The 134,385-nt window shown below is 44.9% G+C and overlaps 3 protein-coding genes, 1 long non-coding RNA gene and 1 pseudogene across 4 annotated transcripts in view; all 5 read right to left on the bottom strand.

The window, feature by feature from the left end:
* Positions 1-5,543, bottom strand: part of LOC125093932 (placenta-specific gene 8 protein-like) — a 21,506-nt gene extending 15,963 nt beyond the window's left edge. Inside the window, exon 1 of the mRNA XM_047719731.1 lies at positions 5,399-5,543. The gene's annotated coding sequence lies outside the window, so the exon portion shown is untranslated. The remainder of the gene's footprint in view (positions 1-5,398) is intronic.
* Positions 5,544-12,546: 7,003 nt separating this feature from the next.
* Positions 12,547-36,268, bottom strand: LOC125094416 (uncharacterized). Its single transcript, XR_007125496.1, has 3 exons — positions 36,124-36,268; positions 20,884-21,031; positions 12,547-12,673 (listed from the first exon to the last, which is right to left on the bottom strand). It is a non-coding gene; the product is annotated as an uncharacterized LOC125094416 (long non-coding RNA).
* Positions 36,269-52,377: 16,109 nt separating this feature from the next.
* COQ2 (coenzyme Q2, polyprenyltransferase) lies at positions 52,378-70,328 on the bottom strand. The gene is made up of 7 exons (XM_047719733.1): positions 70,044-70,328; positions 65,456-65,622; positions 59,143-59,264; positions 57,786-57,871; positions 56,329-56,462; positions 54,970-55,158; positions 52,378-53,046 (listed from the first exon to the last, which is right to left on the bottom strand). The coding sequence occupies exons 1-7, from the start codon at positions 70,288-70,290 to the stop codon at positions 52,882-52,884; spliced, it is 1,110 nt and encodes a 369-aa protein (XP_047575689.1). The 5' UTR covers positions 70,291-70,328; the 3' UTR covers positions 52,378-52,881.
* A 4,853-nt stretch (positions 70,329-75,181) lies between these two features.
* LOC125093936 (solute carrier family 25 member 36-like) lies at positions 75,182-76,583 on the bottom strand (annotated as a pseudogene).
* A 1,041-nt stretch (positions 76,584-77,624) lies between these two features.
* Positions 77,625-107,424, bottom strand: HPSE (heparanase). The gene is made up of 12 exons (XM_047719732.1): positions 107,091-107,424; positions 100,690-100,835; positions 98,751-98,876; positions 93,530-93,703; positions 91,364-91,532; positions 91,016-91,063; positions 89,812-89,905; positions 88,845-88,951; positions 87,609-87,723; positions 85,097-85,215; positions 84,339-84,485; positions 77,625-79,233 (listed from the first exon to the last, which is right to left on the bottom strand). Exons 1-12 carry the CDS (start codon positions 107,318-107,320, stop codon positions 79,074-79,076), a joined length of 1,635 nt encoding a protein of 544 aa, XP_047575688.1. The 5' UTR covers positions 107,321-107,424; the 3' UTR covers positions 77,625-79,073.
* Positions 107,425-134,385: the final 26,961 nt, after the last annotated feature.

Genomic DNA, 134,385 nt, shown 5'->3' on the forward strand with positions numbered 1-134,385 from the left:
CAACTTAGTGAAGCCCTCATGTTGGGGCTTAGCTGAGCACACATCCCTTTTCCTTATAGACTTGGATTGGAAAGGAGGTTCCTCACTTACCGGTATCTGGCTTCTAAGCTTCCCTTCCTCCCCAGACACACTCGGATCCTGCTCTTACCCCCAAATCTCCCTCTTTGAGCTTCTCCAGCACCCAGAAGCACCACAGCATGCCTGCTGCTGGTCTTTGCTCTGATCTGCATCGGAGCCAGTTTTCCGGGTCACCTACAGAGCCCTGCATTGCCCGTATCCCAATAGGTTCCTGACTAATGTACCACCGATCACATCATTTTGTGAAATTTTAGCAAAACAATGAAAACTGTGTTATACGTAAATTTAAAATCAATTGTGTGTAACTGAAGTTATGGCATTTCCTAATTGAGGCTAAATAATTTCTATAACCAAAAAGCCGCCCCAAAACATTTCCCTTTTTGTTAAAAATGATGCTTGTGGGGCGCCTGGGTGGCTCAGTGGGTTAAAGCTTCTGCCTTCAGCTCAGGTCATGATCCCAGAGTCCTGGGATCGAGCCCCACATCGGGCTCTCTGCTCAGTGGGGAGCCTGCTTCCTCCTCTCTCTGCCTGCCTCTCTGTGATCTCTGCCTGTCAAATAAATAAATAAAATCTTAAAAAAAAAATGATGCTCGTGCTTGGTCATCCCTAAATCAGAGCTCTCTCTGGAGTATTTGCGTATTTGATGTTCTCAACTGGGAATTTTGCTGACACCAGAGAGTCCTTTATCTTACTTTCATCAAAGAAGTAAAGGCTTTTTGCTCACCGAAACATTTAACTGGGGCGAGGGTCAGGAACAAAGGACACAGGACACATTGGATCCTCCCAGGTCTCTCGTCCTCCTATCATCACTAGTCTCTCTGGTGATATAATTAATTCAGCTTCTGTTCCACTTTTGTCTTAAAATTTGTTAATCTGCTGCCAGGCATACATGGCTCTTGGGGAAGAATGCCTGTTCACTTCTGAATCATTTCAGGATGTTCTCAGAAGAGGACCCACCTTATTTTTTTCAGTCCTTTGATTACCATTTCCATCCCTTATCAAGTCAGGCCACAGTGCTCACCCGTCTGTAGGAATTCCCTCCATCCTGTTCCCGCCCTGAGCTCCTGCCCCTTGTTTCCCTACTTACCTGTTAACATCTCATCTCAAATGCTACCTCCTCTGTGAAGCCATGTTGGATTTGCTTGTCTTCTTGCTCAACTTTTTCAATGTTCTCATGATGTGGTGGAGAGTCTCCTGGATGTGGGGGTCAGCACACTGGACACTAACTACACTAGGTACTCGGCTATCTTTGTGCCCTTTTGGTCTAAATGCCAATAACAGTATCTCCACTTGCTTTTCCCAAGGTCATCTGGAAAGCCCTTGCTACACTAACTTCAGAGATGTGCAAACTGAGCCCTTAGATTTCTATTTTGTTTTCTTTTTGCAGGTTTTTCTGAGGGTGAAAGTGGGTTCAGTTGTCTGGGTCCCCCTAAAACCGTGACTTGCATATAGCCTAGAAAATACTAATTATTGCGGTTCAGGATACACTACCCTGAACTACAGAGGCTTGGCACATTGAATATTATTAAGCTGAAGGAGTTTGAGAAAATGGCAGAAAGTGGAAGGTCATTTTTACCTCTTTTTCTTGCACTTCTTCTTTAAAACCAGGAGACAAACCTGTCATGTGAAAGCTAGCTCTCCAGTACCAGGAACTACTATTGACAACTAGTGGATAGAGGCCAAGGCCAAGGACGTACCCCATTCTTCCCTCCAAATCCTCCATTTAATACCCCATTCCTGCCAAGAATAAATTATTTGCCCTAACAGTGTCAAGGCTGAGAAACTCTGATTCATACTCTCATCTTATTGTTAAGATTTGAGCAGCTTACAAACCTCCATATAAAACAAGATACAGAATGAAAAATGAAGAAATTGGTCACAGGGAAAATAAAGTCTGGAGCAAATGTAGCACATGCTTTAAGATTCCTCGACAGTGCTGGACATGGGCTGTGTATGAGGTTTTGGGCTTCCTGCCAGGCAAAGCAAAGAGGGAACACCTAGAGAAATTCCTCATCAAAGTCCTCAAAAGGGAGATGATATATAGTATATGACATGCGATGGTCAAAGCCTTTATCTCCACAATAAACAGAACAGTGACTTCTAAGAATTTATTTCCTACTATACCGTTAAAGTGCAATGGGGGAGTAGAATCACTTAGAGGGATCTATGAACAGCTAAAATGATCCCAGCCAACTGCTTATCTCTCTGATCATCGGGATGATTCAGGATTAAAATTCACATTTAAAATGTAGATTGTTGGGGTGCCTGGGAGGCTCAATGGGTTAAAGCCTTTGCCTTTGGCTCGGGTCATGGTCCCAGGGTCCTGGGATTGAGCCCCGCATTGGGTTCTCTGCTCAGTGGGGGGCCTGCTTTACCCCCTCTCTCTCTGCCTGCCTCTCTGCCTGCTTGTGATCTCTCTCTCTCTATCAAATAAATAAAATCTTTTTTAAAAAATAAAATAAAATAAAATGTAGATTGTTCAGAGAGACACATGGGTATATATTCTTGGACAACCCTCCACGAGTAGTATTTTCACTAGCCAGGGCATAATAAAAAATGGGTAACAATGGGCTGAATTAGAAGTCTTTGGTGAGAACCCAAGGTCAGAGTCCACGAGGGCTGCTTATTACGTGTAGGAACAGGTATGTAGAAGGGGAAGCATATAAGGCAAATGTATGGTTATAAAAATCAAATGATGCCATCAGGCCACCCACCTGGATGGAAGGCACCCTAGTGCAGCGTGGGGTGAGCCAACGGCCAGCCTAACTCAACACGGAGATAAGCTGAACACATATTTGTGAGAAAGCCTCTGTTTTCCCCAGAAACCAGTTCTGGCCCTGCTTTAGCAAGTGACTAGAAGGGAAACCGAGAAAGGAAAAATGGCCAATACAGGATACACCTGACATTTCAGTGATCCTTTAAAAGATGCAGATAGTGTTTTGTTAAGAGGTACGCCTTCTGTGTGTACTAGTGAGTTGCATGTGACCGTAGGAGTGATCAAAGTCCCAAAGATGTGCACCATAGAACCTGGAAAATGCTTATATCAGGTGTCAGCAAAACCCACCCACTGCGACAATAAAAAAGGACAGTAAAACACCCTGGGAGTCCAGTTTTAAGTAACAAACTTCCTGGTCAGTGTTATGGAGACCAAAGAATCGCAACACGGGATCGCAGACAGCGTGAGGGGTTGGCCTTTCAGATGCCGGCACTTGCCCCACTCTGATTCTGACCCCCTGGTCTGGGCAAGCGGGTTAGTGGCCTTGGGGAGGGTATGTTTAATGCTTCCCAGGTGAATCCAAGGTGTGGTGAGGCTTGAAAATCACTGTATTAAAGAAAGTGTGGCCGAAATGATGATGAGAACCGAAGTAGCGGAGTTAACTCTTTTACACAAAAATAAAACACACATCCCCCCCAGATCAAATTTCTCCTGACACTTAAAGTTTTATTGCAAACACGTGTAGTTATAAAAGTTTAGCCAAAATAATATGTTCAGTGAAGATACTCTAAAAGCCACAAAATAATGGGAATCCTGGGTGGCTCAGTGGGTTAAGCCTCTGCCTTCGGCTCAGGTCATGATCTCAGGGTCCTGGGATCGAGCCCCGCATCAGGCTCTCTGCTCCGCAAGCAAGGAGCCTGCTTCTCCATCTCTCTTTGCCTGCCGCTCTGTCTACTGATCTCTCTCTATCAAATAAATAAATAAAATCTAAAAAAAAAGCCACAAAATAACAAAAGAAAAAATCTCTCATAAATCCACCATACAAAGTTAACCTCATTGAAATTTGTTGTGTATGTCCTTATGTTTAGTCCATAAGAAAATAATTCGTGCACAGGACCACGTTTTAGTGAAGATTCTCTGAAACATGGCGATAAAGCCATTTCCCCTACCAGGTACAGATGGCTGCTCCCCTTGCTCTTGTGACACTCAGGGAACGAGCATTCGTCTGTCTTGGAAGTGACAGCCAGTCATTGGCTCCAGCTCAGAACTGTCATCTGATTAGTTAGGACCCCTACTAAGATGCTCGAGTTGGTGTAAAAGAGCAGAGATTGACTTTCTGTCTAAGAAGGAGGGTTTTTTTTTTTGGAAGATTTTATTTACTTATTTGACAGAGAGAGAGACAGCGAGAGAGGGAACACAAGCAGGGGGAGAGGGAGAAGCAGGCTTCCTGCAGAGCAGAGAGCCCGATGTGGGGCTTGATCCAAGGACCCTGGGACCATGATCTGAGACAAAGGCAGATGCTTAACCCACTGAGCCACCCAGAGGCCCCAAAGGTGGATTCTTAAAATGGAAAATGCTTAGTCAAATAGATATATCATAAAGCTTTATAAGGATATTGTCAACTCACTTTGTAGTTAGTATCAATTTACTGAACTATTTAAGGCTGACCATTCACCATGCCCTATTTATTTTTGCATACTTTTTAAACTTTGTTAATTTTATGGTTCAGACTTATTTGGAGTCATTTTCTTTTTCTTTTTTTTTTTTTTTTAAAGATTTTATTTATCTATTTGACAGACAGAGATCACAAGTAGGCAGAGAGGCAGGCAGAGAGAGAAGAGGAAGCAGGCTCCCCACAGAGCAGAGAGCCTGATGTGGGGCTTGATCCCAAGACCCTGAGATCGTGGCCTGAGCCGAAGGCAGAGGCTTTAACCCACTGAGCCATCCAGGCACCCCTAAGAAAGAGTTTAATTATTGCTGATGATAACAATGTTACACATTGGGAAAGGTAACAAGTGGCCAGAGCATCACGATTTCAAATAATTTGTTTTTGTTATATGAAAACAGAGACAGTTAGACTTAATTCTGACAATAATAATAAACCTCAAAATGAAAGCAGAAATCGTGTCTCCTTACTATTAAAACTAATTCCAATAGCAATTCCCGAAACCAATTAAAAGATAAGAAACTTTCTAGAAGCAATTTAAAATATTGTTTAAACACACCAGTCTTAATGGTAATACAATGATTTCTTCTGTAATGGTTAAGAACATTTTTTTCCTCTTAAAATTGTATCTCCAGTAGCACATTTTAAAGAAACAGTCTATGACATACCTGGGCTCTTTAGAATCACTGCTGCCAAATTGAATTCAAAAGACAACTGCGTGCTGCAGACATATAGGTATTTTTTTTTTTAATTCAAGGAGACCAATGAAGAACACCTACTATTCAATTCTGCCCTGACTTGTGTTAATTACACGGTAAGGTTTTCCTGGTTCTATGGTTTATGTTTTTTTTAATCATTTGTTTTTCTTTTGAAAGAAGTTGGGAAAGACAAAAGGTTACACAACGGAAAGGGGTTATTTTGTGTTGTAGAACACTCACCACACTCTGGTTGCGGAGAAGGTGGCAGCCCAGGGCTAACAGGAGAAGGCTCAGGACCACAACTGCTCCGCTGGCGGCCTCAGGCTCCAGTCGGCAAGGGTGGGGTTAGGGGTGGGGTAAGTCAGGGGGTGGGGCTGGGCTCCAGAGGTCCCACCTGCCTCGGGGGGATGTCAGTGTTCTTCTATTTAAGAAAGTGGACACTGCGGTTTATCTCATTATATTTATTTTCTGCGACATGTGCCTGACGCCACTGCTCCCTTGCACAGTGAGATTTATTTATGATTAGGCGGCGGCACGTTTTATGAGGGTCGGAGGCTTGTGTATTTATTTAGGGTTTCTCTAATGTATTCACTCCCGAAAGCACTTAAGGGGCATGAAATGTGTTTAAGAATAAGCCCTGGGCAGCTGGGCTGAGGTCTCGGAAATGCTACAGAGATGTGCAAACTTCTTCCTGGCCAGGCAGTTGGGACTTCGGTCCCGAGCTAAGGAGCTGGGTGGTCTGGCCAAGAGGGGATGCTGAAGGGCAGGGGGCAGAGTGGGATGCGGTCAGTGGCATTTTGGTGACACCTGTCTGGTGCCAGTGTGCAGCGTCTTCCGCGAGGACAAGACGACATCCAGGAGCCCACTGTGGGAGCACTTTCATAGTGAGTAGAGGACGCGGAGGGCTGGAGCAGGGACGGGAAGCTGGAGGAGGGACTTAACCAGAAACCTTATAGGAAAAGATCGCTCTCCGGAATTGGGCAGAGGAACAGAAGAGGGAATGATTCACTCACTGAATCATTAGATAAGCCCATAGATACACAACACTGTATGGGAAACCTCAACTGCTTCCAGGTTGCTAACTAAGAATGTGTTAGCTTAGCAGAGGTTGAACTGTCCTTCGTTCCTATCAGTGTGACCCTAACAAGTTGTATTTTCTCTCATGGTGTTTGAACAGAAAGCTCGAGTGACTCACATCAAACTGTTTTCTGTTCCCCCAGATTAGAGATGTGTACAGAGAGAGTTGTTCCTGGAGGCACAAGATAAGTGGAAACTGGTTCTTGGGTGCTCACTTCTCTCCAAGGGACATTTGCCTACACTATTCACAATCACATGTACCAGTAAGTAGAAAACTCACTATCGGTATAATAAATACTATCTTTTTTTTTTTTTACGGTTTATTTATTTATTTGACACAGGGAAGAGGAGGAAGAGCAGGGGAGAGGGAGTCTGATGCAGGCTCCATTCCAGGATTCTTAGATCGTGACCTGACTCAAAATCAAGAGTTGGGCGCATAGGGGTGCCTGGGTGGCTCAGTGGGTTAAGCCACTGCCTTCGGCTCAGGTCATGATCTCAGAGTCCTGGGATCGAGTCCCGCATCGGGCTCTCTGCTCAGCAGGGAGCCTGCTTCCCTCTCTCTCTCTCTGCCTGCCTCTCCATCTATTTGTGATCTCTATCTGTCAAATAAATAAATAAAATCTTAAAAAAAAAAAAAGAGTTGGACGCATAACCAGCTAGGCCACCCAGGTGCCGCTATAATAAATGTTGCCTTATTTTAGGACCCTTGTGTGTGAGCAGTAGCCATGGTAAACATGGGCCACTGCCCCGTCCTGGAGGAGCTCACAGCCTGGGAAGTGAGACAAACTGTATGGCCGGTATAGGAAATATCATTAACCTCTTACAAAGCAAGAGGTCAGCGAGTTCTCAGCCACTGACCGTGTGGCTCTTGGGCAAATCTCTTCATAAAATTGTTGTGACTTATCAAGGACTTGGTATGTGCCAAGCACAAAACTGTTTCATTTCAAGGAATATATCAATATTTGTCTTTACCACTTGATATTCACAACAACCCCAACTGTCTTTATCCTCCTAACAGAGGGGGTAGTGGGGGAGCATCCTGGTAGACAGCAAAAGTCCCAGCGTGAGCTCAGTGGATTTTAAGGAATTGAGAGGCGGGTGCCCGCAGGACAAGCAATGAACACTCTTCTTCAGTAGGAGGAGCCCAGGCATGGACTGGAAATAGTTTCACAGGACTCTTCAGGAAAGCCTCCATGGAATGCTGTATTTTAAAGCAGATGGGCAGACTGTACGCATGCATGTGTGTACACGCGTGTGTGCTTTCATGCTGGGAAAATCACCGGGCCATGTGTTAGTCTTTTCATGACTGATTAAAGGAGGGGGCACTGGTCACGACCTAGCTTCTGTTGTTTCTCTCCACACAGGCTCGGCAAGCTTTGGGGCCGAGGATGGGGAGATGCAGCGATTAATGACCCTCTCCCTGAGGAACACAGGACCAGGGTGTGCGACTCTTGATGCGAGCAAAGTGTGTGAGGGTCATCGTCATTTTCAAGAAGGACTAAGTAGCCCCTGGCCCATGCCACGTGAGGTGCTGCCTGGAGTGGGTTCTACGGTCCTGCTCCTGGGGTAGCTGTTCAGCCAATGCTCATCAGGATAGTATGGCAGAGGGTGCTAAGTGCGGCCTCTGGAGCTGGAATCCCCAGTGGCTCACTGGGCAGCCTTGACTACTCAGTCACTGTGTCTAGGCTTCCGGTTCCTCCCAGGGTTCTTGTCCGGATTAGAGAGTGACCATGGGAGCGCCTGGGTGGCTCAGTCGGTTGGGCATCTGCTTTCAGCTTGGGTCAGGATCCTGGGGTCCTGGGATCAAGCCCCACATTGGACTCCCTGCTCAGCGGGGGGTCTACTTCTCTCTCTCTCCCTCTGCCCCTCCCCCACTCATGCTGTCTCCCTCTCCCCCTCTCTCAAATAAATAAATAAATAAATAAATAAATAAAATCTTAAAAAAAGAGAGAGAGAGAAAGAGACCATGTCCTCACAGTCTGTAAGTTCGTAACAGGTATTCGCAAATAGTGATTTTCTCTCTTCAACCCTGAGTTAGGGAAGTCGAGAAAAGGTGTCATAGTGAGAAGAAACTGAGGAAGGAGAATGTGCAGACTTGCCACATAGCATGCGGACAGTGAGGGAGATGGGAGAATCGAGACGGCTCCCGCGTTTCTAGCCCGCCGCGCTGCTTGACAGCTGTGTCATTTGAGGCTTTCTGACTCAGTCGCAGAATGTCAAGCAAACAGGGGCTTATTGACTAATATCTGAAAAATCCTGGGTGCGACCAGCTCTGGGACCAACTTGTTCCAGGGCTCGAGGCTGTGAAGGGCGTGGGTCTGTCCTCCCCTTGGCTCTCCTCTCGGACCCAACTCCTTCTCAGTCTTGGTATGTCCTGGGCAGCCAACAGCTCCAGGCTTGTCCTCTCAGGTCCTGGGGCAAGAGAGAATGACAACCATTACACCCATACTTGCACACTATATCATAAGTACTGTTCTAATTTTTTTAAAATAGGCTCCACATTCAATGTGGGGCTTGAACTCTCAGCTCCTGAGATCAAGGGTCGCATGCTCTGCTGACTGAGTCAGCCAGGTACCCCCGTCCTAATTTATATATGTGTGTAGCTACTTGTGATTGTCATAGGAATGAGGTAGGTGGGAAAACTGAGGCAGATTAAGTAACTAGCCCAAAGTTACAAATAAAGACAGAGTTAGGATTTGAGCCAATGGTCTGGTTTCAAAGTCTGTGCTGTACAGGGCCTCTTCTGAGCAAAAGAGAGGAGCACAGGAGAAGGGAGGGAAAAATGAGACAAGAGGAAATGGGAGAGGGAGGCAAACCATGAGAGACTCTTACTCTAGGGAAGAAACAGGGTTGCAGGAGGGGAAGTGCATAGGAGGGTGTCTGGGGGGCTCAGTTGTTAAGTGTCTGCCTTTGGCTCAGGTCATGATCCCAGGGTACAGGGGTTGAGCCCTGGAATGGGCTTCCTGCTCAGAGGGGAGCCTGCTTCTCCCTCTCCAGCTCCCCCTGCTTGTGTTCCTTCTCTCGCTATCTCTCTCTGTCATAAATAAATAAAATCTTTTAAAACAATAAAAAAAGAAAAAAGAAAAGAAAAGTGATAGGTACATGATGAAGATATAAAACTATGAATAGTTAGAAGTGAAGGGACGAACTCTTAGGTAAGTCTTAGATCAAAGAGAAAATAAAAGGGAGTTCATTCCTTCCAGAAACCAATGAAAAAAGCAAACCACTTTCTACTGAAACCTATGGAACCATGAAAGTAATACTAAGAGGAGCACTCAGACTTCCAAAATGCCTTAACGATTTAAAAGTAAAACCAAAAAATAAAGGAACTAAATGCTCATCTTAAACATTTAGAAAAATAAGTGAGGAAACTGGAATTAATAAAGGCCAAAGTTGAAATTCATGATATACATAGAAAAAACACGATAAAAACAGTAAGAAGATAACTCAGTCAAAATGTACTGAAAGCGACTCCAAACATTTACTGAATAGACTGTTACTTTGGATTTGCCTTCGTGGCCTTTCCTGTCTCCCCAGGCTTGGCCCAGGGACCCCGTCATGAGCTGTCACTGCAAATCCGATTGCTGCAATGACTGGATCCACTACCTGTCTCTCCAGCCCTGGGGGCACCCTGTTGAAAACCACAATTAGGCTGAGGAAATTTGAAAATCGAATTCCCTTTATTAACAAATTCAGGAATCAGGCAGCACCGCACCTCATACATAGAGAGATGCTCCGAGGAGTTGTAAACAAAGGAAGGTTTTATTAACTTCCCGGGACAAGGAAGCTATTAGGAAGACAAAAGATAGAATTATTTCAAGGGTGCTCTCTTTCAGCTGTTTTGTTAGGGCCACTCGAAGGGGGGAAGAAACAGGAGTTTTATCACATGGGTGACCTCATCTTCCTCTGTGGGATCCAGAGGGCACGTCCGACGGATTGCCTCACTGAGACTTACCAGAAAACTGCCCCCTGAGCAGGTAAAATGACATTTCGGGGGACTTGGAACCTGTGGTTCGAGTAATTAGCCTCAGTCTGGTGACTTGGCCTGGCGTCCGTGCCTCTACCTTGGGCCTGTGGTTTTCCTTCAACAACCCCGACGGCGCAGACTGGGCGCGTGCTCGGCTCCCTGCTGGGAGGGCGCAGTTGGGCGCCCGCAACCTTCCGAAAGGCAAGGCCGAGCGAGCAGAGAGGATGGAGTCTGGGAAGGCGGGAGGAAGAGAAGACCCTCCCCGGAGGCCGCGAGCGGGAACTGTCCCGAGGGAGCGAGGACGGTCCCGCGGAGCGCTTCCAGCGGCGGAAACGAGGAGGTCCCTGCCCTCGCCCCGCTCAGCTCTTGGGCGGCAGCCGTTCTGGGTTCCGGCGGGCGCGCGGTGAGCGTCTACCGGGTCCCTGCAGCCGGGCTCGGGCGGCTTCCCAGGACGTCCCGAGGACAGCTCACGACTTAGGCCCCGTTTAAAGCGCAGCAGCGCAGGGACGTGTCCGTGCCCGCGAGCTGGAGGAGCCCGAGTCAAGGCCGGGCCTCGAGTGTCCGGGTCGGAGGCGGGCGCGTCTAGGTCCCCGCAGCTGCTGGAGGCCGGGGGTGGCCAGCGGCCCGGTCCTCGGGAGCGTTTTCACCGCCTCGTCCTGCGCCAGGCTCCGGCACGTGCCCGAGTGCTCCAGGGGAGCCCCCACGCTGACCAGGGCGGGACACACAAAACCCCAAACCCTCCCGGACGCTAAGCCTCAACCGACGGCTGCTTTGGGGGAATAAGACCAGGAGCCGCGCCCGGCCTGGGTGGGGCGCGGTGGGGGAGGAAAGGCGGTTTCCTCCGAAATCGAAGGGTTCAGGCCCCTGTCCTCACCGCTGTGGGCTGCAGCCAGACACGAGGCGTGGCTTCCTGCACAGGCGGCTCGGGGGTGGCGGGGGCGGCGGCGGCCCCACCAGGACCCGTCGCTACCGGAGTCCGGGTTTCCGCAGCCCCGGAGGCGCAGGCTCGGCGACGTGCGTCTGCGGAAACACACGCGGTGAGAAGCGGCCGGGGGGAAGGGACCCGGACCCGTCGGTTCTGCTGGCGTTGCCTGAGCCGGGGCGGCCACCCCTGCACCGTGTGAGGAGACTGTGCCGTTTGACTGGGTCCAGTCCTGTACAACTGCTTCTGCCGACATCCCTGCCTTCCCCGTGCTGACGCGCAGAGACCCGACGGGAAGCCACTGGTAAGACACAGCGGCCGAAGTTGACACGAGCACCAGGAGAAGCTCATTTCTAGGAAAACAAAAACACAAGGGAACAAGTTTGTTTTGTTCCGTGGTTCGGGGCGTTTGCACATTACCCGTACTTAATAGATGGATGTGTGTCCGACAACGCAGAAATCAGAGTCACAACGGTCACAGGCATCGGATGAGGCCAGAGACGTTGGGGTGTCCGCAGAGAATCGCCGCTGGTTCACTGGCCGACGTGCCGAGTGAACAGCTACAGCGCCTGGTCTGCGCCGCACGCCCGGGGGCTCGGGAGGCAGAAGAAGGGAAGGAGCCCCGCAAAAATCCCGGCCCTTGTGAGGCTGCCGGCCCGAACAGCAGCGCAGGGAAGGGAAATGGAGTATGGCGGGGGCTCCTCGCAGTGTTTGACGGAGTAGCCAGGGCAGCGGCATTGGAGCGGACGTCAGAAGTTTTGCAGTGAGCCGTCTGGAAACCCGGGAAGAACCTTCCGGGCAGAAAGACTGTGCATCCAAGCATGAGGCAGGGGCAGGCTTGACCGTTTCAAGGAAGAGCAAAGAGGTCAGGGTGGTTTGTGTAGTGACAGAAGCAGAAGATAAGTGGGTTCAGCTCACATAAGCCTTTCACAGGCCATTGTAAAGACAGTCTGAGTCAGAGGGAATGTGTGGGAGAATTCTGATTAGAGGATGTTAATGCTGCTGATAGTTAACCTCCTTATAGCATGTCCAAGAAGCTGGACACTGTTCTAAGTACTTTACGTACATTGACTCATTTATTTCCCGTATCAGCCCTATAGGTATCATTCTCATTTATACAGATGAGGAAACTATGACTCTAAAATATTAGGGAAATTGTCCAAGGTCACACAACCAGTCAGTCGCAGAACTATAATTCAAACCCAGGGGGTCTGGCTGTGGCCCATTTCCTCTTTTCCACGCCACACAGTGAGACTGCATTTCCCAGACTGCCCTGCAGCTGGCTGGTGGCCGTGTGACAGAGCTGTGGCCGCGGACCGCGAGCAGACGTGAAGGGCGCTACCAGCTTCCGCAGGCCGCCCTTCACGCTCTCAGCGCCTCTTCCGGCTGAGTACAGAGAACTTGGATGTCCCAGTGGAAGGTAGAATCACAGATGGAAGGAGACCAGGTCTGTAGATGAGCTCGTGGAGGCCTCCTGCAGATCAGATTTATTATCACAATAAACTTCTATTGTGTAAGCCACCGAGAATCGGGCATTGTTTTAAAAGCCCTGAATTTTTAAAAGAAGAGTTTATTTATTTATTTTTCTGAGAGAGAGAGAGAGAGAGAGAGAGAGAGAACGAGCGCATGTATGAGTTGGCGGGGGAGGGGCAGAGGGAGAAGCAGACTCCCTTCCCAGCCGGGGGCCTCATGAGCACCTGGGTCCTAGGACCCTGGGATCACGACCTGAGCCAGAGGCAGCCTCTTATCTGAGCCACCCAGGCACCCAAAAGTCCTGAGTTTAGGGTTGAAGGTGGCATGGCCCTCAGGTGGAAGAGGACACAGTCTGTTAAGGGAGACAGGCTTGTGAGTGACGGCAGCGCAATCCTCTACCACAGACTTTAAGGGAGAAGTCCTCTGCCCAGAGGACGGAGTTCTAAACACTGTCTAGGGAGGTGAGGGTAACTCTACCTGGTAGAGGGTGATATCTGAGCAGGGTGATAAAGGGTGCCTCGGAGTTTGGGGTGAGGAAGTGTGGACAGGAGTGGTGGTGCCAGTTGGGTGACAGCTAGTGTAAAGGGATGAGGAGTCTGGGAAGGATGAGATGTTCCGTTGCCCAGTTTATCTCGTTTAATGCTAACTCCTGCTTTCCAGCCTCCTACCTCTGGTTTTTCGTGTCTCCCACCCTTTGATCTGAGGAGGCAGCATACCCCAATAGTTAGTTATGTTAAAAAATAATTTTGATATTTGTCAAAATGGTAAGGAAGAATTCATTCAGGACTATTGTCACAGGGTCAGGAAAAGAGAAAACAGAGGAAAGAGATAGGGCTTAACTCCAAGTACAGCCAGGCAGCCGGGGATTGACAGTCAGTGAGCAGACTGGAGAGTCAGTGCACGGAAAAGTGCTGAGAGAAGACATTGCGGGGGTCCCTGCCACAGACTGGCCAGACTCATGCGATATCAAGGGTAGGGAATGAGGAATTTGATCAGCAATCAAAGGGGAGGGTTCTTTCAACTGACTTAGCAAGGTTGTTGTCACAACTAGACACAGCGAAGATAGGGTAGGTGCAAGGTTGAGGCTCAGTGGAGAAGGGGGTTCAGCGGAGTTTGAAGTTTGGTTAAGGTGCTTGGGCTCTTGAGCAGGAATGACTGGATCTGGATTCTCATTCTGTGTCATCCTGAGTTGGTTGTTCCGGCCTCTCTGTGCCAGTTAAACAGGGATGATAATATTTCATTGGGATTCCGTGCGAAATGACCGAGTTACATACGCACAGCACTTAGAGTAGGGCCGGGCACAGGGTACGGCTCGGCACATGGGAGCTGCGGAGGCTGGTGCTGCTGCTTCTGTAATTGTTATTCATTTCTTTGACCATAGAACAAACGTTCAGAAAGCAGGGAAAGGGAAGCTCGGTCAAAAGTCCTTATTTAAGTTTCAACTTAAATAACTCGGGTGGGTTATTCAAGGAAACTTACTTGACCCATATTGAGTCTTTGGTCTTATCATTTTTAAGAGGTCATGGACTATTAAAACTCATGCCTCCTCCCTGCAAGCTTCCTGTGAGAGTCACTTTTGTAAAGTTGACTTTTGTAAAGTTCTATTCAAATGCAAGGGATTATAAAATGTGTCATACTTACAGTTGATTCACTTCCTGGCCCAGCCTTTATTCTACAGGCCCCAGAGCAATATCTCAATGGCACCCTCTTTTCTCAAGCTCTGGACTTTGCTGGAATCTACCTTGATACTCACTCTCTTAGGCCTCACTCTATGGCCCTACCTAGAGGGAGCTGCCAAGTACATGCCCATCACTCACAATCCGATCTAGACATCGGGCTGCCCTGATCCCCATCTCCTGTGTTAGAATTCTGAGTAACTCAGCCTGAAGGTGTAAGCAGGAAGAATTAGGGGTTCCCAGAAAAAGAAAGACAAACTTAGCTTTCTTGACATAAGAGAATCATTTAGGGCCCCAGCCATCTTGTGAAAGAATGTAAGAACAAATAGGAGATAACCTAATCATATCAGGGACAAAAAAAATTAAGGAGTAAAATTCTCAGTATTGGTTCAAAGTTAAGGTCGACCTGACACACACACTTAAGTCATCTTTGTAGTGTTTAAACCCATTTGAGCCCTCAGATACTCAACCAACTGAAACCTGAGAATTGATAATGATGACCCTTCCAAGCCCTCATGACTTCAACTTGGACTCTGTCACCTTAAGATGACTTCTGCCCCAATTCCTTGTTATAGTCCCCATTGCTCAAGTCCCTCCATGAATATGTATGCACTCTTAGCTTAAAATTTTCCTAATTTTATTGTTTAGGAAGATTCTGCTTTGGAAAATATCCCCAGTGTTCTCCTTTACTTGTTGCAAATAAAACCCTTCATTTTCCTATTCTTTGATTTGGTTGTGTCTTCCAGCTCAGCATCCATGAAGAGTTGGAGTCAGTTTTGGGTAATAAAGGTGCCCCCCGGTAGCATTGCCAGATAAGATACTGGAAGCCTAGTTAAATTTGAATTTCAGATCAATAATGAATAAATTTTTAGCATAAGTATGTGCCAAATATTGTATGAGACATACTTATACCAAAAAAACATTTTATTGTTTATCTGAAATTCAAATTTAACTGGATATCCTATATTTTTATTTGTTAAATCTGGCAAATCTACACCCAAAAGGCAAGGCAGATAAAAATACATCAGAGGAAATGGGACTGAGGTGATGAACAGAATGAAGGATTAAGAGAGTGGTTTGAGAGTTCCCAGACCCGTTACGCTCCTTATCTTACAAAATCCAAAGCCTATGGCCACCGTGGTGCACATTTATCTGAGCTACTCCAAGGAAAAGGATAGGGAAGACACAGTCTTTCCACTACATTGTCCAGAGTGGTCTTTTGAGAATGGGAATCTGATTACTTTCCTGCCTTAATCACTTTTGGTTTTCCAAGGGTCTGCAATTGAGGGCCTCCAGGCAAAATCCATTTGCCTTCTTGTTCTTGTAAATTAAGTTTTATCAGAACACAGCCATGCTCATTCGTTTATGTTATGTGCATCTGCTTTAGTGCTGCAGTGGCAGGGTCGAGTGGGTGCAACAGAGATCATCTAGCCTGCAGAACCTACAATATTGGCTATCTGGCATTCATTTTTCAAAACTCCCAAATGTCCTTCTTCCTCCTTTTTTTTTTTTTCTTAGTGAAATCCTGCCCTAAATATGAGATTTCTCTCTACTTATACCCTAGGATCCCTGTTTCTCTGTGCTCCTACAGTATTCATACCACTTTAACATAAAAAAAAAATCTTTGTTATTTACAGGTTTGGTATTGGTCCTCTCCACTAGCAGTGGTTTCCTGGGAGCCATGTCTTGCTTTCCCTTGTAGCGCCTGAGCTCCTAGCACAGGGCAAGTACCCGGTAGGTATTTGTTGAATGAATGGGAAAGGTGAGATGCAATGGTCAGAGTCTGGGGGTTCGATCCAGAAGCACCTATTCTGAGGTCCAATCTCTTCCTCTTACTGTATATTTAGTTAACAGTGATTGAGCAAGTTCCCTAACTGAGCCCCAGTTCTCTCAACTATAAAATGGGGACAGTAATACTGAGTGAGGCTTCAATAAGACAATTCATATGAAGTACATGGTATATTATTTCCTCTTTTCTCCCCCTTTGAATGAGGAAAGGGAGTAGAAAGAAGGAAGCAGAGCAGCCGTTTGCAAGGAAGGGGTAGGTAGGGAAGTAATGAGGAGACTAAATGGACCATCTCTTTATCTGTGGCTAGTTCTCCCTGGACTTGGGGACAAGATTAGCTACAGACACATCTGTGTTGTGCACTGGGGAAAGCCAGGGCTCTACAAACCAAAGCTCTGTCTGGACAGAACCACAAATAAACACAAAGCCTCCCATGGAGACATCGATCAAGATGCTCAAAAAGAAACATGGTTTCCATAGCTGGTTCTGATGACCCTTCTCCAAACTGGGCGTTTCACAGCCTGCATCTTCCGAGTCCATGCTGTGCAAGAGAAGAGCGCTGCCCTGTTTGCACCTGGTCTTCCAATCATTTGGTTAGAAACGTCCCTCCAACCCCAAATTAGGCTGTTAGCTCTTGAACTAATGGGTCAAAGAATAAATCACAAGAGAAATTAGGAAATATTTTAAGAGAAATGGAAACAAAAACACAACATACTGAAACTTGTGGGATACAGCAAAACACAAGAGGTAAATTTTATAATGAAAAATGCCTATATATATTAAAAAAAAAAAAGATGGGGCGCCTGGGTGGCTCAGTGGGTTAAAGCTTCTGCCTTCGGCTCAGGTCATGATCCCAGGGTCCTGGAATCGAGCCCCACGTCGGGCTCTCTGCTCAGCGCGGAGCCTGCTTCCTCCTCTCTCTGCCTGCCTCTGTGCCTACTTGTGATCTCTGTCTGTCAAATAAATAAAATCTTTAAAAAAAAAAAAGAAAGAAAGAAAGATTTCAAATAGACAACCTAATTTTACACTTCAAGGAACTAGAAAAGGAACAAACTGAACAAAAGTTACCAGAAGGAAGGAATAATAAAGATTAGAGCAGAAATAAACAAAATGGAGAGTAGAAAAGCAATAGGGAAAAAAGTAGCAAAATTAGGAATTTTTTTTAAAGATCAATGAAATCGACAAACCCTTAACTAGACTAAGAAAAAAAAAGAAAGAAGACTCAACCAACAAAAATCAGAATGAAAAAGGAGATATTAGAGCTGATACCACAGAAATAAAAAGGATCATAAGAGACTAAGATTACTAGGCACCTGGGTGGCTCAGTTGGTTAAGCGACTGCCTTTGGCTTAGGTCATGATCCTGGAGTCCAAGGATTGAGTCCTGAATGGAGCTCCCTGCTCAGCAGGGAGCCTGTTTTTCCCTCTACCTACTCCTCCCCCGTCTCATGCTCTATCTCTCTCTCTCTCAAATAAATAAAATCTTAAAAGAGAGAGACTAAGGTTACTATCAACAAGTATATACTAACAAATTTGATAACCTAAAAGAAATGGATAAATTTCTATCAACATAACAACCTACCAAAGCTGAGTCATGAAGAGTTAAAAAGTATGAATAGACCTATAATTAGTAAGGGGATAGAATCAGTAATCAAAAACCTTCCAACAGAGAAAAACTCAGGACTAAATGGGTTCACTGGAGAATTCTACCAAATATTTAAAGAAGAATTAACACCAACCTTTTTTGAAATCTCAAAAGTTAAAGAAAAGGGAACATGTCCAAATTTGTTGAATGAATCAGCATTATTCTGAGATTAAAATCAGACAACACTAAGAGAAAAGTACAGACCAATATCCCTGATGAATATTGATGTAAAAACCTTCAAAATACCAGAAAACTGAATTCAATAACATATTAAACAGATTAAACACCAAGACAAAGTGGGATTTATCTCTGGAATGCAAGGATGGTTTAACATTTGAAAATTAGTCAAGGTATATACCATATTAGCAGAATGAAGGAAAAAACCCACAATGTTTGCCTCAGCTGAGGTAGAAAAATATTTGACAAAATTCAATACTCTTTCATTTACTCAACAAATTAAGATTAGAAAGAAATTACCTCAACATAATAAAGACTGTATGTGAAAAGCCCACAGCTAATGTCATAGTCAATGGTGAAAAGCTGAAAGCTTTCTTTTTAAGGTCAGGAACAAGGCAAGGATGCCCATTCTCACCACTTCTATTCAATGTTGTATAGTTGAATTCAATTCAACTATGACATTTAGTACTAGATGTCAGGGTAATTAGGCAAGAAAAGGAAATAAAAGGCATTCAAATTGCAAAGAAGTGAAGTTATCACTATTCAAGATGACATGATTGTATATGTAGAAAACCATAAAGGCACCACCAAAAAGCTGTTAGACCAACTCATCAAAGTTGCAGGATACAAATTTAACATGCGAAATCAGTTGCATGTCGGTGTTCTATACACTAATGTGAATATCCTGAAAGGACCCTTGGAAAATGATACCATTTACAATAGCATCAGAAGTAATAAAATAATTAGGAAAAAACTTAACCTAGGAGTCAAAGGACTTGTACGCTGAAAACAGCAAAACATTGCTAAAGAAATTTTAAAAGACACAAATAAATGGAAAGACATCCACATTCATGGATCAGAAGACTTAGTATTGTTAAAATGGTAATACTACCCAAAGCGATGTAGAGATTCAATGCAATCCCTATAAAAATACCAATGGTGGGGCGCCTGGGTGGCTCAGTGGGTTAAGCCGCTGCCTTCGGCTCAGGTCATGATCCCAGGTCCTGGGTTCGAGCCCCGCATCGGGCTTTCTGCTCAGCAGGGAGCCTGCTTCCTCCTCTCTCTCTGCCTGCCTCTCTGCTTACTTGTGATTTCTCTCTGTCAAATAAATAAATAAAAAAAAAATCTTTAAAAAAAAAAAAAACAAAAAAAAAAAATGGCACTTTTTTTTTTTTTGGCAGAAGGAGGAAAATCTATGATAAAATTCATATGGAACCTCAAAGCACCCTGAACAGCTAATAGCTAATAGTTCCCACCTCGGAACCCTGTCTGGAGGATGAGCACCCCCGGTGCAGCTCTGGATGACTGAGACACTTCCTGCTGCCCTGCGGGGGCCCTGGGTGTTGCCGTGCTGCTAACTCGCTGTTGAACATCTCCTGGTGTGCTAGAACATGGCTGGGAGTACAGACTTCAGTTTCAATCTCAGGGGAGCAGGTCAAACAAAGTCTAGAACCCAGAAGCCCAAAGGGACCCTCTGTGACTTCTCGCACTTCAACCCTCTCTTTCCTCTTCTGGGCAGTGCCGGCCCCACGCCCAGTTCACAGGGCGGTTGTGCAGACAAAATGAGCTCAATGTGAAAGGGTTTTTTCTTTATTTATTTATTCCATTTTTGTAATCACTTATTCAGTGTTTGCTTACAGGGTGAGTGCTGGAATCTGGGCTCCATAAAATGCCAGGGCAGAAGTTCTCAGTCCTGAGTACATATTTAACACTACTGGGGAATTTTTTTTTTTTAAACATCCCTGCTGAGCTCCTCCCTCTGAGAGTCTCATTCAGTCAGTCTGGGGAAGGGCCTGAGCACGAGTATTTTTTTTAAAGCTGTCATTTGTTTCAGAGGGCAGTCAAGGAACACATAGGAGAAAAGGGTGCATTCCAACTGGTAGGATGAGACAAGCTCACAGAGAAGGCTGTGTTCGCGCAGACCTTCAGGGGACGTGTAGAATTTGGGGAATCGTGTTTTGGACCAGGCAACATGGACACACAATATCAATTCAAAAGTCCAAAAGTGGGGCGCCTGGGTGGCTCAGTGGGTTAAGCCGCTGCCTTCGGCTCAGGTCATGGTCTCAGGGTCCTGGGATCGAGCCCCGCATCGGGCTCTCTGCTCAGCAGGGAGCCTGCTTCCTCCTCTCTCTCTGCCTGCCTCTCTGCCTGCTTGTGATCTCTCTCTGTCAAATAAATAAATAAAATCTTTAAAAAAAAAAAAAAGTCCAAAAGTATCTGTTGTGAAAGGTGTCTCTTCCCCCCTCTTCCCTCCCCTTCCTCTGTTCTCTTTGAAGCAAATGTGTCTTCCCCGTTCTTGTTTATGCTACCGGAATATTCTTTCAGTTGCTGTTAAGAAACGGGTCCATTTGGTGAGGGAAAGGGGCAAAAAGGAACAAGTGTCATTTTTCTCTTGCATCACCTTCCACTGGGCACAGAATGGCAACTACATGGGAATAGCTTGATTGAGGAAGTTCATCTAATAAAAAACCAAAAAGTTGATTTTCAGAATGGGGCTTTCTTTTTTTTTAATTTTTGGAGGGGTGAGTGGGCGTTGCTCTTTCTTTCTTCCTGTTGTAGCACATTTTGAGTAGCTCGATGTTTAAAATTGCACTTTTTATTTTGAGAAAACTGTAGGTTCGCATGCAGTTGTAAGAAATAGCACAAAGAGAGCTCATGCACCCTTTGCCGATGGGCCTTAATTTTAATTCTGGTGCTAATCAAGGTATTTCAAATTCAATTCTCTGGTACACCAGGTTTTGAAAAACTGTGCCTGGGAAGTGGGAGTGAGCCTGCCAAGGAGGGGTGGGGAGTGGAGGGGAACAAAGGGTTTCAGTTTCACCACGTGGTTGCTGGGAAATCAAAACTAATATGTGAACGTGCTTGCTTCCTCATGGTGACAGGTGCTGCCCCTCTCCGTTACCATGTTCCGTCAGTGTGTGTGCTGTAGTCACGGCCACGCCAGGTGAGGCGGCGAGTGGGAGCAGAGGGTTTCTCTCGTGCAGTCGAATGGGCAGTCCCTACCTGTGTCTGGGCTCCAGGTCAGGAAGTGAGCCCGGCTCTTGGAATCCCATCTTTCTGATTTCCAGATGCACAGCGACAAGCCGGTGTGGGCATCAGTCGATTCCGGACTCTCAGTTTTCCACCTTGTTTCTGATCTGTTACCAGATTCCTAAATAAGGCATCCCTCTGTTAAAATCATAAAAGAATCACAAAACCATAACTGGTTTGCCCCGTCCCTTCCCTGTCTCCTCCTTTTTGAACTGGATGGGCAGGAAGGGACACCTGGTTTGAAAGCTGAAAAGGGGTTGATCCTCCCTGTGTACGTGCGTCCTTCATGGCCGGTGTTGCCAGGGCGGAGGTTCCGTCAGTTACCTGAGATTTCTTGAGTTTTATGTCCCTCCCTGTGGATGATCTTGGCCCAGCATCTGCTCTTGTGCTGATGTTGTTTGTGAGAATACTTCGGCTGCAGTAATGCTTAGATTTTCTGTGGGGCTTTTTGGGGAGGGAGCAGGTAGAGACACCGGGCTTCATCACATATATTCCTCAAGATACTGGAGGTATACACAGGGGAAAGACTGGAACCGACCATTAATAAACATGATCTCTGGGCTTCTGTAGCTTTGTGAAGCAGAAAAGCATGCGTATGTGTGAAATTCAGGCACATTCTTTTATCCATGGATAAAAGCTTCCCTTTACTGGGTGCTTAATACAATCAGGCAGAATTTAAGGTTTTATACCCACGATCTTATTGAATCCCTACAGCAGGTCTGGGAGATGGACTGTGAGCATCTCCGTTTTATTGTTGGAACCTGAGGTCGGGTTTGAAACCAGTCTGTCTGGCACTAGAACCCGGACTCTTAACTTACTTGTACTACGTAGAGCTAGAGAAGCCCTTGGACCTCGCTGTAGAATAATGTATTTAAATTTAAAAAAATTCAAAAACTAAAATACAAAGACTTGCCAAGAAAAGCGGTTGTATCGAAGCAGAGTTATCTTTTGTGGTGTGCAGGCTTGGGAGTGACCCTCAGTAATCTTGCTTTCGGTATTCATGCCCTTGGCGAAATCTCTCCCCCTGGGGTTGAGCTGGACCCACTATCACAACTCATTTCTTTTATTTTCTTTAAAAAAAATTTTTTTAAATTTATCTGACAGAGAAAGAGAGAGATCACAGGTAGGCAGAGAGGCAGGCAGAGGGAGAGGGAGAAGTAGGCTCTTCACTGAGCAGGGACCCCGATACAGGGCTTGATCTCAGGACCCTGGGATCATGACCTGAGCCGAAGGTGACACTTAACCGACTGAGCCACCCAGGCGCCCTTCATGACTCATTTCTAATGACAACACATGACAGAAATTATGGGATGTCACTTGTGAGATTAGGTTATAAAAAGACTGGCTTCTTGGGTGTTTTCTCTTGCTCTCCCTCCGGTTAACTGAACAGCAGGAAGCCAGCGGCCATGGCAGCTTCCTGGAGAGGCCCATGTGGCAAGGGACTCAGACTTGCCCATGGCCACATGCATGATCTTGGAAGCAGATTCCTCCCCATTCAACCTCAAGAAGACTGAGACCCTGACTGACATGTTGATTCTTTCTCCGTGAGAGAACTTGACCCAGAACCACCCAGCTAAGTGGCACCCAAATTCCTGACCACATGAACCACGAAATAATCAGTGTTTGTTGCTTCAATCACTAGTTTTAGAGTAACTTGTTATGCAGCAATGAGTAACTAATACATCAGCACATTAAAATAAAGCAAATTCAGGATATACGTGGGGTATTTAGTGATGAGAAAGTATGTTTCCAATATAGGCATTTTAAAGCTAAGATTGTATATTTTATTTTATTTTATTTATTTATTTTTTAAGATTTTATTTATTTACTTGACAGAGACAGAGATCACAAGTAGTCAGAGATGCAGGCAGAGAGAGAGGAGGAAGCAGGCTCCCCGCCGAGCAGAGATCCCGACGCGGGGCTCGATCCCAGGACTCTGGAATCATGACCTGAGCCGAAGGCAGAGGTTTTAACCCACTGAGCCACCCAGGCGCCCCAAGATTGTATATTTTATAAGACACATCAGTATGGAGGCTTTGTTCTTTATCTTGAATAAGAACATTAAAAAGTGGGGCACACTTTGACACGTGTAATAACCACATTTTTCTAGTTTCTGTATTTGATGCTGTGCTATCTGGGGCCTTGTGACCCTGGAGAGTCTGCCCCTCCTGGGCTTAGCCCCGTCCTAGAGATGGTAAATGACATGCCTTTCGTGTGCAAACTGATCACTGCAGAGCCTATACATGCCCTCTCCCACTCCACTATCTGCTGTCCTCTATCCACTGGCCCTAATCACCCCAGGCCAGGTACGAGACAACTAGGGAGAGGACCCATGCCCAGAGACCACTGACCTGACTCAAACTAGCCAAGCCAAATCCTGCTCACCCTGCCTCACCTGGTCCTTCCCCTGGACACCACAAAAGGCTCTCGTCCATGTTTCCCCATTACTTAATCTGCCTCCTGACAGATCCCAGTACTTCCCTTGGGACCCTACCGCCAACCCCATGGTATGATGTACCCCTTCTCTTGGGAGACATGAGTAGAAATGTTATGGACTGAAAGTGTGTGTCCCCCCAAATTCAAACGTGGGAGCCCTAATCCCCCAGTGGGTTATTTGGAGACAGACCCTCTAAGGAAGTAATGTTTAATGAGGTCATAAGGCTGGGGACCTGGTCTGATAGAATTAGTATCTGAGAGTATCCTTGTGAGAAGACACAGAAAACTCTCTCTCTCTCACTCCTTCTCTTTCTTTCTGCTCCTTGCGCACATGCCCCAGGGAAATGTCTGTGAGCGCACAGGGAGAAGGGGACGGTCTACAGCCCAAAGGGAGAGCTTGTACCAGATACTAACACCGCTGACACCTTGATTATGGACTTCTACCCTCCTGAACTAAGACAAATAAGTTTTCTGTTGCTGAAGCCACCCAGACGGCGCTTTGTTACAGCAGCCTGATCAGGTAGATACAAGAAGCAGCTATCTTGTCAATGGCAGTGGTCTCCTGATCTCCTGGCCTGCCATACCTGAATAACAGTAAAGCCCATAGTTTAAAACAACAAGGCAGTATGCATGACATACTAGAGTTTCAGTGCATTTTAATTTTTTTGTTTTGATATTACAAGGGCTGAGAACACTGTTTCACAAACATGTATTATTGCAAAGGAAATGAAACCTCCCATATCTCATTTTACAGAACAGACATGGGAGGCTTCCTGCAAGAAACATCAGAATCATCCAAGGCTGAAGTACAACTCCATTTGAAATAAGTAGTTTGTCAAAGATCAATAGATGAATGTCAGTAGATTATCAAAGATCAATAGATCAAATTATATTAAAAAGAAAGTGATTGTAAACTCATGGTCAACTTGGGTGTCATTATGGTAGAAATAAGTTCTGCAAAAAGTTCTAAGTGTTTCTAGATGTTCTCAGCTCAGTTCAGATGTTCTATCTTTTTAAAGAAGTAGAGAACTTCGTAGATAGGAAGTAGCCAAGAAGCAATGTCTATCTCTGGGCCACAGATGTGGGATGTGGGACATCTGGGCTCATATGGCTCAACAGCAATGACACATGAGAATAGCGCCCCACACAGGAGCATTAGGGATCTGGACACCTCCGTACATCTGAAGCAGGGATGAGCGAAGGATTAGTTCTAACAACCACATTGGGTATAGAGTATTTTGACTTCTACTGGCCAGAATGTCACGGGTTCTGTTAGAACGGCTGGAGCTTATGGCCTACATTTGTAATGGAAAGATGTGCTAAATTTCTCTTGAAGGCTAGTGAGAATAAAGATGTATTTGTCCCCTCATCCTTGTTCCGGGACCCCAGTTGAGAACCTGCCTTCTAGCTGTGCCACTCATACTTCCTTTCCCGTGGTTAGGAACTCGGGGCAAGAACTAGCCATAAGCGCGGTCCTCCTAGCTAGAAATGCCCAACCATGGTAGCCCGAGGGTAGTAGACCACAAGTGTCTTTCCAACAAGGATTACAGAGGAGGGAACTGTAGCTATGCTCCCACATGTGTGACTTTTCTCATAGGATGCCAAAGACTGATCAGGCGTAACCTGAGCTGCGTCAGCAAGGGAAGCGTGCTTGGTGTGTTAAAGAGGATTTCATGGCCGGAGCCCTATTAAGACGAGCAGAGACCTTGAGACTGAAGAGATGATTTCTTCCTTCATCCCCTTCTGTGTGATTAAAATTTAAAACTGTGCCAAATCATAAAATGATTATTAGGCAAAGTTTTGATTTGGGGGGTGAATATTTAATGATCTTACCCGAAACATTGTTTGGATGCCTCTGCATTAGTCATCTGTTGGGTAGCTCAGCTCTGGTTAGGTTACGGCAAAAGAGGGAAATCAGGGCGCTTGGGTGGTTCAGTGGGTTAAAGCCTCTGCCTTCAGCCCAGGTCATGATCTCAGGGTCCAGGGATCGAGCCCCACATCGGGCTCTCTGCTCAGCAGGGAGCCTGCTTCCCCCTCTCTCTCTGCCTGCTGCTCTGCCTACTTGTGATCTCTCTCCCTCTGTCAAATAAATAAGTAAAATCTTAAAAAAAAAAAAAGAGGGAAATCCATTTTCATCTTGGAGTCCAACCAAGCTCCCTGCCCTAAGGAGCAGAGGGTGCCAGTGACGGCACCTGGCCGTGATGTGTCCTCTCCCTGGATCAGTGATTTGCGGGGTTGCCTGGACAGGGACAGCTGATCCAGGAAGAGCATACATTAGCATGAGGTGCCGTTCCTGGTGTAAGAAAGATACCAGGACCCGTGTTTTCCAAAGGCACAGACTTTGTAGAAATCAACAGATACATGGCGGCTAAGTTAAGCATGGAAGAGTCAATTAAAAGAGACCAAGAGGGGCGCCTGGACGACTCAGTTGGTTGAGCATCTGACTCTTGATCTCAGCTTAGGTCTTGATCTCAGGGTTATGAGTTCAAGCCCCACATTGGGCTCCACACTAGTTGTGGCCAAAAAAAAAAAAAAAAGGCCAAGAAAATCTGCAAGTGGTAATAAGAACATGAACTGGGGAGGCCCATCCAGTGCATTTGACATAAACCTCAAATAGCTTGACAAACACCCTTATCAAAATTGGGAGAGGATAGACAGCAGCATTGGAATAACTCACATAGGAATAAGGGTGATCCCTTTAGATGCCCTAAAAGACCAGAATAAAGATTCCCACCAGTTCCTCATGGGCAAAATTGATAGATACGTACTCTAAAGTCAACACTTCTCAGACTTTTGCACTGACCTGCCATTAAGGACAGAGAATTGGAAAAGCACTTTCGGGAGGTTGGAGGAAATAGGCCAAAGTAGCCTATTTGAACTCCCTAAGTTCAAAATTTCTTTGCAGTTTCATGCTTGATTTTTAAAAATAAAGACTTTATTTACTTATTTGACAGAGATAGAGCACAAGTTGGGGGGAGCAGCAGACAGAGGAAGAGAGAGAAGCAGGCTCCCCGCTAAGCAAGGAACTGGATATGGGGCTCCATCCCATGACCCTGGGATCATGACCTGAGCCAAAGGCAGATGCTTAACGGATTGAGCCTCCCAGGCCCCCGTCATGCTTGGTTTTAAAAATATGTGTAGACACTGCATTTACTCACTAATACATCTACAGCTGTTTCAGGATACAAACATTTCATGCTGCATATGACCACATAAAGTCATTCCTGCAAGATCTGACCCTTCCTGTGCACTTCCCACCTTAGCCTTCTACTGCGCATCCCGGGGAATACAGGTCCCCTAATTTGAGAAGTAGGACCTTGAGTTATGTATAATAAAATGGAGATGTCTACATGTAAAAATTCTCAATAAATCCTTGTTATTTTCATAAAGAAAATAAAGAGCTCCTTCAGGAATCAATCAATCTATCTACCTATTTATCATCTATCTATAGATATATTCATTATGTATGTATATGTCTGTATATGCCCATATATAATGCAATATACATAATAACATTTCATATTATTATATTGATTCCAGAGCTAAGTAAACACTATTTGACTATTGTAATGAAAAATTTACATTACTTTAAACACAAGGTAAAGAGTGTACTGTACAGAATCTTCCTTTAATGAGGTTTATGGAGAGTTTAAGATATGTCCACAAGTGCTTTGATCTGTTTCCTTTCAAAAGGCATGCTAAGTGAAATAAGTCAAGCAGAGAAAGAAAATTATCATATGGGTTTACTTATATGTGGTACATAAGGAATAGCATGGAGGTCATTAGGAGAAGGAAGGGGAAAATGAAGAGGGGGAAATCAGAGGGGGAGAGAAACCATGAGAGACTGTGGACTCTGAGAAACAAACTGAGGGTTTTAGAGGGGACGAGGGTAGAGGGATGGGTTAGTCCACTGATGAGTATTAAAGAGGGCATGTGTTGCATGGAGTGCTGGGTGTTATACACAAACAATGAATCATGGAACACTGCTTCAAAAACTAATGATGTACTGTATGGTGACTAACATAATTAAAAAAAAAAGGTGGAGTCCAATTCACCTTCCTTTGAATGTGGGCCAGACTTAGTAACTTGCTTTTAACAAATGGAATGTTCTGGAAGGGATAGTATGTGACCAACCTAAGTCATAAGAGCCACTGATATTTCTAACCCAGCTCTCTGAATTATGTGCTCTGGGGAAATTGAGTTGCCATGTCATAGGGAAGTTCTAGCAGCCTGGAGATAAGCCTGAGTGGAGATGTTCTTATCAACATCCAGCACCAATGGGAGAGGTCATCACTCGAATGGCAGTGAGTCATCATTAAAAGTGGCTCAACCAGCCCCAGTCAAGTCTTCAGATGACTGCAGGCTCCGACAACATGTTGATTGCTAGAGACTTTGCAGCTGTTTAAAGAGAAGGAGAGGAGTGCCTGGGTGGCTCAGTGGGTTAAGGCTCTGCCTTTGGCTCGGGTCATGATCTCAGGGTCCTGGGATCAAGCCCCGCATTGGGCTCTCTGCTTAGCAGGGAGTCCCTCGTCTCTCTGCTTGCCTCTCTGCCTACTTGTGATCTCACTTTGTCTGTGTCAAATAAATAAATAAAACTTAAAAAAAAAAGTTAAAAAAAAAACAAAGAGAATGAGAAAGGTCTCTATGAAATAATACAGAATAATTTCCAGGGCATATTGTTACATGAGAAAAGCAAGTTCAGGTAGGCACATCTACTATTCTACATCTTGTGAAGGAGAAAGAGGAGATTATGTCATGCGTGCATACATGCATAACACTCTGTTGTGTTAGTCTAACCCTATCCATGGCAGTGCTATCAGCTAGGAATGCCTGGGCCCCTTTTACCTGTACGGAGCTTTCATAGACATTTCCCTGACTACAGCTGGTGTTGTCACTGAACCAGTCCTTGTGGGTCTTAGGATTGCAGGACACACCTCAAAAACAACCACCAGAGAATTGTGAATAAAGAGATATATTACTCACAGGTCATGAAGGGTACACGGCACGCCTGGGGCCACACAACAAGCTTGTAGCGAAGGGAAGGGGAGGAAGTATGGACCTGGGGCTCTTCCTTTGTTAGGGTCCAAGGGTGTGTGCCCCAGCTTTCATGGGTTCACTCTTCACTGACGGATTTAAAACATAAAGACCAGGAATTAGGGAGTGGGAAGGGAGAAGCAGGGTCACTCAATGTTAGTTCTCTAGGTTACTATGGGTTTTCTCGAAGGACAAATTCATGGGTGGGAGGAGCTCGGTGGGTTTGCTAGTAACTGGCATATAGTTAGCAATGTATTTATTCAAGGTGGAGAGCTTTGAAATGGATGCCTAGAGAATCCATAGCTTAATGTCAGGCTCTTACATGAAAACACTGATTTATGCAAAAAAAATTTTAGAGAGACCGAAACTAATGAAAATGGCTACCCATGAGGGATGGAGGGGGTGGGGAGAGAGAAAGAGGAAGAGGATGCAGATGTTTCTATGTAGGCTTTCTATATAATCGTGACTTTTGAAGCATGTGAATGTTTTACATATTCAAAAACACAATTAAGTAAAGGCAATAAAAAATAAACTCTAAAATTGAGCGCAAACAGGAGCATACGAACTCTCACTGTATATCCAGTGGGTAACAGAATCACACAAAGAGAAGTACAGAATTCTGACTCCATACATTTAGGGGGATGTACTCTAAGGGTATACAGAACTGCAAGGAGGTTTTAGACTTCTCCCAGGGCTGCCTTGTTACTAGTAATACTGGTATCATAATTTTGAAATTGTTTTATGTAGGTTATCAAACAAAAAGGAGGTAAGCACATGAACATTTTTAGGACCATGATTTTCAGTGCAAGGGGAAACATGTAAATATGAAATAAATTCAGTTAAGAAAAAAAAATTCTTTAAGTATAAATTTGAATAAAAAATATCCACATGAGCTTATTAATTAAAAGAAATGTTCCATAAGTCTGTCCACTGGAAGAGCCTAGAAACAATGACACTCCAATAGCAAGAAGTATGGCTAACAGTGGATCCTGGTTTCTAAGAAACATTTCTCTCAGTAAAAAGAAGCAGGACTTCAAGAAATGGCCAATTCCATGTCCAGGGCCAGGAAAGAACAATGTGAACCGAACATTTTGTTGTGTCAGAAAGTAAAGAAAGAATAATAGAATTAAAAAACCATTTTGTGCTCCATTGTAGTAATAAATTTAGGCAATGACCATCAATGAATTTGGTGAAACTTTCTTAGGGAACGGGATAGCCCCACGGTGGCCAAGGATGGCCCCACAGATTGTTTACTAACTGCAGAGGGGAGAGGTACTGTTACCGTAGGCAGACCTGGCACTCACCGTCTTAGCCAAGTGCCCGCTCTTAGAGTCATTGAGAAGCCGCATCTTCTGCTTTCTGACCAAGGGCAGGGTGAAGCGCAGGGCATTGCTGGTAGCACAGGTTTCCCCCACTATCCGGAAGGAGACTGTTCCTATGAGACCTTTTGGTCTGAAATGGCATAAAGCAAGAAGTATGTCCTGCTTTCTGAAAGTTAGCTCATGCTGCTTCGCCTTTATAAAAGACCTACACAATTAGCAAGGTAACAATTTTTTTCTTTTTAAAAAGATTTTATTTATTTGAGAGAGAGAGAAAGGGAGAGGGAATGAATGAGAGGTGGGTGGGAGTGTGGCAGAGGGAGAGGGGGAAGCAGGCTTCCCACTGAGCGGAGATCCCGATGGACTCTATCCTAGGACCCTGGGATCATGACCTGAGCCGGAGGCAGACGCTTAACCCACTGAGCCACCCAGGCGCCCCTCAGCATAGTAAGAACTTTTTTCATAAAAGCAAAAATCCTCTTTGGATTTCTTTTGGTTAGCAAAAATAGGTGCCACTGTAGGTCTTTTGTGATGAGGCATAACATGGATTTTTGGAAAGCAAGGGATACTTGTATTTCACTCCAAAATGTTTAACCTGGATCAAATTAAATTAAGCCTTAAGACCTAACTTCAAGTTTGATTGCATTTCCATCTTAAAATGTCAAAAGGAAGGGGACACCTGGCTGACTCAGTGGGTTAAGCCGCTGCCTTCGGCTCAGGTCATGATCTCAGGGTCCTGGGTTCGAGCCCACATCGGGCTCTCTGCTCGGCGGGGAGCCTGCTTCCCCCCCTCTCTCTGCCTGCCTCTCTGCCTACTTGTGATCTCTCTCTCTCTCTGTCAAATAAATAAATAAAATCTTTTTAAAAAATGTCAAAAGGAGGGTCACCTGTGTGGCTCACTTGGCTAAATGTCTGGTTTTGACTCAGGTCATGATTGCGGGGTCCTGGGATCCGGCCTCACGGTGGGCTCCCTGCTCATCGGGGAATGAGTTTCTCCCTCTCTCTCTGCCCCTCTGGTGCTTGTGCTCTCTCTCTCTCTCAAATAAACAAATAAAATCTTTATAAAATAAAGTAAAATGTCAAAGAGAGTAATTATTTACACTTTTAAGTTAGATTCTTATAAAATATCTTAATTTAAAAATCACCATATTTAAAAGTTTCATTTGTTAGATTTGTGTTCATTATTTAGATGCCCAGAAAAGTTTTAATATTAATCAAAGAGTTCTGTATTTATGAGGAAGATAAAATATTAGATTTATAAAGGTACTTTAAAAGGTTTGGGAAGTTTATTTAATAACACTTATAAATGGCATCAAATAATATTTAAGGACCTTGAAAGTGGTTTTTAAAATTTTCTGTATTTATAAAAGAACAATAAGAATTCTAGGTTGAACTTAAAACCTTAAGGGAAGCTAAGTTTTTAAATTGCAACACTAATAAATTAAATATTCATTTTTAAAAGTAACCTCTGAATAATCTTTTTCTATGCACAAGAGCTAACCTCAAGAGCATCAAGACTCACACTGACAATTAACATTTGAATTCCGTGACTCCCGGATAGTGTGCAGAGCATGCCTTCTGGAATTGAAAGGACCAGATATAATGGGTTAAACTGCACTGAAAGGTAGAAAAAAATGCAGCATTCTTCTTCTCTATAACTATGCTCTGGTTCTGAAGGTGCCGTTTCCTCTGATGGGGAGATGGGATGGTGTGGTGACAGTAGATCACTGAGCATGTACTTTCCAGGTAAAGATAATATTAGAGACAACTTTTGGGTTAAGCTAATCTCTTTTGGGTAAGTGCTATCTTTCAGGTGTTTTCCTCTCTCCTCCTCTGCCTGGCCAAAATGGCATCTGGAAGGGGAAAAATATAGCCATTCTTATGGCACTGGGTGGAGTGAATACTGGCCCACGGCAGGATTTTGTTTTACCCAGTGGGCCCTTACTGGGGGATCTGGTTGCACTGCCTTATCCCACGTAGACCGGGACATTGGTCTCTGCTTTTGCTGAATCCTCTTGGCAACCAGGAGCAATTCTACGTTGACCTGTGTCTCTGCAGGTCCACTAGGGCTTTCTACTTTTCCTACTCATCCAAGGCACCCAGGAGGAACCCTACAAAAGGACATCGTCCATTGTCTCAGGAAGCCTTTCCAGGCTCTGCCTCTCAACTCTTCTGTTCTGCTTGTCTCTGACTCCAGAACTTTCCCTTGGGACTCAGTTCTTGTTTCCTTGGGCCATGTCCTTTATATCAGACTAAAAGCTGCCTTATGGGTGTCAGAGGCTTAAGTCTTCCTTTGCTTCTGCCCCAGAGTCCAGGGGTAACCTTCTCACTCCAAGCGGAGTCCTTGGCCTAGCTCTGCAGAAATGAAGTGTATCAACTCCACAAAGGTCCTGGGTTGCTTAAGAATTCACAAAACAAGGGCTCCCGGGTGGCTCAGTTGGTTAGGTGTCCAGCTCTTGATTTCAGGTCAGGTCATGATCTCAGGGTTGTGGGATGGAGCCCCACATAAGCGAGGAGCCTGCTTAAGGTTCTCTCTCTCCTCTCCCTCTGCCCCTCCCCACCGCAGCACGCACTGGTGCTCCTCTCGCTCTCTCTTAAAAAGAATTCATGAAACAGCATTTGAAAAAGATGTAATAAAAATTGTTAGGATCTATGAAAGTTACAGGATATTTATTCTTTTAAAATAAAAATGTTGAGGGGCGCCTGGGTGGCTCAGTGGGTTAAAGCCTCTGCCTTCGGCTCAGGTCATGATCCCAGGGTTCTGGGATCGAGCCCCACATCAGGCTCTCTGCTCAGCAGGGAGCCTGCTTCCTCCTCTCTCTCTGCCTGCCTCTCTGCCTACTTGCGATCTCTGTCAAATAAATAAATAAAATCTTTAAAAAAATAAAAAATAAATAAAAATGTTGAATTTCTTCCTGATAAAATTAAAAAAAAATAAATGCTTAAATTTGAAATAGTTTGGAAGAGAAGTTTGATGACAGATCAGAGCTACTATTAGCCAAATGGCGCCTTTATGAAAATTAGAGGCTGTCTCCTCTAAGCAGGGGTAGAGCCTCCAGCAGGGCTCACAGCTTGGCAAAGGAAGTGGAGCCCACACTAAATTCAGTTCCCATGCAGCTCTCGGCTGGTGGCCCCTAGGCAAGAAACATCAGCCCAACAGGGACACAGTGGCCTGATGGAGATGGTGTTCCATTGCAGTTTTCTTTACTGTCTGACTTTGGGCAAACACCTTAAACCCTTATGGATTTTTTTTAAAGGTTTTATTTACTCATTTATAGAGAGAGACACAGAGAAAGAGAGAACATAGCAGCGGGGAGTGGGAGAGGGAGAAGCAGGCTTTCCACTGAGCAGGGAGCCCAACAGGGGGTCCGACAGGGGGTCCGATCCCAGGACTGTGGGATCAGGACCTGAGCCTAAGGCAGACGCTTAACGACTAAGCCACCCAGGTGCCCCAACCCTTAAGGATTTTAGATGTTTCACGTAACGATGTAAAGCAGTGGTTACTGATCTCAGAGGTCTTTTTTATCTAAAAACTATCATGCGGGGTGCCTGGGTGGCTCAGTGGGTTAAACCTCTGCCTTCGGCTCAGGTCATGATCCCAGGGTCCTGGGATCGAGCCCTGAGTCGGGCTTTCTGCTCTGCAGGGAGCCTGTTTCCTCCTCTCTCTCTCTCTCTGCCTGCCTCTCTGCCTACTTGTGATCTCTGTCTGTCAAATAAATAAATAAATAAAATCTTAAAAAAAATAAAAAAATAAAAATAAATAAAAACTATCATCCCTTAGGGAGCCAGCAATTTTTTTTTTTTTTAATGTGGAGGTATTCTCAGAACCTAGAGGAAGCAAGTACCAAGTACTAGCCACAAAGGAACTGGTCAGAGTAGCAGAAGTGACACGAACTCATGGGAAAAATGTAATCCGGTTATTCTAGGGTTCATGGTAGTCAGGGAGGATTGGATGTGATTGGATACATATCCTAGACTTTGGGAAACAGAGCTGAATTGTTTTTAAATATTTTATTTATTTGTTTGTTTGTTTGTTTGTTTTAGAGAGACAGAGAGTGGGGGGAGAGACAACATTTTCAATGACCTCAAAGTTCCCTGGGCCCTATTGCCTAGCCTCCCCCGAAGACCACTGGTGTGGTTTCTGTCACTATAGATCAGTTTTGCCTATTCCAGAACTTCCTGTACATAGAGTCCTACAGTCTGCATGCCTCCCTTTGTTTTCTTAGAAAAGACTAAGAGCAAAGAAAGGGTTTGCCCTTAGAGACAAGGATTCTGAGTTAATAAAAAATGAGGAAACATGGAATTCCTTTATGCTGGGCTACGATGCTCTGAGATGAAGGAGGACTTTTGAGACCACGAGTGTAAACCTGTAGACCTTGAAAGTGAAGCCTCATAAAACTCGTCAGCCTATGGCTCCTGTCCCACAAACTCCCACCGTTTCCCCATTGATAAGGAGGAAGGAAGAGGCAGTAGAAGATCATTTAAAAACTGTGTGGGACCACCGAGGCCAGCTGTTGAAGGCTGATTTCAGAGTTTTGACTCTAGACGTTATATAAGGAAGATGACCGCCTCCAGTCTGGAAGAGGAGCTGAATTGTTTTCTCTGTTCATGCTATCTGACCCAACCAATCACAATCGAGTGTGGATTCATCCTGCTGTGAGTGTCTCCTAAGAAATTGGAAGGAAGCCTCCTGTCATGTCCCCTGGCCTGAGTGCAAGGACACTTCGAGTTGAGAAATCCTATGTCTCTCAAATGGAGATAATGACTCAGGTGGTAAAGGATCTGGGACCTCACTTAATGGGTGTCAAGACTACCAATATAAGATATGGCAAGAGCCAACGCTAATGTCCTATGTGGTAGAGCCGGGGTCCCTTGTGAGACCTGCCTTTGATCCTGGAACCGCAAGCTTCACATCGGATTTGCCTTTGAGAAAGCCAAAGAAATCTCCATATGATCCAATAATTCAACTGTGGGGTATCTATCCAAAGAAAATAAAAACACTAATTCAAAGGGATCCGTGCATCTCTATGTTTACAGCAGCATTATTTACAATAGCCAAGATATGGAGGCAGCCCCAGTGTCCACTGATAGATGAATGGATTAAAAAAAAAAGATGTGGCATAAAACAATGGAATATTATTGAACCATAAAAAAGAATGAGATTGGGTGCCTGGGTGGCTCAGTTGGTTAAGTGGCTGCCTTTGGCTCAAGTCATGATCCCAGGGTCTTGGGATCGAGTTCTATATTGGGTTCCCTACTCAGTGGAGAGTCTGCTTCTCCCTCTGCCTCTCTCTCTGTCTCTCATGAATAAATAAATAAAATATTTAATAATAAAAAAGAATGAGATCTTGCCATTTACAACAACAGAATACAGCTAGTGTGTAGGTATAATGTTAAGTGAAATGTCAGAGAAACACAAATGCCATGATTTCACTCACATATGGAATGTAAAGAACAAGACAAATGAAAGAAAAGGAAAAGAGATAAACAAAAAACCCAGAGTCTTAACTACTTGGAACAAACTAGTGGTTTCCCGATGGGACGTGAGCAGGGGTGGGGGCTGGTGGGGGTGGATGGGTGAAACAGGGGATGGGGATTAAGACTACACTTGACATCATGAGCACTGAGAAATGTAGAGAAGTGTTGAGTCACTCTGTTGTCCTCCTGAAACTAATGTAACACTGGATGTTCATTATACTTCAATTTCAACATCCTCAAAACTGTAAAAAAAAAAACCCCACAAAAAACAAAAAACCTGAAAGAGAACAACTGAATCCACCCTGCACTTTACACAACTCTAAAGGTCCTGATGTCAATTTCCAGTTCCTCTCCTCTAAGGCACTGGCCATAACGGTTGGCCTCGGTCGCTGAGGTAATATTTCTGGGACGGTCAGCATCCTCTTTTCGGCCTTTAACACTGCTATCATTGCACAGTTTAGGGATGTTGACTTCCTAGTTCTGGGTCTTTAGTATTCATAAAAGTGGGTCTTGCTTTTTTGCTTCAACTCTTGCTCAAAACAGTCTGTGACCACCGAGTCTTTTTCCGTTCCCTTGTGTGTGAGCGCATTCGTGCCTGGGAAGGGCCACATGATGAACGTTGACCACAAGGACTCTGGACTCTCTGGTCACGGGGACAGAATCCCGGCATCACCATTTACCACCTGGACGACCTGGTGCCATTAATCAGCCTCCCTCTTTCTCCATTTCCTTCCACTAAACTCAATTACTGAGTGCAAAATCCTTCGTGCACGGAATCCTGGTGTGCGGTGGCACTCAAGGGGTGGGGCTCGTGACAGCAGTTTCTCCTGATGGACCTGTGGGGGTGAGACCTTAAGTCCTCTCCATTTTTAATTTTATTTTAAGAAGGAAACCAGTAACAAGCGCTTCCATACTTTAATTTTCATCCTCAGCATGTCACACCTACCTCTCTGTTACACTGCCAGTGCCCGGGGCAGAGGCTGCTGGGGTTGTTTTGAAGTTTAATGTGCTTGAACCTGGGATTCCAGCATGAAAGAAAACTGCTTCCTTACTGTCCTTCTCTGCCTTCTGAACATTTACCTGATTATTAGTCTCTCTGTATGAGGAAGTAAAAGGGTTAAAAAAAATGAGAACTGAAATAATCTTTTATTTTATTTTGTTCTTTTTAAAAAAGATTATTTAGGGTGCCTGGGTGGCTCAGTGGGTTAAGCCGCTGCCTTCGGCTCAGGTCATGATCTCGGGGTCCTGGGATCGAGTCCCGCATCGGGCTCTCTGCTCAGCGGGGAGCCTGCTTCCCTTCCTCTCTCTCTGCCTGCCTCTCTGCCTACTTGTGATCTCTGTCTGTCAAATAAGTAAATAAAATCTTTAAAAAAAAAAAATTATTTATTTATTTATTTATTTGACAGAGAGAAAGAGAGAGAGAGAGAGAACACAAGCTGGGGGGAGAGGCAGGCAGAGGGAGACAGAGAAGCAGACTCCCTGCTTAGCAGAGAGCCCGATGCGGGGCTTGATTCCAGGACCCCGGGATCATGACCTGAGCTGAAGATGGATGCTTAATGACTGAGCCACCCAGGCACCGCTGAAATAATCTTTTAAAGAAAAAAAGGCTCAGTGGGCAACTGTTGAAAGAAAGTCTGAAAGAGGCTCAAGCCGGCAACATGGCAGAGGAGTAGGGGACCCTGTTTCAACCGGTCCCGAAATGAGCTAGATATCTGCCAATCACTCCCAACACTCACAAATCAGCCTGAAATGTAAAAGAAAGTCTGAAAGGGTCCCCACATTGCCTGTACGTGAAGTTATCTATATGCTCTTTGTTCCCCTGATATGTTCCGGATTTTCGACTGGTGTTAAGATATGCTGAACACTCTGAGGAAATTATTTTGAAGTTTATAATGGACTTTATGTAATTTGGGGCAATGAGGCTGTGTCACATGAACTACTCATCCATTGAGTTTATGGTAAATATTTTACCATCTCATTGGAATCAATACTAGAGGCTAAAATGTATATAAAATTTAGAGTGTACTTTAGCAAAAAATTACACATAGATTGACATGCTTAATTCGGTCCTAAAATAGAGCCCAAATCAGGTAAGATCTGAGCGATTCATTTTTCCGTTTTCCCGAGCTTCCAGGCAACACGGCTACAGGAATGGGGACAATGCGACGGTATGATAAGGGTTAGGGTTTGCCTGGGGGTTGCCCAGCTGCAGCACAGAAAGTCTCATATCCCAGGAGGTACCCCAGTCCCAGGCAGGGTGAGACCTAGCTAAGGCGTAAGGGGGCCTCGCATGCCAGCCTAGACAGGTCTGCGCTTGTTGATACGGCAGTGCCGAGCTCATCCGTCCAGTTAGTAGCTACGAGAGGGAAATAACTAGAGGGAACACACAGGCGTCCGGTACGACCCCTCAGCCGTGGTCTCCCAGGACCTCGTCCCCAAAGCAGAAAAGATGAGACGCAGCCATATTAATTTCCCCCAGTCGCAGATTTGCCGCTAGGACCTAGAGTGCCGTGCCCCTCAACACTCGCGTCCTGGTGGGCTTCGGCTGGACTGATGTGCCTTTTGGGCCGGGGCTGGGGGTTTTGGCACCGCATGCCCGCGGGGAGAGGAGAGATCACAGCGGCTGCGGGGAGAGGCTGGCGCTCGAATCCCTGCTCTCCCCCCACGAGGCGGGGCGGCCCGGAAGCCTTTCCCCGTGCAGCTCTGATTAGGGTGGGCCGCAGGACGCCCACCGCCTTCGCGCGGGCCTCCGAGTCGTCCGTGCTCTTAGCCCAAGAAACTGAGCGAAAGGCAGCGACTTCCCAGCACAAGAACGCAAGCCCGGTGTTGGCTGCCCGAGGTAGAGCTTTCCCTGCGGTTCGGACCGAGCCGTAGGCCGCCCGCCCTGCCCTGCCCCCCACTGAGCCGCCTGATTGCGGGCGTGCCTGGCGGCCCCTCGCCACAGCTTCCTTGCGGCCGTCGAACGCCAGCAGTTGGGGGCGCCTGGGGGGCTCAGCAGGTTGAGCCTCTGCCTTCGGCTCAGTCATGGTCTCAGGGTCCGGCATCGAGTCCCGCATGGGGCTCCTTGCACAGGGGGACCCTGCTTCTCCCTCTGCCCGCTGCTCCCCCGGTTTGGGCACGTACTCGCTCTCGCTCTCGCTCTCTCTGCAAATACGTGACAAATAAAATACTGAAAAGAAAAGGCCGCCAGTTGGCCTCTGACACTCCGGGGTCCCACGACCGCGGCCTGCGGAAACCAGCGAACCGCGTAGACGGAAGCAACCGCAGGCTTCCCCAGGACGCAGATGCCTCCGTCAGGACCGCGGTCTCCTGGGCTTTCCCGGGACGCAGACGGGAGGAGGCCGCGCAGGCGCCCGAGGTAAATCCCGTCCCGCGTTCCTGACGCCCGAAGGCTTGGACCGCCTCCCCGGCAGCCGGAACGGCTCTCGCCACGCGCGTTCCCGGCGGCGCGCTCCCGGCGGCGCGTTCCCGGCGGCGCGTCCGGCCCGGCGCAGGCTGCGTTTCCCGCGTTTGTCCTCACGTCACTAGAGTGAACCCATGTCCCCGGCTCCTGGCGACATGTAGCAGACCAGTGCGGTCGTTCTCTGGTCGCGTAACCACTTCTTCGGGGGCAGGGTTAGCGCGGCTCTGGGAACAGAGATTTGACCCCCGGCCCGTGCAGCCGGCGGGAGAGGAGGCGGTGAGCCTGAGGAGGGTCAAAGGCCCCTTCCCGAGAGCCGCTGGAGGGGGTTTGCCCAGGGACCTCGGCAAAGCGAGGCCGGTTGGCCCGGACTTCGTCGGCCAGCGGCTTCCACAGCGCAGAGAGGCTCAGAAACTGGAAATCCGACCTTTGTTTTAATTCGGGAGCGCGACGGTCATGCTTTATGTTTCCCGTGGGCACCATCAGCCCTCGGGCGGCAGGGAAAGACGGTGTGGGGGGCTGCGGTGGAAGCTCTGACCAGAAAGCTGAGAGCTCGCGGAGTCGCGTGTGTCATTGTAACAGCACGCGCGTGCCCTCCCCACACCCGTGTCCCACCACACTCCTCACACCCCTCACACCCGTCACAGCCCTCACACTCCTCACACCCGTGTCACACCACACCCCTCACACTCCTCACACCCGTCACAGCCCTCACACCCCCCACCCCACACCCCTCATACCCCTCACACCCCTCACACCCGTGTCACACCACACTCCTCACACCCCTCACACCCCTCACACCCCCCCACCCCACACCCCTCACACCCCTCACACCCCTCACACCCCTCACACTCCTCACACCCGTGTCACACCCCTCACACCCCTCACACCCCTCACACCCCTCACACTCCTCACACCCATGTCACACCACACCCCTCACACTCCTCACACCCCTCACACCCCTCACAGCCCTCACACCCCTCACCCCACACCCCTCACACCCCTCACACTCCTCACACCCGTGTCACACCACACCCCTCACACTCCTCACACCCGTCACAGCCCTCACACCCCCCACCCCACACCTCTCACACCCCTCACACTCCTCACACCCGTGTCACACCACACCCCTCACACTCCTCACACCCGTCACAGCCCTCACACCCCCCACCCCACACCCCTCACACCCCTCACACTCCTCACACCCGTGTCACACCACACCCCTCACACTCCTCACACCCGTCACAGCCCTCACACCCCCCACCCCACACCCCTCACACCCCTCACACTCCTCACACCCGTGTCACACCACACCCCTCACACCCCTCACACCCCTCACACCCGTGTCACACCACACTCCTCACACCCCTCACACCCCTCACACCCCCCCACCCCACACCCCTCACACCCCTCACACCCCTCACACCCCTCACACTCCTCACACCCGTGTCACACCACACCCCTCACACTCCTCCGCCCCTCACACTCCTCACGCCCGTGTCACACCACACTCCTCACACCCCTCACACCCCTCACACCCGTGTCCCACCACACTCCTCACACTCCTCACACCCGTGTCCCACCACACTCCTCACACTCCTCACACCCCTCACACCCGTGTCCCACCACACTCCTCACACTCCTCACACTCCTCACACCCCTCACACCCCTCACACCCGTGTCACACCACACTCCTCACACCCCTCACACCCCTCACACCCCCCACCCCACACCCCTCACACTCCTCACACCCCTCACACCCCTCACACTCCTCACACCCCTCACACTCCTCACACCTGTGTCACACCACACCCCTCACACTCCTCACACCTGTGTCACACCACACTCCTCACACTCCTCACACCCCTCACACTCCTCACACCCGTGTCACACCACACTCCTCACACTCCTCACACTCCCCACACCCATGTCACACCACACGCCTCACACTCCTCACACTTCTCACACCCCTCACACCCCTCACACTCCTCATATCCCTCACACTCTTCACACTCCCCACACTCCTCACCCTCCTCACACCCCTCACACTCCTCACAATCAACTGTCTCAACAGTCAAAGGCGGCGACCCCTGGGGCTGCTAAGAGCCTCGCTTCCAATTCCACTTCCTTACAGCCGGCTGCAGGGGATGGTGTGGCTGTGAGGTCCCGGGATGCCAGGGACTCCTGGCTTCCCGCCGCTCGTTGGCAAGGAGCTCGGCCCTCAGCAATGACCAGAGGGTATGACCGAGCAACCTCCAAACTCCACCTTTGCAGGGTTTCCTCCGGGGCTGCTCCCAGGGCCAAATCTGTGTCCGTCAGAGCGTACCGGGAGAGTCTAAGCCACATTGAGCAGAGAAAGTTCAATATAAAGACATATTAACTGGGTCTCGTGGGGGGGCTCCGCGGGTCAGGCGCCGACTCTTGGTATGGGCTCAGGTCATGGGCTCAGGGTGGCGAGATGGAGCCCCGTGTTGGGCTCCGTGCTCAGCGCAGAGTCTGCTGGAGGTTCTCTCCCTCTTCCTCTTCCTCTGCCCCTCCCCCTGCTTGTGCTCCCTATGAATAAATAAAAAAACAAATAAAGTCTTTTAAAAAAGAATTACTGATAACAGAGTAATGACTATAAGGAATAGAAAGGATGCTGAAGAATGTCCTAGTGTGGCGAAAAGTACCCAAGGAAGAAATAAACTTGGAAAGGGCCCCTCTCCCGGAGCTGGGACTCACAACTGCTTGGAGGAGTGATTTCGGCTCTCTAGATGGGGACCCAGTTGCTGCGTGGCCCTTGGCTGAAGCTGGTCTATAGACACTGGACAAGCAGGGAACACCCTTCCAGAGGACAGGAGGGCTGAGCCTGCCCAGGAAATCATGGCCAGGACTGACAAGCAGGATCAACCCCTGGGGTACATGTGGGCAAGGCTGGCAAGCTACCCTAGAGTGTAGGAAAATGAAGGCTGGTGGCAGGACCGAGCAGGGATTTAGGGCATCAAGAAACCCATTTTCCCAGCTGAGAGTCTGGAAGCCTAATGTCAGGGTGGTTGCCGCCGGTGGTCGCTGGCTGCAATGGGGCTAAGGGCTGGCCCTAATGTGCGCCCGTGGTATATGCATTTACTAGAGCTCCTGTAACAAAGCCCCAACACAGTCACATTCTAAGGCACAGGGGTTGGGTCATCAACAGAGGAATTTGGGGGGTTCACAATTCCGTTCTTAACACCCAGGAAGGAGCATTCTGGGATGTCCCCACCACGTGCCGCTGGGAGCTACAGTTAGCAGCAAGAAGCAAATGGAAACACACCCGAATCAGGAGGAAGAGCCCTTCCTCCTGCAGGGTCCCTCCCCGCCCTGTACTGACAAAGCTTCATATCATGTTCATTGCCAAGGAGAAGTGTTTACAGGGTCCACCTCCATTATTGCAAAGCAGATGATAAAGACTGAGTTGAGAGCTGAGATTAATAATTAATAATTAGTATGCCAGTTCTTCATTTCTGGGAGCTTCCTGAGACTGACTAGTTTGCAAGTAGGAACACTGACGTAATTGTTTTGTTTTGGTTTCCAATTTTCTTTTGAGAGTATTTGTACCTTCACGTTATCATTTTGAAAGAGAGGGACCAAATTTTTCCCAGTATTTTATAATTTTGTTAAGTGTTCATTAAAATCATCTGAATTTATCATGTGGTCTGGTTATGAACTATGGAACCAGCAATCTGCCCTTCCTGTTGCTCCTTGTATCTGACTCACCCCTGGTTCAAGGCTGACAGTCTGGCTGTTCCTTCTTCTGCAACATTGTTGCTCTAGTTATTTTTTTTTAAAGAGTTTTTTTCTTTATTTGACAGACAGAGGATCACAAGTAGGCAGAGAGGCAGGCAGAGAGAGGGGGAAGCAGGCTCCCCACTGAGCAGAGAGCCTGACGCGGGGCTCGATTCCAGGACCCTGGGATCATGACCTGAGCTGAAGGCAGAGGCTTTAACCCACTGAGCCACCCAGGTGCCCCCTAGTTATTTTTTTAAGAGTTTATTTATTTATTTGAAAGAGTGAGAGAGAGAGAGAGAGAGCATGCACAAGCAGGGGGAGGGAGGCAGACTCCCCACTGATCATGAAGCCCAATGCAGGCCTCGATCCCAGGACCCCGGGATCATGATCTGAGTTGAAGCAGATGCTTAACGACTGAGCTCCCCAGGCGCCCCTGTTGCCCTCTGTCCAGCTGTCATTCAGAACGGTTTCCCTGGCATTTTATCAAACAACCTCCCTTCCCTGTAATTCTTTCCCTTCATCGAGCTTTGTTTTTCTTCTTGCCAGTGTGTAACTTGCCACTGTGTCCGAGTATATTATTTTAAACAGTATATTTATTTATTTATTTACCTATTCGCTTATTTATTTCTTATTCAGATGCCAACTTTGGGAAGGTGGGGCTCAGAAGAGGGTAATTCTTCTGGGACATAAATCCACGGGCAGACAGATTCACAGCCATAGGAGTCTAGCTCCTGACTGAGTGAGCACAGCAACAGCGTGTTTGCCTTTTTGGTCTTCTTGCAGCAACTTGATGAAAATGAGTTCCATTCATTTTGTGTGTGGTATAATTAATATACCGTAAAATTTACCTGTGTGTGTGTGTGTGTGTGTGTACAGTTCTGAGTTTTGACAAATGCATACAATTTTGTAAAACACCGAAATCAAGATATAGAACAGTTTCATCACCTCCCCAGTTCCCTCGTGCTCTTTTGTATTCAACTCTTCTCCCGACCTCCAGTTTCTGGCAACCACTGCCTGGTCTTCTGTCCCCGTAGTTTTGCCTTTTCCAGGAACCCTCCAGTACTTTGCTTTTGGAGTCTGGCTTCTTCCACTTAGCATTTGAGATCCACACATGTGGCTGCATATGTCATTGGTTTGTTCCTTTTTAGTGATGAGTAATAAATGATATTCCATTTCATACCTATATAGGTGCACACCAACACCCACCCAGCCACACCAGTTTGCTAACCCTTCACCAGTTGGAGGACACTTGTTTTTTTCCTGTTTGGAGTGATTATGAATCAAGCTACTGTAAACATTCATGTGCACGTTTTCGTGTGAACCAAGTTTTATTTTCTCTAATATGCAGGTGTGAGATTGACAGGTCCTATAGCAAATGCACAGTTAACTATAAGAAACTATTTTCCAAAGTAACAGTACCATTTTGTCTTTCCACTGGGCTTCTCATTACTGCTTTTTATAATGTAGCATGGCTATGGAAATACGATCAGAAATTTGACCTTTTTGTTCTGCTTGATCTGTCCATATTGTAAGGCTTCACATTTGTGGTTCCTTCTTTCTAGAACACATTTACATATGTTACTGTAACTTTCATTGACATTGACTTTAGAGGAGGGCCTGTCTACACACACGAGGAAGACCAGCCAGAAACGAAAGGAAGAAAACCAGTAACATGAATGGGGAGAGATTATAAAGTTATATACATTTTTCTACATTCTTCTGCACATCCTGAGACCTCAACAATTTTTGAAGAATAATAAATGAGTTTGTGTTAAAAAAAAACTTTCTTATTGGGGTGCCTGCGTGGCTCAGTGGGTTAAAGCCTCTGCCTTCGGCTCAGGTCATGGTCTCAGGGTCCTGGGATCGAGCCCCACATGGGGCTCTCTGCTCAGCGGGGAGCCCGCTTCCCCCCCACCGCCTGCCTCTCTGCCTGCTTGTGATCTCTCTTTCTGTCAAATAAATAAATAAATAAATAAAATATTTTTTTAAAAATGTGATTTAAAAAAACTTTCTTATTTGTAATGTTTTCAATTGAATTTAAAATATGGAGTGTTTATTTTTAGTACTAAAATACTGATGATCAGATATAAATTCACTCTTGACTCTAAAGTTGTCCTTTTCTGTCTTGCAGGAAATAACGTAAATGGAAAGCAACTTGTGCTTATGAGGCATTCCTGAAATAGGACCTGACCTTGGATCCCAGTAATTCTGTCACAGATACAGTGTCATATTTCTACTGCCTAGGTATAAAGGAAGTAAGGGTTACAATACTCAATGTTGCCTAAGGAAAATAATTAATAAATTTAATTTTTAAAAGAAGATTCTTAGAGTTTTAAACTAACTAATCAAATAGAAATCCAATTAGCGTTTGCATCATTACTGAGAGGTTCTGAGCTGAGGCATGGCAGGGGCTGGCTTATGTCTTAACAGGATCACCCCGGCTCTTGGGGTGAGAATGGAATGAAAGGGGAAGGGAAGAGGAGGGCGACCAGTTAGGAAGCACGAATCCAGGGAGAGAAGGTAGTCCTTGGACCAGGATGGTATGGTGGAGGTGGTAAGAAAAGGTGGGGTTCTGCATGCATTTTGAGGGTAGAGCCAAGAAGCGCTTCTAAGATCTTGGATATGGAATGTGAGAGAATTTGGGGCATCGTGCACAAATCCAAGGTTCTGGGCAGACCAACAGGATGAGCAGATGCCCTTACAGAGATGGTACGGCGGGTGGGAGGAGGTCCGAGGAGGAAGGTTGGAGCTCAGTTGCAGACACGTCAAGATAGAGGCGCCTGTTGGGCACTCAGAGAGGACTACCGAGTGGGCAGGTCAAGAGCCAATTTGTGCAGCTCAAGTTCCGGGGGAGGTTAGGCTGGAGGCACATATTTGGGAGTCGTCAATACACAGACGTCGTTGAGTCATGAGACCGGAGATGATTTTATTTTCTCGGCAGCCCTTAAACTGCCACCATGAGGTAGATGCTGTTTCAATCCTCATTTCAAACAAGCTGAGCCCAGAAAAGTTTAAATATTTGGTTCAAAGTCATACAGTTAGTAACTGTATAAATTTAAATGGTCATTCTTATCTCAGTTCTCATCTGACAGTAAGTTGTGATTATGAGTAAAGTATTTCTCTAGGTCTTAGTTTCCTTAAAAACAAAATCAGGGGATAGTTTCTCAGCTGGGTTGTGTGAGAATCTCAAGGCTCTACAGGGGCTCTCTTCAACAAGAAATGACGTTCAGAAGGGAGGATTCAAGCATCTTCATCCAGGTTAAAGGGACATGTCTCCGCTTTCATCTGTGTTTCTGTAAGATTTTATCTGAAAAATATGTATTTTTGTTGCCTATTTTTGGAAAGATTTTATTTATTTATTTATTTATTTATTTATTTATTTATTTATTATTTGAGAGAGAGAAAGAGCATGAGAGGGGAGAAAGTCAGAGGGAGAAGCAGACTCCCTGCAGAGCTGGGGGCCTAATTCAGGGCTTGACCCCGGGATTTCGGGATCATGACCTGAGCCAAAGGCAGTCACCCAACCAGTGAGCCACCCAGGCGCCCTCTCTGTTACCTTAACAAGTTAGAGGAACTCTCTGGTCTAGGTAGTCTCTATGACCCCTACCCACTCCAACAGTTCCATTTACTTACCCAATAAGCGATTAGCGTCTGCTCGTACCATTCTCCTCTTCGTGCCCTGTGTTCTTAGGGTTCTAGCTCGGTGATGAGATAGGAAAGCTATGGAGTTTTCCCCATTTTCTGCTTAAAATGTCAATAGGTGAGGAAGAGTAACTAAATATCTCTGTATCTCAGTGCAAATGTACTATCTTACCTTGTAATTGGCAGAGATTAAAAAATGTCTTAGTGCTGATCAGACCTGAGGAAAGAGGCTCTCAAGGGCTGCTGATAAAAATATGGACCTTTCTCTAACCTGTACACACCACCACATCTAACCTTCTCCTCCCACACCATGCTCCCTGGAAATCTGCCTACAGAGACGTTCTGCTTCTAGCAATTTATTCTATAGAAATAATCAGAGATGCGCCGAAAGACATGAATCTATTCATAGCACTCATGTTTGTGAGAGAGGAAAAAAAGTAAAAACCCCACGTAATCGATAATCGAATTAAAAAATAGTACAGGGATATGTGATGATAACCTATGCAGCCAAAAAACGCTCATATTTTGAAAGAAGGCTTAATGACGTGGGAAAATATTAAGTAAAATAGAAATAGATTTTGAAAAAGGAGAGCAATGTGACCCCAATTTTATTGAATATATGTTCACATGCTGATTAAAAATCTAGAAGAGTATCAGTCTGGTAATAGCACATACTTCAGGACAATGATGTTAAAATCAATTCCACGTTCCCCTTTGTGCTTTTCTGCGTTTCTAGACTTCCCATGACATACCTGTCACTTTTGCATTAGGAAGAAAAATGCAGTTAAAGGAGAAGAAAAGCAAGCTGTGGGCGACATCTCATTTCATGCCCTTTGTCAGTTATTCCCAAGGACAAGAAGGTGGTGTTGCCTTTCCTGGCCATATGTTTCTGATAATGAGGAAGGTGTGGCGACTCACTGCCCAACATTACAAGAAGCCTTTGGACATCAGGGATTAAGAAACTATGTTAGCTCCATGGGGAGATGGTGAAGTGACTGCTTTATAGACTCGGCTGGTAGCCAGAAGGGTGTTTCTACTTGGGTAGTGTGTTGGGGTTGATTTTCTTTGTTAGAACTGTAGTTCTTTTTCAGATGTGGGTTAACAATGATCATTTAAGGAAGGCATGGAAGTCTTGAGACTGAAGTTACAGACCTTTGGATAGTATGTAACCCTATCCTTTATTTTGGAAAGAAGTTAGTAACATAATAATAATCTTCTTTCCTTTGTTTTTATAGGGACTCCATATAGGTTGTGCTGAAGTCTATTTTTAAATGTAATATTAAAAAGTAAAAATAATACTGGAAGAACTGAATGTTCCATTCATAAATCAGCTTAAAACATGAAATTTAGGACCAGTGCCCCCCAATTTTATTATAAAGCAAAATTATAAGAACTTACTACTTGTGACATAGCTTCTATTTTTGTTTTTTAAATTTCCATTATATATATTTTTACAGTTTTAATCATGAAAATGAAAATTTGTATTTTTTTAATGGTGCCTCACATGGTGAATTTTTTTTTATGTGTTGTATGGCATTAATAATTTCTAATTGTTGCACCTAAGAGTAGATGTGACAAGTACTCAAATGTTAGCACACTAGCATCACATAATGTATGGAACTGTTGAATCAACTATTTGTACACCTGAAACTAATATAACATTGCATGTCAATATACTTCCATAATAAAAATGAAAAAAAAAAAGGCACACTGCTGTATGATAAATTACAAATATTTATTTGAGTGTCTACGGTATGGTGTATTGGGGCTATTTCAGTGACTAAGACAAAGAAAGCCCCAGTTACCATGTACTCTGGATTCTAATAGATGGAGACTGAGGATTTCCAGGAGAAGGGTACTCGTGAGTCCTGTTGGAGGAACGGAAGCACAGAGCGATCACATACCGGGCTCAAGTTCATCCAGCTGGCAGGTGTTAGAGCAGAGACCCTAATCCACGCAAGCTATTTCCTGGAGTTGTGTATGTTTGTTTTTTTAAATTAACATATAATGTATTATTTGCCCCAGGGGTACAGGCCTCTGAATCCTCAGTCTTACACAGTTCACAGCACACACCATAGCACATACCCTCCCCAATGTCCATCACCCAGCCACCTTCTCTCCACCCCACCCCCAGCAACCCTGTTTGTTTCCCGAGATTAAGAGTCTCTTACGGTTTGTCTACCTCCTGATCCCAACTTGTTCATTTATTCCCCTCCCTACTCCCCACGACCCCCTGCCCTGCCTCTCAACTTCCTCATCTCAGAGAGATCATATGATAATTGTCTTTCTCTGATTGACTTATTTCGCTCAGCCGAATACACTCTAGTTCCATCCATGTCATTGCAAAGGGCAAGATTTCATTTCTTTTGATGGCTGCATAGTATTCCATTGTGTATATGAATCACATCTTCTTTATCCATTCGTCTGTTGATGGACATCTAGGTTCTTTCCATAGTTTGGCTATTGTGGACATTGCTGCTATGAACATTCGGGTGCATGTGCCCCCTCGGATCACTACGTTTGTATCTTTAGGGTAAATACCCAGTAGTGCAATTGCAGGGTCTTAGGGTAGCTCTATTTTCAACTTTTTGAGGAACCTCCAAGCTGTTTTCCAGAGTGGCTGCACCAGCTTGCATTCCCACCAACAGTGTAGGAGGGTTCCCCTTTCTCCACATCCTCGCCAGCATCTGTCATTTCCTGACTTGTTAATTTTAGCCATTCTGACTGCTGTGAGGTGGTACTGGACTTGTGTTCTTAGCAATTGCTCCGCTGGTACCGACCACGCGCTCTGGCTGTTCAGAGGTCAGCCAGAGCTTGAATAGTTGTTGTATTAGTTTACTTGTTGCTGCTATAACATAGTACCACAAACTTACTGGCTTACAACACGAATTTATAATCCTACAGTTCTGAAGGTCAGAAGTCCCAGCTCAGTTCCACTGGGTGGAAGTCAAGGTTGTCAGCTGGTTAGTTCCCTCTAGGTTCTGAGGGGAGAATCTGAGTCCTTGTCTCTCTCGGTTCTAAAAGCCATCTGCATTCCTTGGCTCACCACCCACCCCTTGCATCACTTTAACCTCCTCCTTCCCTCATTCCACTTCTTGGAACTGACCTTGGCCTTCTTGCGTGCCTCTTATAAAGAGCCTTGTGATTACAGTGAGCCCACCTAGATAACCATGATAATCTCCATCTCAATTTCTTCTCAATCACATCTGCAAAGCCACTTTAGTATATATACTATATATTTAGTACATAAAGTAACACATAAACTGTTTCTGGACATTAGAACAGGGAGATCTTTGGAGGATTTTATTCAGTCCACTATTGTTGTAATTACTAGAAGGGCTAAAATTTGTGTTTTAGGACAAAAATATAGGACTGGGTGGAAGAGATAGAGCTTTCCAGTCAACTGTACTTGAAGCGCGTCTTTTTCTGTGCTAAGTTAGCTACTGGGGCTTTGTACTAAGTTCGCTAGGACTGCCCTCACAAAATATCACAGATTGAATGGCTTAAAAAAGAGAAATTTGTTTTTCTCAGTTCTGGATGCCAGAAGTCTGAGATCAAGGTGTGGGCAAGGCTGGTTTCTTCCGAGGTCAGTCTCCTTGGCTAGTAAGTGGCCGTCTTCTCCCTGGGCCTTCACACAGTCATCCCTGGGTGCAAGTGTCCATGTGTCCAGACTTCCTCTTATAAGGACACCAGTCACAGTGGATTAGGGCCTAGTCTAATGGCTTCAATTTAACTTAATAACCTCTTTAGAGACTTTATCACCAAACATGGTTACAGTCTGAGTTCCTGGGGGGTAGAATTTTGATATATGAATTTGGAGACAATGTAATTCAGTCCATAACAGGCTTGAACATATGCCAACTGTCTCATACTTCCAACAGTCCAGTTTGGGTGAGAATGCAGTGGCTGAGGGCAGTACACTTGCCAGAGGTTTCCAGCTGGCAAGCATGACAGGAAGGATTCACATATGGGGCTGCCTGCTCCAAAGACCAAGCCCTCGCTATCCAGCAGCCGCCAAGACAGTTGTAATGGCAGAGCTGGGCAGAGGAGCGTGGCCTGCAGATAGTGAAGAGACTAGCCTAAGGGGGAGACTGTATGTTGATTTGGGGGAAAGAGCAGGGTGTGACCCGTGGAAGGTTTTACAGTCTGGAAGAGGCATAGGGGGATCTAGTAAGGAAGTCCAGGAAGAGGAGAGGCAGCGCCTGGGATGGGTTTTTTTCCGGACTCTGGCCAGATTTCCTCTATCTCCCACCACATGTCGCCCCTCACTACAAACTTCTACTAGGTAAGTGTTCAGTTTAAGTTCTTTCACATGCTCTTGACAACCTCACAGTGATTCTGCAGCAGAAACTTAGGGTCCCTTTAACTCTCTGAAGCTATGGTACCCTCCTGGCTATGTGGGAGACACCCCCCTGGCACTTGATGACTGGGTGGGTGACAGGGGCACCTCTTTCCAACCCTAAATTAAGTCCATGATCTCAGAGGTTAATAATCTACATCTTTCTTCAACCCCTCAATCTGCGCCTTAAGTATTTATACTACTTATTCAGCTTTTCTGACAGAAGAAAGAAGAAATGAAATGAAAAGGAACTAAAATAATTCAGTTACGTTTGAGTGGCTTTTTGAAGGCAAACAATCTCTGAATTTTAATCCATGTTCTCTCCTGTTCCCATTTATCATAAATGGCCGCCATTTTGCTGATTCTAGGATTTGTCCCATATTAATGTTCATCAACCAACTTAGGAAAATAAAATTGAAATACATTGTACTTACCCTCCTCTAATTGGAATTAGTGCTAATGGGTTAAGATTTTAGGCATTTTAAAATACAGGGTGATCTGCAAATTACGCACCCAGTCTAGAAGAGCTTATATAGATTTTGGAAAATCATACAGCCAGTCGTCAACAGAATTATTGCCCTTTCAGACACTGGAACATTTTCCTAAATGGAAAGGGGATTCTGCTCTAAGGTTTCCTTTATGGTACTATGTAGGTGATGCCACACCAGGCCTCACTGTGCTAAGTACAGATCCCCACTGGCCATGCTCCTCCACCATTTAACCTGGCCAACGTCCTTCTAGAGCCCACACCTGGGAAAAGGCACTTAGAAATGAACTTTTGCTACAAAAAAATGGTTTATCTCTTTAAGAGGCATAACCCTTTCCTAAGCTCAATTTTTTATTTCTCATTTCTTTCATTATTGAAGACATCCCTCCATCTGTTTAAACTCTGTATTTTTATTACTTAATTTTTTATTACTGTATTCTTAAGATAATTGTGTATTTTCCTAAATAATTTTTCCCAAAGGAAAAATCTATATATTTGTAAAGAAAAACCAAAAACCAAAGAAAAGCCAACCCAGAAATCAACAGATTTAAAGTTTATCCCGATACAACGTCAGAATTAGATAGAAGCCAATCGTATCTCCCTTAGAGTACATTTCTACTCCCCTCAATTCCTTGCTGCTCTAGTAGAGAACTGTGGCTGCTCCTGCTCTTGTAAATCCACTCCCTCACTCTTGGTGATCCGGTATTTGCCAAATCAACAGCTCACTACACCTTCCCCTGCTTCGTTATCGGGGCCTGGCACACGCAAGTGCTCTGTCAGTTGCATAATCACCACACCATTACCACCATTACCACCATTACCCCATTTAGTGTTTACCGCCACCCACAATCCATACACACAAACTGCCTCCCCTACACCCCACTATCCACGAGAGCCACTTAAACACGTAAAGCATATTTTACATGAATAGTGTTAAGTTCTAAAGAGGAAAAAAAAAAAAGGAAGCATAGGTAGCATTTGTTACATAATTTTATAAACAGTGGCCAGAAAAAGCCTCTGAGAAGGTAACATTTAGGAAAAGACCTGCTGTGAAGGACTGACAAAATTCCAGGACAGCACTCCAGGCAAGGGGAAGTGTACATGCAAAGGCCCAGGGGCAGAAGTCCACCACCCTGCTGAACAGCAGTGAGGAAGCCAGTGGGGCTCAAGATCTTCTGGGAAAGCTGCAGAGGATGAAGCCAGATCATGAAGGGCCTGGCAGGTGATAGGACTTTAAGTCTGTACTGAGGAACCTGGGAGATCCTGGAGGGTTCTGAGTAGAGAAATGACAGAACCTCACACAGATTTTAAGGAAATCACTCTGGCTGCTATGTTGACAACATTCTGAAGAGGGCAAGGGAAGAATCTCTTAGAACACTTAAGGGACGTGCCATTATCCTATATATTACAATCTGAGAAGATAAAAAAAGAAATCAACAGAAATTAAAATAGTCTCTGGTACTAAGCTGATCAGTTTGTTTTCAGAGCAGTTCAACTCAACCCACCACCTCTGATGGGTCACCTCTGGCGATGCAGACATTGGATGTACGAAATAAATGTCAGGACTGGTAACAAAAGTACACATGGACACAGTAGATAAAAATTTTTATTTACTTATTTAAATTTTCCTAACATATAAAAAACAGGATGGTTTCCTCAATTACTGCTTTGGGTAGTGAGTAAAGGTCACAACAAAGAACAATAAACCCCAACTTTCTATAGCAGCTTTTGTTTTTCCCTAAAGACAAAGTCTGTTTTCCTACATTCATTCACTTAGATGAGATACAAATCAGGTGTCTTTTAAAGTGCCCAAACTCATACCATTCCCATAACTGCAGATGGGAATCACAATGAGCAGAAGACTCAAGGTCACTCAAATCCTTAAGAGTTCCTGGTTTCTCAAACAGGAAAAGGATTCTGCTAGTAAATGCTTGAACTAAATCCAGGCAAAGATGGTCTATGCCTTCATCTTCTGGTTCTTAGTTCATGAACACACTGCAAGACTGCTTCTTCAAGTCTGATTATGCGGTAATAAGACCTGAGAGTATTTTGCCCAAGTCTGTTTTAAAGATTCCTAGGTCAACGTCATTTGCTAATTTTCTATTCTACTATCTATACTTTTCTTCACTTCATCTGTCTTCTTTTCCTTCCACAAATTCCCAAGGACAATCCCTAATAAAACTATTAGTCCTAGTGTTCGGTTGGAGGTAAATTTATCCCAACAATCCTCAGGTCTGTGGATGTCTAGAGTGTAAATCTGTAAAAGAAGACCACAATGCTGCATTAGCACTTAGTATGAACTTTTTGGCACCACAAATAAACACATCAGTATAGAAAAGACAGTACTTTGTTACAGGATTTTAAGCAATGGAAAGCCCTTATTGTACCCCAAACTGTTTCCCAGTGTAGAAAAATCTACTGTATCTCTCACTGGGTATCATCCAAGCTGCATCCTAAAACCATCCACTTGAATTCCATGAATGCTGAGAGGCAACCATGCTATTTTTACTTCTATTTAGAAAGCTCTAAACCAGTTACACTGATGTAAAATCTGCCTCCTTTAACTCCTACCCTCCCATTCTAGCTTTATTCCTTGGAGCAATGTTTCTCAAAAGGTTGACAAGTCACCTTTGGGAAGGACAATTCCCTATTGTGCAGGACTGTCCACTGCGTTGAAAGATATTTGACATACCTGGCCCCACTCACCAAATGGCTGTGGTGACCCCCCCCCCCCCCAGTTTGTGATAAACCAAAACACCCTATGCGCATGTAAATCTCCTTCCCATCCTTCCATAGGGAAGGGGATCTGGCAACCCAGATCTGCTCTGACCTAGAACAAACACATTCCTTCTTCTCCACAGTAGTCCTGCAAACATATCAAGAAAGCCCCATGTCCCTGTCTTAGTCATTCCTAGGCTTATCAAGCATTAGCATCCCTCATTTTCCCAACTATTCTCTATTATATGGTCACAGATTTAAAATCATCATGATTTCCTTTTTTTCCAAACCTTAGAAGGCTATGTCCATCTTAAAAATATTGTGTCAAGGACTAGATAGAAGACCACAAATGCCATTTAGAATTTTTTGGTGGGTTCCAAATATTTCTTACGGTATTTGTAGTTTTCCTTGTAATTTCTGCCTTCCTCCACTAATATCCAGTGCTTAATTAAATATGGCTACACATCCATTATCCTGATCAGACAATCAACTGATGGTGACAACCCCCACAGAGCTGAGTTATGAGCAAGACAAGATGCTGCAAAATTCTGAGGAGGAAAATGGTGAAATCCAGAGAATCCTAGAGAATCACCAATTCCTGCCTTTAGCTTTCCTTGTGAGAAAAACAATGAAGGTGATACGGCATGGGGTTTACTTTATGGACATTGGATTTCAGTCTCCTTCATACTGCTATGCAAATCTGACTTACACTGATAAGTAATCTGCAATCATCTGTATAAAACAGATCATCTACATATAGACTGACATGTTTTGGGATCTATCTGAAGAAAACAAAAGTAATGCTGATACAAAGCTAGAGTCCATGCACAAGCAATCTGTTTCATTAAGCTTAGATCTGGTTCTTTCATTTTACGCAAGTCACTAATGTAGATTCACACTATAAGCTTACGGGTGCTGGTTGGGTATCCTGAAATCCCTCTATCCAGACAGAACTCTAACATGTTAGCACTTCACGTCTTTTCTGGCCTTGGTTGCTAATGCCAGGGGACCCAAACCTACGAATGATTAGTTCGCTAATTACCATATCCATCACTGAAGCTGGCATAGTAAAAATACAGTTATGTTGATCAGTCTGCTTTCAGAGCAATTCAACTCAACCCAAAACCTTCAGACACTGCTGAAATTTTTCCAGACAGAAGCAGAAGAAATTCCAGAAACATCAAAGGAAAAAAAAAAATCTAGGTTTAGTTTTATGAGACTGACGCACTGCCTACTGCGCCAAGACGACACTAGGTTTAGTTTTAAAGTATTTCTGTAAAATAATATAGCTAGTTTTTTTAGATGACATGCTGGCAGATGGGAGGGGATGGTTCAAGGTAGCGCAAGTCAAGTAGCTGCTTTACGGAGTACCTTGCTCGGTAAACACAGAGGCTGTTTTGTTTAATTTTTACAAATTTATACCATGGAAAAATAAGGGGAAAAAGTAAGAAAAAGGTCCAACCTGGTGGGCCAGATGGGCTCCTACAGCAGCCAGGGCAGCGTAGTAGGGCGCCGTCTGACCACTGTTCGCTCCCACCAGGCTCAGAGCCCCCAGCATCGCCACACTGAAGCCACTGAGCCACCGCTTGGTGTTTTCATGGAACCGCAGCGCCGTGGACTTAAGACCAATCAGGGCATCATCTCTCTTGTCCTAACACCAGAAAGCAGTAAGAAACTGTCCACTTTTTATTGACATGCTATAAAACTCACCATTTTGGTTGTATAACCATCACCACTATCTAATCCTGGAAGAAAGTGGCCTTCAAAGGACGTAAGCTGTGAAAGCCGACTAACTCAGAGACAGGCTGATTAGCAACGAATGTGCAGGCCGAAGGAAGTTAAGTGTCCCTGCTGAGATTATCTTCCAGCTCCACTTCCACATGTCCTTTTTCTTTTTTTTTAATTTTATTTTTTCAGTGTTCCAAGATTCATTATTTATGCACCATAAGCAGTGCTCCATGCAGTACGTGCCCTCCCAGGTGGTGGGTATTAAGGAGGGCACATGTTGTATTTCTTATGACCCTCCTAGTGACTCTTAACTACAGACTGACTACATTCCAAGTAAAACTCAAGTCTAATGGTTCCCATGGCTTCTCCTTACCTCAGAGTTCTCAAATTGCAACAACTTCCTGTACATTTTAGTTTCGATCTTGCTACAATCACAGATGCAGAAAAATCTTCAACTGCCACTTACCCACATCCTTTCAGGTCTCACCTCTAGCTCAGTTTATCCCTTGCCTCTCCCATCAAATCCCTGCTGTTTAAGCAGAGCTAGGTTTTGGTGATACACTCACATCCAGCTAACTGGTCGCCTCCAGCAATTTAATTTCTAAGCATTTCCACATACTGTCGTGCTTATAGTCATGTGTTATCAGACGCCCCGTGCTGAGCTCCGCACCGACCTGCAGGCAGATCTCTATCTGATAGCTATCTCAGCACCAAATCGAGGTAACCAGTGTAGGGTTAGTGTATGTTTTTCCTTTCATACTGTAAGCTCAGAGGGGAGTCTGCTTCTCTCCCTCACTTTGCCCTGTCCCCCGCCACTCATATACACTCTAATAATCTTTAAAAGAAAACAATAACAACAACAAAAGTATTCACATGCCTGGGATGTAAATACTGTTTAAGTGCTTGTAAACGAGAGTTGATCTCTTTGGCAAACACATATACACATGAAATAAAAATATTTTATTGGAGCCAAGGAAGCGTGAATGATTTTCTTTTCAGAAGAAAAAACTTTCCCTTTAATGTGGTTCATAAAGTTCCTAAATGGCAACAATAACTAAACCAAAGTTAAGGAAAAAAGATTTTTTTTTTTTACCTGGTGGGCATAGATAGTGTCATATATTAAAGTCCACATAATTCCAGAAAAATAAAGAGGCAGGCAAACAGACGGATCGCAGGAGCCCTTGATAGCAGACCATCCAAGTAATGCTCCCCAATTAAAAGTCAACCCTACAAGTGGTGAGACAGAGAGGACAAGTCTAAATGCACTTTAGACTCCCAAAAGGGGGAGGGCATCAACACATAGTCAGTACTTCTAGGCATTAGGCTCTGTGCACTGTATTCTGTGTCTCTTCCTGAAATTCTCTCAGCTCTCCATGGTGGTGACTAGCTACAGTGCACAAAAAGGAGACAAGTTCAGAGAAGTGAACAGACAATTAAAATAACACAGGTAGCAGAAAGAACAATGTCACCTTGATAAACAGGGGGTCTTGTGAGAACATTTACCCTACCTTGTATGGTGCCTGGAGTGGTCAACGAGCAGCAGAAGCTGGGGTTTCAACTCGGGCCTACCTGAGTCAAAACCTTGTGTTCTTTCGTTTATGACTTGACTTCCCCGCACGCTACAGAAACAAGAGTGTAGGTGGGTACAGCCCATTTTCTCTGAAGTCTATCAACAAACACCCCCACGTGAACAGCTCCTCAGTCTGCTCGTGTGGCCCTTTGGACTGGACACTGAACTGCCTGCTGGACATTTCCACCGGCAAGTCCCTCGGGTACCTCATACTCAGTGGGTCCCATGTGTCTTGACTTTGTTTATTCACTAAAAAAGTAGCTCAAACAACTCGAATAGTTCCAGGAACAATCTAGCTTATTCCACGAGTAGGTATTTTTGTGACCTATTTACCTTCAGCTCCCGCTGCCAACAAGTATGTATGGAATAGCCGGGATATACCAAGGGCTATGCTAGACACTGGGCCCTCCACATGCGAAAAGAGCTTTATCTGTCAGGCATTTACAATTGACAACTGGGGGACGGAGGCGGCCCTCAGCATCTTCTCCTTTAGTTACTGCTGGTGAAAGGAGTAAGCGCCACACCAGAGCGCTGTGGGAGCTGGAGGCAAGACTGGCTTACTTTTTCCTGGAACATCTAAGGAAGGCCTCACAGGAATGGGCTTGCTAAGCTTTCACATACTAACCCCAGTTCTCTTGCCTGACTGTGCTTTCTACCCGACTCCCCCAAGTCCTCAGGGCATCCAGGTCAGTGACTTAAAGAGAAGGGTAGGGTCCAATCAGTTAATTTTTTCTTCATGATATACCTTGATTTTTAAAAGAGCATTTCCGAAAATAATAATGGTGAGAATCTTAGTAAGTATGCAAAATTTCTTAGACAATCAAAATGGCTAATTGCCCTCCCTTAAAATATGAAAATCTATTCTTGGTTTAGAAAATTTCATGACCAACTTTTTATCTCTGCCACATTAGACACATGCACACACAAAAGTACAAGTTTGAGGGTCCTGAAGGAAATACTTGTAGTTATTTCAAGCTTACCCAGGGCTAACTGAGGCCAGTATGTAATTCTTTTCATTAGTGGGTAGGTGATGACAAGAAGCAGGGATGCTGCTCCCAGGGCTATACTGAAATCAAGAAAAACCACTGAAGATTAGTATCACCATCTCTTAGAAATGCTAAAGATGAAAATGGTAGTAACACTAACTGGAAAATGACTTTTCTTAAGTTATAACTTTTGTTATGTAAAATTATTTTCCTAGACTTTAGTTAGGATAAAAGATGATTAGAAAATACTTTAAGTGTTACAAAACAACGGAACGAAGTAGTAATACATACAGTGCTTTCATGTATTAGGAGCTATTCTGTTTTACATTAGTTAACTCATTATAGTCCTCACCAAAAACCTAAGAGGCAGACAGTTTTATTCTACTTATTTTTTGCAGATGAGGAAACTAAAGCACAAAGAGATTAAGTAATTTGTTGACTATCATACAGCCAGGCAGTATTAGGGCTAGGAGGATGGCTCTAGAGTCCAACCCAACGTATGCTGGGTCCATACCCACCATATGCTACTGCCTCTCTAAATGTTATCTTCAACAGTAAGACAGCTAATAAACGGAAATGTCCCAACAGAATTAAGAGTCTGGATCCCCCTCCCGATATGCAGAATGGGTGTTAACTTCTCTAGAAGAGGATAGAGCATCTATAAAGAGATAACAGCATAAGGTGTTCTTAGGTTTCTCCCAGCTCACCCAACACCATCCTTCCAGGAAAAACCTTCTAAAACCATTTTCATGTGATGCTGTCAGGGTAAAGTATGTAAGTACGTCTAGCCTCTATAAAGTGACACTAATTTTTTGTCTTGTTTTCCTCATTTATATACTTTGTAAGGAGCCATCTGATGCACAAAGTTTAATTTTGTCTCTATTTAAGAGATATAGGAATGAATCCTTCCACTTTTCCCCTCTGTCATCGACTATGAGCATGACTCTAGGAAAGACCTGGTTAATATTTTTGCTAAATGAATATAATCACTTCTATCTAACTTAGAGACACTGTCAGGATAAATAAAATGATACATAAGGGTATATGTACACATCCATGTATGCATTTGGAAAAGCTATGAAAGTGCCATGTGTTTCTTGGGGAACACATAATGTAAGTATAACCATGGTTCAGAATACATTAAATGCTGATCTTCTCGTTCCTTTGGCAGAAAACATTCTTGGTTTTACGACATGTGGTGATTTCTTTATACTTGCTAACTTACGGATGCTCCATAGGTAGCCAATAAATAATTCTGGGATAAAGACATATCAATTTTATTTATTCCTACTTTCTCCATTTCAAAAGACAGAGATTTTATACGTGACTCCGAAAAACATATTTACTATACCTGTAGTAATTCAGACACAGAAGAACACCCAGTGCCAATGTCAGCTGTCCCCCGAGGAAAAGAAAGGATCGAAAAATTGAAATGTCTCCGGCAGCTATTGGGCGATTTGCTGTTCTTATAACCTTAATAAATAAAAACACAAACCTTAGCCTCATGTAATGGTTTAATCATGGATTTAAACATGTAATGAAGAGAACGGCCCAAGGCAGGCACTAAGTCAAAACTATGACTAAAATGTGAAATCAACATTAGAAGCACTGCCATAAATCAAAACTTCGTATTCAAAACAGCTATAAAAAGCACTAAAAATTCCCAGCACTCATTCCCCTTTCTTTCCATCTCCCATTTCTGAATACACAAAACAGAGCAACTTCCTCATCTGGCTAATTAGGTACCCAGCTTATTAGCAAGTATATGTTTAATTTCCACAGAGAAAAGAGAGGCAACAATAATGGCAATTCTCAGGAAAGAGGAAATTGCAGTGAATGTTTTGATTACAGGAAGCATGCAATCAGCAATCAAATGTAAATAAAGAAAGAAGAGAAATTATCTGGGTTTGAAAACGGGAGTCCTTTTGCCAGGCTATTTAAGGATGGGTCTATAATCTAATATTAACTGTACCCAAATACAAAGGGCAGACTCAATATAAGAATATGAACAGACAGAGCCATTATGTGGACAAATATGATATAGTAGTTGTTCTTTTCCTGTCTAAAAATCATGAAATGCAACCATTCTAAACTGAAGCATAAAAAAGAGCATAACCCAAATTTTCAGCACTGTTAGAGGAACTCAGGATCTGGGTTCCAAGAGCCCAGCATGTGAATCTGTTCCATCACCTACCGGCTGTGTGAATTTTAGCAAATTACTTAACCTCTCTTGGACTTAGGTTACTTACCTGTTACAAGAAAAACAGGAGAGAGAGGGAAAAGAAGAAAAGAGGTACGAGCACTGCCTCATAGAGTAAGTGCAGTGTCTAAAAAGCATAAAGCATTCAATAAATGTTAACTATTTTGATTTTTATTTATATCAAGGGTTATTAGCAAACTATGGCCTATGGGCCAAATCCAGCCTACTGCCTATTTTTATATGTCCTGTGAGCTAATAAGAATAGTTTTTACTTTTTTAGGCAATTGAAAATCGGTTAAAAAAGGGTATTGTATTAAGACACATGAAAATAATATCAAATTCAAGTTTCAGTGTACATAAATAGAATTCTATTGAAACAGAGATATACCCATTTGTTAACATATTGTATATGGTTGCTTTCATGCTGAATAGAATCAAATAGTTGCAACAAAGATGGTGTGGCCCACAAAGACTAAAATATTTGCTATCTGTTCCTTTACAGAAAAAATTTGCCGACCCATTTCACAGCATGGTTCACTGTGCAATACACAGTTTGTCAAAAACTATGACTCACCTTGGTTAGTACTGCCAGACCTGGATCTTTTATCTTTGATTTGGTCCCTATAGTTTTAGTTAGAGATATATTATGTCCTGTATTTGTTTTAGATTATTATGATTATTCCAGCTAGTACGTGAGTGCTTACGATATGCCACTTTTCTGAGAGCGATGTATGCATCACATCATTGAATCCTCGTAACAACACTGAACTCACAAGTTCTTGCCATCTCTGTTTTAGCAGAGACTTGGTACCTTCCCAAATCATGGATGGTAGGGAGCACAACCTGTCTAGTCCCCCTGACCACACTACTAACCCCAGATTAGACTGTTCCTTCAGTACTGATAACTGCCTGGCTAACTTCGAAAAGCAAAAAAAAAACTAGCACTCCATCAAAACACTAAAAATGCTATGATGATTAAAACACACTGTATGTGGTTTTTAATGAAACCATTTGCTTATAGCTTATAAAACTAAATCACTGGGGCACCTGGGGGGCTCAGTCAGTTAAGCATCTAACTTTGGCTCAGGTCATGATCTCAGGTCTTGGGGCTGGAGCACTGCACAAGGTTCCCTGCTCAGCGGGGAGTCTGCTTGTCCTTTCCCTTTGCCCCTCCCTGACTTGTTCTCTCTCTCTGAAATAAATATTTTTTAAAATAAAACTAAATCATTAATGCCTGTATGTTGAGATTATTGCAATGTTTATGGACCTAATGCTTATCACATGGTTGACAGATTATACACAAAATCAACAGAACACACTTAACTCACACCCAAATAACAATTTACTTAACATTTAATGTATCAGCAATTTACTTATTATCTAACATACTAAGCAAAACCCTGAGCCACAAACATCCCTAATGATATACAGTCCTTTTTTTTTTTTAATATTTTATTTATTTATTTGACAGACAGAGATCACAAGTAGGCAGAGAGGCAGGCAGAGAGAGAGAGGAGGAAGCAGGCTCCCTGCCGAGCAGAGAGCCCGATGTGGGGCTCAATCCCAGGACCCCGGGATCATGACCTGAGCCGAAGGCAGAGGTTTTAACCCACTGAGCCACCCAGGTGCCCCATGATATACAGTCCTTAAGAAACTGTGATAAGCATACAACTTGGCCAAGCTTTTTAACTTATCCTTTAAAATACAAAAAAAATGTTGTGTTTCTTTATACTAATAACGAATTATCTGAAAGGGAATTAAGAAAACAATCTCATTTACAATTGCAGTAAAGAATAAGATATCAAGAGACAAATTTAACCAAGGAGGTGAAAGACCTGTATGTTGAAAACTACAAGACATTAATGAAAGAATTAAAGACACAAGTATATGGAAAGATATTTCATGCTCATGCATTAGGAGAATTCATATGGCTAAAATGTCCATACCTTGCAAAGCAATATAGAGAGTCAATGCAATCCCTAGCAAAACTCCAAAGGCATTTTTCACAGAAATAAAATGTTCCTAAAAGTTGTATGGAACCACAAAAGACTCCAAGTAGCCAAAGCAATCTTGAGAAAGATGAACAAAGCTGGAGGCAACACACTTCCTGATTTCAAACTATACTACAAAGCTACACTAATTAAAACAGAATGATTTTGGCATTAAACAGACATATAGATCAATGAAACAGAATAGAGAGCCCAGAAATAAACCCACACATTTATGGTCAACAGACTTATGACAAAGGAGCCAAGACTATACAACAGAGAAAGAACAGTGTCTTCAGTAACTGGTGCTGGGAGAACTGGAGAGCTAGAAGAGTACATCTGGGCTGCCTATAAATAGTACACCCAAAATTAACTCAGTAAGGCTTAAAGACTTGCACAAAAGACCTGAAACCATGAAACTCTTAGAAGAAAACATAGCAATAAGCTCCTAGACACAGGTCTTGGCAATTTTTTTGAATCTGACAGCGAAAGTAAAAGCGACAAAAGCAAAAATAAAGTGGGACTGCATCTAATCCAAAAAGCTTCTGCACAGCAATGTGAACCATCAATGAAATGAAAATCAACCTAATGGGGGAAAACATTTCTGCAAATCATATATCCAATAAGGGACACACACACACACACACACACACACACACACGCACACACACATCTCCAAATATATAAAGAGCTCCTGTAACTAAAAAAACAAAAAACAAAAATCCAAATAAAAAAATAGGCAGAACTCATGAATAGACATTTTTCCAAGAAGACATACAAATGGCCAACAGATGCATGGAAAGATGCTTAATATCACTAATCATCAGAGAAATGCCAACAAAACCACAATGAGGTATCATCTCACACCTGTTACAATGGCTATTAACAAAAAGACAAAAATAAGTTTTGGTGAGGATGGAAGAAAAGGGAACCCTTGTGTATTATTAGTAGAATATAAACTGTGGCAACCACTGTGGAAAACAGTATGGCGGTCCCTCAAAAAATTACAAGTAGAACTACTGTATGATCCAGAATTCCACATCTGGGTATTCATCCAAGGAAAATGAATATGTTAATTCGAAAAGATATATGTACCCCCATGTTCACTGAAGCATTACCTAAAATAGCCAAGCGATAGAAACAATCTAACTGTCCGTTGATGGATGAATGGATAAAAAAAACTGTGGTACACATACACATAACACAAAATACTATTCAACCATTAAAAAAAATCTTCCCATTTTGCAACAACATGGATGGATCCCAAGGGCATTATGCTCAGTGAAATAAGTCAGACAGAAAGACAAACACTATATGATCTCTCTTACATGTGGAATCTAAAACAAACAAAACAAAACAAAAACTCAAGCTTATTAAAAAAGAGAACAGGTTGGTGGTTACCAAAGGTAGGGCTGGGAGGAGCGGGGGCAGGAAAGAAATGGGTGAACGGATTTGTTCTCTTTCATTTAAATAAACTGAACAAAAATTTTAAAAAAAGAAATTAATTTTAAAAAAGAGAGAAGCATGTAACATTTTAAGTCATGTTAGCAAAACCTCCTCAACAGCTATAAAACACTCATTTAAGAGCTTTGTTATATGTGTATATAGAATCTGGACTTTCCTAATGGAGAAAAATGTCATAGGGGCGATAAAAGGTATTTCATCAGTAATCTTTTACCTAAGGAGAAAAAAAATCACTTCAGGGGAAACTAAAATGGTCATATTTTGTTAATTATACGTTGGTTGGTTTGATTATTTTTTTAATTAACCTTTTTCTTTTGAGATAACTGTAGATTCATATGCAGCTTTTAAAGACTATCTTGGCATTTTAAAAAAATATAAAGATCCCACATACCCTTTATCCAGTTTCCCCCAAAAGTAACATCTGCAAAACTTTACAGTTCAATAAAATATTACAACCAGGATTTTGGTATTAGCTGCTCTAAACACGTTCAATAATTATTTTGAAGTGATACACACCGGCAGCCTCAATCATACAGTTATGCGGAATGAACAACTGACCGGGGTTATGAACCCCAAATCAGGAAAGTGTGCGTTTCCTGGCAGGAAGCAGGGGGCAGAGGGATGTGTTCAGCATGCAGTCCCTGCCACCTGCCACAACCCTCTCCTCCAGCCGCACACAAACCACATCCGGCAGTTGTTAAGCTTTATACTTTATCTCATAGCCACACCTCTCCATCTGCTGTTCCCTCAGACCAGAGTGACCTTCATTCTCCAGCCCATCTTTTTCCTGCCAACTTATTCTGACACAGTTCAGTCACTCCCCTGGAAAGTTCTCTCTGCTCCCTTTGGCTGAGGTAGGGGGTCTTCAGTTAAGTTCCCCTGCAGACACCATTCTCACAACAGTGCTGTCAGAGTGTAGCTATGAAACTGTGAGGTCAGGAATGCTGTCCTTCATCCACACAATCCTCCTAAAGCCTGTCATTGTGTCTCACACACAGCAAATATTCAATCAATTTTTTTTTGAATTAAAAAAGACATTGCGGTACTGTTCTTATAAACTATAAATTGTTACAGGTGTGTCTTGCTAAAGGAAAATTCAGACCAGCATGAAAGGCAAACTAGGGATGATTATTCATATATATATATTCATATATATATACACACAGATATATTTATATATGTATATAAGATTACTCATTTTACATAATTCAGCATGGGTTTCTTTTAAATTGAAAGTTTACTTGATTATTTACTCAAGCATTTAATGAATGATCTTATACTTGTTTGTGGCAGAGTCGCTAAGGATAAAAGGCTAAGAATAAGGATAAGATGGACGTTTCCCTTCAGAAAATAACTGTTGAGGAAGAAATAATTACACACATGCACTGGAATATGCATAGAAAATAATCCACAGAAATATAATGCATCAAACTGTTAAGTGAAGCTTCTCTGGGGGTTTGGGAGAGCAGATAAGAAAGACTTGCACTTTCTATACTTTCTATTTCTGTACTGTCTGAATTTTTCAGATTAAACATGTACTATTTTTCCAAAGAGAAAAAAAGGAATAAAATTACATTTTTTAATGAAATAATTTTAGCAAACACTAACAGGGGCTTCCTTGGCTTATTTAAATGAAGATTTGATTTACAGAAGAATAGTTACAACTCCAGTATATATCTCAAAGGGAAGAACAACAGTCCTCTTGGATGCACAAAGGTTCAGGATGATCTTTTTGCTTTGCTTCTAATGTCCTTACCTTAGCCGCCTAAGTTCTAATTCATTTTGTAAAAATGAAGTACACGTCCTGCCTACCTGGCCGCTCTTGTGTGGAGAAAGGGGGTGCGCCGCACCGTGCAATGCCAGCCACTCAACTGAAAAACGGCACTCCTCATGCCGGATTTCAGCGAGTCTGCTAAAGATCCCTTGCCTTCTGTGGACTGCAAAAGTGATGCCATCATGTCACTGTGCAGAATTGAGAGGGGGCTCCCTATTCCTTTCCAGGAAGAAACTACCTTTTTATCATAGTCCCGGTCCCATATGTCATTAATAGTACAGCCTGCTCCGCGCATCAGAACAGCTCCAGTGCCAAAGAGGGATAACATGTACCAATCTGGAAAACAACCAGGTTCGGCTGCTAACCCAATGCTCCAAGTACATGGCAGATACAGCAGCCAGGTGCCTAGGCAAAAATAAAAAGACAAAGAAGGTACACATTCGAGTTAGTCAGCTTTCTTCATTTGTTCAAACATTATATCCCCAAGAAGAAAAGAACACAAAATCAAAAGCACATGAAAAAACTGGGAAAATACATGAACAACTCGTATCACAAAGGACTCTTTGGCCCTATGTAGGATTCCTAGAAACTGAAAAGAGATCAATACTGCAATGGAAAAACAGACAAAGGATTATAGAAGTTCACAGAAAAAGAAATACAAATAATTCTTCTTTATATGAAAGATCAACTTTCAGAAATACACATCAAAATGACATTGAGATAACATTCTTCATACACACCCTTGGGAGTGAGATTCGCACACACTGCCCGTGAGGTTACAAAGCCGTCCACCCCTACGGAGGGCTACTAGACTATTGTTACCGTGCACGTGCACTCCCCCACTCCAAACACATACATCTGAATGTCAGTACGTTCACAGGCCATGCCAGGGAGGACACAGGAGAAACGGATACTTGCCTCTGGGGAAGGGAACTGGGTGGCTAGTAGATAGGGGAGGAAGATTTAGTTTTCACTCTACACCTTTGCAATTTCTGAATTTTGTATCATATGCACATATTACCTGCTAAAAAAAAGTTAGCAAAACTTTCTTATGTTGTTAGTACAATAAAATAAAATTGTCTTGTGGGAAGGTGGACATAAACGTACTGTTTTTTAAGTATTTTGCCATGTAGCGCCAATGCAAATGGCATTAGTTCTTCGTCCTTAGCCTATAAACTAGATGAAATTAAGCTAAAACCAAATAGATTGTACAGAAAAGAGATTTCACATGTAAACTTTGATATTCCACTTTCAAAAGAAAGTCTTTCAACAAATGTTTGGAAATGGTGCCTATTACGATAAATTCTGAGCTTTACTTCCCAATTTAGACACATCAGAGAAAAAGGAGATGTGGCTAAGATGAGATCCTATACAAAAACAGCTGAATGACAAAGTGCTTATAATCATATTTAAATTTTGTAAGTTCAAGTTTTATTCATTTACAGGTATTTATAAAGCACATACAGGAACTGAGAATACAGCAGTGACTAAGGGAGAGAGGCTTCTAAATGAAAAGGAAGAAACACAGTTAAACAAACAATAACAATAAAATAGATCAATTCAAAAACAGGGCAAATACAGTGTCCTTCAAAGCCATAAAACAGTGCCACCCAAGTCACTGGTGGAGGGACTCGGGAGGACACGGCAGAAAAGGCAAGGAGAGACTGAAAACAACCAAGGGCCAGTTCAGACTCGAATTCAGGTTCAGGAGTGCTGGACAGACTCCTATTTGGTGTGTCCCATATAAAACGAAAGCAACAGCAGCTAACACTGCCTGAAGTGTTAGCTACTGTTCTAAATGCTTTACACACACAAATTCATTTAATTCCCCCACCACACCCTTACAGAGTGGGCACTAGTACTGTTCCTGTTTTACATACAGATGAGGAAACAAACTCACAGAGAGGTTAAATGTTTAACTACCTCCTTTTTCCTGGATCTACCAGTATAACTCCGAGGGACAGACTGAGCCTGCCCTGATAGAAGCAAAAGAACACCACTCCAAAGACATGATTTTCCTGGTGCATCTAGAACCGAAGGGTCTATTTTTTAAAAATTCTGGAGAGAAAAGAAGTGCAGTCACCTACAGCATTTTTGCGTCAGCAACATTTCCTTTGCCATTAGTCTACGTTATAGGAACTATATTCATTTACATAGAGGAATCTGTAAAGCACCCCCATGGATGGGGGGGGGCTTCCTATAATGAAGGGAAAAGTCAAACATTCAGTTCGAAGTCTGCCACTAAGAAATGGAGTGATGCTAGACACTACAGTATACTAAACTTTAAGGTTTAGTCTTCTTCATATATAAATGAGAGGAAAAAAACTATCTACCTCTCAGAACTATTATTGGCAAAGGAAACTAGCGATAATGAAAATAAAAATAGTAAGAGCAAACATGTAACTGTACTATGTCCAAGGTGCTGTCATGAAACACTTGATTCTCATGACAAACCTATGAAATAGGCAGAGTTTCTATGATACCCACTTAACAAGTACAAAAACTGAAGCACAGAGGAAGAAGTAATTTGCCCAAGATCACAAAGGCAAAAAGTGGCAGAGCTGAAATTTAAACTCAGGTAGCCCGGCTCTAGTCTGTCTCAGGCCAGTGCTACCACTCAGTATACCTAAAGCTCCACAAATACTTAAGTTCTTACGGCTCCTCTGCAATCCTGATTCTCAGCCACAGTGCTTCCCTCTCTTCCCTATGGCACTTTTGTTATTCTCTCCTCCGTGAAGGGTTCAGAGATGACAAGGATGCAAACAGGTTTCAGAAAGAAATGTCTGCTGTAGAAAAAGGAGAAACTCTCTGGGAGATGAAATAAAATGAACAAGTTCTGAGAGGTGGTAGGCAGACCAAAAAGCCTATGAAAATGGAACCTAAGATTCTTTACTAATTACATATTATCTTCCAGACAACATAATCACCCGTAAGTGGAGTAAAACAAAAATTACACCAATTTAGTGTAAAGAGTGCCACCTGCTGAAACTTTGAAATACTGTAGCTTGTGACAATTTGAACAAAGTTGTAATCCATTCTGAAAAACAATGAATTCCACTTTGATTTATAAAAACGAGATCCAATTTCAACAAAGTAAAACAATGAACGTAAAATTGCTCCATGAAAGAATAATTTAAATAAAGCAACATCAAACCTGCAATCCTACTGTCAATTTATCGTCCTGGGCATATAGTAGGGGCTGAAAAAATGTTTGCTGAACGAATGATAACATAGTACTATTAGTAAATTGTCTAAAAAACCCTGCAATCATCATCTTATTTAGAACTAAACATGCAGGCTGGTATCTCCTTGATACGGAACTATTAACCCAGTCAGTCTTCTTTAATTCTCACTAATGCCTAGTATTTCTTGAGCACTTACGACGGCAGGCACCGTTGTAAGGCCGCACACACACATATATAAATGAATTCCCATGACAACCGTATAAAGTCAGTACTACTAGTATCTTCATTTTATAGATGAGAAAGGAAGGGGTCAGGTTTCAGACCTTCATTCATAACCTCTTAGTGGCCAGTCTCGCATTTTGTGGCGGGGTGGTTTGGCCGCTCCTGTAAAAGCCAGAGGTTTACGGAAATGGGAATAAGGCAGCCGCTGATCTGTCCAGGTGTGCAGGCCTGTGCGCCGCTCCGCGACCCAGACGCCAGAACAGAATAACGGTTACGCTTCGGAGGAGAACTGGGCTTGGAAATTTACGCCTATCAACGCGTATCTGGCCCCAAAGGCAAGGGGTCAGATGGCAGGGCTGTACTTTTAATCCGCTTTTGTAACTTAAGAGCTAAGTGTTGTAACACTTCGTGCTCTGATCCCAAATACGTGGTACACAGCCTAGAACACCATGAGCAAGACCGAACTCGGGGTCTCGGCCGGGCAGAGCTGGGCTGACGGGCTCTCCACGCCTGCCCGGCAAACGCCATCGCTAGACGGCCCGCAGCTCCGGCTCCGTCCTCGCTCCCGCCTGTCCGTCCTGGTCCACTCCGATCCAGCCCGGCCTCCCAGGCGTTCCCGCACCACGCGCCATTCCAGGTGAGCTCCCGCCCGGGCGCTCCAGCTCTCCGCCCCGCGTCTCTGCGGAGCACTTCCCGCCCCGCCGGGGTCTCCCTTCTCTTCGGCAGCACCCCTGCCCTGCGGGGGTCAGTCTGCTCCCGACACGTCCTAGCCTCGGAGCCCCCGCGAGCTGCTCTCTCCACCGCCGCACTGTCCACGGCGCACGCCGCGAGCTCGACCCCTCCTGTCGCAGCGCACCCGGCCCTCGGTCTCCTCCAGCCGGGCCAGGCGTCCCGGAGCGGCACTTCCCCGGCCCTCCCGGCCCCGAGGCCAGCGGCGCGGAGGAGCTCGTCGGCCACGACCGCAGGCTCCGCGGGGGGCGCGGGATGGGGACGGCTCGTGAACGCGGGGCGCGGGCCGCACGGAGAAGCCGGCGGCCGCTGCGTCCGTCCGTTCGCGACAGAGACCGAGGGCGGAGCTACAGGCCGCGAGGCGTCCTTTTAAACAGCGGGGGACGGAGGTCTCGGGGCCACTGCGAGTCGCCAGGCGGACCGCGGGCGCTGAACCCGCCGGACTCCACCGAACCGCGTCGTGTTGCGGGCGGCGCCGGGACTCGGGGTCCGGACTGCGCCCCCCGGGCGGCTCAGGCAGCGCTCACGACGCCGCGCACCGGCGCCAACGCGAGCGGAACCCGCGCGGCAGCGACCGCAGAGCGACCGGCCTCGGGGGACGGGAAGGCCGGCGAGCCGCCCGCGAGTCGGGGCGTCCCCGCACGCCCGCAGCCCCCGCCCCAGCGCCGCCGCCTGCCCGCGCGCACTCACCGACCGGCTTGTCCAGCCGCATGAGGCGCAAGTAGGGCTGCAGAGGGCGGGGCGCCGAGTCCACGACCGCCGCGGCCGACAGGCTGAGCCGGCGCCTGCGCGGTGCCGGCCCGGCCGGAGGCTGCCCGTGCCCCGCGCGGACCGCGCCGGCCGCGCGCACCAGGGCCAGGGCGCGGGAGTCCCGCCGCCACGAGTGCGTCAGGCCCCGCAGGCCCCGCGCGAGCGCCGCGCCTTGAGCGCCCAGCATGGCGCTTGGGAGGGCGTGGCCCGCGCCGGCCCGAGGTCACGCCGCGGCGGACATGCGCAGTGACGTCACGGGCGGCGGTGCGCGTCCGCACGGGCTCCGCGGCTATGTGGTCCGAGCGTCTGTGCTGAGGGGGCGGGAGCGCCGCGGTGGGCGCTGCAGCCCCAGGGCGGCGCTCCCGGCATTCTTCGTGTCCAGAGGGTTCCCGGGCCAGGAGAGGGAGTAGCGCTCGCTCATTGGAGCAGCTGTTCCGGGACAGAGGGGAGGCCTCGAAGCGCCTCCAGGACGCTCGTTCGCCGGCGGTGCTTCCTGGTGAAGCGAAAAGGCCGCGAGCGCACGAGTGTGAGGTAAAACCGTGTCTCGGGGCTGAGGGAGGCTCCACACACGGGCGGGAACCTGAGGTTTGATGCCTGCCGCTCCTGGTGGCGCTGTCTCCGTGTCTGACAAGTGAGTGAGTAAAATCTTCAGAAAGCGATAAAATGATAGAGGCTGACAGGAAAGGAGGATTCTGAGAGGCGCTCCGTGCGCTGCTCAGTCGGACCGGGGGGCTGAGCGCCCAATGCGCGCCGCGGTGAACTCGGAAACGAGCCGTGACTGTCCCCGTCCCCGCACCGTCCCCGATGTCGTGCCCCTGCTTCCGGAGTCCGCCGTCCCCAAGGCATCTTCGGACAGCCCCAGCTTCGGACGGCGACCCAGGAGGGAGGCTGACCCCAGCACCGCGGCGCTTCTGGGTCCTGTTTCTAAGAATCGGCACTTCTGTCGGCTCTGGCCGGTGGGGTACGTTGGTGACTGGCACAGAGAAGTGACATTTTTGCGTGAGGGGTACTTATATAGATGTGACTCCCATTTTGTTAACTTTTTTTTTAATGATTTTATTCACTAACTTGAGAGACAGGAGAGAGAGCATGAGCAGGGGGAGGGGCAGAGGGAGAAGCAGGCTCCGCACCGAGCGGGGACCCCGACGCAGGGCTGGATGCTTGGACTGGGGGGGGGGGGACTCGGGTATCGGGTATCGTGACCTGAGCCCAGGGCAGACGCTCAACCCACCGAGCGCCCATTAAGAGGCTTAAATATGTGGGGGAACTACTGCGTGGAGAGCGGGGTGTTCTGCACAAAGACAGGTCCCGGAGCGCGGCGTCAACAGCCGATGATGTGCCGTGTGGTGACTGACATAACGTAATAAAAAATGTTTAGGGAACCTAAAAAAAAAAAAAAATCAATGGGGCACTTGGTCTGCTAAGTTCGTGTGTGATTTACTAGATGTAGAAGAGCTTTTAGAATGTGTTTAAAAATAATACGCAAGTTTGCCTTATTAAAGCGCCACGGGATAGACTAGCCTTGGTGTTGTCCTTTGGAAGGTCTGCGGGAACCTAAATACATAGGTAGGTTGGACTTAACAAAGTAACCTATCCCCCCTCCAAAAAACTTAACCTAAAAACCAGTTAAAAACTAGGGGGCTACGTCAGATGTGTGAAAATAAAGAATAAAGTTGATTGAAAGCAAGGGTGTCATAAAAAGCCACAACATTTGATAGCCATTTAATGTTGTAATAACAAAAATGACAAATAATAGAAAAGATTTTTTAAAAATACAGTTAAATTCTTAAGTATCTAAATTTCTCCGGGGTTTTCCAACCCATGTTGGTGAAATTGAGAATGGAATAAAATTGGAAAAAGACAAGACTGAGTATCTTATTGTTGAAAGAAAACCCAAATCTCTGACTCGGACACAGAGCAAGTGTAGGGATTATTATTATTGCTATTATGTTTTTCTAAGGCATCCACTGCACGAGCTGGTCTACACATCCTCGGTAACATTTTCTAGAAGATCACTAAAGATATTTACAGTTGATACTAGTTACTCATTCTATTTATTTTTAAACACTCCTGCTTTGATTTTGTATTGCACTGTCAGATAAGACAGATGGGTGTTTACAGTAGTTTCATTGATAATCAAAATTCTGGTTAGAAGGATAATTAGAAGATGCACCAATCATGAGAATGAGGTGATTCAACAGCTGATGAGACACATCAGAGTTTAAAAAAAAAAAAAGAAGAAGAAGAAGAAGGAAAATGAGTGCCATTACTGAATACACAAGCTTCATAGCAGGACCCAGAATTTTCTGATACTGGGAGATGAAGTGACCCACGGGACCAAAATAAAAGACAAAAATAAATTGGAACCAATATGGTAAGTTGGAGGAAGTAAATGTATTTGACAAATTAAATACCAATGGAAGGGTGTGGGCTCAAAACATCTCACTGACAGGGCAGGCAAGAGCTTTCTCTAAGGAAATTTAAAACCTTGATATTAATTCATTTAATATTCATTAATATAGAGGCACCTGGGTGCCTCAGTCAATTAGGTGGCGGGCTCTAGATTTAGGCTCAGGTCATGATCTCAGGGTCCTGGGTTTGAGCCTTTGTGTGCATCTCCACACTCAGTGGAGAGTTGGCGTCAGGATTCTCTTTCTCCTTCTGCCTCCCCCAAATGAATAAATAAATCTTTTAAAAATGTTCATTAATGTATAACTAGGAGCATTCCTTTCTTCATATAACTATGCCCCCAGTTTTTCAGTAATCATCTGCCATGGGTGAGAGCTCATTAGTGATATTTTTTTTAAGGATATTTCAATTTTTTTTTTAAAGATTTTATTTATTTATTTGGCAGAGAGAGATCATAAGCAGGCAGAGAGGCAGGCAGAGAGAGAGGAGGAAGCAGGCTCCCTGCTGAGCAGAGAGCCCGATGCGGGACTCGATCCCAGGACTCTGAGATCATGACCTGAGCCGAAGGCAGCGGCTCAACCCACCGAGCCACCCAGGCGCCCATGGATATTTCAATTTTTTAATTTTAACAATTCAAATAAAATTCAGCTAGTTAACATAAATAGAATAAATGCACATAATTTACAGCCATGTACATAAAATGGGAGAATAGCAAACCTCACATAAATGATCAAAATATTTCTTTTGAAGTTGATTATTTAGTTATGACTAATAGATCATAATTTAATTGTTCACATATGAAGGGTACAAATTCAAGTGTTTATTAACAAAAAACTGAGTGAAAGTAGAATTTTCAGTTTCTAAAAGGAGTAGCATAAAAAGCAGTGTATAGATTTACTAGAAATATAAGTGCATGATGGAGAAGAGAACTGAGTGTGCAGAAAGTTAGCACATTGTATGAAATATTTTCATATAATTAAAATTCCTTCTAATTTATATCATTCAGAAATACCTTTATTCTTAGGAATGTTTAAGTCATGATCAGTAGATAGAAAGTTTCAACTATTCTATTTGTCAGCCCAAAAGGGGTCCCTACAGTGCTAATAGTCTGGGCAGAAGAGCATGTAAACAATGAAAGACAGGCATGAGCAATGCTGGAAGAGTAAAGGATAGATAGATTATTAGCACTTAAATTTTTTAAGTTCAAATCAGTATTTTTAGTGACTTAAATCTAAAAATGCCAACATGCTTATACTCCAGTAAAAGAATAAACACTCATTATTTTTAACACTCTCGTCCAATACAGTCATGCTATTCCCCAACAGGCATTAGGTTTTAGGAGACAAAGGCTGGATCGAATAATCTAACAATATTCTATCCTGGTTTCAAAATTACAAATAAATTACTAGTGACCCCCATCTAGTAACGCTGGTTCCACAAAATTCATACATAATGAAAATTAAGACAAAGCTTTGGTGATAGTTGTGTTGTTTTGTTTTGTTTTTTTCCTCCTGGATTCAAAAGCTCTGTATTCCACCCATAGTCACAGAGTTGGGAATTCTCAGATCTGGACTTTGAAATTTAGTGAACTGTCTATGAGCCACTAGTACCAAAGTTCTATCTGCTGCTCTATGAGCATACTCTTTCAATATCTACAGCTTTAACTTGAGTAAGTTCAATTCAATTTCCTGATAAAATTCTGTAATAAAAGTACAGACAAATCTGAAGAGTGCTGCCGATCTCTGTACTGGAAATAAGAAGTCATCTGATAGAAAATAGATGACAAAACACAGCTTAAAAAAATTCAATGCTTGGGGTGCCTGGGTGGCTCAGTGGGTTAAAGCATCTGCCTTCGCCTCTGCCTAGGCTCAGGTCATGATCTCAGGGTCCTGGGAGCGGGCTGCATAGGGCTCTCTGCTCAGCGGGGAGCCTGCTTACCCCTCTTTCTCTGCCTGCCTCTTTGCCTACTTGTGATCTCTGTCAAATAAATAAAAATAAAATCTTTAAAAAAAATTCAATGCTTTAAGTATGTGTTTTTCTTTTTAAACATTTGCATCAATTAAAAAAAATCTCCAAAGAAATGTTTCAGAGACAAACTTTACATACAACTTTTATATATATTATATATATTTTCTTTTTAAAATTATCTGTCATTTAAGTGTCCACATCATGCTCAACATCAAGCACCCCTTAGCAGTGGAAGCCAAAACATTTTAAAGCTAAAAATATGCAAGATCTTTTGACATTATTTCATTAGTTATCAAAACTAGTGACTATTAATGCCAAATAATTAATTTTAAAATATTACAGATCCTCTCAAGGAAATGGGAAAGTAATACTAAGGGTCTCACTTATTGTTATTTTACAATTTTACATGAATTACACAGAAGCCAGAGGTAAGACATTTATGACTGTCAATACTATCTTTGGATAGTTATAATATTTATACAATTAGGGATGGCTTTGTTTAGAAGACAGGAAAAGTGCTCATGGAATACTGTACTCTGCCATAAATCAACAAAATGCAACTGTGTCCTGTGGACATGGTAGAGAAAATGGCAGTTTGGAGAAAGGTGTGCTTCTAAAGGCTTTTTCTTAGAGGCAGCCTAGGGTTTTGTTTTGTTTTGTTTTGTTTTTGTTTTTTCATATTACTGAAAAAGACCAAATAATGTGGTTATGATTACTTTAATTCCCACAACCAAACTTCCATTTAGGCGTAGTTACATGTTCCCAAACATTTTACTTCTGTCCACCATGCTGGCTTCGATACTAAATGGTCCGCTGTAATCTCTTGGTCTTCCCTCTTTATAGGGCAGCAGCTTGAAGTTGCTATCCATTGAGAAAGCAGACCACCAATTCAGAGGTGGCTATCATAATGGCTGTGTTTGGAATCTGTCTCACCAGATGAGTTGTTAGACCACGGTAAAGAGACCCATAAACTTCTTGAACAACCAAAGATAGTGTCTGAGAAAAAGATCTGTATCTTGTTCCCTCTTCACGTAGTCTTGTTCTTACAACTTCATGTGGATATGCAGTAGCTGTGGCACAAGTTTTTGAGGTGGCAGCAGCATCATTCCCACAAAATCGGATGCTTCTTTCATAGACTCTTCATCAGTTTCCATTGTAGAAGCAATCTTATATTCCAGTAGCTTTCACTTAATACGTTCAAAAATAACAAAATGGATAACCATCTGATATGCCAGCATATGAAGCGGACACGCCCTACAAAATCCTCTAAGTCCATCTGTCCGATGCACTTTATGAATATCTTCAAAAGTACCCATTCGCTTTTCTCCACAGTTCCTTGCATCAAGCTGTAACCAAATCTTTACAAGCCAAATGGGGTTGGTCGCTGTGATTGCAGTAAAACGAGGTTTAAGTTAGTCCATATTTCTATAGGAAGTGACCTGTGGATGGGGAGCATGAGACGACACGGTTTCACTCTTTTCTCGGGAGAAATGTACAGTAAATGCCTGCCATCGCGGCTGAAATCATGTGCACCTGGGTAGAATCCGGATCAAATACACCGTTCAGCTTTTCCTTGCAGTTTGAGTAAGCAGCAGAGTACATTGCTCTGGAAGGAGCCACCCCCACTAAATTGGGACCTAATCCTCTGAACAAGGAACAAGGCCTTTCTTTCTCCAAGATCACTTTTAGGCAGTGGAGAGGTCCGGGAGACACTACATGGTTGACACTGACTCCAGCCATGGTGTTCAACTGAACTTCAGGATATAAAGATATCTTCAAGATAACTTCAAGATATAAAGTGTCACAGAAGATGACTGCAGCCGTGTTTTTACAACTTCCATTGGATATGTCCGAATAGCTCCTTCTGTACAACCACATCCCCCAGCAAACAGATGCACCAGCGTGTCCCTCTGAGTCATTCTCTCTTCTGCATGTCTTTACCCTCCCTGTGGTGCTGCAGCCAAGCGGCCTCCTGCTCCAGCTTGGTGCCCTCAACCTCAGCAGGAGAGCCTCATTAGAGATAATTTCTAAAAGACCCTTTAAAGGTAACAGACAATACCTTCTGAGGTTCAAATATCATTAACTTATTCTGTGTATTAAAAATCCAAATACCTAAGCTAGTTTCAAATGTGTTCTTTGCTGTCATTAAGGAAACATCTGAGGGATTATTGCTGCTGTGTGCCAGACAGGACTCAAAGCACGAGCTATTGTACCTCTTTCTTATGCGCCTAGAGTCAAGTTAGAAAGATAAAAGGATACAATTTAAATGCTCCGGAAGCGCAATCGTCAATGTACAACTGCTAAAGGAACAAAGAAATGGGACTAAAACTCCTTAAAGGATAGGGGAATTGTGGAAACTGATGTTCGAGAAGGTCTTAATAAATGTGAAAGTTTGCCACCAAGAACGGAGAGTTAGTCTGGGTGAGGAACAGAAGACAGAGCATCACCAAAGGTACAGGGGCCTGGAAGTTCAGACCCCAACCAATGTGGAGGCAGAAGAACAGATACTTCTTCTTCTTCTTTTTTTTTTTAAGGTTTTATTTTATTTATTTGACAGAGAACATGAGCTGGGGATGGGTTGGGGGGTAGCAAGAGGAGAGGGAGAAGCAGTTTCCCTGCTGAACAGGGAGTCAGATATGTTGTGAGACTCAGTGCCGGGAGCCTGAGATCATGACCTGAGTGGAAGGCAGATGCTTAACCGACTGAGCCAGCCAGGTTCCCGGGAGAACAGAATTCTTGGCAAGAGTAAGAGTTGAGGCTGAAGAAAGAGGCAGGTGCCAGGGTATGGAGCACCTTATTGTGACAATAAGAATTGGAGAGCCATTTAAGAATTTTAAGCAAAATCAGGGAGAACAGTTAAGAGATTATTATAATAATACAATGAGAAATTAGGGTTTAAATTTGTTAAGTGGCAGAGGGGACAGGGAAAAAAAATAGGAGAAGACTTTGATCATGATTGAATCTACATGACAAAGGAGGAAACTGTGTGTGTACCTGAAGATCTCTTTTCAAGGTCAACTCTTCTTGAGTAGGGGAGGTGGCAAGGACCTATAAAAGGTAGCAGTTGTTAGCAGTGCTAAAAGAAAATAAGGCTTGGAAAAGTAGGCATCCGTAGGCTTAAGGGTTTTTTTCAGGCTTAAGTTTTATTAAAAGAATAATCATACAATATTGAGGTTATAAAATTATTTTAAATGTGAAAATATAAAAACTGCTTGTATATAGAATTTAGGGGTATTGACACATCCAAACTCTGGGTTCTGTCTTTAGCTCCTTAGAGATGTACCTAAATTTGATTGGGACAATATTCCTAGCAGGCATAAATATAAAGAGAAGTATATTTCTAAAAATTAAGACACAGGTGAAAATAATTCCTTCTGTCACTGATAAAAGCACAAAACTATAGTGGTCAGGGCCATAGAATTCCCAGAACCCTCTCATTCCAAAAGATTATGAGGAGGCAATTATAAAGCTCTCAATGATGTTGGCAGTGACTGGGGAGGATGACCGTGTGACCCATTCCTGACCAATAAGACATGAGGAGACGTGAGGAGAGGTTTGCTAAGAGAACTCAGGAAAGGGTTCTTCAAGTCTATGAAGGAGAGGCAGAAAAGTTGCTCATCTCTTGCTGCCACCAGGTCTGAATGGATCCACGGAATAACTCCAGCCATCATGCCACCAGCTTCGACTGAAGCCAACACTAAATGTGGAAGAGCAGAGAGATGCAAGGGACCTGGTTCCTTGGTGACATCCTGAGCCCTCGCTACTTGAACTTCTTGTTATGTAGGTTTATAAAAGTCCTCATGGTTTAAGCCATTTGCATCATAGTTTTCTGCTACTTGCAGCCAAAAGTTTCCCAAGTAAAACAAGAACTAAAGGTAGATTAAAAGTAAACATTAGCAGGTGGCTATAATGTATTGAATTACATTTTCTCTTCCTGCCAAATCAATTTCATTTACAGTCATTGTAAAATTTCACTTGATGTTTACATAATCCAGTCCCTCTGAATTGTCGTTAGTTTTTTTTTTTTTTTGTACTATCACTTCTAACTGTCTGTTGTGTCTCACAGTATTGTCAACAAAGAACGGAGAGAAGAGAAGCAGCAGCTGAATTTTAGGTAGTAGGATTTTAGTACAATGTTTAGGTGAAAGAGACTGTCTCTCATTTATGGACAATTTGAAGGTTGTAGCAGTAAACTCTTCCCATAGAGACAGCGTACAGAATAAGGAATTCTGCAATCTTTTAATAACTGTTTTTAAAGATAAAAACAACTAAACACTTTCTTAAAATTAATCATATAGCCTTCACTTACTTGCCTTCTGGCTGTATGGGAGCGTCCATATACCTTTTTAATAACCTTAAATAAAAATAGAACACGCAAAGCACTAAGCTAGTGGTGTTTGACACAAGGTGTCATTAGCAGTGGTCTACTTGGAACAAAGGGCCATGCTCGGAGAGTGTCCCAGGGTCCGTGGAGCTCCCACCAGCTGATTGTCAGGCATCTCCTTGCCTTCCTGTAGCTTGGGTTCTGCTTTCCTCTCACCAATAAATACACTCGAAAAGTTCTATCTCGGGGCTAGTGTATGCCTTTCATTTTCAGAGGCAAGCAGTAACTTTGGCATTTCTTATCACAAAAAATCCATAAGAGAAAGCTGGCAAGCCCAGTGAACTTCCTGGACGGAGAGCTTTTTCTGTCAAAGCCGGGAGGGTGTGACCATCTACCATCCTCAGAGTTCGGCCGTTAAGCTGGGCAGATCTGCAAAGGGGAGAGACACACCCAAGTTAGGCCGGTTGTGGGAGCTCCACCTTCTCTACAGAAGTCCTGATGTCTTTTTAAGACCAAAAAAGTCTGTGACAGCTTATATTATAGAACTCGTGCTTCACTGCTATATCGGGTAAATATTTGACCCAGATGATCTCTAAGCTACACCGGGAGAGCTGAGCCATTATGACAGAGACCATATGGCCCGCAAATCCTGAAATACTGACTGGCTGGCCCATTACAGAAAATGGCGCACACAGAATCTATAGGAGGCACTATGACGGAGGTACGAAAAAAATAAACATGATGTAACTTCTGGATTTGTGGCAGTTTTATCTGATGGCAAATAATGGGAAAAGTTCCTGTAAAAGGCAGAGAGGGATTCAGAACTGAAGTAAATTTCAAAAATTTAACATTGAGGATGGCAATGAAATTTCCTCCTCATAACTGTGTCCATAAACCCTCTAACTCCCCATTCCCCGGGGTGATATGCATTCATTTGCATAGCTTATGTTGTTAAGATATTTTGGAAGAATGTATATTGCTGGAGTGAAGCAAAAATAATTCTGTTTCACTAAACCACAGGTTCCAAAAAAATGTATGTTTTCTTTGAATTCAAATTCAAAACTGAGTCCAAAAGATGTGAAATATATTTTAAGGACAAGTGTTATTTTTGTGCATATTTATTATTATTTAAATCAAATTAATACATGCTCACAGAAATAAATCCAATACAAACATGGGCTTATAAAGAAAACTGTTAGTCTGCTTTTAGTTCCACTGTAGTTAATCCCATAATTCTAAATGATGCTTACATCTCTATGATCTTTTTCTCAAGTGCTTTTTACATAACGAAAAAAATTTTATTGTTGAAAATTGGTTAATGTCAAACTTATAGGTATGTCATATGCATAATACATGTATACACGTAGATCACTTACAGGAGTGCCTTGCATATAGTGAGTACTGCAAAAGTATTATCTGTCATTATCATTATTCTGACAAATAAATATAACAAAAGTAACCTGCTGATTCATCATGACCATTTTTAATATTTTGATATATATTCCTTCATCTCTCTTCATCTCTTTTATGTATATATACTCATATTTTCATTTAAACAAGAACAGGCATACAGTACATGGTCTCTTATAACTCGATTCTTTTTCCCTGAGCACATCCTAACATTTGCTCACATACCCCCACTGCATCACTTTAACAGCTGGCTGTATGGGATCCCGTCGTGTGAGCACATTAGGATAGTAATTGTCTAGTGTTAGACATTTGGTTGTTTCCAATTTAGAATTATTTTAATTTTCATCTTTAAAAATCTCTCAAACTCTATCTTCACTAAGTATCAGTCAGCAGAAAAACTGGTTTCCATTTAACCTTGGTTAGCTGCCCAGCTCTGGGCTCTGTGCTTGCAGATGGAAGAGGATAACCATGATTGTGCCAGGGCCCATGAAGCCCACCCTGCATTTACACTTGGTGCACACGTGCGTGAGTTGTTTTAGTGCCTACATCACACCCATTTTTAGAAGGGATGGGGGAAGAAAGACCATGACCATCATCAGGAAACCACAAACAAAAATAGGCCTTGAAAATACGTCTAAATGCCAGTAGTCAGAGCTGTTCTGCACACATTTTGAGACCCATTTTCAAGGGTACATAAAAAAGTTGCAGGGGGAAAAAAAAGTTGCAAGAATGCTTTAGGACAGGCCACAGAGCTTAAAGGTAATCTCATCATTGTCCATCAACAGTGTTTAGGGTTCAGGGTTCAGATGATGAAATACGGGCAAGATAATACATAAGACCATCTGGCAACATGTTCAATCAACTGTAAAAGTAGCTAAAGGTAGTATCAATACACTGAGAATAAGCTTAAAGCAGTGGATTATTTCTGTGTTGGGCGGGGTAAATCAGGGTAGGAGTTTCTCGAGGGTAGTGTCTTGTTTCGTATTTTGAAGTTAGTAACATGGTGACAAGAAATAGTAGACATGTTTGCCAAGTTTCAGATGAAACAGAGCTGAAAGGAATTAGCAAAATTTTGCTGGACAAAATTTATCTGAGAAAAATATAAAATATTGCTTTTATGTTAAAGATATATTCCCTCAAATATTTACTAAATGCTTACTACACAGGACCTTCTGTAGACACTATACAAGTTGTTCAACTAAACACATTTTTTTTTTAAGATTCTATTTATTTATTTGTCAGAAAGAGAGAGAGAGAGAAAGCACACAAGCAGGCAGAGAGGCAGGCAGAGGCGGAGAGAGAGGCAGGCTCCCTGCTGAGCAAGGAGCCCAATGTGGGACTCGATCCCAGGACCCTGGGATCATGACCTGAGCCAAAGGCAGCGGCTTAACCCACTGAGCCACCCAGGCGTCCCTAAACACATTTTTTTAAAAAGGTGATCATTGTTTAACCCTCTGAGGTCATTAGAATGAGTAAGTGTGCAGATGAACACTCAGCAAACTAATCAGGGTTACTTTTGCAACATTTTATTTTATTTTAATTGATTTTTTTTTAATTTAACAGACAGATCACAAGTAGGCAGAGAGGTAGGCAGAGAGAGAGGGAGAAGCAGGTCCCCGCTGAGCAGAGAGCCCGACACGGGGCCCGATCCCAGGACTCCGAGACCACGACCCAAGCCGAAGGCAGAGGCCCAACCCACTGAGCCACCCAGGTGCCCCTATTTTATTTTTTTACAACACTTTAAAAGAGAGAAAAGTACAAGTGATGTATCCTCATCAAAGAGAACTTAGGGTAATAAAACTATCTGCAATTTCGCCAGTTTTCCATTACTAAGCATGAAATGTGTGATCAGAATGCAATGGGCTCTGATAAATACAGCAAAGAGAAGAATCATTGAAGAAATTGGGCGCATTAAGCCTGGAGAGAACAATCTAATTGTCCTGCAGACACTGGAGCTATTCTGGAGAAAATTAGGAATTTGGCATTGTTCACATTAAGGGTAGCAAACTCAAGTGCCCACAAGAGCCAAGGAATTTATATGTGCAAGTGCAGTAGGACAAGGTCACAAAGATAACAGGGTCATGGCGGGACTTAGGAGAACCTGTCTAAACTAAACAGCCACAATTCAATTCCATCTGTTTGGGAAAACAAGCCCAAAGTTCCTAGAATATCTGTTTTAAAAATTTTTTTAATGATTTGCATATTTATTTGGTGGGGAGAGACAAAGGGGGAGGGAGAGAGAGAATCCCAAGCAGACGCCCTGCTGACTGTGGAGCCTGACACAGGGCTTCAACTCAGGATCCCAGAACCTGACCTGAACCTAAACCAAGAGTCAGATGTTTAACTGACAGCCAGCCACTCAGGTGCCCCTAGAATATCTGTTTTTATTTTTATTTACTTATTTTTAAAAGATTTTATTTATTTGTCCGAGAGAGAGAGAGAGAGAGCGAGCACAGGCAGACGGAGTGGCAGGCAGAGACAGAGAAGCAGCCTCCCTGCCGAGCAAGGAGCCCGATATGGGACTCGATCCCAGGACGCTGGGATCATGACCTGAGCCGAAGGCAGCGGCTTAACCAACTGAGCCACCCAGGTGTCCCTAGAATATCTGTTTTTAAAGAAAAGCTAGAAATCCAGACATTTTCTTCGTTATCAATTTTTAAATATTGACAATTTAGTAAAGATAAAAATTAGTCTTGAGTGCATGCCAACTTCCCTTGCCCGAAAAAAAGGAAAAAAGCCCTCTAAACCCACTTGTGCACAGGCATGAGGCATAGTTTCTGACCTCTGCTCTCAAGGACAGAACTAAAAATGGCAGACGAAAGGCAGAGAGAGACGTTCCCCTTGCCAGAGAGGACGGCTGCTGGGAGAGCAGATCCAGCCTGAGCCAGCCAAGAATCAAGCAGAGCTGAATGGCCTGAACGCCCCATGTAAGGTTGGACTGAAATATCTAACACTCTTCCAACTCTACAACTATTACTCTGTGACTTCAGGAAAGCTTTTCCCTTGTCAGCATCAGATGCAAAAGTACCCACTTTAAAAAGTCAGAACCCAAATAGAAAAAAAATGTGCTAACCAAATATGCATTATTTACATTAGGGGAAAAAAAAGGTTTAAATGGCAGGAAAATGGATAAGTAAACCATGGTATTTTATAAAACATGCAGCCCATTAAAGATGTCTACGAAGGCTATGTATGGAAAGACATTTGTGGGTGTCCCCTCTTTCCCTTTAGAGACTGTATGATTATGGTTGTAGTAAAATGAAGCCCAGGGAAGACATAAGGTTCCAATGTTAATTATGTTTGTGGAATATAGGTCTTTGGGGAAAGCAAGCTTACTATTCTTTTTCAGGTTCTGGTGCTAATTATCACTGAAAACCTCACTCAGCAGTTGCAGAGATGGGAGAAGATGGTGGGAATTTGGTAAACTCTTAATTTTTTATGCTCTAGTGTGAGAATAGTCATGATGAAAAACATTCCTTCCAATACGCATTGACCAGTATCTTAAAACGTTTGTGGTGCCTGACTCTTCAAGGCTCATGGTCATTTTGGGGTGTTCTGTTGAATATGGTCTTTTATAAGACATATACAATGACTGGCTTTTAAAAACTAAAATGTGCTACAACTGACTTCAAATAATCCACCGAAAAGCTACATTTCTGGACATTTTTTTCTTTCTTTCTCTAACCAGATAAAAACACTACCGTCTCACTGTAAGAGAGTCACACTCAGCTCACGTGGTGTAATATGTATACTGACCCCACACCCTTAGTAGCAATTAAAACATAGGTATGTTTTGCTTTAGTGACTGTGTTACCAAGAATTATAAGTTTTTGTAGAGGAGATAATCTAAATGCCTTGAGGGCATCTTGACCTATCAAATTGTTTCGAAATGCACACTATTCCCTAAGATAACTGCTAATTTGTGTTCATATCCTTCTGCTTTGGACTCTGGGTGAGTTATATGTGTACTGATAAATATTCATAGATAAACTTCCTGAATATTAGGAATTGTTAGAACTTGAAATGGTTGACTTTTTTTTTTTCCTCCCTTGCAACACCCTCTATTCTGATAAATACCAATCCATTTGATGAAAAGTTTGAAATGAAAAAGGAAAACTACTCACTTGGAAAGCAATCCATCAGGGCCTAAAGGTCTCATGAGGTATTTGTCCACTGGTTTGTCGAATAGATGACGAGGTAACTGTAAGCGTTTGGTGACGTTGTGGAGGTTTAAGGCGTACAGAGTTAGATCTCCTTCTTTGTACCTTGGGCTAAAAGCAAATAGATTAACTCCCTAAAAATATTTATCGAACTTAAGCAATTATGAACTCAATTGCAAACATGGATAATCATGGATACTAAGTATTAGTCTCTGTAATGATGCTGGGCCTTCTTTTTATCCTTCCTTTCATGATTACGGTATACAGCTAACATGGGCCTATTTGAACACATGATTGAAACTGCTGCCCCTCATGCTACCATTTTCTGGGTGAGAACATTCTGAGGTTTTTGCTGCTTTGTCAGGCTGAGTTGCTAGTAAGCTAGTCAGCCCAACCCTATTCAAACCTAGGGAGGTTAAATACTAACAAATTTTGTGAATTCCTAGGAATTCAAATTATAAGCCATGTAAACAGGAGCTTTTCCTAGCCTTACGATAAAACTAAAACAAGTAAGAAAATTAAATCTATGGGCACTTTTCAGAATTTCCATCCAAACCATTCTCCTACTTCCTAATGGGTCCTCAGTATTTCAAGAGTTCCCACTCCCCAGAAATCATGGGTGGCTTTATTTTGACTAGAATTATTATTTTAGTATCATCCTATCAGGAAGAGCATATTACTGAAAGAAATGCTAAATGGTAAAGGGTGTGTCACATACTTACTGGTTGACATTAGTGCAATGAAGGTATACTCGAAGTTTACTTCTGTCTGGACCTTTCACACTTGCCATAAACACGTTGGTGCCCACCAATTTCTTGAACAGAAGAGATAGCCAATAATCCTAGTCGTGGTGGTTGGGTAGAGAAGGAATAAAAATAGATTTTTTAAGAAAAGATTTAATTTATTTATTTGTCAGAGAGAGAGAGCGAGCGAGAGCGTGCACAAGGGGGAGTGTCACCGGGAGAAGCAGGCTCCCCACTGAGCAAGGAGCCCAATGTGGGACTTAATCCCAGGTCCCTGTGATCCTGAGCCAAAGGCAGATGTTTACCTCCAACCGACTGAGCCACCCAGACATCCTCCAAAATAGACCTTTACTTAAATTTCTTTCTTTAACAAAAATAGCATGAGCAAATAGTTAATCCTACAAAGACTGTGTCTATTATCCTAGAGTATTTAAAGGACTATATCTTTTTGATCCATGTTCCCACCATGAACCTGGAGGCAGTTTCTTGTTTGCTACTTTTATCGTTGGAGGACTATATCTGCACAATTCAGAGGGCCATGACCACTAGGGTATATACCTCAAGAAAGTAATTCATTGCTGAAGGAGTTTAAATATTCTGTATTGTCTATCACCCAAGAATTCAAAGCAAAGCTCAAAGCAGAACTTTTAGATATACACATGTACACACACACACACACACAAAGGCAAGTCTTTACCATAAAACATTTACCAGTTTATTTAAGAGATTAAAATAATTTCTGTTTTTTAAGATTTTTAAAAAATTTTAAGTAATCTCTACACCCAACATGGGGCTCGAACCCATAACATGAGCTCGAGAGTCACACGCTCCACCAACTGAGTCAGCTAGGCAGCTTTAAAATAACTTTAGAACCTTATAAGCCCCCTTCCTGAGTAAAGTAATGGATGAGGCAACGGTCATTACTGGCTATCAAGATTAAAAAAAAAAAAAAAAAAAACAGAGAGAGGGAGAGAGGGAGAGCGAGAGAGGGACAACCAGACATTACGTGCCTCTTGTGGGAAGCATGTGACATCTCCTGTGAAGAACTATTGCAAACCAAAACAAAAACCAAAAATCTGAATGAGCTCAAGCTTCTAGGTCTAACTGCCAGTTTACAAGAAACAGAGGAACTTGCTAAAGGATAGCACAAGAATGAATTTAGCAAAATCCAGAACGTGGGAAACACTATAGAAAAAATTACCTTTCTTTAATTAGCAAATTCCACAGGACAGAAAAGGGGATGGGAGGGGAAACTTGCAAACCAACAGACTTAAGAGATATTTCAGTCAAATGCAACATATGGACCTTGTTTGTATTCTGATGTGAACGATCCGACGACTAAAAACATTTGAGACGATAAGGAAAATGTGCAATGCCTACTCACTAAACATTCTGTGATACTGAGAGTTGAGTGTGAGTACCGTACAGTAGGATAATATCTTACGTTTGTGTAAAGGAGATACACACTTTATTTATGGATACGGTGATACGGCTGAGATTAGCTTGAAAGTAATGCAGTGGCTGGGAGGTGAGGAGTGGGGAGGACTAGAGATTAAACACGAGTGGGGATTTATATGCTTTTCTCTCTACTCTGAAACTTTCCATAATAAAAATTGTGTGTCTGTTTTTTTTTTGTTTTTTTTAAAGAACGCTACTCAGTTTATACCCCAAATCTTCCTTCTTCAGCTGAGGAAATGTAGACTCAACAGGGCAATCACATTTTGTTTCTCTGCTTACGTTCAAATTTTTCGTTCACTGGAGAGGAGTAGAATGAATTAAGCATTTACAAAGGAGATCTAACTTCAGTGTGGTTTGGTGACTGTTAGAGTGGGAAGCATTCGGGCCTCAGAGCTGGGATTTACCTGGGATTCTAGAGTAACATGGGACAGTTGTATGACCTCCCCTAATTACCCAACCTTGTCTCAGTTTGAACTTCCTCATCTGAAAAATGGATCTAAGACACTGCCTTGCCAGCTTCCAGGATGGCTATGCAAATCAAACACGAAAAGACCTGTAGGGGGCCTGGGGTTTTCATTCAGGTGGGCGTCTGACTCTTGATTTCAGCCCAGGTCATGATCTCAAGGCCGTGAGATGGAGCCTGCCTGGGCTCCTCGCTCAGTGTGGAGTCTGCCCAAGATTCTCCCTCGCCCTCTGCTCCTTCCCCTTCCATGCCCGCGCCCTCTCAAATAAATAAATAGATGAAGTCTTTAATAAAATAAAATTAAATTGAATTTTAAAATCCCATACTACATCCCAAGTGGCCCACATTAAAAACATTATTCTGCCTCTCAGTTTCTTCTTTTGGGACACACAAGTATGAAAACCGATGGTCACTAAGGTTTCCTCCAATTCGTCATTCCGTGGATTGGCTACCTGCTGAACTACCCAGAGGACTGACTGTTCCTGGGGGTTGGTACCAGGGCTGCTCAGTGTACTCCAGGCTATCGCGGCAATGAGCTATCGCAGCAATGCGGAGACGACGGTCACTTACAGGGAGAGGTTCGAAGTTTTCATCCACTAAGTGGTAGTTTCCGGCCCCGAAGAGCACTTGCCTCATCACCACTTCTATGCCCATCCTGGCTGACAGGCCCAGTTTATCCAGCCACCTGGAACAGAGTGCGGCCCGGCTCGCTTCAGGTTTGGAAACCAAAAAAACTCAGTTCTAATGACAGGCTATTCTGATAGACTCATCTATGTGGGAGGAATTGACAGGAAGTCAGAAAAGTGCTAATAATTATAAACAAGCCATTCCAGTGAAATGGAGACTGCCCTTCCCCCGCATGTTCCCACACCCGAGCATGATAGCAAACCCTCGAATACTATTAATATGCCACAGGAGTTTCTTTCAGGGTAAGAAGACATCTGCAAAGCAGAGTGGATAAATTCTCACCCTACAGATGGTCACTCTCCATCTTGCCGGATACTCTCCCCACCTCCCCACTCCCAGGCCCACATGAGGAAGAAAATGTTGAAGAAAAGGCGGCTAGTCGTCACCAGGAGTAAAACCTAAAGCAAGCAGAATCACACCTAGACTTTCATGACTATCTCCTCGCACACTCTCCATCTTTGGCTAATGGCAAGACAAACGTCTTGATTCTTAACTCTCCTCCTCACGGCCCCATGAGAAAAAAGGATTTGTTCTTTATTCTGGATTCACAAGAATGAGGTTAGGAGGGGAACAAGAAAAAGTCTCTGTGTGAGGATATAGAACTATTGATTAAGACCGTTGATCGAGTTATGGAATGTAAGTAAACCAGTTGTTTAAAGGCATCAAGTCTGTGGTGGCTGGATGACGAGGGTGATTTAGTTAAGTCTTCAAACTCACTGGTGCCTCCCCTGGGGTGGCCTCACACTTCAGACTCTAAGCGCCTTGCAAATCTATGAAGAGAGCTACAGGTGCACTAAGGATCCCCTCAGACTCAAACCTCAAGAGGCTCTGACGGTCTCTCTCAGAGGATGGAACCCTTGTGTATTTATGGGCCATAATTAAGGAACATCACTTCTAAAGCAACTCATTCATACAGTGATTAATTTGGGACACCCATTCGAGATGTCCAACAAACATGCGTAAACATGTTCTTGCAAAATCTGGCATGAGTTATGGGTCTGAGCCATAAAAACCGTCTTTGATCAGCTTTTTGGCCGATGAGCTGCTTCAGCAGAAGCTGTTTGATAAAGGGCCGGGAGGACGTCGCAGCCTGTCCCGAGGTGGTACCGATGCACTCACATGAAGCCGGCCACAAAGGTGTTGGACAGCAAGGGCGCTCCCCCACCGTACGCAGAGCTCGTTTCTCCTAACCAAACCTTCTTGTGGGGTCGGGTCTCCTCAACAACCTGCGGACAGGAGAGTCCCCATTATATTTGCGAACAAGCCGACCAGCTGTGGTGCTGCAGATTAATGACGTTCAAAACCTTGTGTTCCCAGACCGATTTGTCCGATACGGTTACAGAACATGTTCGTGGCCATTCAGGTCTCAGCAGTTTACTTTCATTAGAATACTCAGTGTGGAAGGAGTTTAAATCATCCCCTTCCTATGGCCTTGGAGAGTTAATTCTACCAAAGGGCTGTTGGAAGTGTTTTTAATTTTTAATCAATACACATGGGTGAGGCCTGATGCTCAGGGGACTGAAGGTGAGTGAGTCAAGGAAAACATGGAACGTGTCTACGGACGGAACGAGAATCGGCGAGGCTGCGGAATAAAAACTGGCTTCGTGGACGTCCCTCCTCATCCACGGTTTGGCCTTCAGCAGGATCTGTCACCTGTGGTCAGCTGTGGTCTGGAGGCAGACAGCCCTCCTTCCGACCTGTCACCAGGAGGTCACTAGTAGTCTAAGGCCACGTTACAATACGTCTGTCATGCGTCTCACTTCCTCGCATCACGGAGGCATCTTCTCATCTCACATGTCCCAAGAAGAGTGCATGCAGTGCAATAAGGTGTTTGGAGAGAGACCATACTCATGTAACTTCCATTATAGTGTATTGTTAAAATTGTTCTGTTTTATTACTATTGTTGTTATTCTCTTACTGTGCCTAATTTATAAACCAAAGTTTATCATAGGAAGGTACCTGTAGGAAAAAGTATTTATAGGGTTTGATATTATCTGTGGTTCCTGGCATCCGCTGAAGGTCTTAGGCCATATCCCCTAGAGATAATGGATCACTTTCCTTTAGGAAAAAAAAAAAAAAGACTTACCTGGAAAATTTTTTGCACAGATGAAGTAAAAGTGTCCAGCACATCAGGGTTTAGGAAATCTTCTTTGGTAGCAACTCGTCCATTCAAGTAGTAGCTAAGTCATTTAGAAAATATTCAGAACAAAATAGCAAACTGTGCTTCCCGCTGTTAAGTTAACCGGCTATCTGGCTCTCCCTCCGACCTCTCCCCACCCCGCTGGTACACACACGAGTATCTTTAAGAGGCAGCAGTTCCAGCAAGAAGAGACCAAGATGGAAGAGGATCAGGTATTCTTCCCATTTTTTAAAAGATTATATTCATCGGGGCGCCCGGGCGGCTCAGTGGGTTAAGCCGCTGCCTTCGGCCCGGGTCATGATCTCAGGGTCCTGGGATCGAGCCCCGCATCGGGCTCTCTGCTCAGCAGGAGCCTGCTTCCTCCCCTCTCTCTCTGCCTGCCTCTCTGCCTGCTTGTGATCTCTCTGTCTGTCAAATAAATAAATAACTCTTTTAAAAAAAGATTATATTTATCTATTTGGCAGAGAGAGGGGGAAAGAGAGAGTGCAAGCAAGGGGAGAAGCAGGCTCCCTGCTGAGCAGAGATCCAGACATGGGCTCAATCCCAGGACCCCAGGATCCTGACCTGAGCCAAAGGCAGAGGCTTAGCGGACTGAGACCCCCGCCCCCCGGCACCCCTCAGTTATTCCTCTTGAAAAGACTGGAAGTGCAGGTGCTTGCAGGCTACCTGTCCTTCGGCAAGCACATTGATTTTAGCTACTTACCCGCTTCATGATTTCAATGATAGTGTGCCTTGACCTTATAGAGACTACCACATTATTTAAAATAAAGTTTTTTGTTTTTAAAGATTTTATTTATTTATTTGACAGACAGAGATCACAAGCAGGCAGAGAGGCAGGCAGAGAGAGAGGAGGAAGCAGGCTCCCCGCTGAGCAGAGAGCCCCATGCAGGGCTTGATCCCAGGACTCCAAGATCACGACCTGAGCCGAAGGCAGCGGCTTAACCCACTGAGCCACCCAGGCGCCCCTAAAATAAAGTTTAAATTTTTGTTTTACTAATATTAAAAGACTAGTACAGTGTTGCTTGAGAGATTATTTGTTTCTTACTTGAACTATGTCAATTAGCAGTTAAATGGAAATAAGTTTTTGAAGCTAAGTAGTAAGTAAAACTAGCACTAGCTTCATAGCACTAAGAGCAGGAGACGTACTTACTGGTGCCATGTGACCGAATCAATCACTTCTCCCCCAGCCTTCAGAAAACTAGAAGAAAAAGTCTATTATGACCTTTACTTAATCTTCATACACACAGGGTTTTATTTCCTAGATATGGGCTGCTCCCTGCCTTAGCCTCAGGCAAACACAAACTTCCTAACTCTGATACAAATTATATTGTAGGTTCCACTGGCCCTCGGATCCTTGGTATTCGGAGCCCGTCAATGTCTCCTCTTTTGGGAAAACATGTGCTTCGGTGCGAATGGTTTAGTAAGAGGCTATTGAGAATTCTCCACCAGAGTGAAATACTACTTTTACAAAGAGTAGTTCTGCTTCCTCTAGTCCTACCTCCTCAGTATCTTGACAGTCTTTCCACGGGGCTGGCCAACATCAGGACCATAGAGATTTGAAGTTTTGAAAGTGGTTTTTTCTAGAAGTTTATGCAACTTGACAAAATCTTCTCCTAACTGCAATCCATCGATGAAAATACCAGCCTTCTTGCGGAAACTGTTAGGTTCTGAAAGACAGCAGTTCTCAAGGTAGTCACGTACCTAAGAATTTTCTATTTGGAAACAAACTTAACATGGCATATAAAAGCACAAAAACATTTCCCGGTTACAAAAACTTAGAATTCAAAGGCAAGGGGCTCCTGGGTGGCTCAGTCCTTGAGCCTCTGCCTTCAGCTCAGGGCATGATCCCGGGGTCCTGGGATCAAGCCCTGAATCAGGCTCCCCGCTCAGTGGGAAGCCTGCTTCTCCCTCTCCCACTCCCCCTACTTGTGTTATCTCTCTCACTGTCAAATAAATAAATAAATAAAATCTTAAAAAAAAAAAGAATTCAAAGGCAAGAAAAGGAAAACCCTGCATTATGAAAAAGATATTTCAGTTAAACACAAATGCAATTGACATTACTAAAGTGTGAGGGAGAATTACAACTTATTATTAACTTATTATTATTAAACTTATTATTATTATTAAACTTACTATTAAACTAATGGATACTTGGGGAATAGTCTACATCCAGTATTTAATAAAGTGATTTCCTTAAAAAGGAGAAAAAGTTTGGGTAGGAGGGGAAGACGTTGAAAAACCAATTTCTACAATGTCATTAAAAGACTTATTGGGACTGTTCATTCACAAATTGTCTGTGCAGGTGAGCTGGGAAGTAGCCAAGCTGAAGACATGGGAGGCAGGCACAGAAGTGTTCAGTCTGCTTCCCCAAACACCTCGTACAGGCTCTCCCTTGCTCCCTCCTCCTTCTCTCTGGAAAGCAGACCTTTTCCTTGCAAAGGGGGCCCTAGGAAGAGGGAAACATGACAGCAAGGCTCTTGTACCTTCCTCCGAAGACCAGGAGTGGGGGATGGGCACAGCAGGAAAGTAGGGAGGGATGGAGATAGACACACGGGTAAGGACAGGTTCAGGTGATCTGTCATTCATGTGGTTGCTGTTATCCAAAGTCACTCAACATCTCGCTAAGGTACAATCCACTCTGCCCCATATTGTGTTCTGTGCTTCCCTTGCCAGTTCCCTTCCCTGCAGCAACCTCGTCCCCAGATCTGCCTGTAGACATCACTATAGTCCATGGCACTACAGACATGTATCTTATTTGTTTGCTATCTTGTCCGCCTGGCTCCCTTCCTCTAGAACGGAACTCCCAAGAAAGCAGGGACCTTGCTCTGGAGCCAGACTTCTTGGGTTCAAATCCCAAGTCCTCTAGTTGTTAGACCAGCATCACACAGCTTACATAGCTAACTAATAGCTAAATAGCTAAACTAAACTTAAGTAGCTAACCAAAAATTAACCCGCGTCTCTTTTATCATCTGAAAAATGAAAGTCATAATTGTATCTGCCCCAGGGTGGTTATAAAGAGAAAATAATACTTATTAAATGCGCAGAACAGTGCCTAGAATGTAGTATGTGCACATTGTATTACTACATCTCATTTCCCATTTTAGTTTCAGTTCTATTGGCTCATGTTTAAATGAATGCGGCTAATCACTAGTACTTCAGTTAGAATTTACAAGTTCTTTGCAAAAAGTGAAGAAGGAAACCGTCGGGAGCTTGACCCATTCTGTACTAGGAGCTTGTAGCTTGAGCACAGCATGATGGTTGGAGGGAGTTGCTGAGATTTAACTGACATATGAGAAACAGAGAAAGAAATGGAAAGGTAAGGGCCGCAGTGCCCGCGTCCCCGTGCTGCTGAGTGTAGCCGGCCGACCGCAAGAGGGTTAAGCGATCCTGAAACTGTCAAGTGAGCCCAGGAGCTGTGGGAGTGTCTGGGTCCCACCAGTTCTCTTCAGCTCAAGCGTGACATAAACTAGGATTCACAACAGGTTCTAGGATACGTAAAGGACTGCTCTGCCATAAGCAATTCCAAAAATTGCACTGTTGAGCACTGCTACAAGTGTGCCAAGCCAAAAGTATATTTGTTAATATTAAAAAGAATGTCATAAATAGGAACAACTAAGCCAAAGGGGAATCTCCTTGCTAATAAAATGTTCCTAGGGGCACTCACCATTGCCTAGTTCCCAAGAAATGTTATAATTCTTGGAAGAGCAATAGTCCAGGAGCAACTGAGCGTTAGAACTGTTCCACTGCAAATCCGCTGTTCGTAGTAAAGCGTTTAGCCCAAAGATCAAGTCCAGTCCTGAGCAGTTTGCAAAAGAATACAGCATATCCACGGAGCTTTCTAGAAGAAAAATATTGCAATTTAATGGCTGGGTCAGCACTACCATATTGAAGGCCTCTAGATTTGTTCTCCAGCGAATTACTATTTTGGTTGTTAAACTGAAGGAATTACAGTCCTAATGAGTGACGACTACAATTATAAATACGAGACAAAAATTGGACAGGCAAATTAAATAGTTAAAAATCAATAGCACTTCATTTACTTCAGCTGTTGATTCAACTTTCCATGCTGAACCATGTAAAGTATCAGAAACTTTGGTCTGGCCCTCAGGCTTTGTTCAAATGACCTCAAAGGAACTCAAGCCCAGGCCAGACAGTCAGTCATTAGTCAACGTAAGCCACACTTTTCATAACTGAAACATCTCTGCTCACAAACTCAGTCACAAAATATTGTGGTAAGTTTAACTATATTTAAAACATTTTTTTTGAAAATTCATGTATTAGGTTTATTAATCTTAAATAAGTAAAATTTGACATTAAAAAATTGGCCTAGGGCAACAGATCTGTGGTTTCCAAACTACGTGCCAAGACATCCTGGCAAGCCTCAGGAAATTTACCACATAGCTGTCAGATTTAGCAAATGAAAATACAGACAAGCAGTTAAGTTTGGGCTTCAGATAAATGAGGAATAATTTTTACTCTATGTCTATGCAATATTTGAGAAATACTTACAGTAAAAAAGTTAGTTTTTCCGAAATTCAAACTCAACCAAGCAGCTTATTCACACAGGCACCACAGGATCCTTTAGATGCGCATGGAAACATCAGCTTTGTTGGACACGACAACAACTATTACTAGTAGGTTCCTGGACTTGACAACTTAATAATTGAAACTCTTAGGTATTTACATGGGGCTAGGTAAGATAAATTTAAAATTTAAAAAATTGGGGCGCCTGGGTGGCTCAGTGGGTTGAAGCCTCTGCCTTCGTTCGGCTCAGGTCATGATCCCAGGGTCCTGGGATCGAGTCCCACATCGGGCTCTCTGCTCAGCAGGGAGCCTGCTTCCCTTCCTCTCTCTGCCTGCCTCTCTGCCTACCTGTGATCTCTGTCTGTCAAATAAATAAATAAAATCTTAAAAAAAAAATAAAATAAAATTTAAAAAATTTAAAAAAATTAGAGTCACTTAAGTGCCATAAAGGTTTGGGAACTTTTGAACTCAGCTTTTCTAACCATCAGCTAGTCTAAAGTCACTTCTTGAGAGTGGCAACGATGTGCGTTTGAATATCATCTCAAGTTGGGTATCATATGCACAATAAGCCTGTAATTTTCACGTATATTTAGAGTTATTTGTTGACTGGAGATCCACTCTTGAGCTCTCCTCGTTTAAAACAATCCGAGTGAGTTACTGAGCAAGCGTAGTAGAGCGACCCTCAGTGTAATATTGCCAGTGGAGGCTGGCGTGCAGGAACATCCCTCGCGAGGCGTTTGAGGTGTGTTAGGTGTGTGCTGTGTCACCCACATCCGCAGAGCCTGTCTGTCATCACACAGTTACGGACAACAGGGTGGAAAAGCTCTCCAGTCCTGTGGCCCAGCCTTCTACTGGATCCTGAGCCATGGCTGGGAAGGCACAGAGTCTTGGGACTGCTGGGTTCTCCCCAAACTGCCACCCTCATTTCCCACAAGGAAACTGACACCCAAGGAAAGGAGGTGCTTTGCCCGAGGCCACCGAGCTATTTGGTGGCAGCGTTGTCCCCAGAGCCTGCTGTAAAGGACAACTCGACTGTCCTGTCACAGCTCCAGGTTGGACATTCATCCTGCAAAACCACGCTGCAGAAAGTTTCCCGGATCAGGAATCCCAAGGCCTGAGCTCCAGGACACACTCTCCCACTTACAGACACAGAGACTGTGTCACTGTGTGACATTGGCTGTCTGCTCTGCCTCAGCCGCAGATCCATGATCCTGGAACTAGCACCAAGAAGTGTCTACTCACAAAACCGAGGTTGAAACGACATGGATCAAAACTCCCTGTGAACCATAAAAACCTTCACAGATATTAGGGACTGTCACTACCTAGTCCCTCTGTGGCATTTTCAAAAAACCTAGAATGCTTGCATTTCAGAGTATTTATTCAACTCATACTTGACTCTGTCTATTTCATTTTTCCGAACGCACTTGGAATTTATATGGCTTAAAATTCTATTATATGCTTCCTACAGCAGAATAGTAACATCTCCTAGAATAAGGGCTAAATATTACTGAGCTGGAATCTACTCTAAAAAAAAAAACAACCCAGTCAGCCTACTCTGTCCTCAAAATAAGAACAATATGAAAACTCACATCTAAGGGGCGCCTGGGTGGCTCAGTCCGTTAAGCATCTGCCTTTGGTTCAGGTCATGATCTCAGGGTCCTGGGATCGAGTCCTGCAGTGGGCACCCTGCTCAGTGGGGACCCTGCTTCTCCCTCTCCCTCTGCCTGCCACTCCCCCTGCTTATATCTCTCTCTCCTTCTCTCTGAGAAATAAAAAATAAAATTAAAAAGAAAAGAAAACTCACAGCTAATTTTCCAATTCCCAATCATTACCCTTATTGTACAAGAGGGTGGAAAGACCCTGGGTCAAGGATAATCTAAAGGACACACTAAAACTGGCACTGACTCTTTCCTGGGGGTTATGCCACATCTGTTTACTTAAATGTGCCCACTTTCAGTGTGGGAGTGGGCGATGGAGGCGGAGGAGTCAGGACATGCGGAAGAGAGGTGGAGAAGGAGAGCAAAGAATTAGCTCATTAAGTATTTGAATAAGGAAGTTTCTTCCTACAGTCACACCCAGAATTACATCTGTAACATTGCTTCCTTTTCCTACCTAAACAGGCTTACACAGGTTATAGTCTCATGACAAATGTTTTTGTCATCTTCTACTTAAGAGAAACCCATCATCCAATGGGTCGTATAATTGGAAAATTTACCTATATCTTCTAGGACACCTGTTTTAAGGGTGTGGGCCACTGACTAAGCAATTAGTCAGTGCCGTGATAGACACATTTGAGGACAGTGACTGTCCTTGCCACCACACACTTCTGCAATCTCTTCCATTGGACAATGCCAGCTCAAGCTCCTCAGGCATTACCAACCTCAGCCGTCAGGGTAGAATAATGTGTGGGAACACCTACGGGCTTCTGAGATACTTCTCCCTATAATGAGTTGGTGTCTACACTAAACACAGGACATTCCTATCTATGTTTCTAAGACATGTATGTTTAAATGAAGAATTTCAAACCAGGAGTCAAACGCTTCCAAATATAAATAAACTATTCATATTTGTTAAATATTTTAGCCATAATGATGTACTGTACGGTGACTAACATAACATAATTTAAAAAAATAAATAAATACTTTAGCCAACAGGATGGCTTCAGTTATAATGACCTACTTACATAGTTAGTGAAGGAATTTTCTTCTGGTGTAGGAACTATGAAGGGCCTAGTCCCAGAGGCAGGGTAAGATGTGGAAACCTACCATCTTGATTCCAGAAACACTGTGTAAGGTAGGAAACTGATAAACTGGTATAACATTTAACATGATGCAAAATAAAGTAGAAATCAATAGATTACCTAATACCAGGCAGTCCTCTCTTAGCAGACCTGTATCGTTTATTAAATATGATTTATTATAGGTGACGACTTACTGCTATGGGTCTCTTGTACTCTTGTCATTCCGTTCATGGGATTGAGATGGCCCTGCATTATGCAAAATTCCATTCAGTTGTAGATCATGTTATTAAAGTGTCAGAGTTGTTCACCGTTCCCCTTTAGAATACAATAAATAATTTAGAGGACTGCATTATCTATTAACATGTAAACCATTTTCTGATTTCTTAGGTGTCACATCTTTTCTGTACTTTATAAATAAAAAATATTTTAAAAAAACCCACTGGATGTGTTGAAATCCAGATAGTATACAGTAAAACCTTACAAAGACAAATAATCTACTTCCAACAATGTGCTCTTAGAGATGCCGAGTCACTCAAATTAGCTACGAGATAATTTATTTTTCAAAAATTAAAAGACAGGGGCGCCTGGGTGGCTCAGTGGGTTAAGCCGCTGCCTTCAGCTCAGGTCATGATCTCAGGGTCCTGGGATCGAGTCCCGCATCGGGCTCTCTGCTCAGCAGGGAGCCTGCTTCCCTCTCTCTCTCTCTCTGCCTGCCTCTCCATCTACTTGTGATCTCTGTCTGTCAAATAAATAAATAAAATCTTAAAAAAAAAATTAAAAGACAGTTGTAGGGTATCTGAGCAGGTTATTCCCTTAACTGAAAACCTGAAAATCCCTTATGAGATCTGGGGAACATCATCCCTTAGTTGGGTCTAAAATATCAACTTGTAGATAGAATTATTTTTCATAGTTAAATAAGGAATGCTTGTTTCAGTTGTTTTAAAGCCCTACATGACAACATCATCCCATTCTGAAGACTCGATAACTGTTTCAGTGAATGGAAATAAATTCCTAGTTCATCAAGCTAGTTCTATGTCTGCAAAGCCACAATGGAAAGAAAGAGAGAGAGATGCTCGATGGCCAGCACTGTCTGGTATGACTCAGGCTTCCACTGCCTAATGGTACAGCAACTCGTAATAGGGGTTGCTTTTGGGAGAAGAGATGGAATGGATGACGATGTGTGAATGGTTTTCACAACTTGCTCTTTTTTCCCCCCTCAAGATTTATTTTTATTTTCAAGTAATCTGTACACTCAGCATGGGGCTCGAACCCCCAACCCTGAGATCAAAAGTCACAGGCTCTACTGACTGAACTAGTCAAGCACCCCATTATTTACTCTTCATACTTTTGTATTTTATTCTCACACGTGGAATGTATCCGTGTCTTCCCCTGGCTTCCTAGTTGCTCAGAGCAGTAAAGGTCATTATTAGCTTGTGAACGTATGATTTCTAGATTTTACTTCCTGGCTAATAGGCAAAGTCAGGGGAAGAAACAAAAAAATCAGAAGTTTTGGGTTCAAGATTTCCCATTAACTCTTGACACAATTGCTACAGGGCTTACGTGGTTCAAGCCCAAGTTCAAGCTACCCATGTATTTTGGGGGCGGGGACGCCATCTCTTACTTGAGTAAGTGCTGTTCTTGAACTTCTCCTGAAACTGTTCTCTGAGCAGCAATCGTTCCTGGAGGGACCACTCCATCTGCAGCCTCGTCTCCACATCAGATGGGACGGATCCAGACCCGCAAGGATCTACAAGTGGGACAAACAGTTTAGAGAATCTCTTTTCACAGGGTAAGGCTGCGACCCCATACATTTGTTGTATCACCTATTTATGTGACCGAAGCAGGATAATTACTTTTCTTTCTGGTTTTTAGGTATGAGGCCAGAGAAGGATATACTCTGTTACACACGTCAAATTTGCTGGCTAATCAATCACCACACACGCGCGCGCGTACACACACACGCACACACTCACACACACACCAAAGGGCAGTTTCCTAAGAACTTTCCTAAGTTCTTCCTAAGAAAGAAAACTTTCCTAAGTTTTCCTAAGGACAGTTTCCTGTCCATTAGACATATCCTGGACACAGATACACTGGACATAACTTCAAGTTATTTAACAATTCAGAAGGCTCCTCAGAAACTTAAAATTGCTAGACAACCCCACTGAAGAAAACATAGTTCAATTTTCTTAAGATTCACATTCAAAATACACAGAAATTTGTTTTGCTGGACTCTATCTGCTTTGTGATGATTTCCTCTTGCCATAATGGTGGGACAGGAAATATTGATTTGTTTTTTCCCCTTCAAATATGGTATCCTCAACGCTTCTGAGACCACAAGATGGACAACTGGACAAGTCAACCACTATGCTGTCAGGCAGATCCTGCTGCTTTATCACAAGGCAGCAGAGCTGCTGGGCGCTGGCTGACCCGCCAACAACTTCCTTTCTGGGAAGCTGCACATTCTGGCCCCTGGCAGCCCGTGCCTCGTCCATCCCTGTGCTCAAAAAGATGTTTCAGACACACTTGACATCCCCCACCACCCACCACATATACACACAGGATGAGGAAAATGATGAGTAAAGGAGAGTTTCCTGTCTGAACTGAAGAGACCTTGCAAACACACATGAGTGATGGAAATGGTCAAGTCTAACATAAATTATTCCAATATGTCGTTTTAAGAGAATTCTCCCAATTTTTTCACTTTTTCTAATTACTCCTCTATCAAGTTTAGCCCAATTACCAATGAACTGTTCTGGATACTTCCTAACTGAGGAGAATATGTAACATATGAAATATTGAAATATTATTCACTAATATATGTGCATACATCATTATAATTCAACTATATATACACCATACTGTTCATAATTGCTACAATAATGATTTAACTTCCACTTGATGTCTACATAGCACTTATGAAAGATGTAGGGCAAATCCTTGTTGCTCCCTAAAGCAGGTTCTCAGGGGGAGCCAACAGGCTTCCAAATATCAGAATCCCCCAAGGAGCTTGCTAAACTCATAACCTAAGGTTGGAACACGGAACCCAAATACTTGAACACACCCCAGGGGACTATGATAGTCGACAAAGTTTGACAATCACTGCCCGACAAATCAAATCGTAAAATCCATTCTAAGAAGCAGAGCGTATCTCCACACCCTCTTCTTGTACCTTCCATTCACATTCTATTTTCAGAATAAATGGGTTTCAATCCATTGCTGTGTCTTCAGCTGGAAATACTCTTTTCAGTGTGACACATTTCTGTCCCCACGCTCCCACTAAGCAGCCATGACCTTCAGCTACAATCATTGTTCTATTTACAGCACAATTAACTCTCAGTTATGCCCAGCACAATTTTTTGTGTGAGTCTCACGTTCCTGAAAACATTGGGAAGAGGAAACCTGCCCCCTGCTCCCCCCTTTTGTGAGAGTGCCTCCTTGGGCAGTCGGGAGCCCTGGATTTCTTACTAATTGTTAGATGTCAGCTGGAACACTGCTCTGAGAACACTGAAGACTGACTCAAGTGAATTAGAACGTATTGTGAATCTTTAAAAGTTCACCGTGGTTGACTTGAGACTGCCAGTAACTCCTCTCTTCAAAGGTCGGTTCTTTTTGGGGATCAAAAATGAGAAAGTCCGTCTTGGTGCCACCAAATCGCAGGTAAGCGGGAGACAAACCTCTTGCCAAAGTGCGAAGCTTCGGAGAACTGTTAGGAGACAAGCAAGAGACCAAAGGCATGTTTTCCAGGACAATCCAGTCAAACATATTCACTCTTGAGGTGGATCTATCTCTTAACATGTAGCTGTATGGGGCCTGGAGGGAGAAGTCCTAACGCTATACCAGGGAAGTCTTCTCAGTCTGAATCTTTCTCAGTGCAAGGTCACACGTCTAGGTGCCTCCGGGTGACTTGGAGCTCTGACTCTGGCAAGAACTTATATTTTAATTTGACAAGTAGGACAGTGTTCAGAACTTTCAAAACACTCATAACCGTTTATGATTGATGGAGGGAAAGAGGTTAAAAGAGTGGGCACTATAGGAAAGAGGACTATGTGTTTATTTTATTTTTTAATTTAATTTTATTTTTCCAGTGTTCTAAGATCCAATAGTACATTAAGAAGATTATCCACCATGACCAGGTGGGATTTATCCCTGGGATGCAAGGGTGGTTCAGCATTCACAAATCAATCAATGTGATAGAACAAATCAATAAAAGAAGAGAGAAGAACCACATGGTCCTCTCAACTGATGCAGAAAAAGCGTTTGAGAAGACACAGCATCTGTTCCTGATTAAAACTCTTCAAAGTATAGGGATAGAGGGAACACTCCTGAACTTCATAAAATCTATCTAAGAAAGACCCACAGCAAATATCACCCTCAATGGGAAAAAGCTTGCAGCCTTCCCGTTGAGATCAGGAACACGACAAGGATGCCCACTCTCACCACGCTTGTTCAACATAGTATTAGAAGTCCTAGCAACAGCAATCAGACAACAAAGAGAAATAAAAGGTACCCAAATTGGCAATGAAGAAGTCAAACTCTCTCTCTTCGCAGATGACATGATTCTTTATATGGAAAACCCAAAAGACTCCACCCCCAAACTACTAGAACTCATACAGCAATTCAGTAACGTGGCAGGATACAAAGTCAACGTACAGAAATCAGTGGCTTTCTTATACACTAACAATGAAAATACAGAAAGGGAAATTAGAGAATCGATTCCATTTACTATAGCACCAAGAACCATAAGATACCTGGGAATAAACCTAACCAAAGAGGTAGTAAAGGATTTGTACTCAAGGAACTACAGAACACTCATGAAAGAAACTGAAGAAGACTCTGTGTTTCTTTGAAAATAGATTGTCTTCAAAAATGTTACGTTCCCAGGGCCCCTGTGAGGCTCAGTAGGTTAAGCGTCAGACTCTTAATTTTGACTTGGGTCATGATCTCGGCGTCTTGGGATGGATCCACGTCAGGCTCCATGCTCAGCGGGGAGTCTGCTGCTCAGGATTCTCTCCCTCTTCACCCCCCAACTTGCACTCATGCTCTCTCTAAAATAAGTAGATCTTGGGGCACCTGGGTGGCTCAGTCGGTTAAGTGCCTGCCTTCGGCTCAAGTCATGATCTCAGGCTCCTGGAATGGAGCCCTGCATTGGGCTCTCTGCTCAGCAAGGAGCCTGCTTCCCTCTCTCTCTCTGCAGTACGGAAAACTGACAGAAGGACCCAGACTGTGGTCACGTTGACGTGCACAGGAAGTGACGGGCTGAGACAGGGTGACAGCTGTGGGGTGGAGAGAGGGGGCTGCATTCAAGACACCTGTGCAGGCAGAAACACGGGTGTTACAGGCAGTAACACCGGGGTTACAGAAGAGGCGAGGTTACCCCCGGAGGCCGGTGACACTTGCTGAGATGAGGAACAAGTGACGGACGGGAGACAGGGATGAGGGCCGGGAGGAGGCGCTCCATTTTGTCAAACTGGAAATGTTAAAGCAACCCCCAAAACTTACTGCCATCTGGCCCTGGCCGTGTGTACTGCCCGAGCTGAGGGACACGTCAGACACGCAGAATGAGGAGTCCTCGTCTAAACTCAGTGACTTAACCCCGGCCCCTCAGCGGATACCAGGAGCTTCCCCGGGTCCCTGCAGGCTGGCTCTGGCCCCTGCCCTTGGTCAGGCTCCGACGCGTCCTTGGCACCGTGACTGCGTGTGAAGACAGAGGAAGCTCATGGAGACGTTCTGTGCAGCTGCCACAGAGACGGACGCTCTCTGGAAACGGAAGGAAGACTGGCACCATGCACAAGGGGCTGTGTCTACCTCGGGACAGTGTCTGCGCCCAGCCTGGGTCAGACCCCAGAGCCCCAGAACCCGCCTCCCAGAGGCAGTGACTGGGCGCACTCCCAGTCGCACCACCCTGCTCCGACGTTGCTCAAATCACCAGCGTTCTCTGCAGTCCGCTTCCTTACCGCTGCTTGGTTCCCTCTCTATCTCCCCCCCAACCCCTGGCCACGGAAGCTCTCCTCTCTCAGGCGGAGCAGAGTCTCCTTCCATCCCCGCAGAGTCTCCTCCTAGGCGAGAGCCGGGCACACAGCCGGTGCTCAATAAATATTCCTTAAGTGAATGAACAAGCGAGTCCACCCTGACGGAAGGGCCAGTGGGGCCAGACAAAGCTTGTCTGTCTCTGAACACAACCAAAACCCAATGCTACGGCTCCTGCCAAGTAAGGGAAATCACGTGTTTCAAAGGTATCGGTATTAAAGACCTTTTTGGTTGTCCCCCTTGCAAGGGAGCCTATTCTTGTTTTGAGAATACAAGGGCCCTCCGACAAAAACCAGAGCTTCGACAGCTGCAAGACGTGTCATAAATATAGAACCGATCAAAGGTACACTACTTCTAGCACACGCGGGCGGCTGGGGGGCGGTGGGTGGAGGTGAGGGGGCTTGGAGGGAGATCGGAGGGGAGATGGGGGGAGATGGTTGGGGGGAGGGGATGGGGGAGGGAGGTGGAGGTGGAGGTGGGGGGGTCCACTGTCACCAGGACCATATGGAAATAAACAAAAAGACCCCCATCAAAGCAGCCGCAGGTACTCTGCTCCCGGAGCAGTTTGTGAGGGAAGCAAAGTCTGCGGGTATTTCAGTTCTACCTTCTGTGTGAAAATAAGCTGCTTCTCCCGGCCCCGAAGCAGGCCGCCTTCTGGCACCAGCTGCTGCGGGCTGACAGCCAGTTGTGAGGCTCTGACGAGGAGCTGTTAAACTGCGGGTGGTTTGAAATCACCCAGGGTGGGAGTGTTATACCACAGAAAACAGAAAAATCAGGGAAAAAAAGAAAAGAAAAGAAGAAAAAAATTGAACCCAAACCAGTCCCCCTTCTTCCCTAGAGCCAGTCTCTGAACAGGGCAGCAATTCACGGCCGGGAAGCAGGAGAGACCCCTCAGGAAATTATGTGACGTGGAGAGAAGGCCCAAGCCAGACGTCTGAGGGACATCAAACATGGAGGACAAGCTAGAGGAAGAGATGACGAGGTGTTAAAGAGGCGGGGAACCCCCTGAAATGGAAGTGACCCAGACCCGAAGGGATGAGAAAGTTTCATGGTCAACCTCGCCAAAGGCTTCCAAGAGACTCCAGAACCAAATGCCACAGAGTGGTGCCTTCAACAGGGAAACCTACTCTCTCACGGGAGTGGAGGCCAGAAATCTGAAACTGAGTGTGAGCAAGGCCACGCCGCCTCTGCACTTCCAGGGGAAGGACCTGTCCCAGGTTCCCTCCCAGCTTCCGGTAGCTCCCTGCAGCCCTGGCACCCACCACTCCAGTCTCCACACCCCTTCTCTCTGTGCATAGGCGTCTCCACATTTTCCTCTTTTTGTAAGGACGTCAGTCAGAAGGGATGAGGGCCACCTCCCTTCCACTACAACTAGGACTTTAAAAAAATTTTTTTATTTTTTAAATTTCTTTTCAATGTACCAGAATTCATTGTTTATGCACCATACCCAGTGCTCCATGCAATACGTGTCCTCCATAATACCTGCCACCAGGCTCACCTTCCATCCTCCCATCCCCCTCCCCTCGAAAACCCTCAGTTTGTTTCTCAGAGTCCACAGTCTCTCATGGTTAGTGTCCCCCTCCAATTTCCCCCAGCTCCCTTCTCCTCTCCATCTCCCCACGTCCTCCATGTTATTCCTTATGCTCCAGAAGTAAGTGAGACCATATGGCAATTGACTCTCTCTGCTTGACTTACTTCACTCAGCATAATCTCCTCCAGTCCTGTCCATGTTGATACAAAAGTTGGGGATTCATCCTTTCTGATGGAGGCATAATACTCCATAGTACTTTTTTAAAAAGATTTTATTTATTTAGTTGACAGAGAGAGAGAGCAAAAGTAGAGGGAGCTACAGGCAGAGGAAGAAGCAGGCTCCCCGCTGAGCAGAGAGCCTGATGCAGGGCTCGATCCCAGGACCCTGAGATCATGACCTGAGCTGAAGGCAGATGCTTAACCCACTGAGCCACCCAGGCACCCCACACTGCAACTAGTTCTTAACTAATTTTATCTGCAATGGCACTATTTCCAATTAAGCTCACACGCTGAGGTAGAGGGGTGTGGACTTCAGTGTGTGAATTGTGGGGGCAGCACACGTCAAGGCAACCCATGACGGACACCAGACACAAAGGTGTTCATTGGATTTTGCAATAAAAGGTCACTGGTGATGTTGGAGAGATGGACTTTATGACACAATGATAGGGACATCGTGGTCGCGGATCAAGGAAGGAGTGGGTGGTAAGGAAGGCCGCCAAGGGTAGGAGAGAGGGGCAGTTCCCGCACAAGCACACGTGCGGAGATGGGAAGGACTTGAGGAGGTTTCCACGTCGTGAGGAAGGACTCAGTCCAAACAGAGAGGTTAAAGGCAAAGGAGAGAACAGATGACGGACAGAGCAAAGTTCTCGGGGAGGCAGGAGAGGACAGAGAGTAGAGATGCACTGACCTGAGGACAGAGAAAGGAAGAAAGCTAGACTCGGCCGTGGTATGTGTGCAGGTTTGGTGGCAAGAAGAAGAGGAAGTTCTTGTCCACTGACTTCATTGGCTCTGGGAAAGAGAAACATGGCCACAGGCTGAGAGTGGTGAGGTGGAGGCTCCATCAGAGCTTGAAGGAAGTGGAGGATGAGAGAGGCAGGGAGATGAACGTGTCCACGGTCAGGCACAGGGAATTTTTGATTGGGTCGTTGATACTTATCTCCGGGAAGAAGGCAGACTGAAAAGATGCTCCTTTCCAATTCTAGAATGTTCGATCACTGGCATTTAAGTTCTGTGTACTCTACGTTCTCTAATAGCAAATGTGGAAAAGAGAAAAACCACATCTGTTTGCCCTCATGGGACACCAGAACCTTGCCGTCTGAGGAATCTGCTCAGGCCTCCACTGAACACCTCAGAGGTCTGGGCCCTGATTCTCCCACTCTCCAGCGGGGCGCTGTCAAGCCACTTGGAACAACCAAGCGGCCCATCTTGGTGGAGCTGGGAATCAAGCTAGTGTGGTCTGATCTCCAGTGTCTTCACCACTAGGCTTCCTGCTTTTCTTTACAGAATTAATGAGCAAAATTAGCAATGGCCCCTGACAGCAAGGGCGCAGGCAGGAGAGCACGCAGGTGTTTGCCAAAGAGGAGATTCTCAGCTGTTTGGGCCGGTTGAGGTGTGGCCATCTCTGGAGGCTCTCGTGACCTAGATGACCTGGGCCTGTCCCTGCAGCATCCCGTCCTGGGATCAGCCCGTCCTGGGATCAGCCCGTACTCAGGGGGCAACGGCCAGAGAACAAGCACCAGTCTGTCTCTCTCGGGCGAGAAAAAAAACTATGGCTGGTTTTGCAGCCTCATGTTGGAAAAATATCTTTATATTCAGGCCCAGGAGTTCACTGCAATCGTCTCCTAAGTCTCATTTAGTTCATGCTTAGATTTAAAAAAAAAAACACAAAACAGTATAATACTGGAAATCTCTCCCTTGTGCTCAGCTTTGCTGCAAACCAAAAACTGCTCTTCAAAAGTTTATTTTAAAATATATAAAATCATAGTTTATACACACACACTTATTTTCCTTTGAGACTTTCTCAGCTGACTTTTTTTTTTTTTTTTTTTTTAACCTTCCTAACAGTTTACGAAAGGGAAGCCGGTCCGCGATCTAACCTGTCCTGCCCTGCACTGCGAATTCAAGGGCTCACAGCCCTTCGGGCGCACTTGCCTGGGTCCCTCCTCCAGGCGTATTTCTGGGACGGATGGGAAGTTTCCTTTCCAAACTGCCGGTAATACCTGGCCCTTGGTTGGCGCTCAGGCAGCACCTGCTGGGTGAACGCAGGCGGGACAGAGCGGCTTGGGGGCGGCAGACCCGGGACAGGGAGCGGGGAGGAGGGAGAGAGAGACGGAGGGAGACCGAGCTTCGCGGGCGCAGCTGTCGGGAAGGCAGGGCACAGGGCGGGCAGGCCGGCGCTTACCCCAGGAAGGCGAGGAACCGCGGGTCCGTGGCCAGGTTGGCGTCGATGGTGAAGGACAGGAAGGCGGGACTCACCCGCTGCACCGGCCGCTCGGTGGCCAAGTCCAGCTCCACGGCGTCCTCGGGCTGCGCGGGTCCCGCCAGGGCGCCGGGGGAGAAAGGGCCGAGCGGCCCCAGGAGCAGCAGCAGCGGCGGCGGCAGCTGCAGCCCCGGTCTCCAGCGCAGCAGCATCTCGGGCTCACCTGGCCGCACCCCTGCCCGGCAGCCGAGACCGCGCGCGCCTCCGGCCCCGCGGAGGCGCCCTTTTCTCCCTCGCGCCTCACCCCTCCCACTGCGCCCCGCACCCCTCCCACTCCTGCCCTGCATCCCTCCCCCTGCGCCCCGCACCCCTCCCCCTGCGCCCCGCACCCCTCCCACTCCTGCCCTGCGTCCCTCCCCCTGCGCCCTGCACCCCTCCCCCTGCGCCCCGCACCCCTCCCACTCCTGCCCCGCACCCCTCCCCCGCTCCCTCTCCTCGCTGCCCCGCCCCCTCCGCTCGCTCCCACTTCCTGGCACGCTTGCCCTCGCGGCGGGTCCCGCCCCCTTACGAACCCCCCACCCGCTCGGAGGGTGCGGGCCTGGCCGGGGGCCGAGCGCGCGGGAGCGAGCGCGGGGCACTGACTCCGGAGCACGAGGTGCGGCGCCCGCTTCCCGCCGGGTCCTCGGACCCTCCGCTGTCGCCGCGGCCGCCCGTCAGGCTGAAGACCCGTCGTCCCGCGTCCTCCGACCGAGAGCTGCTCCCGGCGTCTCCTCTCGCCCGCTCTCGCCCTCTCGCCCCCGCCGCGGGGAGACCGGCCTCCAGGGCCCCCGGCTCGGCCGCGAACGGCTCGGGGCCTCGACGCTCTCCGGACGCGCCGCCCGGCTTAGGGCAGCGCCCGCCCCCCCGTGAAGTCCCTCCCGCCGCCGCGCCGGCCCCTCCGCTCCCCCTCGACGCCCCGGGCGCTGCGCGGGTGCGAACAGCTCCTGCCCCGAGGCCGCCCCGCGCGCCCGAGGCCGCCGTCGCTTTCCGTCGGGTTCCGGGCCCGGCCGGGTGCGGGCGCGGCTCGCGTCACGCTCCGGACTCGGGCTCCGAGGCAGGGACGTGTCCGGGGGCCACAGCTGGGACGTGACGGTTGCACAACCCCGGGCACGCGGCAGCTCGTCTCGGCTCAAGTGCAGCTTCCTCAGCGCGGCTGTGCCCGAAAGGCCCCGCGGCGGCTCTCCCTGCGCCCCGAGCCCGCTGGAGCCGGGCCGTCTGCGGGCTCTGGGGGTTTGCGGGCGCTGGGGCCGTTGCCTTCAGGCTGGCCTCTGCGGAGACGGCTTTGTCGCGCCTCGTGCACTCACGAAAGTTCCGGGCTTCGTGCTTGGCACCTCGTGGCCACCCAGTACATCTTTGTGGACTAAACGAAGGACACCAAAACCCTTAAGGTTTTTTTTACTGAGTTTGCACCACCTGTAGAGCAATAAATGAGAATGAACTGGGGGCACCTGGTTGGCTCAGTCTGTAGAGTATGGCAACGCTTGGCCGCAAGGTCAGGAGTTCAAACCCCACTTTGGGTATAAAGCTTACTTTTAAAAAAATGGGTAAACAAGAATGGATAGTTTTGAAATGTATATCTAATTTGCATAGCTCTATTCTCAGGCACCTTAAAAGTTAACTATATAGGGACAGTTTGGAGTTTGTGTGGGTGTATCAGTTACTATTTTGCAACCGGAATCAACTTTATATCCTGAAACAATACCTAAGAAAAAAATTCATACGGAAACATCAAGTCACCAGGAGATTATGTGGTGGTACACACAGGGGTGGGAAAGCAGACGCCTAGGCTCTTTCTCTGCCTTTGCCATGACGTTGACCCAAATGCCACCTCAAAAGACAAAACTCACAACAGTTTCTTTCAAATATTTGAGTGATTTGAAAAGTGGATCTTGGCAATTTTTCTAAACACTGAGACCTCGTGACATCCTGAGATGTGGGTCAATGCAGTTCACATCTAAGTTACTAATGCGGAAACTGGGAAAACATAAATGAGGAAGCGAAGAAATGCAACTTGCACACATGATGGTCTGTGGTTGAGATTTGATGAGTGTCGGGCTCCTGGATCTAAGTTGGTTTGATCCATTATGCCAGAGAAGTCAAATTAATAGGAATGATCCTTTCAGAGACACTTTGGTCATTGACATCCACATTCTTATGGCGAGCTCCAGTTTACTCACACGCTAGTGAGAGCCCCTTACATGCATCCTAGCCCACATCTTGAAAGGTTGTGGAAACTTGGCCACTTTTTCCGCCTCCCAGAACCCTATTTCCTCATTTGTGAAGTGGCAATAATGCTGCATATTTCACAATCCTTATTTTGAGAATTAATGTAACACATCTAGCGCCATATACAATATGAAGTAGGTGTTCAACAGATGTTTTCATCAGTAGTAATATTTCATTTAATCTTCACAATAACCTTGTAGATTTAGACCCAGTCTTCTGATTCCAAGTCCAGGGTTTTCCCACTGTGTCACACAGATTTGATGACTCCCAAGTTATGTGATGAGAATGAATTAGAAATGAAAATATTCAGGGGGCCTGAGTGTGCAGTTGGCTGCGCATGGGACTCTTGGTCTCCACTCAGGTCACGATCTCGTGGTGGTAGCCTCACGGTTGTGAGAACGAGCCCATGTCTGGCTCCACAGTCAGCACAGAGTCTGCTTGAGATTCTCCCTCCCTCTGCCTTTGCCCCTCCCACTCGTGTGCGCTCTAAAATCAATCAATCAATCAATCAATATTTTAAAAAAAGATTCTCTGCTCCTCTCCCTATGCCCCTCCCCCATCAAATAAATAAATAAATAAATGAAATCTTAATAAAAGAAAAATCTTCAAATGAACTAGGACAGTTCATAGTTCATGTGGATCATTTAATAATTATGAAGTGGTATCATTTCCATGTGGCCTTTGGGTTGATTTTCTCTAATGACATTGGGTTTTGAGGGACTCACACAAGGTCAACAATGGTCAACAGTTACTCAACTAGAAACACTCATGAGACAACAGGCTGATTTCGGGGTGTCTTCAGAAAATAATCATTTTACTCAGCCGTATAGAAAATTAAAATTTTTTCTTAATGTAGAAATCCCTTAGTGGGGGTAATTTCCTAAGCATTTTTTGTTCCATTTAGGCTGTCTAAATAGTTCACATAAACTGCATTGTTTTGAGATATTGGGTTAGACTTATTAAGTTTAAATTTTAGTTTGAATTTTTTGGTTCTCAGACTGGACTCTAAAACAAGGGGAAACTGAAAGCAGATATGTGCCGGAGTCTGGAGAGAAAGATGTTAGCCCGCCTCGTGCCGGCTGCTCCTCGAGGTGCTCGCACATATTTGTCTACTCGTCCAGTCACTCGAATGTTTACTGGGTGCCCACCATGTGCCAAGTGTTCAGCTAAGCAGCAGTAGCTTACATTCTCTGCTATCAAGTTTATATCTGGAGGTTCCTGTATGGCTCAGGCTGCTAAGTGCCCAACTCTTGTTCGGCTAAGTTGCCCAACTCAGCTCAAGTCACGATCTCAGGGTGGTGGGATCAGACCCCACGTCGGGCTCTGGGCTCAATGCAGAGTCTGTTTCTCTCCCTCTCTTTCTGCCCTCCACCTGCTCACATTCTCTCTCTCTCTAAAATAGATAAATCTTAAGAAAAAAAGTTTATGGGGTGCTTGGGTGGCTAAGTCTGTTAAGTGTCTGCCTTCAGCTCAGGTAGTGATTTCAGGGTCCTGGGATCAAGCCCCTGGCGGGGCTTCCCTGCCCAGTGGGGAGCCTGCTTCTCCCTCTCTAGCTGCCCTTCCTCCCTGCTCATGCTCTCTCTCTCAAATAAATGAATGAAATCTTTTTAAAGACTTTGTGTTTATATATATCCTATAAATACGTATTTCTCTGTGTCTGTAGGAAAATGGCTCCTTGGATCCAGTAAGTGAGCCAGAGGGTGTCGGAGGAAGCAGGAAATGTCCTTAGAATAAGGACTCACAAGTTCCAGAGGTCACACACACCCACAATCATCAGGCAGGTTATTATGGTGTAGGCTGAGGGATTATCCAAAAGTCCCCAGAGAAGAGCTGACTGCCCAATCTTGGTCTCCTGTCTCTGGGATGATGAAGGCCCTGGAGAACCTATTAAAAAGGCACAATAAAGTGAATTAAGTGGGACATTATTTACTGTTACCCCCAGGCTCTGTAAACAGTGTAAACAATATAAACCTGGGGCAGAAAAGGAAGAGTTCCAGGAAATGCATTGGAAATAGGGGAGTGGTTGGGTTGGGGAAAGAGGGAGCAGGAGTCGTTCGCTAGTGTTAGGTGTTACAGAATACACAGATTGTGTACTACATTATTCCACATCTCCCATAACGCACTTATAGGCAAGATTCTCTGTTCTTGACTTTTGACCTGGCATCTAGTTTCCAACTCTCTTAAGAAACAAGTGCTATGGGGCGCCTGGGTGGCTCAGTGGGTTAAGTGACTGCCTTCAGCTCAGGTCATGATCCTGGAGTCCCGAGATCGAGTCTCGCATCAGGCTCCCAGCTCCACGGGGAGTCTGCTTCTCCCTCTGACCTTCTCCTCGCTCATGCTCTCTCTCACTGTCTCTCTCTTCTCTCAAATAAATAAAATGTTAAAAAAAAAAAAAAGAAAGAAAGAAAGAAAGAAAGAAAGAAAGAAAGAAAGAAAGAAAGAAAGAAACAAGTGCTATGGGGGTGCCTGGGTGGCTCAGTGGGTTAAAGCCTCTGCCTTCCGCTCAGGTCATGATCCCGGGGTCTTGGGATCGAATCCGGGAACCGGCTCCCTGCTCAGCAGGGAGCCTGCCTCCTCCCCTCTCTCTGTGCCTGCCTCCCTGCCTGCTTGTGATCTCTGTCTGTCAAATAAATAAATAAAATCTTTAAAAAAAAAAGAAACAAGTGCTATGCCACCTGTATTTACCCAAAGAACAAAGCACTAATTCGGAAGGACATGTGCACCCCTATGTTTACTGCTGCATCATTTACAACAGCCGAATCATGAAAGCGGCCCAAATGCCCACTGATGAACAGAGGGTAAAGGAGCAGTGGTGTGTACATGCACGCAACGGAGAAAGACTCTGCCACAAAAAGGAATGAGATCTGGCCGTTTGCGACGACCGGGCTAGAGTACAACGCTAAGTGAACTCAGTCAGTCAGGAAAGACAAATACCACAGAATTTCACTCCTATGTAGAATTTAAGAAACAAAACGACGAACAAAGGAAAGGGAGAGAGACAAACCGGGAAACAGAGTCTTAACTCACTGGAAAACAAGCCCGGGTAGGGAGGGGAGGCGAGCTGCTGGGCCGGATGAAGGGAAGAGTGCGCTGACCCGGAGGAGCGCGCGGAGCCCGACCCCGTCGCTGAGCCGCTGCACCCCAACGCGCGTCGACACTGCACGTTAACGTCCCTGGAATTAAAACCAGGAACTTAAAGAAAAGAAAGAAAGAAGAGCTATAAAGTGAGGCAAGAGCGTTTCCTGTTCTGTGGGCTCCACATAAAAAGCTTGAGGAGGAAGGGGAGGCGGCAGGAGCCGGCCCTTGCGGTGGAAGCGCCTTCCTGCGGGCGACCGGGCCTGTGGCGGCGAGGGTCTGCGGAAGCCGCAGCGCGCGGCCTGTCGCCTCAGGCCGTTAGTCACGAGACGAAGAGAAGACGGAAAGTGCGCGAGAGGAAGGCGGGTCTCGCGCCGTCCCGTCAGCTGCAGCGGGGGGCGTCCCGGGCGCTGACAGAGACCATCTTGCCCTGGTCTGGGGTCTTCCGGGCACCGCCCGGCGCGCGTTTACTTCCGAAGGAGAAACTTGCATTAAAGAACCTTCCAAAATGCTAGAAATGGCCTCATAATTTCAACTTAGACAAATAAACTTTGGTAAAAAAAATGACGAAGGACTTGGGGCAGCGGACTGACAGTCACGCTACCAAACCAGCTCTTGTCAACTTTCCGAAGGCGGGACAGGGCTGGTGGCTCTTTCCCCGGCTCCTGACCTTCCAGGGCTGTGGGCTGCGGCGCTCCGTGGGTCGGGACCGGCTTCCACGCAGACTCGGCTGCAGGGGGCGGTGGCGCGGGCGGGGCCAGACCCTCTGCGACTGACCGGGCGACTGTCGCGCCACAGCGACAGGTACCCGATGCCCGTGTGTCGTGAGGAAGGAATTTACGGAGGAGGATATTCTGCAGCGTCCCTCGAAGACAGTTGGAAGGTGAATTTTATGTGACCTTTTTTACCACAATAAAAAATTGTTAGCGGGTACATACCGAAAAGGAACAGAAAAGGAAGAAAACATCTCCCCACTATTACAGCCTAGAGACAATAGCATTAATTGACACGCATTCTTTCATACATTTTTCCTGTGGACACACGCACGGTCTTAATTAAGTGTGGGATCATACCCACTCAGCAAGAAAGGGTAAAGACGGTATCTTTTCATTTAGTAAATATGTTTTCAAGCACCATTTCAATGACTGCGTAGTTTTCTACCATATTAGATGTGTGGCCGAGTAAATCTTTGGCAGTCGTTCTCAAAGGTTTTGGTCTCAGGACCCCTTTATGCAATTAAAAATTACCGAGATTACCAAAGAATGTGTGTGTGTGTGTGTGTGTGTGTGTGTGTGTTATATCTGTGATATTTAATGTACTAGATATTAAACTGATAAATTAGGGCACCTGGGTGGCTCAGTGGGTTAAGCATCTGCCTTTGGCTCAGGTCATGATCTCAGGGTCCTGGGATCAAGTCCCTCACTGGGCTCCCCGCTCAGCGGGGAGCCTGCTGCTCCCTCTGTCCCTTCCCTGGCTTGTGCTCTCTCTCTCTCTCTCAAATAAATAGAATCGTTAGAAAACTTAGTAAGTTAAAAATATTTAATTAATTTAAAAATAACTATAATGAACTCATTTGATATTAATATAAACACAATCTTCATGAGAGATAGCCATATTTTCTCTCCTTTTTATTTATTTACTTATTTTTTTAGTAAAAGAGAGCGAGCGAGCACAGAGGAGAGAGAGAGAGAAAGAAAATCCCAAGCAGTCCCCACACCCAGGGCAGAGCCTGATGCAGGATCTCATGACACTGAGATCATAACATAAGCAGAAATCAAGAACCGGAGGCCCAACTGACTGAGCTACCCAGGAGCCCTAGCTACTGTCTCTGAAACAAACACAGTGTGGAGGGCGGCATTGTTCTACATTCTGTTGGTCTTTTTTATATTTAGCTTAATAGGAGACAGCTGGATTCTCCTATCAATCTCTGTAATCAACGTGTTGTGACATTACATACGTAACTTCCAGAAAACTACTCTGTACTCTAATGCGAGAAGGAAAATGGAAATTATTATGTATTATCGTGAAAAGAGTTTTGACCTTGCAAGGCTGTCTGGACTTTTCATGGACTGTGGACCACAGTTTAAGAACTGTTGTTTTATAGATATTGCTTATGTCCTTAACATTTTTTTTTTAAGATTTTATTTATTTATTTGACAGAGTTCACAAGTAGGCAGAGAGGCAAGCAGAGAGAGAGAGAGAGGAGGAAGCAGGCTCCCCGCTGAGCAGAGAGCCTGATGTGGGGCTCAATCCCAGGACTCTGGGATCATGACCTGAGCCGAAGGCAGAGGCTTTAACCCACTGAGCCACCCAGGCGCCCCCTTAAAATTTTTTTTTAATTTCAGCATGATTGAGGTATAGCGACAAAATGATAAGGTGTTGAAGGTACACAATGTGATTTCTTAATATGTGCATACATTGTGGTAAAATTCCCCCATCTAGTTAATTAACACATCCATCGGTTTATGCATTTATCTTTGTGTGCGTGTGTGTGAACATTTAAAATCTACTTTCTGAGCAGATTTCAATCATACAATGCAGCGTTATTGACTGTAGTCACCGTGTTTCACACTAGATCCTCCGACCTCGTCATCCTATAGCCGAACATTTGTAACCTTTTAGCAACCTCTCTGTGTTCGTTTTTCCTTTCTGGTCTTCCCTTTCAAACAAGTAGTCAGGCTCATTGCGGGGGGCTAGCGGTAGGGGTGAAAAGGCAAGGGAAAGAAAAAAACGCTTTCACTTCCGAAAGCCTAACCCTAAATCCATGAAGGAGATTGTAGGAGGTGCATGAGAGGTAACATTTCCTCCTGGAGCAGTCTCCCGACCTGGCACGCATCAGGACACACACAGACAACTACAGCATTTGCACGGCACTCTGGGGGAAGCCAATGCTTCGGAGGAAATCTATATATACACTTGGTGAGAAATGCTTTCCATTTTGTATGTTGTATAATTACGATAAGAAAAATAAATGCAGAGCATATGTTTGCTAAATAACTTCCACATATTGTCTCTTCCATTTTTTTAAACAAAAGACTGGAGTTTGATTTCATGAACAACACTTTTTAATATCCATGGTTGTGTCTCAAATGGCTATTTGCCGTCTTGATGAAAAATTTCAAATGATAATCTCTTCAAACCCCTTTTTTTAAACTTGAAATAGAGCTGACACTCAGTGTTACATTAGTTTCGGAGGTACAACATGGGGATTTGACAAGTCCGTATGTTACACCAGGTCCACGGCAAGGGTAGCTACCACTTGTCACCGTGTGGCACCACTAGAACACCACGGACAACATCCCTGTGCTGAACCTTTTATTCCTGAGATTCACTCATCCCCTAACTGGAAGCCTGTACCTCTCTCTCCCCTTCACCCGTTTTACCCATCCCTCTACTCCCAAATTCTTGATAAAATTTTGCTCACACAAGTAGATAATAAGCAATTTTCAATTTTTAAAAAGATTTAATTAATTTATTTATTTTGGTGGGGGAAGGGCAGAGGGAGAGAGACTCTTCAGGCAGATTCCCCGCTGAGCGTGGAGCCCATCCTGGGGCTTCATCCGAGCTGAAATCAAGAGTTGGCAACGGAACTGACTGGGCCTCCCAGGTACTCTGGCAATGTTTAAATTTTTTTAAAGCAGCCTTATTGTATTAAAAGACTCTCACAGCAATTCTTTTTCTTCCGTGGCCAAGATAAGGCTGGAATCTTCTGGTGCAGTGAATGGATTTTTAGATATAACTAACTTTTTCACAGTAAGTGTTTCAAAATAGTGATGAAGCTGTAACAGGCAGACAGAGCTTGAGGTCACCAAGGGGCAGAGGGACCAGTGTCAGTTCCAGCTGACATGGAGGGGGCGGTGTCTGGAGGACTGGTGCCGCCCACCCCTTGCCTGCTCTCTGCATGCACCCCAGAACTCAGATCTGACTATAGAAGAGGGAAACGTCTTCATCGACTGAGATTGCATTTACCCCTTCTATGGAATGGGCTCAAAATAAAAATCGTTGTGGAAAATGCTTGTGAAGTTTTATATTTAGTACATACCTCAGTGTACGCTTTGAGATTCCTTTCTGTCAAAGTGTCCATTTCATTTATTTCCAAACGTTTTGTTATGATAAACAACATTTTGGGAACCTTCTTTGCACACACTTATTTTTTTCAGGTAAGCTATGATTATTTCCTTAGAGTAAGCTGCTGCAGCAGACTTGCTGGGTCAAAGGCTTATGGTACCTGTCATCTGTCATCTGTCACCTCTCCTCTGCTTATACTTTGCTTTTAATTTTTTTAAAAAAGGTCTTTGCTACTTGTTGGTAGACTGATCTTAAAAGTTGTTAACTACTCATAATTTTTCTATCATTTTATTATAAAATTTGCAGATACATAGAAAAGCGGAAAGAATTGTACAATGAACACCCGTATAATCATTGTCTAAATGCTGCAACGAACATTTTGCTATTTTGCTCTGTCATATGTCTATCCATCTAACCAACCCTCCGTCGATCCATCCTATTTTTTAATTGAGATATAATTCTCATATCGTAAGTTTCCCCTTTGAAAGTGCACAATTCAGTGTTTTCTTGTGTGTATCACAAGACTGTGCAACCATCACCACTAATTCCAGAACATTTCATTACCCCATTCAGCAGTCACTCTAAATCACTGTCTACTTTCTGTCTCCATGGATTTGACCATTCTGGACATTTCATACAGAAGGAATCATACAGTGTGTAACCTGTTGTGTCTGGCTTCTTTCACTTAACACTTTTCCCCCCTCCTTTTCATGGCTGAATAATATTCCACTGGATGGATATACCATGTGTATTAGTCCCTTTATCAGCTGATAGACATGTGTGTTGGTTCCTTTTTTTGGTTATAATGTATAATGCTCCTGTGAACACTTATGCAAATTCTTTTTAAAGAAAATGCATTGATTTATTGAACCATACTTTTCTTTAAAGAAGGTAGCACAATAGCTATAGCATCTTTGATTTTTTTTTAAAGATTTTATTTATTTATTTGACAGAGAACACACGTAGGCAGAGGCAGGCAGAGAGAGAGAGAGGGATGCACGCTCCCTGCTGAGCAGGGAGCTGGATGTGGGGCTCGATCCCAGGACCCTGGGATCACGACCTGAGCCGAAGGCAGAGGCTTCAACTCACTGAGCCACCCAGGCACCCCCACTTATGCAAATTTTTGTGTGAGTATATGTTTTCAGTTCTTGGGAGTGGGAGTGGAATTGATGAGTTGTATGCTAACTCTATGTTTAACATTTTTTTAAACTACTTTTTTAAAAAAAGATATTATTTATTTATTCGACAGACAGAGATCACAAGCAGTCAGAGAGAGAGGGGGAAGCAGGCTCCCCGCCAAGCAGAGAGCCCAACGTGGGGCTTGATCCCAGGACCCTGAGATCATGACCTGAGCCGAAGGCAGAGGCTTAACCCACTGAGCCACCCACTGCCCCTGTGTTTAACATTTTGAAGAACTGCCAAATTCTTTCCACAGTGACGTTATTACATTCCCACCAGCAATAGCTGAGGTTCCACTGTTTCCACATCCTTTTGAATACTTTTATTTTCTGTCTTTTTGGTATTTTCATATCAAAAGATATTTTCTTGTGGTTTGCATTTCCCTAATGACAAGTGACACTGAGTGTCTCTTCATGTTCTTACTGGCCATTTATATATTTTCTTTGGAGAAATGTCTATTTAAATTCTCTGCCCATAATCTTTTTTTTTAAAGATATATTTATTTATTTGAGAGAGAGAGAGAACACAGGGGGTGGGGGCACAGGGAGAGGGACAGAGAAACTCAAGCAGACTCAGCATTGCGTGCTGAGCCTGACTTGGGACTTGATCTCAGGACCCTGAGATCATGACCTGAGCTGAAACTGTAAGGGCCTACTTAGCCAGAGCGAGCCATTTTGTTGTTTATGCAGTAAACTTAGATTGAACCTGCCCCTTCCCCCAAGAGGAAAGCGCTTAGAAACAGAACTGGTGAAATACGGCCAAATAGCCCCAATAACGGAGCCCAGATACCAGGACATGTCAGGCTGGGCAGAGATAACAGAGCCCAGATACAAGGACGTGTCCGGCCAGGTGGGAACGTCCAATCAGTGAAAGTGCACGTATTACCTCCCTACCCGCCAAGGATGAGCCAAGCCAGGTGGAGATGTCCCATCAGGAAAGCACCTCCCTAACCACCCAAAATTGTGGGCCCTGCCTTTTGGGCGCCAATTCTGACCAGAGTGATAGGCTAGTTCAAATAACTACTATAGGGTGAATTGTAATTCAGTTGGCCGCCTGTGTGTGGCCAGGCTCAACCACAGGGCCTTTGCTCTATAAAAGTTAGTCTGTGAGACTGGGAGGGGTCGCCTCTTTGCAAGAGAAGGCCCTGGCCGGTCAGCTTGATTCTCGATGCTTGGTGCGAAGTAAAGCTTTGCTTGACCTTCGCTTTGAATCAGTCTCGTCCTTTTGTCCACGGACCCTTTCAAAACCAAGAGTCAGACACTTAACCAACTGTGCCACCCAGGGGTCCCTGCCCATAATCTTTTTTTTTTTTTTTAAATATTGCAATGTAAATTGCAGACTGTATTTTTTACTCTTAAGCACACATTATTATTACCTCAAGTTCAATATGTGTTCATGGTTCTCTTTGTTTTTAAGTAAAATTTACATATGGTGTATTAAAAACAAGACCGTAGGCCCCAAGTAGAGTGCTAAGTTCCTGGTCACCAAACCTAAACTTAATCACAGTTTCAGCTCTGCAGAGGCGGAATCTTGAAACAGTTGGGAATCTCGAGGTTGGTACTAGTTAGGTAATCTGTTTAAGGGACCCCTGCTGTCCCCTAAAGAAAAGTGACCTTGCGGTAATTAACTCACTGTTTGCTTCTGTCTTTACCTAGGGTAACCTCCTCGCTCCTGCTCTGTTCTGTCCATCGTTGTTTTGTGCTGTGCCTGGGGCTCCTTTCACTCTGATAGACTGGGTGCTGCCTGATTCATGAATTGCTGGATAAAGCCAAGAAGATCTTTAAAACTGACTCGGTTGAATTTTGTTTTCTAACAAATGCACAACATCGTCTTGTCCAGTTTAAAAATTGTTGCTTTATAACATGCAGACGGGACAGGCATTTATTCCTATCTCATTGTGGTTTAATTTTCATTTCTCTGATGACTAATGATTTTTTTCTGTGCTTATTTGCCATTTGAATAGCTTCCTTTATGAAATGACTGCCCAAAATTTAGTTAATTGTGTAGCATTTTAACACATGTAAAGATTGTATGCCCTTCCTGATAGTAAAAATTAAAAAGAAAAAAAAAAAGAATACATAGTGCTGTGAATTCAGGTATTTAAATATCTGAAGAGCCAGAGAAATGCAAAATGTATTGGCGTGATGGGCCAGTCTAGGTGGGGTGTCAGAGTTCTGTAAATTCATGTAAGAATCAGGGCTTGACAAAATTCACACCCAAAGATGAAAACCATGACCTGGGTTATATTATGACGCTCAGAGGCTCTGGGGTCCTTTTGTTTGTGAGAAAAAAATATTAGGAATTGTATTCTACTACAGCATTGGTATAAAGAGGAATATAATCCAAGCTTGATTTGGCACTATATATTCACTATTGTTACATTAATATTTTTCTTCGGATTTTAAAAGAAATTCAGGGGCTCTGGGCTGGTTCACTCACTAGAGCATGTGGCTCTTGATGTCGGGGTCATGAGTTCAAATGCCATGTTGGGCGTGGAACCTACTCGAAATTAAAAATAAACAAATAAATACAACGAATAAATAAATAAAAGCAATTAAAATTGAAGTATATTTGTGGGCACCTCAAAGTGTCATAGGTCCTACACAGTGTACCACTCTCAAAAATGAAGGTCATTTCTGTTACTGACCTCCTCCTTAAATCATGGCATAGAAAACTATAGTGATTAGAAAAGGGACCTCGCCCTAGGTCTGGGTTGTGAGAAAAGCAGACCTTGAGGTCTGTAATCGAGGTTCAATGTCCAGGCTGAGTCTTCTGATTGTTCTGCAACCTTTCAGGCATCTGAGAAGGTAATTTCTCAAAGTGTGGGACAACGTGTTCTTTCCCTGGTGGAGAAGCATTGCTCGACATCAGAGAAGGCCAGGTATAGGGATGTTTAGGAAAATCACACCATATATGAATATTTTGGTGGAAAAAAAACTGTGCATACTTTTATTTAAGGGCTTCAGAGATTTGGGTCTGTTAGAATAATACTTCAGCTTCGTGATTCCCAGCTAAATGTGTAATTGAGCAACTGATTCAGCCCATGATTTTAAGTTCGGGTGTTAGAAGTTTAATCTGTTAGACTTTAACTTTCCTAAGAACATAAAAAGGTTTGTATGTTTAAGCAATACTTGAAATAAAAATTAAATATGGTTAATGTGTAAATATAGTTGGAAATATGTAAGGGAATCGACTCACTTTAAAAAACCCTTCTTTAGGGACACCTGGGTGGCTCAGTGGGTTAAGCCGCTGCCTTTGGCTCAGGTCATGATCCCAGGGTCTTGGGATTGAGTCCCGCATCGGGCTCTCTGCTCAGTGCGGAGCCTGCTTCTCTCTCTGCCTCTGCCTGCCGCTCTGCCTGCTTGTGTTCTCCCGTGCTCTCTCTCGTTCTCTCTGACGAATAAATAAATAAAATCTTAAAAAAAAAACCACAAAAGACCCTTCTTTAAGGTGAGTGCTAAAGTTGTCTAGATTTGTCAAGAGAGTTATAACTTTTTTAAAACCATGACTTCTTAAAAGCTTAAGAAGTAGATTTTGAATGCTAATTTTTAAAATGAAAATAACTCTATCTGTGCACAAAAACCATACATGAGGACATTAAAAAATTGGTGTAGTCAGTGTACATCGTGACAATGAAGGAAACGTGCTTTGGATAAGCGACGAGGACAGGCGACATAAAGCAGGGATCCCAGGAACCAAGTGTGAATAGGAGCTCCTCTTACCCAAGCTTCATATCTGCCACGTTTGGACCTCGGTCCCACGCTCAAGCAGGTGTCTGAGAAGTCATAGGGCATATGTCCTTGATGTTGACACCCCAATGTCAAAGCCCTGTGTCACCTTGCTATGGTCACCTTCCTGCAAAATACACTTTCCATCCTTCCATCAATACCTGGTGTCTCAAATAGGGCTTCTTCCTTGGCCCAGAATCTCTGCTTTCGCATTATTTGTCTGGCTATTTATTCCCCCTGGATTCTTCTTTTTATTCCCCAGGTGCAAATGAGAGCTTTTGGAAGCAGCCTCAGATTTTTCAGTCACCAGTGTCCTATTTACCCTCATTCAACTGAATAATAATTCCTTAAATGCTGCCCTGGTGGCCTGAGTAAATAGATATCCCCTTTCAAATGGCCCCATTTGCATCCTGAGGATGAATTAGCCACCCGGCAACATCTAGAATTCTATTTTTATTTATCTCACTAGTTAACTTCCTAGTTAACTCCGGGAACTGTTCTCAGAGTGGCCATGTCATGTTGCTTGGATAAGGGAAATAGTAAAGCCACTGAGTTCATGCGGATTATTTTAAGTTGCTATCTGAGGAATAATATATACGTATAATAGATACACGTTCCTATGTAAAAAGTATCATTTTTTAAATGTGAAGGTGATGATATCTGATAGGCCGTTTCAGTTACATTAAGTCCACAGTAAAGCACTTGTTCCCTGGGGTGCTGTTGTGTACACATTGCCCTTCACACCTCTGAGAACAGCTCCTCCCACCTGTCCACAGAGTGGGTTCCGGGCAGAAAATCTGTACTAGGTGATGGCCAGTCTTTCCTGCTAGCGTTTCACTCCTTTTGGGGAAATATAGATAGAGATCTAGGAGAGTGACTGCTGGGAGGCAAGTGGGAGGCCTCATGAACAGGGTTCAGAATCTACTGCTCTGGGGCAGCCAGCCTGCCCCCCGTCTGTAGAGCCCAGGGTGGGGGGGGAGAGAGAGAGAGAACCAGATGTGCATAGCGAAGGAAAGGTAGATAAGGCCAAAGCAGCAAGGGAGAGAGACGGAGTAGCTAATTTCTGATGGCTTCATGGTTCCCGCTCCAGTCCCTTGTGAACCTGAGTGCACATCCTGCCCTTGGACCCTGTAAAGTGACCCTGCATGTTATAACAGACCCTTATGTCCATCCAAGGTTACTTTGTTTGGGTTTCTCTTACTTGTGAGCCAAAGAAGTTTGACTACAAAATAAAGGCCCCCTACTAAATAATAGGTACAGAATCTGAATTTTTTTAAATTAACTTATTTAGGAGAAGAGTAATGCAGTCTTTACTGTTTTGTTATTTTATTTTATTCCAGTATGGTTGACATACAGTGTTACGCTGGTTTCAGATGCACAACGTAGTGGTTCAGCAGTTCTGTAGGTCACTAGTGCTCACCCTAATGAGTGAACTCTCACGCACCTATTTCACCCATCCTGCCCCCTCTGGTGACCGTCACTCGTTCTCTGAGGCTAAGAGTCTGTTTAGAAGTAATGTCATCTTAAGTGAAGAAAGACCATGATCCAAACTGTTTTATTCAGCTCTACTGGTGTTAGGATTTCCCTTTCTACCTTAACGTAAACAATCTGCACAATAAGTCCGACCAAACATACTAGCGGGAACGCAGCGTAAAAACAGGCTCATGGTCACTTCCCTTTGATTTCCTCAGAGACTTTCCCCTTCCGGCGGAGATTTGTGAATTCTGTGACAGACCCTGTTCAACAGCTCAGTTCCCACCTCTCAGGAGACGTGTGACAGGCATGTGACAGAGTCTGCCAATACTGGGAACTCAAGACGACCAAGACTGGCTCTTGCCCCCAGAGCAGCGCCCGGCCCGTCGACAGGGACAGCCGACACATGCAGCTTCCCCTCCTCCCCTTCTCGGCTGTGGGGAGATGGGGTGAGGCCAGCAGGGTCTGAGCTGGCAAGAAAGCATTGAATAGGGGCACCTGGGAGGCTCAGTGGGTTAAGTATCTGCCTTCAACTCTGGTCATGATCCCAGGACCCTGCGATCGAGTCCCCTGTTGGGTTCCCTGCTCAGCAGGGAGCCTGCTCCCCCTCTGTCTGCCGCTCCCCCTGCTTGTGCTCTCTCTCACTTTCTCTTTGACAAGTAAATAAATAAATAAATAAATTAAAAAAAAAAAAAAAAAAAAGCCCTGAATTAAAAACCTGTGTAAAAAGCCGGGCTTTGCCAGTACTAACACGGATCTGTGACGCCTTTTCCAAAGCCAGTTTCCCTGTTTTCACAGCCGTAGCCGGGACGAAGGGGAACTGAGAAGGGCTCATGCGGGTCGGCCGCTCCGCACCCGTCGGCAAACAGGTGCCGTTCCGTGTGTTTTCAGAAAGGGATTTTCTGAAAAGGTCAGAAGAACTTGGGCCGTCGCTGCCCGGGCTGTCCGAGAGGGCTCCAGGCTGGACCTGGGATGTTCTCAAGAACGTGCCGCCCCGCTGGCCACGAGGGAGCCCCAGGCCGAAGCGGGGCTTGTGGCTCTCAAAGACCCACTTCCACAGCCTCGGTCCGGGACCAGCTGCCTGCGGACGCCCACGAAGCTCCCCACGGCCACCAGAGCCTGCTGCGGGAAACGCGGGACGGCACTGGCCGAAGGAAGACGGCCTCCACCTCACTTCTGCCCTCGGGATGGCAACAGCGCTGGTTCCAAGGTCGCCGAGCCGACACTGACTGCCGCGACCTGCCTCTCAGCAGCGCGGGGTCTAACCCGGGAGTCCGCACAACAGCCCCGTGAGGTCAAGGCCGTGACTAGCCCCATTTTACAGACTGAGGAGCCTGAGGGAAAGAGAGCGGCCGGGCCGGGTCACGGAGGCCGCAGAGCCGCGCGCCTCTTCCTGGCCCGGCCGAGTTCCTGCTCAGACCCTCGCTGTGGGGCGTCTGGGAGGCCCAGCGCGGCTTCTGCGGCTCCCAGCCCTGCAGCTCTCGCCGCGCCAGAAGGGAGCCGGAGGGCGGCAACAGGCCGTCTACACACGCGCCCCACAGCCGCCGCGGCAGTGACTGGGCACCAACAGCCCGACGCACTGAACCTGCCCTCGGCCACCAGAGATGAGCTCGCCACCAAGCCCGGCACAGGGACACGGACGCGTCTAGAAGGTACCTGACACGACTCCCATCTGAACGAAGCTTCATTTAGTGTGTTGTCCGGGTTTGTTTCGTTCCTACAAAATTCCTAACTAAAATGTAGTGTTTCAAAGTCACTCATTTTTGGTAAAACACGAAGTGTGTTTCCTTAAAAACAAGCAAACCAGCTCTAAAAATATCGCAGGCTCATTGGCTGTCCATGATTCCCCTTCATTTCTCAGAACCGAATTCCACAGTCACGTCTGTTGTGAGGGTCCCCCTTCGGCTTGGAGTACTTGGCGCACTTCTCCCCTGTGGGCGCGCTGTGCGTGTCTGCGTGAGTCGCTAAGGTGGGAGTAACCGTCACCACAGACCCGGTGCCCTCAGAACAGAAACCTGTTCCCGACCATTCCGGAGGCCGGAGGTGTGTGATGAAGGTGTCGGCGCCGCTTCTACGGAGGCCTCTTCGTGGCTGGGGGACAGTTGCGGCTTCGGGCCGCCTTCCCTCTGGCTTCTCTGCCCTAATCTGCTCTTCCAGAACCAGCGACACTGGATCAGGGCCCACCCTAATGACCCCATTTCAACCCAATTACTTCTTGAAATCCCCTTTCTCCTAATGCAGTCGTATTCTGAGGTACTGGGGATAGAGGCTTCAACTGGATTTAAGGGGACACAGTCAGCCCATAACAATGTCCTTTGCCGATTAACCAATGAACTCTCAGCATCGTTCATACCAAACACATTTGTTTCCAAATCCTAGTTTTATTTTTAGATGCAGGAGTCAAATGTTTTATGTAGTCAAACAATGCCCGTCTTTCTTTCGTTCAATTTTTAATGATAGGTTTTGAATTCTTTGTTCTTTTTTTAAAAAAGATATTATTTTCTTATTTGAGAGAGAGCATGAGCGGGGAGTGGGGAGGAGCAGAGGGAGAGGGACAAGCGGGCGCCCCACTGATCCTGGAACCCAGTGTGGGGCTCCATGCGGGGCTGGAGCCCGTGACCCTGAGATCACGACCTGAACTGAAGTCAAGAATCTGATGCTTTAACCGACGGAGCCATCCAGTTGCTCCTTAATTTTTTGTTCTATTTACTTATATAACTAAAGTCTCTCAAGCTTATTTTGGTATTATTCAAGTGAGAACCTAAACGGTTTTTATTTCTCCAAATTTTTAACTAGTAATTCCAACATCACCTTTTCTGAAAAAAGATATTTATTTATCTATCACTTGAGAGAGAGGGAGAGTGTGAGCAGAGGGACAAGCAGACTCTGCACCGAGCACAGAGTCCTTCGTAGGCTCCATCCCAGAGCGGTGAGATCACGACGGAGCCGAGAGCCTCGGCCAGAAGCTTAAGTGACTGAGCCCCCCGGGCACCCCTCTGGCCTCAGCTTCTGGACTTGCCTTCCTTTTCTCACGCGCTCTGTGGTGGTGTCCTTCCTGGACTGTTGTAAATGTCTTTGTGCAACTCTGTTGCTTTGCACCCAGACTTACGTGCGGGTTCCAAAGAGCGCCAGAAGGAAGGAGGCCGTGTTCTTCCAGGCTCAGCTGGGGCATCCCTGGGCCTGTGAGGAGGCAGCGTAGGCGGGTCACTTGCAAATCTTCTTCCCTCCTTGCCCTGGAGTCCTCTGTCTCCGGAGGCGTGCGCAGAACCTGGGGTCTCCACCTCTCCTGCCCCAGCGTCTTGGGCCGGGCGGGGTGGGGGGGGTGCGTGCCGGGCTCCCTCAGTCTGACACTCCCCGGGACTCAGAATCCGGGACAGACAGTTGCTCTTCACAACTGCGGAGACGCACTACAGCAGCGGCAGCAGTGCCTGGTGTCACAAGGTCCCTCCCAACTGTCGTGGCTGAAAGATGACTTTATGTCCTTCCTTTTTGTTCCCTGGAGTGTCCTTCCCTCCAGCTGGTTTTCCCAGCGTGGCCCGCAGGCCCCAGGCCGCCTGATAACCCACACTGTGCTTCTACTAGCCTCCTCCGTGCCACTTCCTGTCACTTGCAACCGAGGACTCTGACTGTTGCTTATGGGGGGTTTTAGACTTGTCCCTGGTACTAGTTTGTGGTCTTGGACAAGAGGCTTAAGCATTCTAAGCCCTAATTTTTCTCATTTTATGAAATAAGAATAAGAATCTATGCCTTGGGGCGCCGGGATGGGTCTCAGCCAGTTGGGCTCTGCCTTTAGCTCGCTCAGGTCATGATCTCGGGGTCCTGGGATCGAGCCCTGCATGGAGCTCCCAGCTCAGCGGGGAGCCTGCCTCTCCCTCTCCCCTGCTCATGCTCTCACTCCCTCTTCCAAATAAATAAATAAAACATTTAATAAAGAAAAAAAGCAGAGTTGTTAGAACCAAATGAAATAAGTGTAAAGTATCCTCAGCAGCATCAGCATTTCTGTAAGATCTTGAGAAAGAAGACTCGCCCTTTTACTGAGTGTTTTCCTGCGCATGATCTCATGTGAGGTTCGCCCAAAGCAGGACAAAGATCCCCAGTTTACAGATTTGAAAACAGGTTCGGAGAGGCCAGGTGGCACCATCGAACTCACACGGGTTTACATCTAGGGCTTCCGATGTTGGTCCAGTTTTCTTCGAGCCCCGGCGGTGAGCTTGTAGATGGATATGAAAGTTGCACGCAGACCCCTGGAGAAAGGTAATTTAGGGGTGCGCATTTGGAGCTCAGAACCAGCAAGATGCAATTTAATGCCATGATCATAGTGAAGAGGACAGTGGGCATGGTCTGGCGAACACCAGCTCAGAGGGGTAACAGGTGCAAACGGAGGGTAGAAGCAGAGAATCGGTTTTTAAATTTTTTTATTACGTTCACTTAGCTGACATATAGTACACCATTAGTTTTTTATGTAGTGTTCAGTGGTACATCAGTTGTGTATAACACCCAGTGCTTACCACGACCTGCGCCCTCCTGAACACCCATCACCCTGCTTCTCATGGCTCGTCTCCCTCTCTGGTTTCTTCCCGTTCAGTTTTCTCTCCCTTTCCCTGTGGTCCTCTGCGCTATTCCTGTGTTCCACACATGAGTGAAAACAGATGACGATTGTCTTTCTCTGAGGGACTTGCTTCACGTAATGCAATCCCAGTCAGTGTTTTGATAGCCCCTGAGAACAGTAAGAGCAGGGGACGGGGGACAGAATTAGGCATTTAACGGAATAAATACTGAGAACAGGCCATCGGATGTGGCTACAGAGAAGTCACCAGAACTCGGAGCTCCACAGTGTTCTGCTCCAGTCGGCTCACCAAGCTGACCTGTATCAGCGAACGATAGATGTTTTAAAGTATTTGCTTCACTCATGAAGTAGACATAATAGAACATCAATGACATTTTCATTAAATATATTGTATTATGGTATTCACTAACTACCACTAATCCTCTAAATGGCAATGATCCCGAAAATGTAAGAACATAATAATAATTTCTAAAATCACCTCGTAAAGATGGAGGCATTTTCTTATTTTCAGTACATTTTTTATTGACCATTAGGAAGAAAATGAATAGCTTTTCTGATACATGTAAGTGCACAATTAAAAGCTAAAAAAAAAAAAAAAAATCCAGCTACCCAAGTAATGTAAAACTGTTTCCTAATGCCTAGAGATAGGAAGTGTGTGGGGCGCCTGGCTGCCTCGGTTGGTAGAGCGAGTGACTCTTAATCTTCAGGTTGTGGGTTCGAACCCCACACTGAGTGTAGGGATTACATAAAAATAGTAACTTTAGGGGCACCTGGATGGTGCGGTCAGTTGGGTGTCTGCCTTTGGCTCAGGTTGAGATCCCGGGGTCCTGGGATTGAGCCCCACAAAGGGCTTCTGCTTGGTGGAGAGTCTGCTTCTCCCTCTGTCCTTCACCAGCTCGTGCTCTTGCTCTCTCAAGTAAATAATAAAATCTTTCTAAAAAATAATAATATCTTTAAAAAAGAAAAGGAAAAAAGGAATTGTATAATACCAGTGAGAAGTTTTGTTTTTGTTTTTGCAAGGTTGAGTGTAAATGAGTTCTGTGCCTGGCAGGTTCATTCAGTTCCAACATCCTCAATTAAGGCTCCGAGCACATGATTTGAAACTGACTTTGGAGGACAGAGAACAGGATGGGAAAAAACCTTGCCTGAAGCTTTGCACAGTCCTCTGTATCTTCTGGGGACAATAATGAAAAATCGTTCTCCTTATGACAATGAAAAAGATATTATTTGGAAAACAAACTGTTGTTCCATTTTCTTTTGTTAATTTCTTGGAAATTTATTTTCAAATATATTTTAATAGAAAATATGAATATAATTTTAAATGTTTTTATGAAAATGTATTAATACCCCGTTTGCATTATGAAAACTCATAAGAACAAAAGAGAGACTCTGGCTACTTGACGGCCTGAAGGCAGACTCCATAATGTCCCCAACAGCATGACCTTTGAGACCAAATTCAACCAGAACTTCGTTTTTCTCACCAGGTTTGAGCAGCTGTATCTGCTCAGACAATGCATGGCAGAATCTGGCTCTTTGGCTTCGACCCCTATTTTCTCTAGTACCCGCCAAAGGAGCTGGCCTCCAGGGCTGTGCCCCAATGGGTTTTCTCCTACTGTTTTTCAGGCCACGCTGGTCCTATCCGCGCCTCAGAGCTCCCCGGCAGTGGGAGACTGAGCACGGGCCTAGCTGGCGTTGCAGGCTCAAGCGGAAGAGGGAGGTGGCACAGGTTCTTTTGCTCATTTTTGGGGGTGAATGTTCTAAACATGCAAAAGAATGGAGATAAAGAAGAAAAGCCAAAGGAGATGTGATCTCAGTGGCTATACCAGCTATCGATTTATTGATACTTGCCTCGAAATCTATCCTTCATTGTCTGCTCTGTGATAATGGGCTAGACCCTTTAAGCACTTCTTGATGGCAGTGAGCATTTTGTTAGACTTTGTCAATGGAAAGGGCTAGAAGGACACTGCAGGAGGAAAGCGCTTGTCTTTCTGGTCTGGTTCTTTATTTTCCCAGATTAGACACACTTGCCCACCCAGGCAGAAGAGCACAGGGCCACAGCAGGCTCCCTGTGCTAGAGGTGGTTGGTGTGAGGGTGACCCGATCCCTTTTGCCAAGATGTCACCCACTGCCCTACGGCTGCTGTGGGGGGAGTGGTGCTGATAACGTGCACTGTTGCTGCCCTAGCTAGAGACTGCCCTCAGCCACGGAGGTGCTGCCTTGGCCTGCCCAGGAGGCTCTGCTAGCCCCTTGCCCATCCCCGAGTTGTCCAATGACTGACCCATGCAGAAGGGTACGAGCAGCCTCCAAGGGCATTAGCTCCATATCACAGCTTGTACTCCAGACTATCTCCAGGTTATGAGATGAAGCCATGCTTCCGCGGAGACCGTATGCTTGCCTCAGCTTATTCCCCTATTCTGCCCTGCTTCTCCCACTCTGCTCCTCCTGGGACGCTTCCCCACTAGAGCACTTGAACGTGAATTTGCATCTCAGGTTCTGCATCTGGGGAACCCAACCAAAGACCCACCCCCAAAGGGAGACCTGTCCCACTAACATTCATAACATGGAAGAGCTGGGCAGGATAGAGGCTCTGTTAGGACAGGGTCACTCCTAGGAGGAAATTGAGAGAAGGCTTGTAGACATGTTGCCCCGATCTCTGCCTCTGCCATGGCGTTCTTTCCTGGGTCTTCACATCATCTTTTCGGAGGACATTGGTCATATCGGACTTCCGGCCCACCCCACTCCGCGATGACCTTGTCATACTCTTGCTACAGTGATCTATTTCCAAGTAAGATTACCTTCTGAGGTCCTGGGGTTAGGACTTCAACATATCTTTCTGGAGGGCACAATCCAACCCATAGTGGCCAGGTAGGTCAGCTAAGATACCTGGGAGGCCAGATTTGCCAGAGGGCTGTCCGCTGGCTCATCCTGGTGTCCCTCCTCTGTGTTTCCATAGCACCAGCTTCCACCTGTGGGCAGAGAGCCCGTCTCTGTCACAGCACCTGTTCAGCACTAATCACCCCTCTGCTTTGATTTCCCCTTCGACTGCAATGCCTTGAAGGGAGGAGCAATTTGTTATTTAGGATCCTCGGTCCCTCGCATCAAACCTGCCACGTAGGATTCACTTGCTAAATGTGTCATTGAATAAAAGTAGGATGGTTCTAGACTCTCGAACACAGTTTGGCTCCGATTATGGGGCCCATTACTTAGCTCCTCTGGGCTCTGGTGTGCTATTTGTCAAACAGAATGAATCAAAACTAACCTGTGGAACTGTGTGAATAAAGGACCGTGCCCAGTGCCATGGTTCAGAAAGTGCTAGCTTCCGACCCTTCTGTTGCTCTTCTGTCTTTGAAGGTGTAGGAACTTACTTGGAGCCCCCAGAATTGGTATGAAGATTAGTTTAAGTTGAAGATATTTGAGATTCAACCAATGTAGAATAAAGCCTTCCTGGAGCTTCCCTTATCTGACTAAAAGCAGAAACTCCTAAGAAATGAGGCTGCCATAAATTCTCTTTGGGGTGGTTTCTACTTCCAGGAGAGGGACCAAGAATAAACCTGCCCTGTATCCCCTCTCCAGGGAAGTCACGAAGGAGACAGAAAGACCACCGGCACCCGTATAAACAAACCATGATTTTCTTTATCTCCCGTTTGTGCTGTTAAAAATCCACTGGTGTTTGCTAAAGGAATCGATTTCTTCTTCTCTTAGAAGCTGTTGGATATACAAACCTTTAACCATTTAACCAGCCAGCTACTTCTTTTACCAGCTCCTGTGTGCACACTGATAAACCTTCTCCTGTAGCCCTGTTTCTTGTCAGGGTGCCTGGGTGGCTCAGGATGTAAATGTCTGCCTGTGGCTTAGGTCATGATCCTAGGGTTCCGGGATCGAGCCCCGCATCTGGCGAGCAGGAAGCCTGCTTCTCCCTCTCCCACTCCCTCTGCTTGTGTTCCCACTCTCTCTGTGTCAAATAAATAAGTAAAATCTTAAAAAAAAAAAAATCGAGTTTTGTCTGTTTAATTCACAGGCTATGGGCCCTACACCTAAGAGGGTAGAGGAAAAAGTCTTTTCTGCTACAAAACCTTTGGAAAAGAGCTATTTTTTTTTTTTTTTAATCTGTGGCTGTGTAGCTCCACTATGTACAAATGCAAACATCTTGGAATGTTATCTTGACAAGGATGGATGATTCTGCCAAAAAACCCAGTGTGATCGTTATTGCTCTCACTTCTAGCAACTGCTGAACCATGTCTGAACCACAGACGTCCACAGCGACCCTTCTCTCCTGTACACAGAAGGAACAGGCAGTGCATTTAATTACATTGTGAAAATGCGTGCCTTTGCAAGGAAAGAAGGAAGGAATACATACCAAAGTGTTAGCATGAGTTATTTCTGGGTGAAGACATTTTAAAATGTCTTTTCTTAGGGGGTTTTCTTTATTTTCTAAATTTCCAGCAGCAAACATTAATTTGTAATACAAAAGCTCTTTCCTCCTCAATAAATATTATTTAAAAAGCAAAACTGGGACGCCTGGGTGGCTCAGTTGGTTGGGCAGCTGCCTTCCGCTCAGGTCATGATCCCGGCGTCCTGGGATCGAGTCCCACATCGGGCTCCTTGCTTGGCAGGGAGCCTGCTTCTCCCTCTGCCTCTGCCTGCCACTCTGTCTGCCTGTGCTCGCTCTCACTTCTCTCTCTATGACAAATAAATAAATAAAATCTTTAAAAAATAAATAAATAAATAAAAAGCAAAACTAAGTAATGAGAAATACAAGACAGGCAGTATCTCCTAGATCACTCTTGTTTGCTGGGTTTATTATTGTTGTTTTGTTTTTTTGCTTTTTTACCTTTAATGCAGATTTTTTAAATTAACATATAATGTATTACTAGCCCCAGGGGTACAGGTCTGTGAATCCCCAGGTTTACACACTTCATAGCACTCACCATAGCACATACCCTCCCCAATGTCCATAACCCAACCTCCCTCTCCCTCCCCCCCCCAGCAACCCTCAGTTTGTTTTGCGAGATTAAGAGTCTCTTATGGTTTGTCTCCCTCCCCAGTCCCATCTTGTTTCATTTATTCTTTTCCTACCCCCCGAACCCCCCATGTTGCCTCTCAGCTTCCTCAATTCAGGGAGATCATATGATAATTGTCTTTCTCTGATTGACTAATTTCGCTCAGCGTAATACCCTCTAGTTCCATCCATGTCGTCGCAAATGGCAAGATTTCATTCATTCATTCATTTATTTATTTATTTATTTATTTGACACAGAGATAGAGATCACAAGTAGGCAGAGAGGCAGGCAGAGAGAGAAGGTGAAGCAGGCTCCCGGCTGAGCAGAGAGCCTGATGTGGGGCTAGATCCCAGGATCCTGAGATCATGACCTGAGCTGAATGAAGGCAGAGGCTTAACCCACTGAGCCACCCAGGTGCCCCAAGATTTCATTTCTTTTTTTTTTTTATAATTTTTTTTATTTTTTATAAACATATATTTTTATCCCCAGGGGTACAGGTCTGCGAATCGCCAGGTTTACACACTTCACAGCACTCACCATAGCACATACCCTCCCCAATATCCATAACCCCACCCCCCTCTCCCAACCCCCTCCCCCCATCAACCCTCAGTTTGTTTTGTGAGATTAAGAGTCACTTATGGTTTGTCTCCCTCCCAATCCCAAAAGATTTCATTTCTTTTGATGGCTGGATAGTATTCCATTGTGTATATATACCACATCTTTTTTATCCATTCGTCTGTTGATGGACATCTAGGTTCTTTCCATAGGTTGGCTATTGTAGACATTGCTGCTATAAACATTCGGGTGCACGTGCCCCTTCGGATCACTACATTTGTATCTTTAGGGTAAATACCCAGCAGTGCAATTGCTGGGTCATAGGGTAGTTCTATTTTCAACATTTTGAGGAACCTCCATGCTGTTTTCCAGAGTGGTTGCACCAGCTTGCATTCCCACCAACAGTGTAGGAGGGTTCCCCTTTCTCCGCATCCTCGCCAGCATCTGTCATTTCCTGACTTGTTAATTTTAGCCATTCTGACTGGTGTGAGGTGATATCTCATTGTGGTTTTGATTTGTATTTCCCTGATGCCGAGTGATATGGAGCACTTTTTCATGTGTCTGTTGGCCATCTGGATGTCTTCTTTGCAGAAATGTCTGTTCATGTCGTCTGCCCATTTCTTGATTGGATTATTTGTTCTTTGGGTGTTGAGTTTGCTAAGCTCTTTATAGATTTTGGATACTAGCCCTTTATCTGATAAGTCATTTGCAAACATCTTCTCCCATTCTGTCAGTTGTCTTTTGGTTTTGTTAACTGTTTCCTTTGCTGTGCAAAAGCTTTTCTTCTTGATGAAATCCCAATAGTTCATTTTTGCCCTTGCTTCCCTTGCCTTTGGCGATATTCCTAGGAAGAAGTTGCTGTGGCACCTTTAATGCAGATTTGACATGGCTTTTTAAATTGATGTATATATTCATCATTCCTTGTTCACTGGTTACAGAGAAGGTAGAAGAGTCATTTTTTCTAGGATTTTGTAGTTGACGCAAGTGTTAAAGAAAGAGAGAGCAGCCCCCAAATGGAGACACTTGTGCAAGTCCACGTCACCAAACCAAAATTTAATACCTAACTTAATGTCACCACAGTTGTAACTGAACTCACGTGAGTTTGTTGCTGGGTGGGTTACAGGTGGGGACCGCCCCAGGTGAAGTTGTCACACAAAGGAATTCTATTTGCAGCAAATGAGATCACAAGCAATAACTTCCAAAGCCGTGGCTCCAGCAGCAGGGGTGAGTGGGTTTCTTCTCTTTGGGTTTAGGGTAAATCTTCAGAAAGGGGATTTTTATCATCCTACGTAGGGGTAGGCATAAGGTTGGGCATGCATCTTAAGGATATATCACTGTACTACCTTCCTTGTAAGTGATGTTACGGA

This window comes from Lutra lutra, chromosome 2, assembly GCF_902655055.1.
Source record: "Lutra lutra chromosome 2, mLutLut1.2, whole genome shotgun sequence".
In the NCBI taxonomy this organism is placed as follows: Eukaryota; Metazoa; Chordata; class Mammalia; order Carnivora; family Mustelidae; genus Lutra; species Lutra lutra.

What these genes read in the sequence shown, in the direction of transcription:
- HPSE (XM_047719732.1), bottom strand. Translation starts at nt 107,320, where the DNA reads ATGCTGCTGCGCTGGAGACCGGGGCTGCAGCTGCCGCCGCCGCTGCTG. An exon ending in CTGTGCAAAAAATTTTCCAG is followed by an intron (nt 88,952 to 89,811) that starts GTAAGTCTTTTT and finishes TCCTGTCCGCAG; the next exon opens with GTTGTTGAGGAGACCCGACC. An exon ending in ACCTTTGTGGCCGGCTTCAT is followed by an intron (nt 87,724 to 88,844) that starts GTGAGTGCATCG and finishes ACTCTGTTCCAG; the next exon opens with GTGGCTGGATAAACTGGGCC.
- COQ2 (XM_047719733.1), bottom strand. Translation starts at nt 70,290, where the DNA reads ATGCTGGGCGCTCAAGGCGCGGCGCTCGCGCGGGGCCTGCGGGGCCTG. An exon ending in CTGGCCTCAGTTAGCCCTGG is followed by an intron (nt 56,463 to 57,785) that starts GTAAGCTTGAAA and finishes CACCACTTGTAG; the next exon opens with GGTTGACTTTTAATTGGGGA. An exon ending in ACACTATCTATGCCCACCAG is followed by an intron (nt 55,159 to 56,328) that starts GTAAAAAAAAAA and finishes TTCTGGTGTTAG; the next exon opens with GACAAGAGAGATGATGCCCT.